A 134,904-nucleotide genomic window follows, 5' to 3' on the forward strand; every position below is an offset into this window, starting at 1 on the left:
GGGATCGAATTTTATTTTGAAGGAAGGAGCGGAAGCCTCGTGCTGCGTGCTGCTGTTGTGACGCGCTGTTCCGTCAGCTCTGCGCTCCATCTGTCAGCAGGCTGCGGTGTCCTGGCTGCGTCAGGTGCGCGGACCCCCGTCTGGACCGAAGCGACCCTCAACCGACCCTCAACAGGATCCGACACGAGCTGAACAGTGAGAGAGCATCCGGGGGAGTTTGCTCAGCGGGGACTCTGCAGCTGCGTGCCCGCCTGGATGGAGGCTCTGAGCGCCCGGAGGCGCAGGATCCTCCAGCTGGTGGTCCTGGTCCTCTGGCGCTGCTTCAGCGCTCCCGTACAGGGCGAGAAGGTGAGTGACCTTTCACCAGGTGATTAGCCTCAACACCTGATAATAATAATAATCTTTTCATATCACCGGGCTGAAATTAATCATTTTTTATTGAGCCAAAATGCAGTTTAATATCAGTGTGTAAAAACCAAAAACAAGTGCAGCATGTGAGCAACACTGAATACCACTCACAGTTCACAGGTACTATACCAGAGACTGTATATAATATATAATGATAGTGTGATGGCAAAAATTATTATTAGATATGTGTCTTTATAGAAATGTGGCCCAAAAATGGGATAAATGGTGTTATTAAGTAAAAGAAATTTAGCCTCTGTGAAATTTAGCCTCTTTGTTGGAACTGTTTATGGTTTTAATTGCTCTGCTAACACAAGTTAGCTTGGTTATCAGTCTGCACAGATTCCTGCTGATTATTGCAAAACAAACATCCAATTAAAAATCCTCAAATCTCATTCAGCAAAACTGGAGCTCCGCCTTCTTGGATGGTCTGTTTGTCTAATTAACTGCACAGCGGCCATATTATTGGTCAGAATTATAATAATTAATTATCATATTAATTATAATTGATTATCATAATTGCATTAAAAATGCTCCAAAAGGTTCCAGCAGCACAAACATGGTCCAGAGGTCCAGTTCAGATAGCGGAGGTGAAGCCTAGCAAACAGCTAGCGTCTACAGCCACCTGTGTCGCCATCCACCTGTCAGTCAAAGAGGCCACGCCCCCAATAATGCAAACTTTAAGCATTAATCCAATTTAAACAGATGAGTTATAAACACCCCCCTCCCCCCACAGCTGTTATGAAGGAGGAAATTATCTACAGAGGCCAAAACAGTTTCTGTATCAGGCCTCTGCTGGACGCCAGAGGAACTGCAGCTTCAGCGGCTTCAGTGTCGGCTTCATTGGTTAAACCGTTTAATCAACATCAGTTACAGCCAAAAGTATGTCATAGATGGCTTACAAACTAATTATGAACTTAATTGGCTATCGATTTACTGATGATCAATATTAGTTATTAGAGACTGATACAAAACTGCTATTAAACTTCCTACATGTCAACCAGATAAACCTTTAGAAGAAGAGCAAAATGTACCTGCACAGGTAGTGACAATAACACCTCAGCAGCTCAATTAAAAATGATGAGTATTTTGTGATGGAGTTCTTCTCTCATCCTTCACCCTGCAGGAGGTCGAGCTGCACACGTTCACCTTTTACTTTTTACTGCGGATATAAAAGAATGTAAGAAGAATGTCAGACAGGAAATAAAAGCTGTCTGTCTGTCTGTGTGTGTGTGCAGTCAGTCAGTCAGACAGACAGACAGACAGTCAGACAGTCAGACGGGCAGTCGGGTTGCTGTCTGTTGTTTTAGGTCGTCTGTTTTCTGTTTCAGCTTTTGTCTTCATCTGCTGTTATTACTGACCCCCCCCCCCCCACACACACACACACACACACGCACACACACACACACACGCACACACACACACTGATGTGCTGAGCTTCACTGAAAAGAACGTGTGACACTGAATGAAAATGTGTAACGTTGCCATGCTAAGCTGCTTTCTCCCAAATAAAAGCGCTCCTTAAAGTAATCAGATTACTGCTGTAATATCTAAGCAAGATTACGTACTGTTACATTTTTATAAATAGCTAAAATTTGATTAGATGTTGGTCTTTGTATCTCAAAATATGAGCTCGAGTCGTCCTCTTTGCTTTTTACTGGATCTTTGCCCCAACAGACGAACCGAGTCTTTGCTTTTGCAGAGATGTCGTTCTCACGATCGCAGCAGCTTCGTTTATTTCAACACATAAAACTGACATTTTATTTAAGAAGTGTTTATTGATGAGCTGCTGCATTACAACATTATTTCACATCAATGTGACTGATGCTGCTTTGCTGCAGCTACAGTTTACAGACTGAATCAATCGTGCAGGCAGTTATGAACAGAGATTTCAGTGTTTACAGCACATGTGAGAGAAGGGGAAAAACTGTAACACATAACTCAGTGAGGTGATCTGCTGAGTCCAGATTAAAACCTGTTCATTAGATAAAATTCAGGGGAGTCTCCGTCTTATTTTTGAAACATGAATAAATCCAGTTTTTATACCGTCACTGAGTCAAATATCAAATAACTGATATTATTTATGAGCAGGGTTAAAGTGGGGCTGGGCAGGTGGAGGGAGCCTAATGTCCAGTGGAGCATTGCAGCGTGGGGAACAGAGACATGTCAAAATTTGTATTGTGAGCTGCAGCAGGTTTGTTTTCTCGGGCTGTGATCAGCTGACCTGTACTAAGCTCCACCAAACTGCCTGCTACAGTATTTCCAACCAACCTTTGAATGATACCAAATATTTATACTTCACATTGTTATTTAAGTCTTTCACAATGTGAAAAATGACATAATTTCAGCATCAAATAATATCTGATCCAATATCTGATTAAAAATGTTGTTAATGTTGTCTTCTTCCTGGGAAATCATCCTCTGTGCCTTTAGGCTCGCAGACACACTGAGGTCCGAACTGCATAGAAACAGTTTGTGTTTGATCATATTTGCTGAGCTGTTTTAAATGTTTGAAATCAGCAGCCAGATATAAATGATATGAATGCATCATCAGCTGCAAAATACACAAAAAGAAGAGAGAACCACTCATCTAAACTACGAGGCCCCCAGAGGCCTGTTTGAGGGTTAAGACTTGGGTTGGTGTTTGATGGTTACATTTAGGAGTAGATGCCTGGGAATGTTAATGATGCCGAGGCTTTAAATACACACAGGAAGGAGTGGAAACATGACAGTGACGAGACACAGCTGAACTCAGTCTAGAGTAAATCAAAGCACAAGAGACAAAACTCACTAACTAAAACAGGAAGTAACTAACTAGACACAGAAGCAAGACTAACACTAAGCTGAACATAGAGAAACACAGAGAAGGCTGCAGTCAGCTAATACACTGAGAAACAAATATAATAAGACTGCTGAATCCATAATTATTCTAAAACAGAGCTTTGAATGTTAGAATGATGTTAGAAACAAAACATTAATGAAACAATAATCAAAACTAAAGCTGAAGAATAAGAATGGAAAGCAAATTAATAACTCAGAAGACAATAATAACCACAAAAGCCCCAAAAATGACCCAACAAACCCCACAGACCACGACAGCTTCGTGAGCACTCTTCTGTCACAGGAAGCTGCAGTCCTTCCTTTCAGGTGGACTTCAACATAAACCATCTGGACAAAAGTATTAAGTATTTTCAGTCCTGTTTCCTCAGGTGTATAAATGGTAAATGGACTGGTACTTATGTAGTGCTTCTCCACTCAATTCGAGCACTCAAAGCCTCATTCATCCATTCACACACACGTTCACACAAGTGCTTTTTTCTGTGCTTAAGGACTTTTAACCTAACGTTCACACGCTCACACTCTGATGGATGCATCGGGGCAACTCGAGGTTCATTGTTTTGCCAAACACAAAGGCCGGAGGAGCCAAGGATCAACCTTCCGATTAGTTGACAACCCGCTCCACCCCCTGAGCCACAGTCAGAGTATAAAATCAAGCACCTAGCCACGTCGCCTGCCTTTACAAACATTGGTGAAAGAATGGGTTGTTCTAAAGAGTTCACAGAATTTGAGCATCGTACTGTAACAGGATGTTGCTACAAGTCGGTTTGTGAAATGTCTTCCCTCCTAGATATTCCACAGTCCACGATCAAGTGGGGTTATTGCAAAGTGTTTAGACACAGAAAGTTGTAGAGCGGAGTCGCCGAGGGCTGAGGTGCATAAAAGTCTGCAACGATCTGCTAACTCAGTATCCCCAAACCTCCGCTGGCATCGACATCAGTACAAAAACGGCGCGCTGGGATCTTCTCGGCACGGCCAAGCAGCTCCTGTAGGTGTGATGTGAAAGTGGCTCAGTGTTTTTTTGTGGAGCAAATCCCAATCAACTACCTGTTCAGATGAACACCATACCCCCCCCCCCCCCCCCCACAAACAAAAACAAAACAAAACCAAAAACAAAAAGCTGACACTGTAATGTGATAGCTACCTACCTTTGAGCTTCAGCTGGATCAGGAATGCTCAACAACCCTCAGCCCTGATGAGTCATTTGTTGAATTTCACTAATGCGAACATGAGCAACATTATTTGATTGGAAGCCAAATATAAACATGAAGAAAACATTAGTCTTCTTCTAAAGCATGCTGGGTCTGAGTCAGAGGCAGCAACGCTGTTGGTTCAGATGCTACGAATGGGCTGTCAAAGATACACTAAAACCTGAGAAGAACTTTTAGCAGTGACCTGAGAATTACATCAGACTACATTTACTCTGTTCCCCGGCCTCACAGCCACAAAGTAGATAGCATTAAAGGTTTCTGAGATTTTTCTCAAACTATTTTTTTATTTTCTGGCAGACACGTGTCAGACAAACGAAGCCTGGGCCATGTGACCCTGATATTGCTGCCACGATAAAATCTTCCTGAAGTTTACAGAAAAAAAAATGACTTAGATTACCTCGTAATGTGAATAACTGTCAGTATGTGCCATGATAAGACCTTACAGGTGGTTCGGGGTCACGTGTGTCAAACTGATGCAAATGGAAATAATCTGATGTGCTTTCAGACACTGAGACTGCAGCTCTGCGTCTGACCACGGTAACTACAGGACGTTCCCCACGATTCCCTGCTGCACAACGTGTCGGGGCACCTCCTTACATAGAGGCAATTCTGTGGATGTGAGACAGGAATGAAGATAAGACGAAATCAGATCTCCCCCCTGCTGTCTGCTAGCTCAGTTTATCACAGGAAGACCACAGTTACACCTGCAGGTTACATGAAGGTGTTTGGGTTTAACCCCATAGAAATATGTCTGACTGATAAAGACGTCAGGAGGGGACACGCTCAGCTGAAAGACCAGAACTTAAACCCGAGTTTAAGGTCAGGCCAGACTAAGCGTTTCCTCTGTCACAGCTGCAGGACGCATGATGGAGACGTTCTGGTCTGTGTGAGTCACTGAAGAACCACAGCAGCAAAATAACGCTGTGACATCACAGGGTGCTGCGTTTGGCTGCAGGTGTGACTAAGCTCGTATGAAGGAGAACAATGAAAAACAGCCACACAGAGGGCCGCAGCTACACTTCACGGGCTGTTGTCTGTCCTCTAATTCATGATGAAACTGAAGAGGGGCTCATCATTAAACATCATTAAAGCCGCTACACATTAGTCATTACTCCTCTTGTCTCTCTGCAGGTGTGCCACTGCAGCGGGAAGTCTTTGTGTCACTGTGACGGCGTCAAAGGTCAGAAGGTGAGAACATCTCAAACTGAACAAACTAAACCAGGTCCAGGACCAGAATGAGTCCGCAGACGTGGTCCTGAGGTTGCATCAATCCGACTGCTTCTTGGCTTTTAAGAAACTCAGAGATGCTTTTAGCTGCTCTTCGCTTCACAGTTTCAACAGTTTAACTCTTCATCTTTGTCACTGTGGTGCTCAAGTGTTTAAGTGGGTGTCAAACTCAGTTCACTTTGAGGGTCACATGTTTAGGACCATAATTTCTTGGACACAAACACCACATGTTTTTGTGGTTTTGCTTCTGCGCCACTAAAATCGATTAAACAATGAAGACGTGATTGAAATGCAGATATTCAGCTTTAATTCAAGGGGTTTAAAAATGAGCCCTTTTATTCAGTCCCCCATTTTCAGCGGCTCTGAAGTAATTGGACGATTGACTGATAAGCAGCTGCAGCTGATGATGAGCAGCTGAGGTGTTGATGCACGTGTAGGAGGCTGAAAAAGCGATCAGCAAAAACTTTAGGAGAGTCCAAATCAACAATCTGGGCCAGTCTTAAAAATACTGACTGCACTGAGCAGCTCAGCAACACCAAAGAGCTGAAAGACCACAGGAGACAACTGAAGGCCCTGGTGACAGAATTATTTCCATGGTTAGGAAAAACAAAAAGACTCTAAAACACTCTCGAGGAGGCAGACGCATCACTGTCAGAGTGTACAGTCGAGAGACGTCTTCATGAGTGGACCGCTGTTTTTGCCACGTAAGCATGATGGTGTTCATGGCACAATGTGAAAAGATTATAGGCCAACGACTGGTTGTTTGAAGAGTGCACCTCCCTCTGTGGTTTTTATATTCCACCTGTGTGCCACGCCTCTTTTAAGTATAAAGGGCACACCTGTGCATCCTCCGATCTCCTCCAGATGCTTCCAAATCCATCAGCATGCAGCACTGATAATGATATCTGGGTCACAGACAGGAAGACAAAGAAGGCACAAAGTATGGGCCGGTCACTGATGACTTTCCTGCAGTAGTGCCTCCCACTGATCACACTGGTTCCAGCTTTAGGCCCAGCATTGTGTGGTGGTTTTTAGAGTGGGACCACATCAGAGGAGAAAGAGTTGATCTGATCCTCAGGTGATGAAGGCCTGCTTATTTGGTTTAAAATGCTCTGGTGTGATCATTTTTAATAATTCCAACTAATAATTCCATGCCCTTTTCATCTTTTCCACCGTTTTAAATAATGACAAATATTCTGTCATATAATGTCCTCATCTTCACCTTTTCAGAAGAAAACAAGAGTCTTTAGATGTGAGCCAAGCTGCAGTGAGGTCTGCAGTCTCAGGTGTGGCACCTAAGACCACCCAGGTGGGAGCTCAGTGACTGCAGGTGTGTTCATGAGGAGGAATAAAGAAAGAAAGGCTCGTTCCTCTCTGCTGAACATGAAATGTCGCTTTGTTATCTCTGGCACTGGGGTGCTCCTGGACTACAAACAGGAAGACAGACACCTAAATCTGCCTGACATTAGCTCTTTGCTGCCCCTCTGTGGACAGCAGGTGAGCTGAGTTACCTGAGCTCACTCCGATTTTGTCCTCCACAGGGTGAACAAGGTTTCCCTGGGGAAATTGGACTTCCTGGAATTGTTGGTTATCCTGGAAATGAGGGCAGTCAGGGCATATCTGGAGAAAAGGTAATAGGCGTTTATTATTATTATTATTATTTTTTTTATTGTTGTTGTTGTTAAGATTGAGTTCTTGCTCGGTCCTCTTCCATTTGTTCTTTATAACTCATTTATAGAACAGTTCGATGACACCTCAAAGGGTCAAATTCAGACCCTGAAGCTGCTTTGATTGGATATTTTGATGATTACCTCTGATTGGGATTTTCGGTGCTGTTGAGCCAGCTGACACAAAGAGAACATGACCACGTCAATCTTTCTCCACATAACTGAATATATCGACTCTCTGCTGGAAATAATTTCATGTCTTCTTTTTGTGCTCAGGGTGAACCGGGGCCTGCAGGAAGTCCTGGACTGAAAGGCGCCCGGGTATGACTGTCTCTATCATTTATCCCAGTGAACCTTTGTTTGATGCATAGGAAGTACATAAAAGAAAGAATGTTACCATTTTGGCTGCTCCCACATTAGTTTTTCAAGCTAGAAGTGACCACATTTGGATGAGGGGTGGGGGGGGGGGGGTAATTTACAATAATCAAGCATAACATTATGACCACCTGCCTAATATTGTGTGGGCCCCCCTTTTGCTGCCAAAACGGCCCTGACCCATTGAGGCATGGGCTCCACTAGACCCCTGAAGGTTTGCTGTGGTATCTGCACCACGATGTTAGAAACAGATTTAAGGCTTCCACGGATCGGACTTGTTTGTGCAGCACATCCCATAGATGCTCGATTGGACTGAGATCTGGAGAATTTGAAGGCCAGGCGAAAAGAAAGTTCGCACACCAGAAGAGCTCCTGGATGAAATTTTAATACAAAAAGCCTAGAGAAACGTCACTTTTTTGCCCTGTTATATTTTTGTTCCTGCACCCTTTTTGACTTTAACAGGATGTGCGTGTTTTTATAGCTTTGAATTTGGAGGCCAGCCCTAAACTTGTCGTTGTGCTCCTCAAACCATTCCTGAACCATGTTTACTTTGTGGCAGGGTGCATTATCCTACTGAAGGAGTCCACAACCATCAGGGAATACTGTTTCCATGAAAGGGTGTACATGGTTTGCCACAATGCCTCGCAGACAGCTCACAGTTTTGCTTCATTTTTCAGGTTCAAGGGTTGCAGCTTGGCTGATTCTGGTTTGACCCTCTAACCAGGGGCCAACACATTAGAACAGCTGTTTAGTTTTTAAAACCCTGCATATTCTCTGATTTTAGCATTATCTGAGACACATTTATCGAAAAATTTATGTTGACAGTTTAAACTTCTCAAACCTCCAGGGTGTGCCAGGAAGACCAGGTTTCCCAGGACGGCCAGGACTGCCGGTATGAACACAGAGAACATATTAAATATAAAACATGCCAGCACAGTAGGCTGTGAAGAAGACTTAACCCATCTACACTTAGATCCATAAGGATCAGGTCAGTCATTTTTGTAGTCTTGCCTCTGTATGCGACCACAGTGGAGTTTCAACCAGACAATCAGGATGTGTGATTTGGAAAGTAAAGGTTTGATTCCTAAAACTCTTAATTTAGGGGTGATTACTTGATCGTGGTTGATTTATTAGGGATGATTCAGATTAAAAACATTACATTCTGAAGTGATTAAAGGATTTTACATGAAGTATTTAAAATCAAGCACATTCAGCTCATGCTGAAAAATAAGATGAATTCACTCAGCTTCATTTTTCCTGCACTTACAGATTCCTTCAGTGTAACGGAATATGAAAATGGGCAGATATAAAAGACATTTTTTTTGTGAGTTAAAACAGATTTTAGTAAATTTATCATGTGTTTATTTTTCAGGGACTCCCTGGACATGAAGGACCAGTTGGCCAACCAGGAATCCCAGGATGCAATGGGACAAAGGTGGAACTGATGACTTAGCAGAGGCCAAATGTTTTACATAAATTTTATTTAAAATTTTAAATATAATTTAATCATTCAAGTCTCTGCCGTTGCACCATCAGGTCTGGTTTTATATTTCTCTGTTTAATGCACATGATTGATTTATAAGTGAGAAGTAGTTAGCTGGAGTGATTCTGTCTGTGCCTCACACTCTCATCTATAGTGGATCCCTGCAGCTAGCCACAGACCAGTTGTAAAGTTAGATCTAAAAGTGGGCTCTTCCTCACCTTGACATACCTGTGTCATCAAGAAAACAATTCAGGCTGTTGTGAATGTGAATGAAAACAGAATGCAACAACTGCCAAATCTCACAAATCCATATTTTATTCGCAGTAGAACATGAAAGCATATTAAATGTTTAAGCTAAGAACATTTATCATTTGTAGAAATAAAGAAACAGGTAATTTTGAATTTGATGGCAGCAACACAGCTCAAAAAAGTTGGGATGAGACAATAAAATGCTGTTACTGATACAGAACAAACAAACAGTAACACAAGAATTCAAAAAAAGTCATGGAGAGAGTCAGATATTCAGCAGTCCCCTCCCAAACACGCCCCTCCAGGTCTCACTGTCATTGCCCAATTGAGCGTTGAAGTCTCCCAGCAGAACAATGGAGTCACCAGATAGAGCCCAACCCCTATAATGCCTCTTGCTGGTGTTGGGCCAACAGGAGGATGGTCCCATATCTCCCCTCCAGGCTACACCTGCCCAGGCACCACTGGCTAAGTCCCGGCCTAGATGCTCTCCCTTGAGCTCCCTCCCCAAGCTTGGCTCTAGGGTGGGGTAACCCTATCCCAACCACTTTGTAGCTGCAGCTTGGAGTAGCAGCCTCAACAAAGGAGGTGCAGAACATGGTCCATTCCGATTCATTGTCCTCAGGCTCCTTTGTAATCCTGTCGAAGTTCTGCTGGAGGTGGGAGTTGCAGATCTCGCAGACTGGGGCCTCTGCCAGGTGTTCCCAGTGCACCCTCACTATACTGTATGTTTAGGTGGGACAGACCTGCATCCTCTACTCTTCCCTTGATGTCTCTTCCATTAGGGTTGTTGGAAATTAAACAAACCTGGAAACGTTGCATATTTAAATAACAAAATTAGAAAGTCCAAAAACTCAAAAGACCACCACAATAAGAGTGGACAGGAAGATATACTTGTGTGTCATCTGCATAGAAATGTGTAGACTGATTAGGTTTTCTTATAGCATTTGAAGCACATACAGTAAGTGGAAAATGCCAGAGGACCCAGAACCAAGCCCTGAGGCATACCACACATGCTTTCATCTGTTTATTTAAGTGTTGGGCTATTAGCAGGTAAATATCAAGGATTTTTCAGGATTTTCCAAATGCTTTCTAGGCTGTTTATGTTTCCTTCAATTCAGCATCAAAGCAAGATTAGAACAATATTTCCCACCAAAATTAATCACCTGACTCCATCCACACACAAAAATATGACTGATATATTTCAGGGGGATCCTGGTTTCCCAGGGCAGCCTGGGCTTCCTGGACCTGCTGGCACACGGGTGAGTCACTTCCTGACTGTAAAATAATTGAATAAAGTCTGACACTAAGCTAAGTAAGTGCATGAATCTAAAACAAAGAGTGTTCATGTGTTTCAGGGCCGTGATGGGCCTCGGGGCATGAAGGTAAGTGTCAACACCTGAACGCTGTAATGATGAAGGTACATTTGAAAAAAGTTGCTTTTATCGGTGACGTTTTCCTTTAACAAAGGTTCCTCTGGTTCTGTTTCAGGGAGAGTCTTATGTTTACCCTGAGACTCAGACTATAAAAGGAGCAACAGGACCACCAGGACCAATGGGTGACAAGGTCATACATTTGATTTTTAAGAAATAAAAAAAGAAAAAACAAGAGATATTCCTCTGTTTTCCAAAGCAATGTGAGACCTTTCTTCACCAAACCTTTTAGACTTTAATCAGTACACAGAATAAACTCAGCTGGCTAAAGTTTGCCAAATTCTATTAAACCTCAAGATGTTTTCTTTTGTTTTTAATGTGGCCAGTGTAAACTTATCATCTGATTAGTACGTGGCCTCTGGGCTGTTTGTGTATTCCAGGGGCTCGGTGGGGATCCAGGTGAACCCGGCCTACCAGGACCACAAGGACTCCCTGGATTTCCTGTACAATCACAGTCTCAAACCTTAACATTTACTGTGCTCAGTGGTTCAATGAGTTGACGGCACTTTTTTTTACATTTTTTATTTTAGGGAACTCCAGGTTTACTGGGGTTACCAGGAGAAAAGGTCAGTGTGGTAACAGGTTAAACAGATCTGAGAGCACCTTTGGGGAAATTCTTATGTACTTGTCTTGTACACAATGTCAGGATTATGTTTTAGCTATTTGGAGAATCAATGCCAAGGAGCAAAGAAGCTGTTCTGGTGGTTTATGTTGGGTTTTCCTTAAATTTGGCAGCACATATACACATTAACCATGAAACCAGAAAGTAACTCTGTCTCTGTTTTTGATTCAGGGCCTGGAAGGTCCCAGTCCAGTGATCCCAGGCCCACAAGGACAGAGGGTGGGGTTAGGCATATGATCCATATTTAAAACCTAACACATGTTCTGATGTTATACTGTATGTCTAACCTGTGAAACACCTTTCTCTTTGTCATCTTCACCACCATCATCAGCTGTGTTTGGTTTTAGGGTGACCGTGGACCTCCAGGAATTCCTGGACCAAAAGGAATCAAACTGTACGCTGAGGGACCCAAAGAGCTGAAGGTCTGTCTGTCTGTCTGTCTGTCTGTCACTCTCTCTCTCTCTGTGGTTTCTCTGATTTTTTTTTTTTTTTATCTTTCAGGGAGAACCAGGTCAAACTGGAGAGAAAGGTTGTCCTGGTCGTCCTGTAAGTCAAATTATCTGTCTGACAGAATCAGAACCAGTGGAATATTATTTTGTGGCAGACTGAGTGCATTTGTTTTCTCCTTCAGGGTAAGCAAGGGAGACTGGGGATTAAAGGAGAGAAGGGCGAGGAAGGTGACACTGGCTCACTGGTAGGAGAGTGAGATGTATAATCTTGACTTCAGTATTCAGCTGAAATTATGTATAAGAGTCTAATGGAATGTGTTTGTGTTTCAGGGTAAATCTGGGAAGGATGGACTCCCTGGAGAGCTTGGAGAACAGGTAACCACCATGGTTGATTGGTTTAGCCCACTTAAATTAACCAGTTCACAATTAACCAGTTAACCTAACATTTCAGCTTCAGCTTAATTTGTAATTTGTGAAAAGTTAACACAGGGTCAACCTTACAATGAAATGTGTTTGACAAGAGGAAAAATCAAGTTACTCACTATCTAAAAATTTCACAAGATTAAAAAAAGAGTTTAAAGAGGAGCTGTGATGGAGGTGGGTTGCAAAGTGGTTGCCAGCTGAGCCATTTGCTGGAGTGAGCTGGTACTGAGATCAGCTAATTCACTGGTGTCTAACTAAACTAACACATTACCCTTTTTTAAATTACTTAATTTATTTTTACTTTTAGCACAGTATGAGGAAAATCTTTTAATCTATTATCATGTGAAAATTTCTCTTTAAAAGACAAAAGTGATGCAGTTTTAATACAAATGAAGTAATTGTAATTGGAAAGATGAAAATGCAATACTCTTTTCTTTTAGTTCACTAGGTTTTGATCTGGTTTGCCATGGCTGTGGCAGTAGGAACACATGCAAAAAATATTCCACGCCACACTAAAATCAGTTTTGAATAGAAATGCACATGTACAGTTGTGTTCAGAAGTTTCCATCCATTCATCATGAGCATGGATATCATGGTAACTTGGGGTTTTTAGTGATTTGTTTGAACTCGTTTTTTTTCAAGGTGAAATGATTTAACAGCATACATCTTTAATAACTTTAAAAAACAGGAATTGGTGAACAAGTTTGAATTTATTTTGAGTTTTTTCTAATCCACACAGGGTCAAAAGTATACAAATAGGCTCAAATATATACATAACCCAATATTTGGTTAAATGTCCCTTAGAAGTTATACCTCAGCCAGGCTCTGGTGGCGTCAGCAAGCTTCTGGCATAATTCTGCTGGATATTTGATCACTCTTTTTGGCAGAATTGGTAGAGTTCATTTAAATTGGTTGGTTTCCTGGCACCAAACTGGCTTTTAAGCATATATTCCCCAAATTTTCAATAGTCTTTAGGTCGGGGCTTTGGGACAGTCATTCCAGAAGCTTAATGTTAGCCTGCTTTATCCATTCCAAAACCACTTTGGATGTGTGTCTGAGATCATTGTCCTGTTGGAGTACCCAATTCTGTCCTTTCTGTTGATTTGAGGTGAAGTTGAAGAATTTCATTATTCCATCCACTTTGTGCAATGTACCAGTAACACTAGCAGCAAAACAGCCCCAGAGCATGATGCTACCACCACCATGCTTGATAGTTAGTACAGTGTTCTTAGGTTTGAAAGCCTCACCTTTACTCATCTTGTCACTGTGGCTAAATAGCTCAATCTTTGCCTCGTCTGACCATCAAACATTTCTCCAGAAGGCATTTGGCTCGTCCATAAATTCAGCTGCAAATTTCAGTCACGCTTAAAGGTGATTTTGAAGCAGGGGCTTTTTTCTTGATCTTCTATGGAGATTTGAAATTGGCTTCACTGTGGACAGTTATGCTGGTGTTCCAGCAGTTTCCAGATCATGGCAGGTTTGAGGCTCCGTGGTTCCCGAGTTGTTCCTGAACATCCTAACCAATTTCCTGTCATCTGACCATGACAGTTTGGGTCTTCTTCCAAACCTTGAAAAAGTTGTGCCACATCTGAATAACTTGTAGTCACATATAATTGTATGAACGGATGATCTTGGGATCTTGGATTGTTTTGAAATGGCTCCAATAGGCCTTGCCAACTTGTGTAAATCTACAATTCTCCTTCTTAGGCCGTCACTGAGTTCCTTGGACCCTCCTATTGTTCTGAGTATTGTCAATCCAATGAGTGCTGTCAAACAAATCCTTTTTATGCTGCCAAAGAGACACTACCAGTTGCAGTCAATCATGGTCACTAAGGAGAAGCTAATAGGCCTCAGACTTGTCATGATAAAAGACATTGTAGAACCTTCAGTGCCACTTATTACAAGATTTAAGTGAGTGTTTGTGTATATATTTGTGCCTGTATGTATACTTGTGTCAACAGTCTCTAAGGAAAAACTAAAAAAAAAGGTGCAGCCTGTTGTTCAGATTGAATATTTTTTCAACTGATCTGTGAGATCTGAATGTGTGTGTCTGCAGGGAGACCCTGGGGATGGTGGGTATTTCGGTCCTCCAGGTATTGTTGGAGCTGTGGTGAGTACTGGGTGAGATACAGAGTGTATTGCTGCAGTCATACAGCCAGTGCTGTGTCAGGTTATAGTAGCCCACTGCTTATTGTTTGTGTTTCCAGGGAGTGAAAGGTGATAGAGGTCTTCCAGGTCCTCCAGGAGATGTGAGTCTTTTCTCTTTGCAACGTAATATCACAGAAAGGTTCTTCTAAAATAATTGTGAGACAAAGAAAACAAACAAACACAAAAACTCAAACAGAAAGTAACGCAACATGGAAACACCTTACACACAGACGACAGCTTGACATTAAGATACAAAAGGAAATAGGGATGGCAAGACTAATAAATCAAATATAAAAACACTAGAACTTGAAAATACCACAAAAAATAACATTAGAACTCTGACAGAAAATCAGTGACCTGGTATTAATCAGACTATGGATAGCAGTACACCTAATACAAAAGCTTAAAGACACCATAATCCAAAAAACACAAAACTGTACGTTAAGGACTCAGACTGACAGAAACCACAGACCACGACTGTTTTTGTAGCAGGCTGTTTATTTCTGTTGGGCAGTTTAACATGGGAGTCTGTGGGAGCCGGCTCAATTTTTGGGTGGACGTTAGAGAAACTGAAGTTTTTGGTACTTCAGTGTGCAAAATTCAAATTCATTTTTTGGCCCTGGAGATTGATGCTTGGTTTTAAATTGTGTGTGTGTGTGTGTGTGTGTGTGTGTGTGTGTGTGTGTGTGTGTGTGTGTGTGTGTGTGTGTGTGTGTGTGTGTGTGTGTGTCTGTGTGTCCGTGTGTGTGTGTGTGTGAATCAGATGTTCTGGAATGAGATATATCTGAAAGGTCAGCCTGGTATCCCCGGGCCCCGTGGGCTCCCAGGACCTCCTGGACTACAAGGTGAATCTCAGGGCTGGTTTTACCTGTTAATGTGAAATTTAAAAAATAGTTGGTTCCATTTTTTAATTATAAAATATCTTGTGAAAGCAATGACATGAATTGTGTTTGTAATCAGATTAAATGAAGAGGGCCAAGAGCTAAACTAGTTACAGAGCTCATGTGTACTGAAAAATTTCACCCTCAGACACACCTCTTGTTCTCCTCTGAACTGTTTCAGGACACATTGGTTTTCCTGGAATGCAGGGCGATCCAGGTACACTCTACTTCATCTCTCTCTTTCTCTTATTTAAGCAAGTATAGCATTAATTCAGACAGATTACATCATCAAAAAAATGTGTGGAGTTTGCGTGTTCTCCTCTTGTTTGTGTGTTCTCTCTGGATACTCGGGCTTCCTCCCACAGTCCAAAAACCATGCAGTTAGTGTGGTTAGGTTAACTGGTGATTCTATGGCTACATTCACACTGCAGCCGGTAATGACCCAAATCCGATTTTTTTTGTCCTTATGCGACCTGTATCTGATCTTTTCATGACAGTCTGAGCAACACAGATCCAATTTTTACAAATGTGACCCAGGCCACTTGGATATGTGGTCCTAAATCTGATACGTATCCGGTCTTTTCAAATGTGACCTGTGTCTGTACGGCCTGGTCACATTTGTCCGACCTGCACGTCATTGATACTCGAAAAATGTCACTAGTCTGCGTCCTGATCCATGTTTACTCCCGCAAACACTGAGCACGCTCGCTACGTGTGACGTTATTATTTCCTCTACTGCACTTTTAGGTTGTTTGCAGTTCACACAGGAGATCGCATACAAGTCACATATATTTGGAAATGTGAACGATCACGCAGAAAAAAATCATATTTCACAAAAAATCGGAATTGAGCATTAAGGCCTGCAGTGTGAACGTAGCCTAAATTGCCCATAACTGTGAACGTGAGTGCGAATGGTTGCGTTTCTATTGTGTTAGTTCTGCAACAGTCTGGTGGCCTGTCTACGGTAAACTAGATAAAATCTGCTGTCCTTCACAGGTGTGCCTTTGCCTGGTTCTCCGGGTTTCCAGGGACCACCTGGATCATTTGGACCCAAAGGAGACCAAGGAGAAGAGGGCCCCCCCACTTTTGGGCCCACAGGCATGACTGGGGAGCCAGGGGTTCGTGGTGCTGATGGAGAGCCTGGAGAACCAGGAATACCAGGTGATGTTTAGCTTCCAGTATTGTTGAGTTTGGTCATCATTTCAACCATATAAACATGTGGTGTCCCTCAGGGAGGCATCCTGGAACCTCTGAGATTTTGCTTAAAAACCTAAAAGCTTAAAGAGAGTAAAGAGCAGAGATTAAAAGAAAAAACAAAACTGATTGAACCTGACACTACCACATGAGAAAAATAAAATCAGCAGCTTTAAGTTTGTCTGATTTAATTTGTCTCTTGTGACTGTCAGACTTCTTGGAGGGAGGCGTTGGTCTACGAGGAGCTAAAGGTTCAAAAGGCTTGATTGGACTTCTTGGAGACAAAGGGCAGGAAGGACAGAAGGGTGAGTGATGACACATGAAATGATAATGTATCCTAAGTGTCTTGTTTCTCTGGTCTGATGGGAACATGAGCTTCACATTGAAGTTTAAAACAAAGAAGTTGTAAATGGAGGTTTGGAATTGTATTTTTGATTTTTGAAGACACAAAATAAAACTTAGAAATAATCACAATTTCAATACAGCTGAGTCGAAGCAAAAGCAATGTTAAAACAATCAAGAGAAAAGAAATCAGTGGCATAACACTGGTCATGTCTGCAGAATTTTGTCAATTTTAACTCCATTATGTTGAGACAAAGCCAACCACTGAGCAACAATTATCTTTATTCCTCAAAATAAAATCAGTAATTTATAAAGGTGTAGTAAACACTACTTCAAAATAAAATCCAGAAATGTATGATATATTGCTTTTTTTTTTAAGAAGGTGTACCTGCCTGGTATATTTTTTCATTATTAATGTAACAACTGATTAATGTTTATCAGGTGAGAAGGGGGAACTGTGTTCTACCTGTAGTGTTGTTTCTGCTGAGCCTGGACCCCCAGGTAAAAAAGGAGAGCCAGGTGAAATCGGGTTGGCAGGTAAGTACAGCAGTACACCTGCATTACTCATGTAGAATTATGAAATGTTAGTTTTTGGTTATTTGATTTAATCGTAGTTGTCGCACACTGAAAACAGCCGAACATGATATTTTTAAATATATTTTTAACTCATGCTGAATCTTAAGCAAGTAAATTTTACCTGTCTATCTCTGTGATGTCATTCTGATTCCAGGTGTGGATGGTTTTCCTGGTTTCAAAGGTGTCAAAGGGGTGAAAGGTCCTAAAGGACAACCTGGTCCACAAGTGAGTCCAACCCAGCTTTCTGTATACCGTATGGTACAAAATCGACCTTGAAAGTTGATTAATTGCATGGCCCTACTTTCGATGCAACGATGGTAAGACACAAGCATGTCCTGGGACAGATTGGTTTTTTAAGTGTCCTCAGAAAGTACAGTCACATATAACTCCAATCTTTAGCAGATCATCCCTTTTGTACTTAGTGAAGCTGGTCAACAGCTGAATAAACATAACAAACAAGAGGTATGCAGTAAACCAGCGAGAGAGTAAAGCCGCTGCGTATGAACGCACCGCCAAGTCAGGTGGTGTTTCACACATCGATTTCTACTCTAGGTCCTGCATGATGTCACAGAGGGCAAATATCTGTATATGGTTATCTCAGGCAAATAGCTTTGGTTGTGAGCACTGAGGCCCTACCCACCTGCTGTTCCAACCTTCTGTTTGTAAGCGGGAGCCAATCAGGAGAATATTACCTTAAATCAGCTAAAATGGCTTTTCTCAGACCAAGGAACCAAGGAGCTGCTGAAATACAAAATACAGAACTGGAAACGAGCGCAGTGGGCCCACTTTGACTGCATAACTGCTCCCAAAGGTTTTCGTTTGGTGCAGAGCAGGGTTATAATAGTTTTGGATTTTACATTATCGTTTAGTTTTACTTAGTTTTTACTTTTTTTTCTTTAATTCAGTTAGTTTTTATTAGTTTTCAGAGTGGTTTTGCTCGTTTTTATTAGTTTTTATTTTTGGTTTATTGCTTAGTTTTAGTTTAGTTTCGATAGTTTCAGTTTTAGTTTTTCACACTTTGTCAGGTGCAAGATTCAAGGTACAAGAGTAACTCTTGTGTAATTAAAACTCAACCAAAGATACCATTTAAATAAATATATTCAACAACCAACTGTTCACAAGACAGCAGCATTACAGGCTAAATGTGTGTAATATTAAGGTCATACATGAATATCAACAGAGAAAAACACAGGTAAACATTCAATTCAACTCAGTTTTATTTATATAGCGCCAAATCACAACAGTCACCTCAAGGCGCTTTGTATTGTGGGTAAAGACCCTACAATAATACAGAGAAAACCCAGCAGTCAAAACGACCCCCTATGAGCAGCACTTGGTGACAGTGGGAAGGAAAAACTCCCTTTTAACAGGAAGAACCCTCCAGCAGAACCAGGCTCAGGGAGGGGCAGTCATCTGCCACGACCGGTTGGGCTGAGGGAGAGAAAAGACATGCTGTGGAGGAGAGCCAGAGATTAATAACAATTAATGATTAAATGCAAAGTGGACTATAAACAAAGTAAATAAGGTGAATGAAAAGAAACAGTGCATTATGGGAACCCCCTAGCAGCCTAGGCCTATAGCAGCATAACTAAGGGATTGTTCAGGATCACCTGATCCAGCCCTAACTATAGGCTTGATCATAAAGGAAAGTTTGAAGCCTAATCTTAAAAACAGAGAGGGTGTCTGTCTCCTGAATCCAAGCTGGGAGCTGGTTCCACAGAAGAGGGGCCTGAAAGCTGAAGGCTCTGCCTCCCATTCTACTCTTAAGTATCCTAGGAACCACAAGTAAGCCAGCAGTCTGAGAGCGAAGTGCTCTGTTGGGGTGATATGGTACTATGAGGTCTTTGAGATAAGATGGGGCCTGATTATTCAAGACCTTGTAGGTGAGGAGAAGGATTTTAAATTCTATTCTAGATTTAACAGGGAGCCAATGAAGAGAAGCCAATATGGGAGAAATCTGCTCTCTCTTTCTAGTCCCTGTCAGTACTCTAGCTGCAGCATTTTGGATCAGCTGAAGGCTTTTCAGGGAGCTTTTAGGACAGCCTGATAATAATGAATTACAATAGTCCAGCCTAGAAGTAATAAATGCATGAATTAGCTTTTCAGCATCACTCTGAGACAGGATGTTTCTGATTTTAGAAATATTGCACAAATGCAAAAAAGCGGTCCTACATATTTGTTTAATATGTGCATTGAAGGACATATCCTGGTCAAAAATGACTCCAAGATTTCTCACAGTGTTACTGGAGGCCAAAGTAATGCCATCCAGAGTAAGTATCTGGTTTGACACCATGTTTCTAAGATTTGTGGGGCCGAGTACAAGAACTTCAGTTTTATCTGAATTTAGAAGCAGGAAATTAGAGGTCATCCAGTCCTTAACGTCTTTAAGACATTCCTGCAGTTTAACTAATTGATGTGTGTCATCTGGCTTCATTGATAGGTAAAGCTGAGTATCATCTGCATAACAATGAAAATTGATGCAATGCTTTCTAATAATACTGCCTAAGAGAAGCATGTATAATGTAAATAGAATTGGTCCTAGCACAGAACCCTGTGGAACTCCATAATTAACCTTAGTGTGTGAAGAAGACTCCCCATTTACATGAACAAATTGGAGTCTATGAGATAAATATGATTCAAACCACTGCAGTGCAGTACCTTTAATACCTATAGTATGCTCTAATCTCTGTAATAAAATGTTCTGGTCAACAGTATCAAAAGCTGCACTGAGGTCCAACAGGACAAGCACAGAGATGAGTCCACTGTCAGAGGCTCTAAGAAGATCATTGGTAACCTTCACTAATGCTGTTTCTGTACTGTGATGAATTCTGAAACCTGACTGAAACTCTTCAGATAAACCGTTCCTCTGCAGATGATCAGTTAGCTGTTTTACAACTACTCTTTCAAGAGTCTTTGAGAGAAAAGGAAGGTTGGAGATTGGCCTATAATTAGCTAAGACAGCTGGGTCAGTGATGGCTTTTTAAGTAGCGGTTTAATTACAGCCACCTTGAAGGCCTGTGCTATATAGCCAACTAATAAAGACAGATTGATCATTTTTAAGATAGAAGCATCAATAATTGGAAAGACTTCTTTGAACAGTCTAGTAGGAATGGGATCTAATAAACATGTTGCTGGTTTGGAGAAAGTAACTATTGAAGTTACTGTAACTCTGAAAGATCAACTGGAGCAAAAGAGTCTAAACAAATACCAGCAGTGCTGAAAGCAGCCGAACATGAAGATAAATCTTTGAGATGGTTATGAATAATTTTTTCTCTAATGTCTAAAATTTTATTTGTAAAGAAATCCACGAAGTCACTACTAGTTAAAGTGAAAGGAATACTCGGCTCTACAGAGCTCTGACTCTTTGTCAGCCTGGCTACAGTGCTGAAAACAAACCTGGGGTTGTTCTTATTTTCTTCAATTAATGATGAGTAGTAAGATGTCCTAGCTTTACGGAGGGCTTTTTTATAGAGCAACAAACTCTTTTTCCAGGCTAAATGAGCATCTTCTAATTTAGTGAGACACCATTCCCGCTCCAGCTTACGGGTTATTTGCTTTAAGCTGTGCGTTTGTGAATTATACCACGGAGTCAGGCACTTCTGATTTGAAGCTTTCCATTTCAGAGGAGCCACAGTATCCAAAGTCATACGCAGTATGTAAAACTATTGACGAGATAATCGACCTCACTGGGAGCAGAGTTTAGGTAGCTGCTCTGCACTGTGTTGGCACTGAAGAGCATAACAATGAAGGAATTAGATCCTTAAACATAGTTACAGCACTTTCAGAAAGACTTCTACTGTAATAAAACTTATTCCCCACTGCTGTGTAATCCATTAAAGTAAATGTAAATGTTACTAAGAAATGATCAGACAGGAGGGGGCTTTCAGGGAATACTGTTAAATCTTCAGTTTCTATGCCATATGTCAGGACAAGATCCAGAGTATAAATAAAGTGGTGGGTGGGCTCCTTTACATTTTGAAAGAAGCCAATTGAATCTAACAATCGATTAAATGCAGTGTTGAGGCTGTCATTTTCAGCATCTACATGGATGTTAAAATCACCCATTATAATTATTTTATCTGAACTGGGCACTAAATCCTGCTGTCCTACAGAACACAGTTATTTCCAGAAAGCCCGTAGTAAGGGGCGTGGTGGTGGACTTGCAGTAATTTACCATAATAATCTAGATCTTTCTTCAGTAAACCTACCTGAATGGTCATCTTTCGAATGCTTGGCATTTAAATCAAACTTACCTACTTCCGTGTTAGTTCTCCTCATCTATCGACCACCAAAACCAAATGCATCCTTTATCTCTGAGATGTCTCATCTTTTATCCACCATTTGCGTGTCTTCAGCAAATATTATCATACTGGGATACTTCAACATTCATGTCGACACCCCTACTGATTACCTTGCTGCCGAATTTCTCCTAACTACTAGATTGCTTTAATTTAAGGCAGCATGTCCATGTCCCTACTCATAAAGGGGGTCACACCCTGGACCTTGTTATCACAAGCGCCGCACTTCCTATTCATCTGCAGGCCTATGACCTGGGTGTATCTGATCACAAGGCAATATCTTTGAAACTGCTCTCCACTGCTCTCACTACCAAGCCTAAACGCCAGATACGTTTTAGAAATATTAAAAACATTGACACATCTGGCTTTGTAGCTGAGCTTCAGTGCCTCTGTAGAGATTTTACATCAGCTGATGAGGCACTCGGTTACTACGACACTCATCTTAGTAACCTCTTGGACTCCCATGCGCCAATTAAAACAAGAACTGTTACATTCTCTCGCTCAGCTCCTTGGTATTCAAATGAACTTTGGAAAATGAAGACTGCAGGATGGGTCCTGGAGCACTGATATATATCTACAGGGCTCACTGTGCATAAACAAATGTACAGAACACATCAAAGGGCCTATGCTCATTCCTTGAAATTGGCCCGTTCGCAGTTCTTCTCTGACATCATTGGTAGAAACCCTGGTTGTTCCAAACAGCTCTTCAAAACAGTAAACTGTCTTCTTACTATGAAATCTCCTTCTACCATTACCTCTGATGCCACAGTGGAGCAATGCAACAGGTTTATGGCCTTCTTTACATCCAAGATCTCCTCAATACGTACAGCTCTATCAGGTTCAAAAACTGTCATTTCAGATTATAGCCTGAGTGCTACTTCTCACTCCTTCACCTGCTTCCCAATTGCTACATCAGAAGAGATCCAGGACATCATCAGGAAGATGAGGACCCCTACATGTCCCCTAGATCCTCTTCCTACCACCTTGGTGAAAACACATCTACCTCATCTTACCCCCATCATCTGTTCTATTGTCAACCTTTCCATGCGAAGTGGCCATGTTCCCTCTTCTTTGAAAAAAGCCATTATCAGACCCATATTAAAAAAACCTACTCTTGATCCGGATAACCTAGTAAACTACAGGCCAATCTCAAACCTCTCATTTATTTCTAAACTTCTGGAAAAAGCTGTTGCAATGCATCTCCAAAACCATCTTAGTTGCAATAATCTCTACGAAAAATTTCAATCTGGATTTCACTGCCCACAGCACAGAAACAGCACTCGTGAGAATCAAGAATGACCTGTTGATGGCAGCTGATAATGGTTTCCCCTCCGTTCTTATCCTCCTAGACCTATCTGCGGCATTCGACACGGTTGATCATTACATCCTATTACACAGGCTTCAATACACCGCTGGGTTTTCCGGCCCAGCCCTTGACTGGTTCAGTTCTTACCTCACAAATCGATCTGAATGTGTTGCACTGGGCAATGCCACATCGGAACCCCACATTGTCACCTGTGGGGTGCCCCAGGGATCTGTGCTTGGACCAGTTTTGTTTAATCTTTATCTGCTTCCTCTGGGTCAGATCATAAACAAACATAGTATTTCGTTTCACTGTTATGCTGACGACACGCAGTTATATGTTAAAGCCACTGCTGATGAGCCTCTTCCATCTGCACCTTTGTCATCTCCGTCTCCATCGTTGCCAAGGCTTGTCAAATGTCTGGAGGAGATCAAGGGATGGATGGAAGATAATTTTCTCCAGCTTAACAGCTCTAAAACAGAAGCAATCATGATTGGTACTCCCCACCAGATCAAATCATCACCCATCGTTAGTATATCTTTTCTTGGACACAGTATTCCTCTCTCCTCATCAGTTACCAATCTTGGTGTTAGGATGGATCCTCAACTCAACTTGGAACTCCATATAAACCACCTTTGTAAAATCTCATTCTACCACCTTTGCAATATTGCAAAACTCCGCCCTGTCTTAACTTTTCAAGATGCAGAGAAACTGGTCCATGCATTTGTCTCATCCAGACTGGATTACTGTAATGCACTCTTTGTCGGTATCCCCAAGTCTTCAGAAACTCCAGTACATTCAAAACGCTGTGGCCCGGATACTAAAGGGACTCTTCAGTCCCTCCACTGGCTTCCTGTTTCTTACAGGATTGACTATAAGGTTGTTCTTCTTACTTATCAATGTGTTTATGGCAATGCCCCTTCCTATCTTAAAGAGCTTCTTTCTTTAGAATGTACGACACACTCCTCCAGATCGGCTCGCACAAACTCTCTCATCGTACCAAGGACAAATTTACGGACTATGGGTGACCGGGCTTTCTGTGTGGCTGCCCCTCGTCTATGGAACTCGCTTCCATCTGAACTGAGAGCTCCTCAAACTTTGGACAGTTTTAGAAAGGGCTTAAAGACTTTTCTTTTTATAAGAGCTTTTAATCTTTGTGCATAATTCTTAGCTATTTTATCTATACCCTGGTGTATTTTAATTTTACACCATGGTCTGTTTTTAGTGTGTTTTATACTTTTACTGCTTGTTATAATGTTTTTTTGTTTTGTAGCACTTTGAGGTTTTTTAAAATGTAAAGTGCATTATAAATTAAAGGTATTATTATTATTATTATTATTATTATTACTAAATCAGATAAAAAGTCTGAGAAGTCAGATAGAAACTCTGAGTAAGGACCAGGTGGACGATAGATAATAACAAATAAAACAGGTTTTTGATTTTCCCAATTAGGGTGGACAAGACTAAGAGTCAGGCTTTCAAAAGAATGAAAACTTTGTCTGGGTCTTTGATTAATTAATAAGCTGGAATTAAAGATTGCTGCTACTCCTCCTCGACCTGTGCTTCGAGCATTCTGACAGTTACTGTGACTCGGGGATGTTGATTCATTTAAACTAACATATTCATCCTGCTGTAACCAGGTTTCTGTAAGGCAGAATAAATCAATATGTTGATCAATTATTAAATCATTTACTAATAGGGACTTGGAAGAGAGAGACCTAATGTTTAATAATCCACATTTAATTGTAAACATGAACTCCCAAACTCAACAAATTCTACAATAAACTCCCAATAAAGTTCAGCATTAGTGCAGCAGATTAACAACAGCTTCTGTTTTGGAGCTAGCTTGGTTAGATGCTCAATATGTGGCCGACCTCATGTCGCATTTCTGCTTGTGTAGCTGGATTGTGTGTGTTCATTACCTTACTGTCATGTGCTGGTGTTTTATATGCGGTGCCGGCTGGGACTTGTTTTGGTTCTTGCTCTTTGTGCTCATTTTTTTGGCTGCAAACATATTTGTCCCTGTTTTTTCTTCATTCCCTCGGGTCCTTATATTGATTATTCCTGATTGTTATTCTCTCAATGATAAAATGGCACAAGGACAGAACAGGTTCATCACAACGTTGCGGCTGCGTGGCAGCGACGAGTAGTCACATTTCTCCGGAGGTGAACGCCAGATTCCGTCGGTTCAGAGCGGTTTCCGTAGCTGCCTTGTGTGCGCTTCTCAGGTGGACGTTGATGTTGGTGTTTTTTCCTCACTGAGACGTGTTCCATACATTTTTCATCATTCACAACAAGACACGCTTCTATCTGTATTATCGGACTCAAAGAAACTCCATATGGGACTCTGCCGCTTTCTCAGCAGCCCGCTGACATTAGTTTGTGGACCGGCGCAGTGAGCGCAGTGAGCGCAGCATGCGCGCGCGACGGCGCTCCCAGCTTAAACTCAGAGAGCAGAAAAATTATAAATCCATAAAGCTTTTAAATAAAATGACAAACAAGGAAAGGAAGGTCATTATATCTATAATTTTTTAGTTTTAGTTAGTTTTCTAAACTCACAATACAGTTTTAGTTAGTTATCGTTTTTTCCTTTTAATTTTAGTTTTTATTTATTTCAGTTAACGACAATGTTTTTTCAATTTCAGTTTTCGTTATTTCGTTCGTTTTTGTTAACTATAATAACCCTGGTGCAGAGTAAAGTCATGCTCCAACTGATATTAACCAGCTTTTGTTCTCTTCTTTGTCACACAGCAAATCTTCATTGCCATCACAGACCTGAAAAACTATATTGAATGCACAATATAAACATGTGTTAGTTACTTAACATTTACAACCAAAATAAAGCTTACATCCACAGTAAAATACATAAGCATACCATGTGGACCTTCTGCCCAAACATTTGGGAGATGTTATTGTCCGTATCATCGTTTTTTTCCTTCACACTTAAATCCAAACTAACTTATCTTCTGCGTGTCATCAGTAGCCTCCGGTAGCATGCATCTCTCAATTGGTCATGTGCTCATTGCATAATCACGTCTCAGTGCAATACACAATTCCACCAACAGATGTCAGTGATACAATCCAAGGCAGATTATATTCTCAGTGTTTACAAAGAAAAGGACATTAAATATGAACAAATAAACACCTTCTCTCTGCAACAGCTGCAGACAATAATATCTTGACTTTGGATCACTGGACTCCATTACAGTCATAATTAACTGCACTTTTTATCATGTTGTTAGCTGTCTGTCATGATCACCATGCAGTAAGAGATACATTAGTAAGAATAAGAATAACATACCCTTACTTGTTGTCAGGGTTCACTGGGGTTGCCTGGCCTCACAGGATCCCCTGGACCTCCTGGTGACCCAGGAATCATGACGAGGGTAGGACAGATGGGTCAGGACGGATCCCAGGGAGAGCCAGGACCACAAGGACTCCAAGGAAGTGATGGACCTCCAGGAGAAACAGGACCTAAAGGTCTTCAGGGACAGAAAGGAGACCCTGTGAGTATCAGTTTTTTATGTCCACTGCAGACTAGATCGGCAAACTCAGTACATTTATTCAACCACTGTAAATAAGTAAGGTTTACTTACTTGTACTTTATATGGCTCAACTGTAGCTACTTGGCAGGTTTTTTGCAAAAAATAAGTACTGTGCAGAAGTCTTGAGCCCCATTCCTTCATTTCTTTATATTTTGCTTCCAAGGAGCCAAACTTTCTTGTAATTTTTTTTAGTGGTCTTGTTCTGGTCTTGTGTTTCTGTGGTCATTGGCTGCTTTTTCACTCATTTTCAGTCCAGTCCTGGTAGCTGACCAAGGTTTCTGTTTGTTGAGCTTCTAAACTCTGACCTATGAATCATGCAAGCATGAAAAGGCTCCTAACTCAAGGGATGAACCAATGCTGTGTCTGCACATAACAGACAACTTAGCAAAGAACCAATTTGTATATTTAGGCAGTTTGTTACTAGCAGCCTGTCACAGAAACACATCATCTGTTCTCATTTCTTTAATTGAATCTGTGATAACAGTTTGACAGACATCAGATACCATTTTTGTACCAACAAGGTGATTCCCAACGAGCCGTTAGATAATAATATTCGCTTTTTAAACGTGAAGAAACTGGAAGTGGAGAACAAAAAAAAGAAGTTTGAGGTCTAAAACAAATCTATCTAGATTAGGTGAACAGTATCTGAAAGTCATGTTCTTAAGAAACAGGAAAAACACAGCAAAGACCTGACAGGACCTGAGAGATACATGTGGACCTTCAGCTGAGCCATCTGCTGTTCACTGAACCCTCATCAGAAATGGTCTCAGTGGAACGGCGGCTGTCGGGAAGTCATTCTTAAGGAAGGGAAACAGACTGAGGTCTGCCACGTCACACCAGAACTGGACTGAACATCCGATGCAGCAATGGATCCAAGTTTGACATTTTTGATTTGAATCATGGTTGACATATACAGAGGCCCAACTGTAAGTGTCTGCAGCCATCTGTAAAACACACTGGAGGCTCTGTCATGGTTTGAGGCATTTTAGGTGTTGGAGATCTTGTCAAACTGATGGAAATATGAACACAGAAAAATACCATCAGATTTTGATCCACCACACACCATCTGGGAAACATCTGATTGACAGTAGCTGAATTTTTCTGCATGACAATGATCCCCAATGCAGTAAAAGCATACTGGGATAGAAAAATACATAATGCTGAAGAATAAAGGTGGTCATATCAAATATTGTTTTCAGGCTGGTTAGAATTGAAAAAACTCTGTTTTGCCTCATATACCCTTTGTGTTTGCATGTTTCAGTGAACCTATTTCCCATTTTCCTGCAAACTATGACAGCTGGCTCAAGATTTTAGTGCAGCACTGTGTGCTTTGGTATAAATTACACTTCTCACTTAATTCAAAATTTTTACAAACCATTCATAGAGAGAGAAAGAAAATATATCCGCAGCTGAATTCATAATGTACAGTGTATCACAAAAGTGAGTACACCCCTCACATGTGTGCAGATATTTCAGTATATCTTTTCATGGGACAACACTGACAAAATGACACTTTGACACAATGAAAAGTAGTCTGTGTGCAGCTTATATAACAGTCTTCATGTAGAGCAACAATTCATCTTTTAAGATCCTCACAGAGTTCTTTGCCATTTTGGAACTTTCAGTGACCAGTATGAGAGAGTGTGAGAGCTGTGCTACAAAACTGAACACACCTGCTCCCTATGCACACCTGAGACCTAGTAACACTAACGAGTCACATGACATTTTGGAGGGGAAATGACAAGCAGTGGTCAATTTGGACATTTACGGGTGTAGTCTCTTTTGTTGCCGCTGGTTTAGACATTAATGGCTGTATATTGAGTTATTTTGAGGGAAGAATAAATTTACACTGTTATATAAGCTGCACACAGACTACTTTTCATTGTGTCAAAGTGTCATTTTGTCAGTGTTGTCCCATGAAAAGATATACTTAAATATCTGCAGACATGTGAGGGGTGTACTCACTTTTGTGATACACTGTAAGTGATCATTACATGTAGTTTGATCCAGAACAGTCCGATGCACTCCACAATTAAAACACTGAAGTCCTGCCTTTACATCCATGAGGAAAAATAAGGAATATTTTCATAACAAAACCTGTACTTGAAACAGCATATAATTTGCAGATTAGAATAGCTGAAGCAATCACATTTTTTGTAGCCAGGATGCTAACTTGCAAATTGGAATGAAACTGGCTGCAGTGTATCTTTGTGGCGTCTCTGAGGAGATACATATTTTGTGAAGGCAGTGCCCATGTTTTAGCTCTGATGAGACATCTTAAATCAGCATGTTTGGAGTAGCCCTGTGCATCTTTGATCAGACTTGACTCCATCTTTGATCAGAGTCAAGGCACATTTGTTTTAAAATCCAATAAATGCCCTAGCCGGATGACAGAAACCAAACATCTGGCCTTCCTAACCCTGATATAAGTTTTTTGTTGTTGTAGCTGGTTAAATTTTACTCTAAAAAGCATTAAAAAATTAAAAAAAAAAAGTCACAAACACTGGCTGCCACTAGATGGAGCCAGTGTTTGTGACTTGTTGAAGGTGGCTTTGAGGAACAAGCCATCCAGTTTTAACAGTTTCTGTTTCCAGATGGGATTCTAAGATGATCCTTTGCTGTTTATTCATTCTTTCAGGGGCCACTGGGGCAAAAAGGAGACAGGGGCTCACTTGGACACCCTGGTCCCAGAGGTCCACCAGGGCAAATGGGGCCTTCAGGACCTCTTGGTATTGGAATGCCGGGACCTCCAGGAACTAAAGGCAACATGGGAGACCTTGGACAGCCAGGAAACCCTGGAATAGCAGGTATGTCTGTCCAGGTGGTCTGAAACTTGGAACTGGGTGGATGGGGTAGGCCCAAAGCTAACAGGCTGTTTTATGTTTCAGGTGAAAAAGGTCAACCAGGGGAAAACATTTTTCTTCCAGGAGATCCAGGCCAGAAAGGAGAGAAAGGTGTATCTGGAATCCCCGGACCTGATGGTGAACCCAATTAATTTGTCCACTGCGTTTATATTTTACAGACAAATCCACCACATCTTTTTAGGAGTCACTGACTACACCTGCTGGAGGTGTACACTCCATTTCTGTTGCTGATTCACCTGTGCTCTCTGCTCATCACAGGCGGAACGGGAGTGCTAGGCAATCCTGGAGCTATTGGTCCAAAGGGAGTAAAAGGCGATAAAGGATTTTCAGTCCAGGGACTCCCAGGCTTTCCAGGGGTCAAAGGTCAGTTCTGGAACAATTTTTACATGAATTAACTCTTGGTTATTATGAATGTTGAGAATTAACCTGAGCTCCTAACCCTATGTTTCAGAAAAAAAAAAACACTATGATATCGTAAAATTGGGAGTTTGGGTTACGGGTACTTGGAGCTCACGGGGTTAAAACAGTTCCTATAATTTCAGTTAATTATTATTTATCTCAGGAGTGAAGGGTCTTCCAGGAGCCCCGGGTATATCCAGCTTTGGCATCAAGGGACGAGCAGGACCATCAGGACCTCCAGGGATGCCAGGCCCAAAGGTAATGTGCACTCAATCAAACAGAAATGTCTTTCCTTATAGAAACATGTGAAAAGTGACGAACATCCTTGGCAAACTGTGTGGTCCAAACACAACACAACTGCTGCTAGTGTGAGAGATGGGGAGTTTAGTTCCTCACTTCCAGCATGAAAGGAATGAATGCATGCAGTGGGAGATTCTTGTTGCCCCTCGTACTCAGTGACCCTCTGTGGATAGAGATGGACCATTAATATTATTAAGTCATAACATCTTTAAAAAAAATTTTTTTTTTTAAAAAACTGTTTGTGTGTAAAACTACTCACCTGTCTGTTCTCCACTCTTCACACAATTGACCCTTTTGGAGTCTAAGTTATTTTCATTGATGACTCAAACCTTAAGACTAACTCTGTGTCTCTGTCCATCCATTTTCCATTAATCCAGTTCAGAGTCATGGGACCTTGAGCCTATCTCAGCTGTCATAGGGTGAGAGGTGGGATATATTCTGGACATCAATTTATTGCAGGGCTAACACAGACAGATCTGGAACCTGTGCAGACATGGAGAGAGCATGAAGTTCTCTGTCTGAGTTGATGGCCCTAACCCATAGGGGCAACACAAAATGGTTGGTGTTGTCCCCAAATCTTAGTCTGAATAGTGACATCATTCATTTGCTGTCTGATCATGACTGAACCTTTTTTCTTTTTTTTTTTTTTTTTTTTTTTGTAATTTTCAGAGTTTTTTGTTTCCAGTCAGGGTTGTAAGATTGTCTCCCTCCCCTCAGCCCCAACCAGTCGTGGCAGATGGCTGCCTCCTCCCTGAGCCTGGTTGTGCCAAAGGTTTCTTCCTGTTCAAAGGGAGTTTTTCCCTCCCACTATCACCAAATGCTTGCTTATAGAAGGTCATCTGATTGTTGAGGTTTCTTTTTTATATTGTAGGGACTTTACCTTACATTATAAAGCACCTTAAGCCAACTGTTGACAATGAGGTCCCATCTTAGTGTTGGCTCTCACTGTGATATATCACACAGTGCTGGTTTTGTGTAGCTTAATCTGTGTAGCTCAAATAATCTAGATAATGACTTATTTCATAGTCATAGTCTTCAAATACTTTATCCAAAGCACACTCTCTTCTTAATCTCTTGTAAATTCTATTCACATTATTCATTGTGTTTTTAGGGACTCTCTTACATAGTGTAGCTGTTAGCATAGCTCTTAGCCGACTCACCAAGGTTGAAACCAGGAAGCAGAGTTACACGTCTCTCTGCAGCTTCTCTCCACCTGCCATCCCCCAAAACCCCATCCCCATAGAGACAGTGTCTGCTCCCAGACCACCAAAAAACAAACCAAATCTAAATGATACAGTTGACCCTAAAAGCCAAACGAACCAACATGTAATGGGTACTAACTTATTATAAGCATCAACCTTCATTACTTTTTTGGAACATGACAATAGCAGAAGAAGATGATACTACATCTTGTTTACCAATTGGTTATAAACGTGATTTACTGGTTTCCTGTTCTGCTGTTCTCTGTGGTCTCAGGGGGAAAAGGGTTTTGGCTTTCCAGGCCCGCAGGGCCAATCAGGACTTCAGGGAGAAGATGGCTCTGTAGGACCTCAAGGAGACACTGGACCTCAAGGATTAAATGGATTTCCAGGCCCACCAGGGCAAGCTGGTCCACCAGGACCCAAAGGTAGCTTAGCTAACAACTGATGATGCAGCTCTGTGGACTCACTGATTACAACATGTGTCTGGGCATCTAATGTTTAAACAGATAAACACCCAGCATGGTTTAACATAGAGCCAGTTTGAGGCGTTTTTATAAAAATGGGGTGGTGTTGTTGTGGAATGCCTCAAGTCTAAGAGAGCTAGCTTATATATTTTCTCTAAACAAAGAACAAATGAAGTGTTGTGTCACGTGCTTCCTTGTTCTGACTGGTTGTAGGTCTTTTGACCTGTGGATTATTGTGACCTGTGCCCATTAATAACCACTGAAACTGAAGCTCCAGTCAATACTACTGTGGCCAAAGAACAATGCAGGATGCATAAACTATGGTTCGAGAATCAAAGTGGCACTTTGACACCACAGTTCTATTGTACAGTCAGTTTTCTCCATACAACTGGAAAAATTCACAGGAACACAGTCTGCACACTGAACCAACAGAGCATCCCTATTGAATCTGCAGATTACAGGAGGTCCACTTTGTGACACAAACCATGGAGCTGCCATTTATCAGGCGAATGCCTCTTTACTGAGTCTTTTGTCCTGTGGCTGGATACCGGCTCCACCATCTTGGAGTAGGTGACAACCACAGTCCTTGGTCTGCTCTGCATTCTCAACTAATCTATGATTCTCTCACCTGGGGAAAAAAAAAAACTTACATGGATGCAATTATTACAAACAAAAATGTTATTTTTGCCAACAAAAATGTTGGCATCCCTAAGTATTTTTTCCCAGAAAATTATTGCAATCACATATTTTGTTATGCACATGCTCGTTTCCTTTGTGTGTATTGGAAAACACAAAAAAGAGAGGAAAAAAAGCCAAAATCCATATAATTTTACGTTAAACTCCAAACATGGGCCGGACAGAATTGTTGGCACCTTTTCAAAATTTGGGGTAAAAGAAACTTTGTTTCAAGCATTTGATGCTTGTTTAAACTCACCTGTGGTGAGTAACAGGTGCAGGCAATATAAAAATCACACCTGAAACCAGAATAATGGAGAGAAGTTGACTCAGTCTCAAACGTTGTGTGTCTGTGTGTGCCACACTAAACATGGAGAACAGAAAGAGAAAGAGAACTGTCTGAGGACTTGAGGACCAATTGTGAAAAAATATCAACAATCTCAAGGTTACACGTCCATCTGCAGAGATCTTGATGTTCCTTTGTCCATGGTGTGCAACATAATCAAGAAGTTTAGAGCCCACGGCTCTGTAGATAATTTCCCTGGATGTGGACGGAAGAGAAAAACTGATGAAAGGATAGTCCGGATGGTGGATAAGCAGCTCCAATCAAGTTCTCAAGAAATTCAAGCTGTCCTGCAGGCTCAGGGTGCATCAGTGTCAGCGCCAACTATCTGTCTTGAATGAAATGAAATGCTGTCGCAGGAGACCCAGGAGGACCCCACTGCTGACACAAAAACATAAAAAAGCTAGACTGCAGTTTGCCAAAATGTACGTGAGTAAGCCAAAATCCTTCTGGGACAATGTCCTGCGGACAGATGAGACCAAGACAGAGCTGTTTTCCGAAAACAGAACGAGGCCTACAAAGACAAGAACTCAGTACCTACAGTCAAATATGGTGGAGGTTAAAAGATGTTTTGGGGTTGTTTTGCTGCCTCTGGCACTGCATTCCTTGACTATGTGCAAAGTATAATGGAATGTGAAGATTGCCAAAGGATTTTGGGTCCAGTGTCAGAAAGCTGGGTTTGCGTCCAAGGTTGTGGGTCTTCCAGCAGGACAATGACCCCAAACATGCTTCAAAAAGCACAAAGAAATGGATGAAAACAAAGTGCTGGAGAGTTCTGAAGTGGCCCGCGATGAGTCCGGATCTAAATACTATTGAACACCTGTGGAGAGGTGTAAGAAGCTTGTTGATGGTTATAGGAAGCGGTTGATTTCAGTTATTTATTCCAAAGGGTTTGCAACCAAATATTAAGTTGAGGGTGCCAGTAATTTTTGGAGTTTTGCATAGAATGATATGAATTTTGGCTTCTTTTTTTTCTGTTTTTGTGTGTTGGAGAAATACTTCATTTACTGTAAAAATTTCAGGGGTGCCAACATTTTTCAGCCATGGCTGTACGTTGATGGGTCCCCTCTGCTGTTTGTGTGGAATATATATGTACCAGGACAGAAAATTAGCCAGGTTTGGTTTTAACCAGAAACTGACGTGAAGTATTTTTCAGGTCAAAGAGGTCTTTGTGGCGTACGTGGTCCTGTTGGTTTTGTTGGAATCTGTTTTCCTGGATCTCCTGGACCTGATGGAGAGCCAGGACCAGTGGGCTTCATTGGATTCCCAGGTATCACTTTAAGTAGAGTTGATGTCTCCAAAGAGAAACAGACCTGATCTAACACTGTCTTGTTCTGCAGGGTCTGCAGGCCTAAAGGGTTTGAAGGGAGATGCTGGGCTGCCTGGCACAGGAGTAGTGGGGCCTCAGGGGCTACCTGGGTCCAAAGGGGATGCTGGAAAACCAGGATCTGTTGGACGTGTTGGATCAAAAGGCTTCAGAGGGGATGATGGGAAGCCAGGAAGCCCTGGTGAGGAGGCATCACCAATGCTGCTCAATTTTAACTTTGATATGAATGTGTTTAGTTACTCCTCGGCCTCCTTTAGCAGTAACAGTACTTGTAATAAATGTAGCCTGTTTTTACCGTGAAGAACAGGCTCAGTGAATTGGAGACCCACCTCTTCTTGAAAATCCTGTCGATATCCAGGCACCTGTAGCTGTGGGGACCAAGCTAGCTTAGCCACCATTAACACCAGCCAGGAAAGCAGGCTGGCTGGGTGACTGTGAGTAGGAAGCATAGTCCTAAACAGAAGACCAAATAGCCATTCATGCGTCTAATCATTTTCCCCACTCGCTGACCCACCCATCGAGGAGCAAACTCTGGTTATTGGTGACTCTTTTTTGGAGAAACGTGAAGCTAGTGACACCAGCAGCCATAGTTGAATGTCTTCCAGGGGCCAGAGCAGGCGACATTCAAGGAAATCTGAAACTGTAATGTAGATTTGGTAAGATCGTAATTCACGTCGGCAGTAATGACACCTGGTTATGCCAATCGGAGGTCACTAAAGTTAATATTGAATCGTGAGTAACTTTGCAAAAACAATGTCAGACTGTTGTTTTCTCTGGACCCCTCCCCAATCAGACCAGGAGCGACATGTTTAGCAAGACCAGGCCATCAAAAAACAAAACAAAAAAAAAACAGCAAAAGACAATTTAAGCATAAAAATTCACAAATAAAGAACTATATAGCTTCCTCAACTGTACCAAAGAGTAAAACAGTTAAATATGGATTATTAAACATTAGGTCTCTCTCTCTCTTCCAAGTCCCTGTTAGTAAATGATTTAATACTTGATCAACATATTGATTTATTGTGCCTTACAGAAACCTGGTTACAGCAGGATGAACATGTTAGTTTAAATGAATCAACACCCCCGAGTCACGCTGACTGTCTGAATGCTCGAAGCACACTCAGTTCAGACAAAATAATTATAGTGAGTGATTTAACATCCATGTAGATGCTGGAAACAGCAGCCTCAACAATGCAGTTATTCTGCCTCAGTTCAAACCTTCTGATCATCACAGTCATAGTGCATGTTTCAACTTTATATTAGTGTCTGTTTTGTCAGTGAAAAGTGTGATAGGAGAAAAAAGAAGTTTGAAATTTGACTACAACTAAATTTTTAATGTTAACCTCTGCCAGTGTGCCAGTGACCCACTTAGGGATAGGGTTAGTTTCAGAAACTAAACAATGTTCTCTTTAAGATCAAGTCAAGAGACATTTTGGCCTTATGGTTTTAATTTCCACAAGATTTTTATTTGAGTACGTCAAGCAGGTGAAATTCCAAATGGTTAATGTGAAATAATTAGCAAATGAAATAATTAGTGTTTAACGTTATATTGAATTGCAACATTAATGCATGTTTGTTTTATAGGGATCAGAGGGGACATGGGTCCTCCAGGACCATTTGGGATTCCAGGGGACGATGGGACACCAGGAGAGCCCGGACAACCAGGACCCAGAGGTTTCATTTAACCACCAGTGAGTCCGATATTTTCACTGAAAGTCTCTCTGTCTGTCTGACCCTTTTCTTTTAACATCTGCCTGTTTAGGTCAGATGGGTGCAGATGGGATCAGGGGCTCTCAAGGCACTCCGGGGCCTCGGGGGGACCAAGGAGAAACTGGACCACAAGGAATCCAGACAATTATTGAAATGTTTGGAGATCCTGGAGACAATGGATTACCAGGTATTCTATTCTATTCTATTGTGTACCACTTTTTAGTTTGGAAGCTTTGTTGTTTATTGTATTTACTGTGTTACTTTGATATTGTCTCTCAAAGTGGTTAGCTTAGCTCAGCATAAACTCAGCAGCAACACTAACCTGCCTGCACTGCTGAAGCTCACAGATTCAGTAAAGTCAAAGTTTATTTCTTTAGCACATTTAAACAACCTCAGATGACTTACAGGTTATACAAAATATATACTAAACATCAGTCACTAAATCAACAATAAATATCATTAAAAAAATAAAATAAAACAAAGTAAATCAAAGCTGTTTTTATAGTGAAAACCAGCAAGCAATAGTAACATTTTTAGAAGTGTTTTAAAATAACCACCACTGTCGCCTCTGCTTTTAACCCTGCATCTACGCATATTCAAGATCAGCTGGTTCGTAGACCTCAGATATACTGTGTATGAGCTCGTTAATTTGTAAAACAAGGTGGGTTATGTGTCTTCCTGACAGTGACCTGTCTTTTTACTCTCTTACCATCAGGGCCCGGTGGCGCCACTGGCAGTAAAGGAGATAAGGGCTGCCCGGGCCCACAGGGTAAAGATGGAGTCAGTGGCAGACCTGGAAACTGTGGGCTTAAAGGTGAACTGTTATGTTAAGATCCTTGTTAGATGTGTAATCTCTCTGTCCTTCTAAAAGACATGGGGTTATGTTAGGGTTAACCCTAACATCGCCAGCGTCATCAGCTTTGAACCCTGGTGACGCTGGCACCAAGAACCACTAAAACCACTAAACCTTCTCTTGCATCACTGTGTGAAACACATATTGAGACCACCCTGTTATCCTTGGTGACTGAGGTTTTTTCTTTTAATTTGATGTTTTTTCTGGTGATGCTGAATCATATCGTGTTTGAAATGTTTCTCAATTTACTGTCATACAGTCACAAAATGTGACAGCACTGTCAGACGTCCTGGATCTGTGTCCAAACCCAGAGTGATGAGTTGTTATTTTCATCAGATTATTCTGTTTGACTATCAACAGTGACTGTTTGTGTTTGTCAGGACCTCCTGGCAACCCTGGTAGAGATGGACAGAAAGGTCCTCCTGGTGGCTGTGGACACCGTGGTGACAAGGGAAAAATAGGGATGCCAGGTAATGATCCCCTCCCCAAGAAATTTAAACTGTCTAAAATGCTTTCCTTTTGCAGGATTTCCCAGGATGAAGTCTGAAAAATGAGACAAAAACTCTCTTAAAGGCCTCTCCTGATATTTTCTCTCCAGGTTTGAAGGGTGCAAAAGGTTGTGCGGGGCCTTGTGGTTGTCCTGGTACACTTGGAATTCAAGGATTAAATGGACCTAAAGGTTGTAAAGGAGAACCAAGTCCACCTGGACCAGGGTCTAAAGGATTATCAGGAGAAAAGGTATCCCACATAAATAAACTTTACCCCTTCTGGCACAATATTCACAAACTGCATGTCTTCCTTAGGGCGGTTGCGCCACTACTTTTTCGACTTTCCTTGGGGTTGAGATCTTTGGGGACAGAGGTGTAGGGTTTTCACCACTGAGTCTTCATCATTTCTGGACACATGTTCATACCAGTGAAGCCACAATTCTTGCACCTCATCTGCAATGGGCGTGACTGTTTTATTTTCAAAGGCAGGCTTTTCTTTATTCATGGAGTGGTCCCATAGGGTAAAGCCTAGGATCACTTTTCCATTGACTGGAAAGCCTGTTCCTTGCTGCTGGTCAATAATAAATGCATAAAATTAGACTTTCAGCATCACTCTGAGAAAGGATGTTTCTAATTTTAGAGATATTGAGCAAATGCAAAAAAGCAGTCCTACATATTTGTTTAATATGTGCATTGAAGGACATATCCTGGTCAAAAATGACTTCAAGATTTCTCACAGAGTTACTGGAGGCCAAAGTAATGCCATGCAGAGTAAGTATCTGGTCTGACATCATGTTTCTAAGATTTGTGGGGTCGAGTACAAGAACTTCAGTTTTATCTGAATGTAGAAGCAGGAAATTAGAGGTCATCCAGGCTTTTATGTTTTTAAGACATTCCTGCAGTTTAACTAATTGATGTGCATCATCTGGCTTCATGGATAGATAAAGCTGGTGTCATCTGTGGCATGCTCTAATGTCTGTAATAAAATATTATGGTCAGCATCAAAGCTGCACTGAGGTCCAACAGGACAAGAACCAAGATGAGTCCATTCTCAGAGGCTGTAAGAAGATCATTTGTAACATTCACTAATGCTGTTTCTGTACTGTGATGAATTCTGAAACCTGACTGAAACTCTTCAAATAAACCGTTCCTCTGCAGATGATCAGTGAGCTGTTTTACAACTACTCTTTCAAGAGTCTTTGAGAGAGAAAAGGAAGGTTGGAGATTGGCCTATAATTAGCTAAGACAGCTGGGTCAAGTTTAATTACTGCCACTTTAAAAGCCTGTGGATACATGACCAACTAATAAAGAGAGATTGATCATATGTAAGAATTAATGGAAAGATTTCTTTGAGCAGTCTTTTAGGAATGGGATCTAATAGACACGTTGATGGTTTGGAGGAAGTAACTATTGAAGTTAACTCAATCAGAGAGAGTCTAAATAAATACCAGCAGTGCTGGAAGCAGCCTAACATAAAGATATGTCTTTGAGATGGTTTTGAATAATTTCTTCTCTAATGGTTAAAACTTTATTTGTAAAGAAATCCATGAAGCCACTACTAGTTAAAGTGAAAGGAATACTTGGCTCTACAGAGTTCTGGCTCTTTGTCAGCCTGGCTACAGTGCTGAAACAAACCTGGGGTTGTTCTTATTTTCTTCAATTAATGATGAGTAGTAAGATGTCCTAGCTTTACGGAGGGCTTTTTTATAGAGCAACAAATTCTTTTTCCAGGATAAATGAGCATCTTCTAATTTAGTGAGACGCCATTCCCTCTCCAGCTTATGGGTTATCTGCTTTAAGTTGCGGGTTGTAAAACTATTAATGAGATGGTCAACCTCTGTGGGAGCAGAGTTTAGGTAGCTGCTCTGCACTGTGTTGGCACTGAAGAGCATAATAATGAAGGAATTAGATCCTTAAACTTAATTTCAGTGCTTTCAGAAAGACTTCTGCTGTAATGAAATTTATTCCCCACTGCTGTGTAATCCATTAAAGTAAATGTAAATGTTACTAAGAAATGATCAGACAGGAGGGGGTTTACAGAGAATACTAAGTCTTCAGTTTCTATGCCATTTGTCAGAAGAAGATCCAGAGTATGATTAAAGTGGTGGGTGGGTTCATTTACATTTTGAGAGAAGCAAAATTAATCTAATAATAGATCAAATGCAGTGTTAAGGCTGTCATTTTCAGCGGATGGATGGATGGATGGATGAATGGATGGATGGATGGATGGATGGATGGATGGATGGATGGATGGATGGATGGATGGATGGGCGGGCCAAAATACGCCCAGAACAGACATCATTTTAAAATGTAAAAGTAGACATGAATTCCTGGATGCCAAATAAGGGTTGCATTTATTATCGTAAGTTGCAGCTTAGTTTGAATAATTTAATAATTGTTGGAGGTGTTTGTTTGTAGGTTCTTTGTTTTTTCATTGTCTCCAAAATTGTACTTTTTTTGCAGGGCATACAATGTATCAGATGATTTTTTTTTTTTACATCCATTATTGTGGATGATTCTCCTTAGGAAAATGTATATTTGATGCAAAGTCTTAAGCTGCACAAAAAAGGAGATAAAACCAAACACTCTGCAAAGCTGACATTTTTATGTGTTTATCAGTGGGAAATGTTTCTCAGGCTCCTTAAAGGATAAGTTTACTTAAAACAGTGAATCATCTGCTCTCTCCTCCTCTCAGGGGAATCCAGGATGTCAAGGACCTCCAGGTAGTAAGGGACCACCAGGACACAATGGACCATTCGGTCCTCCAGGAGGCTGTGGCCCGTGTGGCCCTAAAGGACCCAGTGGACCACCTGGTTCCACAGGTCTGATTCACAGATGAATAGATGGAGAGACAGAGAGAGAGATACAGATGGAAAGGATAGATTATATAAACTGTTGATTGATTTTTAAAGAATTTTCCTCAAAGAGTCTACTGTACAATGTGTAGTAGTACTTTGAGTACCCATTCTTTCCACATGGAGAAAGAAAATAGGAAGAAAAATGTTTTGATGAACTGAACCCAGTGGTTTTGGGTTCCTTTTGTCATTTTTAAATGCAAACTTTAACTAACACTAACCACAGAAGTAGTAAGAAACAACTGTAAATTAAAATGACACATGAAACTCTGACTCTTGGTTTCAGGTCCCCCCGGATGTGCTGGTGAAAAGGGCTGTGATGGTCCTCAAGGACAAATTGGCTGTCCAGGTCCCCCGGGCCTCAAAGGTACACCAACCAGGGTTCCAGTATTAGTTTTATATTAGGCAGTGACAATTTTGCTTTCTGTTTGTTATGCCTTATGCTGTAAGAACAGGTCACTGTGCGTTAATTATGTCTTCAAATTTAGGTAACGCTGGGCCGCCTGGAGTTCCTGGCCCACCTGGTCCCAGAGGAAACCAGGGACAGGATGGAATACCTGGACCTCCTGGAGAGAAAGGAGCAATGGGAGGTAGGGGAAATTTTAACCCACATTCAATCATTTGGTGATGTGTAGATGTGGCAGTCCCAAATGCACACCAGGTTATTCACCAAAATCGAACCTTTATTGAGGCTGATGAAGTCCAAACATGATACACAAAGTTCAACAAAACCAAAATCTATGATGCAGCAAAACAGACACCAGGACGAAGGACCCAGGGAAGCCTGGAGTATGAACAGATATGTGGAACACCAGAAAACATAAACACAGAAAAACAAGAGAAAAAAGGAAATAAATTCAAAATCGGAAACTGAAGCTAAAGATCAAGTAAACAAAACTAACACCAGAATCCTAAACCATCAAAAAAGGCATCCAAAACTATACGCAGACTAGACGGGAACCAGAACTTAAATCTCTGCATATTAGAACACCAAAGAAAACATGAACCGAAACACAGAACTGCAAAACGACATCATTACTAGAAACCCATCCATCCATTTGCCTCTGATTATCCTTTTTCAGGGTTACGGGGGGTCTCGAGCCTATCCCAGCTGTCATAGGGCGAGAGGCAAAGTGCACCCTGGACAGATCGCCAGCCTAACACAGACAGACAAACATTCACACCTATGAGCAATTTGGAATCACCAGTTAACCTAACCACACTAAGTGTATGTCTTTGGACAGAAACAGGAATACCCAGAGAAAACCCACTCAGACTCAGGAAGAGCATGCAAACTCCACAGAGAGAGGTGGAATTGAACCTAGGACCTTCTTGCTGTGATGCCAAAGTGCTAACCACTGTGCCAAATAATTAGTGACTCAAACTGAAATAGCACAAGAATGAATACTCAAGGTTACCAGGATGATAATGAGGCCAAAATTTCAACCTAACAATAATCAAAAACTTGATGCACTGCAGCAACAGTGAGAAAACTAACAAGAACCCAAAACCCAGAGACCAAAACCAGGATCTGTGTCGTGCCTGGCTTTTATTACTCAGAAAGCTATCAGGAGCCCAAAACGACACAGGAACCTGTAAAACCTGAAAAAGCCACAGTTTGAATCTGAACCATTGTTCCAAGTCTCGTTTATCGCTCCTGGAGCCGGTAACTTTAATGCTGACAGGCTCAAAGGGATCAGTTTCGGCATTACTTCCTAACCTGCATTTCTTTTGCCAGAATCTGGAGTTGGACCCCAGGGATCAGATGGAGAGAAAGGTCCACCTGGTGAGTGTTGTGATCCAGTTCTGTGCTTAGTGTTCAGTCAGAGTTAAAGAAGAAGAAAAACATGGTCCTGTCTCCTCTCATGTCCTCAGGATGTACTGGGGAGAAGGGTCCTCCTGGTTCTTGTGGCCCTCCTGGACCGTGTGGTCCTTCAGGAAACCCAGGCCCCTGCGGTCCTCCTGGACCACCTGGTCCTTCTGGTTGTCCTGGTATGGGAGGAGTCTGCACTGCAGGAGGCAAGGGTGCAATAGGACCTCCTGGATGCCAAGGACCAAAAGGTGATGAGACACATTAGAAGAAGAGTCAGTCAGATGGTTTAGAGCAGAGGTCCCCAACCCCCGGGCCGTGGACCGGTACCGGGCCGTGGGACATTTGGTACCGGGCCGCACATAAAGAATAAATAACTTAAATTATTTCCGTTTTACTTATTATCTGCGCCTAAACTATATTTTATTTTGAAAAATGGGCGGATTCGCTCCGTTACTTCCCTCCATGACTTCCTCTTGACGTGTCAAGACGTTTCTGCTCACATGATACGTCACCGCTAAAATTAAACCCAGAAGCTTCAGGCCTGTCTAACGAAATCGGTTGGTTGACCTACATAACGCTTCTTTAAATTTTTGAGTGCTCAACAAGAGTAGAAAAGCGCTATGTAAGAACTAGTCCATTTACCATTTTTATTTATCAACACCGGGGATAGCAGTGAGGTAGACCCAGCCATCAAACTGACTCTCCAGCGCTTGACACCGCGGCTCTGCAGCCACGCTCCATGTGAAATCGGCCGAACCCAGTCAAACCAGAAGCCAGCAAAAATGAGTATCAGAGAAACAAGCTCAGGGGGCTTACACTGATTCAGTGTTATGGTGAGTTGTATTTTTCATGCGCTTTATACAGTAAAAATCACCTAAGTCGAAGTCGCACAAATCGGGTTTTCGCTCTAGTTGGATGGCATCTGCAGGTCCTGATTTTTCCTAACATTAATTCCAATAAAATCATCACATAAATCCGTCGGATATTCACCTACCTCGGATGAAAAATCTGGTCCCATTGTAATAAATTTCCAGTTAAATGTGATCGCATAAACTGGATGAGTTTAGCGCTAAAACCCTCCTCAGCTCCTGTCCGCCCACTTCCATGCATCGGCTCGTTCATGCACAACTACACACACACTAACAACGCCTGGAAATTGTTTTAGTGTTTATATCAGTTCATTTCACCGGGGACAATCGTGGCAAGTGTAAGCTACAAACTTGCACTTACGAGTAAAATTTCAGATTATAAAATTTGCAGAAGCAAATTCATAGATGAAGCAGAAGCCATTGCAGCGAAATTCGATAATAGACCCCAAACTGGGCCATTTGAATCCGACTGAGGTGATTTCTACTGTATTTGTTTTTGCGGTGTATCTTATTTTGAAGGCATGTTTTACCATGGCTCTAACAGCTGACCAGGGAGCGCTGTGGGCAGAGAGCCTGTTATTCATGTTGAGGCGGGATGTTACGAGAACGCTGCTGATAGAGTTGCATACGAATACAAAGTGGATTCCCGTTTTTTATTATTATACGTAGAAAATATCACACTTGGTTATGGTCATATCATTTATTTTGACGTATTTATTCGCCACACCTTAAAAGCCGGTACGTGGAAATATTTTCTAACACTAAACCGGTCCGCGGCTCAAAAAAGGTTGGGGACCACTGGTTTAGAGGTTACTGCATGGGGGATTTTTCGCTTTTTTCTGTGCATGTTTGAGACTTGGTTTTTTCTTTAGGTGTCACTGTGACTATTTAGATTCAGCTATGCATTCATGCAGTGTGGAGAGAAGTGCACACGTGAAATCGTTTGATTTCCAAAGGACTCTCAGGGTGTCTGGACTTTCCCTGATGACTCTTTGGTGCTAATTCAACACTTAAATCAATACATGCAACCTGGATTTCTAAACCTCATGTGAACAAAGCCTAAAACAACACCTTCTGTCCTTTTGTAGGTCTGCCTGGCTGTAAGGGCCCTCCTGGTCCTCCAGGTCCTGGTTTTAAAGGAGACAAGGGATGTAAAGGACCACCAGGTCTCCAAGGACCACCTGGTGGTCCTGGAGACAGCGGACTGAAAGGCAAGCCGGTCAGCAAAAAAGTTATTTATTGTTATTATTGTTATTTTATTTGGTAACTAGTTCAGTTGTGACTATACAGAAGACTTTCATTAAGATTCTGCTTGACTGCATCTTCTGTGTGCAGCAGTGAGTACATCAACCCTAACCTTAAATGTGATAACCCAAACCCTGTGCTATCAGAATATGTTTGTTTTTAATGTCCTCCAAAGCCTTGGCAATCCAGAGAAAGCAAAAATGATCACTTTATGTGATGCACATCAAAAACAGTTCACTTTTTTACAGTTGATATGTTTGTTTGTTTGTTTGTTTGTTTGTTTGTTTGTTTGTTTGTTTGTTTGTTTCATACGCTCAGACTTATTAGACATTTCCCTGGGATGGACAGTATGTGATGATATATGGATTTAAAAAAAAATAGCTAGCTGCTACTCATCATAGACATAATTTCAGCTAATTAATAATATCATCATTATAAGAATGGTAAACGGTTGGTTTACTCAGTCACATGTTACTACCTGGTGCTGCAGACCTGCACTGCAGCCATTATAGTTGTTAGTTAGTTATAGTTGTGCACATGCTGCACAGACGGAAGGCTGCTAATATTTGTCATACTCTGAATGTTTTCTTCACTTTTAGAATGGTTTATTTAATTAAAAGGATATTTCACAGCCAGAGACGCCTCTATGACACATTATTCAAGCCAAATGGAAATGCAGTTTGATGTGCTGTCATGTTTAGCCACAGATCTCACCAATGTCACCATTGGATAACTCATTTTTATCAGTGGGGCTAAATGCACCCCACTGAGCTCAGCTGACTGTTGGCCAGAGAGACTGCCCTGCACTGCACTACAAAGCATGCGCTCAGAACAGCTTCTCTGTATCTGTTTAACAGAAACAGGAGTGTTAATGTGACAGTATTAAAAATCCTAATACCCTGCTATTACAGTTGCTTCTGTGATTTGACAGGGTGAATGTGGACCACCAGGCCTACAAGGGCCCAGAGGCAGGCTGGGAGAAGTAGGTGTCCAAGGATACCGTGGTAAGAAGCCCAGTGAAATAATCGTGACTCCATGTTTGATGTTTACAGGTTAGCTCGCTGATGTCGTCTGTCCTCCAGGTGTGCATGAATGCATTAACCACAAGAAGAGGACGAGTGCGTTGCACAGCTTTAGGTTTTACAGCTGTCATTTCTTCATATTAAAGTAACAATTTACACTTTAGACCAGAATGTTGGTGATTTTTCATTGATGTGATAATTATTTTTTTGAGTTTTGAGCCTGGCGAGTGCTTTCAGTCAGTGCCCATGGTCATCATGTGGGCAGCTGCTCATTTACAGCTGATTCTTCTGAAATAACATGCTGAGATATCGTGTACCAACGAGGAGGTCAAGCTTACAAAGCTGCACTCTTTTCCCAGACTTCACTCATAAGCAGCAGGTTTGACTGAAATGTTGTGCGAATGGGTGCTCTCCGCACCAGGTACGCAACAGGAAGTCAACTGGAAGGATCTCATAGATCAGGGACTAGTGAATGTCAGTGGCATGACTTGTAAAGAAAAAATCACTGTTACGCATCTGTTTTGGTGCCAGCTGAGGCCAGAAGTATTCTGTTTCCATCCCAATAGCTGCAAAAAACATGCTGAGGGAATCGCTTTAACTTTGGATTCAAAGGTGAATCCATAAGAATTTGGTTGTAAAAGGTTTACGTGACCTCACAAAATGTTTTTGGCATTTGTTTATTATGAAAAACTTCCATGTTTGTCACAGTCAGCTGTGTAGCATGCAGGAGATGGACCCACAATGCAAGATTAACATTAACTTTAACTGTATTGCAGATTGTACCGGATTTACAGAGCTGGGCGGGGCCAGCAGCACAAACCAGGAATACTGCTTAATCAAAGATACAGACAGGAGAGCGCACAGGGGGCAGGGAGCCATAGACAAGAAGGGAAAAACACAGACAATATATACACAAGGGCTAACAAGGAAACATGGAACAGGTGGACAAGAGGAAACAAAACTGAACACAACACACACACAACTGGAGACTGAAAAAATACAACAGGAAATGCGTAATAAGGGAAACAGAAATGCTGACTCGACCACACGGGGAGGCAGGCGCATGAACATAAACACGGGTAAATGAGACACCTGCAGGAACACAGAGGGATTAACTAAACTAAGCACCAAAAACTGGATTAAACAGATTTAAATGGAAACAAAGGACAAGAAACCAAAACCAGGATCACAGAATGATAAAGCAACAAACCCTCAAAAGTGTACAAAAACACTGTGTAACCGACCGAGGACACTTTCCTGGCCATTCTTTGACATCTTAGGATGGGAACAGAGATGTGACTGCATTTTACACTTGGTCAGATATGGACTTGGTGACACATGCTTCAAAGTGCAACTGCAGGCGTGCGACTGTAATGCTGTAATTCCAGTCTTGAGATAAAACAACAGATTTTTGACTCAGTTTCATCCCGTTTGTCTCCCTGAGGTCATTAAACTGGTGACAATCGCTGAGACACTGAGACGCTCATTAATTTCTGCTGTTGATCTGACTCCAGCAGCGTTCACACAGGCTTTCCACCCTTTACCATCTCAGAGCATGAGGTCCACCACCAGAATATCAGTAAGGCGTCAGGGCCTGATGGTGTGACACCAGCAGTGATGGCATAGTTACCTTGATAAAGTAATCTGATTACTGATTACTCCTTTAAAAAGTAACTTAGTTACTTTACTGATTACTTGATTTTAGAAGTAACTAAGTTAGATTACTTTTATTAGTTACATTCAGCAGCAGCCAAAAAGTGATCGTCTGCCATAAAGTGATCCTGATGTTTCTGTGTGCTTTTATGTGGAATGTCTTTGCTTGTACTGGTAAATAAAGTGCAGTCAGCATGATTTATGAAGGGCTTATATATAAAATGAAGAAATAACCTGTTTTTTAAGAATCTTTAGGAGTCTGTGTTATTGCACCTACATTATAATCAATGCAGGGCTTTTTGGCCACTTACAGAACTGTGATGTTATATTTGTTGGATTTCTGCAGCCTTCTGAACCTGATTTCTGTTTAAAAAGACATTTTTAGGGCACCTGGGTGGCTTAGTGGTGAAAGCCAGCGATCACATACTCATGCCGCGTTGTGGTGCAGGTGGTGCGGGTTCGCGTCCCAGCCCGTCGCCAATTAGCCTGCGTGTCTTCCCCCATTTCCTGTCTCTCTCCACTGTCACAAAAAGCTGCTGTGGCCAAAAATGCAAAAAAAAAAAGACATATTTAATGTCAATGACAGTTTTTAACAGCTATTTTTGTCATTTGCCTTAGTAAAAAGGTTTTTCTTCTTACAGTAATGCATAAGAAACTTTAATCTGATTGCTGGACTGCAAATAGTAACGTGTTAGATCACTCGTTAGTAGTCAGATTAAAAAGTAGCCTGGACACCAGCCACACTGAAATGCTGCACAGACCAACTTAGCCCTGTATTCTCTTTCATCTTTAATTGGTTGCTTACAACATTAGCTATCCCTGCTTGTTTTAAATTGGCTACAATCATCCAGTGCTTAAGAAAAATAACATCACTGTCTGATTACCAGCCTGCTGCTCTCAGTTCAGTTATTATGAGGGTTTTTGAGCAGCTCGTGTGTAAGCATCTCTCCCACATCACTCTAGATCCTCATCAGTTTGGCTGTAGGGCTAACGGGTGTGAACCAATGCAGTGTCACTCTACATGCATTTCATGTTCTCCATTCCTTGGTGTCAGTTCAGTTCAGCACCAAAGTTCCTGTCATGCTGTACAACTCTCTCTGGCTGTGGGTGTTAATGCACTACTTTGTCAGGCTTGAACTTTCTGTGCTGTAGGACACAATTTGTTAAAATTCATAAACATTTCTCGTTGCCCATTGGTGCAACTGACACTGGCCATTCACAAGGGTGTGTCTTGTCTCCACTGTTGTACTCTCTATACAAAAAACTAATAAAACTTAAAGAGCTGATTGTTCATCTTTTCCCTTCTGCATCAGTGACCAGGTTGTTCAGAGGGTTTACACTACTATACCCCAGTCTCTATCATGGAACTTAAACACCAGGCTCACTGTTAGTAAATTCCACCAGAGACTCTACTTCCTCTGACAGCTAAGAAAATACACACACAGTCATGATCCATTGTTATAGAACCAGTCACCAGTAAGGCTAGAAGCATCATCACTGACCTCTGCCCCCCCTGCACCTCTCCTGTTCAGTCTTCTCCCAAAGAAGGAACATCACGCCTCAGGGACAGTACCAACCTCCAGACTATTTGGCACTTAAATATGCACTGAACTGCTTGTTAATTCAATTTACCTACAACAGGTTATTCAGTTCAAGTCAAATTGGATTTCAGTTCAAATTTCTGGAGTTTATGGGGGTACAATTAAATTAAATTTTAGTGGTGGATTCAGGATTTGTAGAAGGATTCTTTCCCATTGTGAGATAGAGACAATATTCACATATTTGTGTCCTACCTTATGAGGATAAGTCAGAATCCTCTAAAAAGAATTAGGGTGCAACATGACCACAAGACCTGTCATACAGCAAAGTTTGGTCACGATCAAAGGATTTCAGATCTAATGATCCAGAATGCTGAAAATTATAGGTTCAAAAAAAATCACTCCTATAGTGTAAGAAATAAAACCAGTGACATGAAACTACCACCAAAATATAGCTGAACCTGCACATAGAAAATTTGGGGTGGTTGAAGTATGCTCTCTACCGAGTGCCCTTCTAGTTTGTTATTAGATGTTATTAGATATTAGTGAGGCTTTTTCTGAAGGAAAAGGGAGGATTTGTGTTTTTTTGGATGGTTTATAGAGCTGATCTTTTTGTTTGTGTTTCAGGGATGGATGGGAACAAAGGACCACCAGGTCACTGTGGCTCACGAGGACCTCCGGGTTTTCCTGGAGAAAAAGGTAACATAGCGCAAACACACACCTGCGTGCTGACACACGTACTGTATGTAGTACTGAATGCTGCCTCCTGCAGGAATGAAGGGGCCAAATGTACCCACACCAGTGCGTGTGATTTGTGGAGACAAAGGTTCAACTGGAGAGCCGGGTCTCTGTGGAGAAAACGGACCTCCAGGGTGCCCTGGGAAACCTGGATGTAAAGGTGAGTCTGGACTCTAGATACAATATTGTAGGAGATTTCTCTGGCACACCTGCAGGAGAGTCCTGACAGATCCAAAGCATACAAAGCTTCAGGTACAAATAGTAAAAGTGTCATTTGTGTCTGTGTCTGTAGGTATGAAGGGTGAATGTGGGACGGCAGGTAATCAAGGACTAATTGGTGGCACTGGACTGAAAGGAGAGAAGGGAGATCAAGGAGCCCCTGGAAAAAGAGGTAAGAAATCTGATCTCCAACATTAAAACAGAAACACAAAACTAACACTAGAAACACTCACTGTATGGTGAACGTGAGCAACTAAGATATTTGAGTTTGCAGCATGAAAACAAACACATTATTTGTCTTGTAACTCATCTGGAAAGAGACTGAATCCAAATACAGTTTCTTACACTGAATGGACATTTTTAATCGACATTCATAGTTTAAATTCAGTTCAGTTTTAGTGTCAAATCACAACAAATTGTTGCTTCAATCTGCTTTATATTATAAGGTGAAGACCATAAAATATTACATTTACAAGTTTTATCTTTATCACTCCTCCATGAATCACCACCTTATCATGGTGGAGGGGTTTGTGTGTTCCCAGGAGCTATGTTGTCTGGGAGGCTTTACCCCGGTAGGGTCTCCCATGGGATATTGGTCCTGGGTGAGGGGCCAGAAAAGGAACGATTCCAACGGCCTCTATGGAAGAGTCCCCAAGGGAACTGTTTACCCTGCCAGGATAGGGTTGTTTTTGTTGTCTATAATTTTGGAACAAATATGGAGTTGTTCATGTTAACGTGAACAGTATGCACATATTACTGCACATATTTAATTAATTAAATTTATATAGCTCCAAATCACAACAAACTGTCACCTCAAGGTGCTTTATATTGTGGGTAAAGACCCTACAATAATTACAGAGAAAACCCAACAATCAAACCACCCTGTATGAGCAGCACTTTTTATTTATTTTTTTTTATTTAAACCTTTATTTAACCAGACAGACAGGTTAAGAACATGCTCTTATTTGCAACTGTGGCCTGGGAAAGACAAAGCCTTTCGGAGGAGAAAAGAAAAGAAGAGTGCCCCTTGGTGACAGTGGGAAGGAAAAACTCCCTTTAACAGGAAGACACCTCCAGCAGAACCAGGCTCAGGGAGGGGGGGTCATCTGCTGAGACCGGCTGGGGGTGAGGGGAGAGAGACAGGACAAAAGACACACTGTGGAAGAGAAAGAGAGATTAATAATAATTAATGATTAAATGTAGAGTGGGGTATAAACAAAGTAAATAAGGTGAAGCTTGATCATAAAGGAAAGTTTTAAGCCTAATCTTGAAAATAGAGAGGGTGTCTGTGTCCTGGATCCAAGCTGGGAGCTGGTTCCACAGAAGAGGTCAGCTGATGATCTTTTAGGCGATGCTGATTACCCTCTGCACTGCCTTCCTGTTCTCAGCTGTGGCAGGAACAGGCGACCACTCACATCCTGCCCATCACTTGTTTGACCTGTTACCCTCTGGATGGCATTTCAGGTCAATTCAATCCCACACCGCTAGACTCACCAACAGTTTCTTCCCGTGGGTCACAGACTGTGAACCAGCAACAAACAGGACAACTTCACCACATTGAGGGGCCAATGGACGGGGCCATGTGCTGTAAAATCTTGGATGAGAACCTCCTTCCCTGAGCCAGAACACTGAAGATGGGTTGTGAATGGGTCTTCCAGCATGACAGTGACCCAAAACATATTGCTATGGCAACAAAGGCGTGGCTAAAGAAGAAGCACGTTAAGGTCGTGGAACGGCCTAAAGAATCTCCCGACCTCAGTCCTATAGAAACTCCATGGAGGGAGGTGAAGCTTCGAGTTGCAAAGCAGCAGCCAAGAAACCTGAAGGATTTAGGTTGTTATGAGATGTGTGCAAACCTGATGACCAACTACAAGAAACATATTGCTGCTGTGCTTGCTAACAAGGGCTTCTCCCCCAAGTACTAAGTCATGTTTTGCTTAGGGATCAAATACTTATGTCACTCAATGATGTGCAAATCAATTTATAACTTTTATGTAATTTGTTTTTCTGGATTTTTGACTGGTTGTTCAGTCTCTACCCATTAAAATTAAACAACCATAATAAATGATCCTAATTAAGAGACTGTTCATAGTCAGTGAGCTGACAGCAAACTTACAAATTCAGCAGGGGATCAAATCATTATTTTCCCCACTGTATTTGCACCTGGATTTGTAAAATTGATTTTTTTTTTTTTAAAAAAAAGAAGAAAAAGAAAAAGAAACAACTCTGAGATTCATTAAAGATGAAACAGTAAAAATAAATTAATTCATGAAGTAAATAAATGCATGGCACATAGTATTTGATTTGATTTTGTTGTATTCATTTATGGAGGCAGATGAAATGACGAAAAACACACACACAAAAAAAAAAAAAAAACCCACATAGTGACAAATTTCTGTCAACCGTCAGTTTACCAGGAGTAAAGTACCAGAATATGAATCCAGACTCAGTCCTGGATTTGCGTGAGGCTTCAAACCCATCCTAAGAAAATGGTTAACTTTTCCATTAGTCCAGTCTTTGCATTGTACTGAAGTCAGTGTCTTTAAGCTCAGGCTTTAGGGAATGCTAAACATCAGAGATCACTGATGGGGTGGATCCGAGGAGCGGCACCTCAACATCACTGCAGGACATTCACTCAGATCTGTGTTTTCAGGCGGCCCGGGTCCACGTGGACCAAAGGGGCTTAAAGGTTCTCGGGGTTTACCGGGTTCTATGTCAGCGATGCCTGAAAAGAGCAGCTTCCTGTTCACCAGACACAGCCAGGCGACCTTCATCCCAGAATGTCCTCCAGGATCAAACCCCATATACAAGGGATACTCCCTGCTGTTCATCAACGGCGACAGCCGAGCTCATGGACAAGACCTGGGTAATTCGAGACACTGCTTACTGACTGAGTTTTACTCGTAAAGATTACTCACTCACGTAGTAAACACTGAATGCTAGAGCTACTTTCAATATAATGTTTGAGTGCCTGACATAAAAAAATAAAAACAAAAAAACTTCTGTGGTCACGCCAGTGCCGCAGTGCTGTCCATCTCTGCACCATGTGTAGCTGTGTTTGAGTTCTTTAAATTTGTAGCACAGGAATCGACTGGAGGGTTAAAATAAGGTGTTTGTCCCTTCTCTGTCGGTCCATTGTAGGTACATTAGGTAGTTGTCTGCGGCACTTTACCACCATGCCCTTCCTGATCTGTGACCCTGGGGCAAATTGTCTCTATGCGGCACACAACGACTTGTCCTACTGGTTGTCCACAAATGCATCAGTGTCAGATGTGGTACCCTTCGTCACCGAGAACTTACTGCAGAATTACATCAGCCGGTAACACACACACACACACACACACACACACACACACACACTGACTGACTGACACCGAAACAAATCTACAACAGTTTGTTTTTGTGCTGCCAGGTTCTTCATACTGTATCTCTGAGGTGTGCTGCGTGTGTGTTTCCCATGTTGCAGGTGTTCTGTGTGTGAGGCCAGAACCAACGTGATCGCCGTCCACAGTCAGACCAGTTTAATTCCAAACTGTCCCACCAACTGGAAATCCCTCTGGACGGGTTTCTCCTTTGTGATGGTGAGCTCATGTTTATAACAGCTGTTTAAAGAAAAATAAAGAGTTTAGACATTGAACAATCTTCAGAATCAGTTTTATTTACCCTATAAATTGAATATGAGCTAAACACATATATATATATATATATATATATATATATATATATATATATATATATATATATATATATATATATATATATATATATATATATATATATATATATATAACAGTGCAAATTACAGGTAGTGCGGTGGTTGTGCAAATGAGCACAAGGTGGGCAGATGGGGTACGGGGCGATCAGGGAAAGAAATGTCTGGTACCTTTGGAGTGGAGAACTTGGTAGCATTGACCAAGGAGAAGCTTTTCTGGACTGAGTGTGTGGGTGTGAGAGCGATGCTGCCTGCCTGTTTTCTGGCTCTGCACTGGCATAAGTCCTAAACGGAGGGCAGGTTGGTCCCAATGATCTGCTGTCTTGTCCCTGTTCCCATCCTGCTTGGTGGCCGATCTAAACCGGACAATGATGGATGCACACAGAACAGATGGATGGAGGTGTAGAAGATGATCAACAGCTCCTGAGGCAGGTTGAACTTCCTCAACTGCTGCAGAAAGTACAACCTCTGCCAGGTCTTCTTCCTGATGGAGTCTATGTTGGACATCCATTTGAGGAGGAACTTAAATGAGCCAACAGTAGACACTTTGGTGTTGAGGATGGTAGGGGGGAGTAAGGTGAGTGGGTTCTTCCTAAAGACCACTGTCATCTTCACAGTCTTAAACGGGTTGAGCTCCAGGTGTTTCTGACTGCATCAGAGGACCAGCTGGTCCATGTCTCGTGGCCTCATCACCATCCCTGATGAGGGTGATGACTGCTGTGCTGTCTGCAAACTTTACGACTTTAACAGATGGGTCCTCTGAGATGGAGTTATTGGTGTAGAGGGAGAAGAACAGCAGGGCACTGGTGCTGATGGACTGAGTACTGGAGGTGATGCTCTCCAGTCTCACCTGCATTCTATCAATGAGGAAGCTGTAGATGCACTGACAGGTGGAGGCCAGCACTGTGAGCTGTGAGATTTTCTGGTGGAGGGTTTCTGGGATGAAGTGATGCATAAGTCCCTGTCTTTATTTAGGGAGTTCATGGCTGAGGTTTGCTCTGTTAAAATCCCCAAGAATGATGAGCAGGGAGTCTGGGTGTTTTTTTTTCCATGTCTGTTACCTGGTCAGCCAGGTGTTGTAATGCCTCTGTTGCACGGGCCTGAGGGTACTTGGATGAATGAGGAGAACTTCTGCGGCGCATAAACCAACTTGCAGTTTATGAAGAGAGTCTCTAGATGAGAGCTGCAGGATCTCTCTAACACTGTGGCATCTGTACACCAGCTTTGTTGATGTAGACACACATCCCGCCTCCTCTCGTCTTTCCAGAGAGCTCTGTGACACGTAAACAGTGGGAGCCCGGCAGCTGGAGAGAAGTGTCCGTGTTCACTGGGGCAGGTTTCAGTGAAGCACAGAGTTTTTAGAGTTGAGGAGCAGTTCGTCCATCTTGTTAGCCAGGGAGTGAGTAGATGTATAGACGGGAGCGCTGTGCACAGTCTCCATTCAGCTTGACCAGCGCTGCTGCTCAGCTCCCCCGTTGGCGTCTCAGTCTCCGAGGAACAAAGTACAAAAAGATCGCCCACAGAGAGGAACAGCGAGGCGGCCGTCGTTGGTGCTATCATCTTTCTCCAAACTGACTGAAATAGGAAATAATTTTGCCAAACCAATGTTGCAGTGGATGAACTGGTCTGACCTTTGACCCTCGTTGTAATTGCTGTTGGTTCTGCAGGAAACAGGAGCAGGGGCAGAGGGGTCGGGTCAGCCTCTTGCCTCACCTGGGTCCTGTCTGGAACACTTCAGGAAGCTCCCCTTCATCGAGTGTCACGAAAGAGGAAGCTGCAACTTCTACACCAACTCCTACAGCTATTGGCTGGCTGCTCTCAACCCCAGAAACATGTTCGGGTACGGCACACTTTTACTTCTCTAAGCTCACTGCTCGTGCCTGTCCTCCTCGGCATTGTGGTAGCACGCACCTGACTGCTCCAGACCAGCAAACTGCCAAAACTTCTGCTTTTGTAGAGGTGCTCACAATTACTGATAATCAATGAATAAAGTGAAGTTGACTAACAGCATCTGCCATCATGATGCCTGTGGAAGCAGTGCTGTGGACACACACTGCATCTGTATTATTGAATATCTGATGTAGCATTTAGCTCATTTTAAGAGCTGCTGAGGACCAGATGATTTCTTTTTCACATGTCAGTGAGGGTGCACAACACCTTCATGCATACAAAACATGTTTGTATATATTATTGTTGAGGGTATGCTCAGATACACAACAGTGTCATCCAGATATAATGGGACACGAAGTTCTGTAATTTGATCAGAATCTAAAAAATGATATTTGACTTCAACCAAATGTGATCAAAGTTCAGACTCATGTCATGTCATGCCTTTATCAGCTGCGATCCTCCGGGAAAGCTCTCCTGCGCTCTCTCACAGATGTCTGTGTGTCTGTCTCTGTGTGCAGCCGACCGCAGCCTTGGAGAAACTCAGGACACCTTCCAGGTAACCGGATCAGCCGCTGTCGAGTCTGCATGAAGCAGAAGTAAACGTCAGCTCTGCTGCTGCACCTGCTGCTGTTCACATTACCACTGAGTCATACTGCTGATAACTCTGCTCCTGGTCTCACTCCAGCTCTGCCTGTGCTCAGAGACACAAGCTCCACTAAAGGGCTGAAAACTGCTCATTTTATACAGACTGTAGTCTGCTCTTGGTTGTATATATTATCAATTTTATAAAGTGAAAAAATTATAATGGAGATTTGTTTGGGTGCGTTTTGTGAACATGATTCTAGTTTAATAAAAAAATTATTTTATAGAAGTCTCCTCTGAGGTGTCCTGTTTAGAAACCTTATCACAGTGCTGCTCTGTGAGGCATTATTACTGCCATACAACTGCACAAAAGCTTATGAATGAATTCTTAATAAACTGTCTATGCAATAATTATTTGCTCCTTTTGCAACATGTTTGGAGGAATAGCTGTGATGCAAAGTCCGTGTGTTCTATCAAATGTGCCTTTATCTTCCAAAACAATCAAAAAAAGAAGAGATTATTAAATTATTATGATTAAAGTCTTTAAACACTGAGGCTCACCTTACTGCCACTGGGTTGGACCCACTTTTGCCTTCAGAGCTGCTTTAATTCTTCGTCGTGTCCAGGATGAGAACCTCCTGTTCCACCACATCCCAGAAGATCTCTGTTGGACTGAAATCTGGTGACTGAGGAGGTAATTTGAGAACTCATACAAGGTGTTCTCAAAGGACCGCAGTACAGTGCATTCATTGTCATGTTTTAAAAAACTACTATGAGATGATCTGAACTTTGTGGCATGAGAAGATGGGTACACTGTGGTCATAGAGGGATGGACACGGTCAGTAACAATACTCAGGTAGGCTGTGGTGTTTAAATGATGCTCAGTAGGTATTAAGGGGCACAAAATGTGCCAGTAAAATATCCCCACACATCACATCACCAGCCTGACCCATCGATACAAGGCAGGATGGATTCAAGCTTTCATGTTGTTAATACCAAAATCTGGCCCTACATGTGAATGTTGAGACTCATCAGACCAGGAAACAGTTTTGCACTCTTCTGTTGTCCAGTTTTATAGCCTCAGTTTCCTGTTCATAGCTGACAGGAGTGGCACCCGGTGGTCTTCTGCTGCTGGAGCCCATCAAGCTTCAACATGTGTGCGTTCACAGATGCTCCTCTGGCTGTAACACATGGTTATCTTCCTATCTGTTATGACCGGCTCGGCCAGAGAAAACATGGATTCGAGAGCAGAGCCGACACAGACAAATATCTCTTTTTCACAGGTTTATTTACTCTATGCGACTGATAGCAGTGGAGCTCTGGGAGGACTTGGGAGGCATCACACAACACGGAGGTGAGAGGTCTGTGAGAGAGGAAACCGAGATTAGAGATCCTAAAGATGAGGGAAATTAATCAACCTGGCAGAGTTGGCAGCTGTCCGAGGAGGAGATGGTGGGGTGATTTTACGGTACGACTCCAATGCAGGAGTGGGGAGAGAAAACTCCCCTTTAACACGGGGAAACCTCCAGCAGAGCCAGGCTCAGGGAGGGGCAGCCATCTGAAGAGACCGGCTGAGAGAGGAGGGAAAAGAAAAAAAGAAGCACTGGGAGACAGAAACACACTATGGGAGAGAGAAAGCAGAAGTCAGTGACATGCAGCTGTGGCCTATAAACCGCTGGGGAGTGAAAAGAAGTGAGTGGAGTGATGGAAATTCTGCTACTTCTCTGTGTCAATGTGACCTTATTGAATGGAGGGCTCACATCATTTTAGTCCATTTCCATGTAATCTTTCAGATATACCACACAGTGATGTACAAATGATCTTTTATTACAGTGTTCTGAATGCATTCTGTGACCATGGCAGACGGATGACTTCTCTACAAAGATTTTAGGCTTAGAGTCTCTCTTTGTCAAAAACACATAGACTACCATCATGCTCGCTGTACTGTTATTTGACCCATTTGCAAAGGTAAATAAAACTCCTAAGGACAACCTGCACTTCACAACAAGCCTGGTGTCAGAAGTGTTATCCAGAAGTGGCTGCGGTCTGAGGTGGACAGTGACTGATTTCCGGCTGGCTCAGACCATCTGCACTGGGATCTTCAGGAATGGACCACGCTGTCAAAGGTGAGAGATCAGAAATCACAAAACACAAAAACCTGCAGCACAGGGCAGCCGTACGAGGTCCATCCAGCAAGCAGTCAGAGGCCTTCAGGGCCAAGAGCAGCTCATGGATGGAGGCCATCAAATGAAGCAGAAACATGTGAAAGATCATAGTGACTGCACTTGTTCCAGACATCATATGCATGTGGGCTCAAATCTCTCCACATCTTTTTATTCTATGAAATAACTAAATGCAACATTTTCAACTCTTTCAGATGGAAAAACGTAAGTTACTCTGTGAGCCCTTCTTCTGCCATAGAAGCAGGAAAAAAAGAGGAAAAAGTCTAGAAAATACATCCCTCTGTCATCATCAAGCCCCTTCAGTGGTTCAGCATGAGTCTCAGGAGTCTGGACGATCCTGAGGTTTTCCTGTCTGACACCTTCAGCTGTATCTGCAGTTTAGCTTCCAGCTAAATCTGCCCTGCAGACCTGAATCACACAGCACAGCAGGTCAGTCAGGAACCTTTAATCACTTTTCTCATGATCAAACTGCCACATGAAAGAAACTAGAGAAAGTCAGGCTGTTATTGCCTGAAGAACGACTAAAACTGGAGGACAAAAATAAAAATAAAATCCTCTCCTCCCCCCATTTTCAGGAGGCCTGAGTATACCATAATGGACTTCTAACAGGGAACCAAAAAAGGTCATAAATGGCTCCAACTTCTTCAAACTTCAGTGAGACACAGAATATAAACCAAACAGAATGCCCGTCTTTGCTTCAGCTGTCTCGTTTTTTCCATGAGTGACGTCATTACCCAAAGTACCCATTACCCATCTTGGTTTGCTCCCTGAGGCATTGCTACAGCAACTGGAGTGCAGGGATCTGGATCCATGGTCTGGCTTAAATGTCCGTTTTTGTTCCTTTCCTCAGCCAGAGAAAGACACGGACATGTAAGTACACAACTGAGGTTCTGTTTAGAACGATTAGCTCAGTTTAGAAAACGGGATCGTTTTTCCGTTTTCGAAAAGTAGCAGTAAGCGGTAAAAGTGCAGCAGAAACGTTTTTAAAATGATCACCGTTCACACAGAACTGCAGAGACACTGAGATGGGTCTCAAAACGCCGCTGTCCTGTAAACCAAAACATGACCGAGGTTTAACGTTTTCACCTGAAAATGTTCTCATGTAAATAACTATCTAAATACATAAATACATAACTGAGCCATCATCATCTGATCATGCTGTCAGTTGGCCATCCATACTTCAAATTCATCCAGAGTTTCCAACAGGGACTCAAATAACAAGAGATTATATTAAGCTAATTTATATTAAGTCATATTAAATTTATATATAATTTATATCTTTTTTAAATCATTATTTAACTACATTTTTCATATATTGTTTCCTTATTATATGTAATTATTCCTCTCTTACAGTGGAACACAAGTAATTGCAAAATCATGAAAATGCTATATACTCAGAACAGATATTAGAATTGTAATGATAATCCATATCATAAAAGCATGCTAATTTTGTGGCATGTGTGCAAACATGCATACGCTGAGACTGATCATCTGCACATTAAGCAGTTTATAAATTTATACTCAAGTTTCACTCAAGCCTTGGGTTTCTCTTATGAAAAATATTAACTGGTAAAATAAAGGTTAAATAAAAAAAGGCTTTTATAAGAGAAAGTGTTCAAAATCTGTGAATGAATGGGTGGTTCTGAGGGTGAATAAATCACTATCAGACAGGAAAAACTGCTTCATTCACTCCTGCTGCTGCTGGGAGTGCTGGGAGCCATCCAATATGGCGGCCGCCTTGTTGGAGCCATTTAAGATTTCTTCAGTATCAGAATAATCCACTGATTGTTATCAGTGCAGCCAGTGGTGTAAAGAAAATACAGCAATTTGCATATTGGTCGTAAAACGTGCCTATGAGGACCGGCTCCAGCAGACAGTACCATGTACCGGAATGATACTAAGGTGTACAGGGAGGCCATAACAGCTGTATTTTAGATGTTTAGCAGTAGCCCCCCCCCCCCAAACACACACACACACACACACACACACACACACACACACACACACACGCACGCACACCTTACTTAAATGCTCTGTCTATAAACACGTGATGAATAGTATCAGGATGTCTGCAGGCACTGAGAAGTTTTTGTGGTTTTGTGTCTGCTTGGGTTCAGACTGATGAAAAATTGTCTCTTTGAAAGACAAATGTAAACTTTGTGATGTGAGATGTACCAGCAGTGATTAATGAACTTGTGCCAGCAGCTAATAACTCTAAAAACACTTCTGTGGCTGCAGGACGCTGTGAGCTTCTCTCTAATGTATTTTCATATCTAAAGATTAGCACAGCAGATAAGTGATTTATCTTATTAATGTCCTTCAGTGTTCAAAAACAACAAGAGGCCCAGACCTGGATTCATTAAATTTCATTTTGAAGCTTCATTTTCACCACGTTTGAGGCGGTGACGGCGGTGGTGTCAGTTAACGTTTCCCGCTCACACTGTGGTCGTGATGTGAACACTTGGGACCAAATTAAAGTGTGTTTTGCAGTAATCGGCGTGTTTGTGACTTCATTCAGTGACTCAGTGTGGAAACAAAAACTCTGCGCATCACAGGAGGGAGCGTGATGTCATCGCTTTCCCATCATGCCCCTGTACGTGTGTGTGTGTGTGTGTGTGTGTGTGTGTGTGTGTGTGTGTGTGTGTGTGTGTGTGTGTGTGTGTGTGTGTGTGTGTTCATGCCAGCAGCTCCTTAGCGATGGCTGCTTGCTCTTAATGTGTTACCACAGCAACCAACTGCTGGTAATGTGTTGTTCATTAGCATCCGGAAAAGAAGATGAAGATGAAGATGGTGAAGATGAAGATGTTTGTAAAGCCCAGAATCACAGATTCATAATTCACAGAAAGATCGAGTGAAGAAGACGTTATGAGACACAGAGCACATGAGGAAGGTTAGAGGTGATGATGGTGAAGAAACCGTTAAATGGATCCATCACGGAGGAACTGCAACCGATTACTACTGTCATGTCCTGGGCCGGTGGCCCAGTGTTTTATGTTTTCTTGGTATGGTTTCCGTTTTCTCAGGTTGTTTTGTTATCTGTTAGAGTTGCCCTCAGTTATTTCTAGTCCCTCGTGTCTCTCTGTATTCTGTGTCAGGTTTGCGTCTCTGTTCCCTTGTCATACTTCCTGTTTTATTTTGATATTCGTCCAGCCCCTGTCTGTTGTATTCAGTTTTGCTTCCCTCTGGTCTCGTCTTAGTTATCTGTGTCACCTGTGTTCCCACCTGTTTCCTCTTCCCTCATCAGCCCTTCTGTGTATTTAAGTCCTGCGTTTTCTATGCCTGTTGTCGCGTCGTTGACGTTGTGTGTCCGTGTGTTTCTGTGTTCCTGTGTTCCCGTGTTCCCTGCGCCTGCCCTTCGTCTCCCTGTGCCTCCCTTCCAAGGTTTTTGTATTTTTGTGTTTCCCCGGTGGAATAAACGCCCTTTTAAGTTACCCCTGGAGTCCTGCGTTTTTGCCCTTCCTTGCCCGTTTCCTCCCCGGCCATGACAGAACGACGCGACCAAACTATGGACCCCGCAGATATAAGGACCCTCTCTGAGCAAGAAGAGAAGATCCTGGAGCTCAAGGATTTCTCCGAGAAAATTGTTCAGGCCCCCACCAGTCACCACCGGTTAATACAATTAGCTTTCTGTTGTGGACTTATTTCGTCCTCCACCTGGCTCCTCACCCATCCTGACACCGCTTCACTTGCCCATTCAATAATCATGCTCCGAAAGAACCTACAATATGAACTGCACAATATTGGCCGCCCAGTCCAGGGCAGGGACTCAAATTTTTTTCTTCAAGCCATCACTAATGCACCTCTCCTGCAGCCAGACGGCTTATCCTCGTCTCCTCCTCTCCATGGCCCCTCATCGCCACCGGCACTGCCTTGCTCTCCGGCCCTGCCATCTTCCATTCCACTCACCTCTCCCCAAGACCCGAGCGGTATAACGCCGCGGACATTGTCACCGCTTCACGCACAGGCCACCACCTCCGTGAGTACCACCGGGCTCGATATTATTGCGGCAAGTGATGAGACTTTTTCCCACTCCACCGTCGCGCAGCCCGACCTCTGTTGGCTGCCGCAAGATGTAGAAATCATTGATTCTCCTCTGCTAGTGGACATTCTGGATGTAGAGAATCGTGCCTCCCACTCCAACAGAAAGCGGAGGAAGCAGCGCACCCGGCATCGTCACGCTCCCCCCCGGTCGCGCTCGCCCCTGTCTGCTGTGATGCCAGCTCGTCTCCAGGAGCCCCAGGTTCCGCCAGCCTCTGTGAAGCTCTCTGCACCCGTTCCTGTTCCGCGGGTGGGGGCAGCCACGGACGGGCTGTCCTCTGCACCCGTTCCTGTTCCGCGGGTGGGGGCAGCCACGGACGGGCTGACCTCTGCACCCGTTCCTGTTCCGCGGGTGGGGGCAGCCACGGACGGGCTGTCCTCTGCACCCGTACCTGTTTCGCGGGGGGAGGCAGCCACGGACGGGCTGTCCTCTGCACCCGTACCTGTTTCGCGGGGGGAGGCAGCCACGGACGGGCTGTCCTCTGCACCCGTACCTGTTTCGCGGGGGGAGGCAGCCACGGACGGGCTGTCCTCTGCACCCGTACCTGTTTCGCGGGGGGAGGCAGCCACGGACGGGCTGTCCTCTGCACCCGTACCTGTTTCGCGGGGGGAGGCAGCCACGGACGGGCTGACCTCTGCGCCCGTTCCTGTTCCGCGGGGGGAGGCAGCCACGGACGGGCTGACGTCTGCGCCCGCTCCTGTTCCGCGGGTGGGGGCAGCCAGGTCCAAGCCTTCACAGCAGTTTTCAGTGTCGTCCACAGTGCCTCTTCAGTCTGTCTCCACGCAGTCAGCTCTAGCTCCAGTAACTCTTCCTCGGTCCCCAGTGTCAGCTGTTTCAGTGCCCTCTCAGTCAGTTTCCTCAGCCCCTGTCTTAGTTCCTTCGGTTTTGGTCCCAGTTCCCTCAGCTCCTGCTCCTTCTGTAGCTCCAGTTGTGTCAGCTCCCTCTCAGGCCCTAGTGTTAGCTAGCTCTCGGTCTGTTTCCACGCAGCCAGATCTCCCTAGCTCTCGGTCTGTTTCCACGCAGCCAGATCTCCCTAGCTCTCGGTCAGTTTCCACGCAGCCTGATTTCCCTAGCTCTCGGTCAGTTTCCACGCAGCCTGATTTCCCTAGCTCTCGGTCAGTTTCCACGCAGCCTGATTTCCCTAGCTCTCGGTCAGTTTCCACGCAGCCTGATTTCCCTAGCTCTCGGTCAGTTTCCACGCAGCCTGATTTCCCTAGCTCTCGGTCAGTTTCCACGCAGCCTGATTTCCCTAGCTCTCGGTCAGTTTCCACGCAGCCTGATTTCCCTAGCTCTCGGTCAGTTTCCACGCAGCCTGATTTCCCTAGCTCTCAGCCAGCCGCTCTCCCTCGTCCTCAGTCTGCTGTAGCTCCAGCCACCTCCCAGTCTCAGTCTGCTTCCACGCAGTTCGCTAGTGTAGCACTAGCTCGCCCTCAGTCAGCTCTCCTGTCACCCTCATCCTCACCATCTGACTCACCCGATCTATCTGCAAAGCAGCCCCAGTCGTCGGAGGAGACGGCTGCGTGCCCTGCAATGCAGCCAGGGAGTTCCGCTCAGTCCGAGCCGATGGGGGTCTCCGCTCAGTCCGAGCCAGGGGGTCCCGCTCAGTCCGAGCCGATGGGGGTCTCCGCTCAGTCCGAGCGCTCCGCGCCAGAGGGTCCCGCTCAGTCCGAGCCGATGGGGGTCTCCGCTCAGTCCGAGCCGATGGGGGTCTCCGCTCAGTCCGAGCGCTCCGCGCCAGAGGGTCCCGCTCAGTCCGAGCCGATGGGGGTCTCCGCTCAGTCCGAGCCAGGGGGTCCCGCTCAGTCCGAGCACTCCGCGCCAGAGGGTCCCGCTCAGTCCGAGCCGATGGGGGTCTCCGCTCAGTCCGAGCGCTCCGCGCCGGAGAGTCCTGCTCAGTCCGAGCCGCCAGAGTCCTCAGAGTGTTCCGCTCAGTCCGAGCCGCCAGGGGGTCCCGCTCAGTCCGAGCCGCCAGGGGGTCCCGCTCAGTCCGAGTCTTCGGAGTGTTCCGCTCAGTCCGAGCCGCCAGGGGGTCCCGCTCAGTCCGAGCCTCCGGAGTCTTCGGAGTGTCCTGCTCAGTCCGAGCCGCCAGGGGGTCCCGCTCAGTCCGAGCCGCCAGGGGGTCCCGCTCAGTCCGAGCCGCCGGAGTCTTCGGAGTGTTCCGCTCAGTCCGAGCCGCCGGAGTCTTCGGAGTGTTCCGCTCAGTCCGAGCCGCCAGGGGGTCCCGCTCGGTTCGGACCTTCCGAGTTTCCTGTGTCCTTGACCGCCCTGGGCTCAGGGGAGTCCGGGCATGTTGCGGCTCTGGTGTGTCTTCGTCGTCGCCGCCGCCGCCGCTGGGGGCGCGGTCGGCCTCCAGTGTCTTCTCCTCGTCTCCGCCGCCGCCGCTGGGAGCGCGTTCGGCCTCCAGTGTCTTCTCCTCGTCTCCGCCGCCGCCGCTGGGAGCGCGGTCGGCCTCCAGTGTCTTCTCCTCGTCTCCGCCGCCGCCGCTGGGAGCGCGGTGGGCCTCCAGTGACTCCCCCTCGTCGTCGCCGCCGCCGCTGGGAGCGCGGTCGGCCTCCAGTGACTCCCCCTCGTCCTCGTCGCCGCCGCCGCTGGGAGCGCGGTCGGCCTCCAGTGATTCCCTCTCGTCCTCGTCGCCGCCGCCGCTGGGAGCGCGGTCGGCCTCCAGTGATTCCCTCTCGTCCTCGTCGCCGCCGCCGCTGGGAGCGCGGTCGGCCTCCAGTGATTCCTTCTCGTCCTCGTCGCCGCCGCCGCTGGGAGCGCGGTCGGCCTCCCTCGTTGGGATTTTGCTTTGTGGCCCCTTGGCCTCTGCGGCCTCCTGGACTGTGTGTTTTTTGTTTTTGGATTTCCCACTGACTCCCCTGAACTGTGGACTGTTTTTCCCCTGCAGTTTGCTGTTTTTTGTTTTGTTTTGGCTCCTGCTCTGTTCGTGAACTTTGACCCTTGTATTGGACTTTGGAGCTCTCCAGCCTTGCGCCATTGCTTTTGTTTATTCTGTTTATTCTGCTTATTGTCTTTTTGCCCTCGTGTTCTAGGTCTTGCCCCTGTGCTTCCCCAGTGTTTTGGTTTTGTCCCTGGGCCTTCTTCCTTGTTGCTCCCTGCCTGGTTTTTGTTTTTTGTTTCAGGCCCTCCTTCCTGGTCCCCCCGCCTCCCGCCCTGGTCTGGTTTTGTTTTCTTGTTTTGGCCGTCGGGGGCCGGCCTTTGAGGGGGGGGTACTGTCATGTCCTGGGCCGGTGGCCCAGTGTTTTATGTTTTCTTGGTATGGTTTCCGTTTTCTCAGGTTGTTTTGTTATCTGTTAGAGTTGCCCTCAGTTATTTCTAGTCCCTCGTGTCTCTCTGTATTCTGTGTCAGGTTTGCGTCTCTGTTCCCTTGTCATACTTCCTGTTTTATTTTGATATTCGTCCAGCCCCTGTCTGTTGTATTCAGTTTTGCTTCCCTCTGGTCTCGTCTTAGTTATCTGTGTCACCTGTGTTCCCACCTGTTTCCTCTTCCCTCATCAGCCCTTCTGTGTATTTAAGTCCTGCGTTTTCTATGCCTGTTGTCGCGTCGTTGACGTTGTGTGTCCGTGTGTTTCTGTGTTCCTGTGTTCCCGTGTTCCCTGCGCCTGCCCTTCGTCTCCCTGTGCCTCCCTTCCAAGGTTTTTGTATTTTTGTGTTTCCCCGGTGGAATAAACGCCCTTTTAAGTTACCCCTGGAGTCCTGCGTTTTTGCCCTTCCTTGCCCGTTTCCTCCCCGGCCATGACAACTACAACATTAAAAATTATTGTCACATTAAATTACTGAAGTTGCTCTTAATAAAAATGGATCCAAGTCAAATTTCAGTAGAAGTCCACATAAGGGCAAACTCCTCTTTATTCTCCCAGCAAAAATCCCAGTCATACGGTGCCCCGACACCAAAAAGTGTCCTGGTCCTGGATCAGTGTTTGTTGGACTTTTGAAGTTTTGTTTATTTCATTATCCTTTGTGATCCCTGCTTTGGTTAATGTTAATACTGCATATATTTTTTAGTGCGTTAGTTTGCTCCTCGTTCTCATTTACTTTTGAGTTTAGTCTCGTTCCTCTCTCTGTGTTCCTGTCCTCCTGTGCTATGTCCTTTCTATTTAGTTTATTCTTGTGTCTTCCCCATTTAGTTATCTCACTTCCTGTTTTAGTTTTGCTTCCTGTCTCTCGTCTGCTGTGATTCAGTTCACCCGTGTCTCATCCTCCCCAGCTGTCTCCACTTCCTCAAATCACCCTCCTGTATTGTCTCAGCCACCTTTTGTCTGCTGTCAGAGTCCCCCAGCCCCTTAGTTCGTTTCCCAGTTTTTATATTCTTTTTATAATTTATATTCTGTTTATAGTTGGAGTTGGATAAACTAGTAGCGTGTGCACGTGCACACACAAATCCATACTCGAGCTGTACTTCAACAACTGGGGTATGTTCTTTAGCAGTTAAGTACAACTGATAAAAAGAAATTAACAAAATTTACATCATGTCATTTACCTTTTTATTTATCTATCTAAATATATTGTCTGTCAGAAAAAATGATATTCAGGCAAAACATTTGCAGCCTGAAGTAACTGCATACAAGTCATTTAAATCTGTCTTAAACACCATAATATCTAAAACTAAAATAAAACAAAAAAAAATCTCAGCAGAAGGCCTTTTTAAAAAGAAAAGTTTTTAACTGCTTTGTAAAAGAATCCACAGAGTCAATGAGTGTAGATGTAGGGGTAGACTGCTCCACAGCCTTGGTGCCCCTGACTGAAAGGCTCTGCCCCCCCCCTCCCCAGTCTTTAGTGCGGGGAACAACTAACAAATTCTGAGCCTGCGAACGAAGACAGCGAGAAGCAGTTTATTTTATGAGAAGCTGGGAAATATAATCTGGAGTCTGGCCGTTTAATGCTCTGTATGTAAAAACGAGAATTTTAAAATGAATCCTAAAATCGATTGGGAGCCAATGTAAGGAATGTAAAATCAGAGTAATGTGAACTTGTTTGCTAGAATTTGTTAATGCAGCGTTTTGTATTGTTTGGAGACGTGAAAGAGATGATTTGTCCAAGCCAGTAAACAGGGCATTGTCATGGTCCTGGGCCGGTGGTCCAGTGTTTTGTTTTCTTGGTTTTGTTTCAGTTATTTCTCTAATTATGGTTATTGGTTTTCTTTTGGATTCCTCAGTTTATTCTGGTCCCTTGTGTTTCCCTGTGTCAGGTCTGCGTCTCCGTCCAGTGTCCATGTGCCAGTTCCCCCTGTCAAGTCTGCGTGTTCTTTGTTTCGCCACTTCCTGTTTTATTTTGCCAGTCTTGTGTTCCCTGTGCTTTGTGTTTAGTTTTGCTTCCCCTATGTTGTTAGTCTCATTTGCTTCACCTGCTGTGCCCTGCTGTTTCCTCTTGCCCTGATTACCTATTGTGTATTTAAGCCCTCAGTTTTCATCTGTTCTTTGTTGTGTTGTCTTCAGGTGTGTGTGTGTGTGTGTGTGTGTGTGTGTGTGTGTGTGTGTGTGTGTGTGTGTGTGTCCGTCCGTCCGTCCGTCCGTGCACCATTGTTTTGTAGTTAGTGTGGCACCTGTCCAGCTCCAGTGTAGCTGAGTTTTTGTTTCTTCGGTTTACATAATAAATCCTCCTTTAAGTTTTATTTGTTGTATGAGTCTGCATCCTGGGGTCCAATCCTGCCTGCCACACACACTAGCCATGACAGGCATTGCAATAATCTAAACGTGAAGACACAAATACATGGATAATTTGTACCAGATCAGCCTTGGAGACCATATGTCACAACTTAGAGATGTTCCTTAAATGAAAGAAGCAGGAACGAGACAGAGCTCTTATGTGTGAGTCAAAGCTCAAAGAAGAATCAAATATTACTCCAAGATTACAGATGCTGGACTTAGCGGTGGGACAAAAAGAGGCAAGAGCCTGACATAGATCAGGAGGAGCTATGATCATAGTCTCAGTCTTATTGGCATTTAGAACAAGGTAATTACTGGAGAGCCAATCACTGATCCGGGTTAAACATTGGACTACATATACAGCTGAATATCATCAGCGTATAATTGGTAAGAAATCACCTTAAAAGACTGGATGATGCCAGTTAAAGGGAGCATATCAAAAGAAAATAATAATGGACCCAGGACTGAACCCTGTGGGACCCCACAATTTAGGGAGGCAATGGTGGAACTGAATTTGCAGGTCCTAACAGAGAACGTCTTATCTGATAAATAAGAGGAAAACCAGTCTAGTGCTGAGCCACAGATACCAGCCTAAACCTTAAGCCTGTTAAGCAAAATGTTGTGATCAATGGTATCAAAGGCTGCACTGAGATCAAGTAAAATGAAGACAATTCCCTGCATCAGAAGCCATTAAATCATCATTGTAGACTTTCAAAACTGCAGACTCAGTGGAGTACTGCTTTGAAAGCCGCTGATCTACAATTTTCTCTAATAATTTACTAACACATGGCAGTTTAGAAATAGGTCGATAGTTGCCAATACAGCTAGTATCAAGGTTAGTCTTCTTTAATAGGGGAGTTACTTCAACATGTTTAAAATAAAGTGGAACATGATCTTGACTCAGTGAACTGTTTATGCTTGACAACAACAAGGACCAATAGTGGTGAGAGTCCCAAGCAGGACAGAAGGAGGTAATATCTCAAAGGAGCATGATGAGGCTTTCATCTTGCCAATTACCATAACTAAGTCATTCAGTGTACTCCTTTTGTTATATTAAGCAAGCTCATTCCTGCTACATGTACACACTGAGACCTCCATCCATCCATTTGCTTCCGCTCATCCTGTTCAGGGTCGCGGGCGGGCTGGAGCCTATCCCAGCTATCATAGGGCGAGAGGCAGGGTACATCCTGAACAGGTCGCCAGCCTGTTGCAGGGCCAACACAGAGAGACAAACAACCTTTCACACTCACATTCACACCTATGGGCAATTTAGTGTAGCCAATTAACCTAACCCCAGTGAGCCTGACAAATAATTTTGAAGCCATCCAACAGCTTTTTCTGACAACCGTGCACTGACAAGTCTTTGCTTTAACATTTTATGATTGACTATATCAAATACCTTAGCTAGATCAATAAAAAAGGGCTGCACAAAGTTGCTGTTATCTACTGAAACAATTAAATAATTTATCACTTTTAATGCTGCTGTAGTTAAAAGCAGCATTAAAGTGATAAAAATCAATCAGGCTTTGATTTTTCCCAAAGTCTGACTGGAAGTAATTTAAAATCTTATTTACAGACAGGAACTCCTTCAGCTGTACCAACAGTTTCCACGACTTTGACAAGAGCAGACAATTTGGAGAAGGATCCCCCCTTTTAAACAAAGTGAGAACAAAAGCAAATAATACAGATAAAACCCAACAGTCAAAACGACCCCCTATGAGCAGCACTTGGCGACAGTGGGAAGGAAAAACTCCCTTTTAACAGGAAGAAACCTCCAACACAACCAGACTCAGGGAGGGGCAGTCATCTGCTGTGACTGGTTGGGCTGAGGGGAGCGAGACTGTCATGGTCATGTGTCATGTGACCCTGTATGTTTTTATTTTGGCTTCATTGTCTGTTCTGGGGTTTTTCTTTTGTTGTGGGGTTTGGTTATGTTTGATTTTTTAGTTCCTTGTGTTTCCCAGTGTTTCGTGTTTAGTTTTGCTCCCCCCATGTCATTAGGTTCATTTGGTTCACCTGTTGTTCCCTGTTGTTTTCACTTGCCCTAATTAGCTTGTGTGTATTTAAGCCCTCAGTTTTCCTCTGTTCATTGTTGCGGTGTCATCATTGTTACCCTCAGTGTTCCTCCTATTTGCTGTGTATTTTTTTTTTAGTTTAGAGTTTTGTTTTTTATTTTCTCCCAGGCTTCGTGTTTGTTTTGCCTAGGTTGAGATTTTGAGGTTTTTTTGTGTTTTTGTATTATTTGATTAATTGGCAAATAAAGTAGTTTTAGTTTAAGTCTGCGTTGTGTTTTGCATTTGGGTCCTTTCCCTCACCACACAGCCCCGACAGAGACAGGACAAAGACATGCTGTGGAGGAGAGCCAGAGATTAATAACAATTAATGATTAAATGCAGAGTGGGGTATAAAGAAAGTAAATAAGGTGAATGAAAAGAAACAGTGCATTATGGGAACTCCCCAGCAGCCTCGGCCTATAGCAGCATAACTAAGCGAGGGTTCAGGGTCGCCTGATCCAGCCCTAACTATAAGCTTGATCATAAAGGAAAGTTTTAAGCCTAATCTTAAAAACAGAGAGGGTGTCTGTCTCCTGAATCCAAGCTGGGAGCTGGTTCCACAGAAGAGGGGCCTGAAAGCTGAAGGCTCTGCCTCCCATTCTACTCTTAAGTATCCTAGGAACCACAAGTAAGCCAGCAGTCTGAGAGCAAAGTGCTCTGTTGGGGTGATATGTTACTATGAGGTCTTTGAGATAAGATGGGGCCTGATTATTGAAGACCTTGTAGGTGAGGAGAAGAATTTTAAATTCTATTCTAGATTTAACAGGGAGCCAATGAAGAGAAGCCAATATGGGAGAAATCTGCTCTCTCTTTCTAGTCCCTGTCAGTACTCTAGCTTTTTTTTTTTTTTTTGTAAACCTTTATTTTACCAGGTAAAAATGTTTGAGAATTACTTCTCATTTACAAACATGACCTGGCCAAGAGAATCAGGTCCACTACACATAAATACACATAAATATAAACATACAAACATACCAAAAGCAATCAATCAATCAATAAATCAGAGATTTAACATGGAGTATGCATGTAAATGATGACAACTGGATAAAAACAGGAATGAGAAGAATCCACAGGGGTTGATCATATCCCAATTTAGATCACCCAAAAGAACAAATTCAGAGGTGATAAATGGAGCTAGGAGTTCACTAAGGACAGTGAGTGAAGGAGCTGGGGCAGAGGGTGTTCTGTAGCAGACAGCAACAGTGAGAAAGAAACTTGTTGAGAGTTTGAGCTTTACCACCAGTAATTCAAATTGTTTGGGGACTGACTTAGAAAGAGCAACAGTGCAATGCAGATGGTCTTAAACATACATAGCTACACCACCTCCCCTGGAGGCTCTAATCCTGACGAAATACATTGTAGCCTGGTATCAAGATATCATGGTCAGTGTTTGTTTTCTTAAGCCAGGATTCAGAGATGGCTAAGACATCGGGGTTAGAAGTATGTACCAATGCTTTTAAATGATCAAAGTGCCTAGAATTTAACAGACTACGGATGTTCACATGTAAAAAAGCCAAGGATTTACGATCACAGAAATCACTAAACAGCAAATGAGTTGAAGTGGGCTTATCTAAAACAGGCCCAGGATTTGGGTGAACATTACCAGAGATAAGTAACATGAGTATGATTAATATGCGCCTGAGAGCAATATCAAAACAATCCGTTTGATTATCTTTCATAGAGGGTGTGCCTACAAGCAAACACTGAGAACCAAAAAGCTGATCCAGTAACATGAGTGGGTAGAGTTGAGTAAGATGAGATACCTGAACTGTAGAAAGTCCAACAATTTTGGTGATCCAGTAGGAAGAGACATCTCTGGGGAGTAGAGTGAAATCCAATGCTGCAGCATTTTGGATCAGCTGAAGGCTTTTCAGGGAGCTTTTAGCACAGCCTGATAATAATGAATTACAACAGTCCAGTCTAGATGTAATAAGTGCACGAACTAGCATCACTCAGAGAACGGATGTTTCTATTTTTAGAAATATTGCACAAATACAAAAAAAGCAGTCCTACATATTTGTTTAATATGTGCATTGAAGGACATATCCTGATCAAAAATGACTCCAAAATTTCTCACAGTGTTACTGGAGGCCAAAGTAATGCCATCCAGAGTAAGTATCTGGTTTGACACCATGTTTCTAAGATTTGTGGGGCTGAGCACAAGAACTTCAGTTTTATCTGAATTTAGAAGCAGGAAATTAGAGGTCATCCAGGCCTTAATGTCTTTAAGACATTCCTGCAGCTTAACTAATCGATGTGTGTCATCTGACTTCATTGATAGGTAAAGCTGGTTATCATCTGCATAACAATGAAAATGTATGCAATGCTTTCTAATAATACTGCCTAAGGGAAACATGTATTATGTAAATAGAATTGGTCCTAGCACAGAACCCTGTGGAACTCCATAATTAACCTTAGTGTGTGAAGAAGACTCCCCATTTACATGAACAAATTGGAGTCTATGAGATAAATATGATTCAAACCACTGCAGTGCAGTACCTTTAATACCTATGGCATGCTCTAATCTCTGTAATATAGAATCAATAACAATAGAATCACTGCTGTAATAGCTAGGAGGTTTTTCTGTTCTGTTCAGTTCAGTTCAGTTCAATTCAATTTTATTTAGATAGCCCTAAATCACAATAACAGTCACCTCAAGGTGCTTTTTATTGTAAGATAAATACTGTACAATAATACAGAGAAACCTCAACAACTAGATGATCCCCTATGAACAAGCACTTGGTGGCAGTGGGAAGGAAAAACTCCCTTTTAAGGTGGAATCTTCCAGCAGAACCAGGCTCGAGGAGGGGCAGTCATCTGCTGTGACTGGTTGGGGTGAAGAGAGGGAGACAAATTTTTTTCTGAAACTACTAGTTTGATCAGATCATGGTTTTCTTTAAAGATGGGATATAACACTTACTCAATATAAAATGTGGCCCGGAGGTTGGAGCGAACTGGGTCTTTATGATAGACTAGAAGGTAAAAAGTTGGATGCACCCTGGTGTCACCAACTGGTTTTTAAAGCCTCCTTTTGAAGCCTCCCTGAAAACAGGGTGGGATGAGAGGTGTATATGCTCATGGCATGCTAAGACATAAGTGGTGTATCACAAAAAGGTCGTTCAGTTTTCAGTGGGAAAAATGTTTCCTCACTCATTCAAATGACTTATTCACTCTCAACTGTCTGCAGTTTCCCTCAAAATCATAAACAGTACAGTTACATAATGGTTAAAAATAGCAACTGTCATGACTAATGATCAATGACTGCAAGTATTATTAAACATAGTGTCGGGGAATGATTGCAATCCCAGCATTGTAAGATGGTGAAAAACACACTCAAGCCTCCTCTTTAATTCAGAGATGGTCAATCCATTTTCACATAAACGATCTCCTTGACTTCTCATTTAAACCACCATTCCTCCCGAGAGGAAGTTCTAAGAGCAATATATGGTTCAAATACTAGTTGGGGGCTAGTTTCCATCATTATGCAACTGAACACTTTGTGGATTTATGGAATTAATTTTTTGCCTGGATTATTGAGCACGCATCAAGATAACTAATGCTTGCTAGCTTGGTCAGCAAGCTGCATCCATAAACTCTAAAGGTGCACCACACAGACACAGATACTTAGTGGTGAGACTACTGACTATTTATGGACTGTAAGGGTCTACTGTATACTCCCACAAACTGTAGCTGCACGTTGATTAAAAACCAGCTGGTTTCTTAATCTTTCCACAGGATGTACTGCAGCAACAACAAAGCCATTTTCCCCTTAAACACGTCTGACCTCTGCAACTGGAAACATCATCACTTATATGTTTCTTATAATTGGGACTGGATCAGGTGACCTTTAACCATCCGTTACGCTGCAATAGCCCTAGCCTGCTTGGGGGTTCCCATGATGCACTGAGTATTTCTTTTTCACTCACCTCTTTTCAGTCTGTTTGTACACCACTCTGCATTTAATCATTAGTTATTATTAATCTCTGTTTCTCTTCCACAGCATGTCTTTTGTCTTGTCTCTCTCCCCTCAGCCCTAACCGACTGCCCCTCCCTGAGCCTGGTTCTGTTGGAGGTTTCTTACCTTTAAAAGGGAGTTTTTCCTTTCCACTGTCACCAAGTGCTGCTCATAGGGGGTTGTTTGATTGTTGGAGTTTTTCTGTAATTATTGTAGGGTCTTTACCTTATGAAGTGCCTTGAGGTGACTGCTTGTTGTGATTTGGTGCTGTATAAATACATCCATCCATCCATCCATTCGCTTCCGCACATCCTGTTAAGGGTCGCGGGGGGGCTGGAGCCTATCCCAGCTGTCATAGGGCGAGAGGCAGGGTACACCCTGAACAGGTCGCCAGCCTGTTGCAGGGCCAACACAGAGGGACAGACGACCTTTCACACTCACATTCATGCTCTCATTCACACCTATGGGCAATTTAGACTAGCCAATTAACCTAACCCCAGTAAGTGCATGTCTTTGGCATGTGGGAGGAAACCGGAGTACCCGGAGGAAACCCACGCAAGCACGGGGAGAACATGCAAACTCCACACAGAGAGAGGGAGAGGCATGGGCCAAGGTGGAATCGAACCCAGGCCTTCCAGATGGTATTCTAACTGTGAGGCGGCAGTGCTAACCACTACGCCACCGTGCTGCCCCTGTACAGTTGAACTGAATTATCACTGTTTCTGTTATGATGTCTTATCCCATCTATTCGTGAATGTTGTCTCAGTGTATATTATATGGACAGAGTAGGTGCTGGGAATTTTTTTTACCTGTTGTTGTTGTTGTTTTTGTTGTTGTTTTGTTGCTGTAATATTGCTGGCAGACTGCTTTGCCTTGCTGCTTGTTTGTCCAGCACATTTCATAGATGCGCAATTGGATTATGATCTGGGGAATTTAGAGGCCAAGTCAACCCCTCAAATTTGTTGTTGTACTCCTCAAACCATTCCTGAACCATATTTGCTTTGGGGCAGGGCACATTATCCTGCTGAAAGAGGCCACTGTCATGGATCGGCTGTGTGGCAGGCAGGAAGTGGACCCCAACGCAGACAAGGTAAGGTAATAATTTAGCCTTTATTTGGCATGTGCAGAAACGAATCAGAGGCAAATGCAGCAAAACTGAATGATAATCCAACTTGAATTCCAAGAACGAAAGTGAAACACAGAGGGGACAAAGCAGGGGAGCAGACGACGATGATGCGACAACAGGCTGAGAAAACACCAGACCTAAATACACAAGGATAACGAGGGGAGTGGGAACAGCTGGGAAACACAGGAAATACTAATCATACTGACAGGACCAAGGGAAGCAAAACTGAACATGACAGACAGAGACCAAATGACTATCAAAATAAAACTGGAAGTCAAACGGGGGAACAAGGACGCAGACCTGACACATGGAAACACAAGGAGCTGGAAACAACAAACTGAGGACCAATACAAAAATCACAAAAAACACTGGGCCACCGGGCCAGGACCATGACAGCCACAGCCATCAGAGAATAGTTTCCATGATCTGCAACAGTGCTTAGACAGGTGGTATGTGTCAAAGTAATATCCACATTGATGGCAGGACCCAAGGTTTCCCAGCAGAACATTCCCAGCATCACCCTACCTCCGCTGGCTTGTTTCTACCCATAATGCATCCTGGTGCCAGATGTTACCCAGGTTAGCAATGCACATGTACCCAGCCATCCATGAGAGGTAAAAGAAAATGTGACTCATCAGACCAGGCTGCCTTATTCCTCGTCCTCGGGTGTTATATCATTGTGCTGTAAGGAGCTTTCTTGTCTTGATGTCAGTGGCTTCTATCTCCTCTGGTCAGCTTATTATCTCAGTAGGGTATCTGACAACTGGCAGGGTGTTGGAGTTTATTGCCCAGATTGTGTTCTTCCCATTCAGCTGAGTCCTTAGGACTTGCCTAACTCTTTGCAGGTACTTGGCAGTTGCAGTTTTTCTAGTGGCCTTTTCATGGTTACATTTGCCTGTGGGATTCCAAGGTACTTGTAGCTGTCCTCAGTGTCTGCAATGTTGCCTGCTGGTAGTGTAATCCCCTCAGTTCTGGCTACCTTCCCTCTCTTGGTTACCATCTGACTACACTTCTCTGATCCAAATGACATTCCTATTTCATTGCTGTAGATCCTAGAGTTCTGAATCAGTGGATCATTCCTGGCATACAGTTTGATGTCATCCATATACAGGAGGTGGCTGATGGTTGCTCCATTCTGTAGTCTGTATCCATAGCCAGTCTTGTTAATGATTTCACTGAGGGGGTTCAGGCCTATGCAGAACAGCAGTGAGGGCAGAGCCTGTCCTTGGTAAATCCTGCACTTGATGGTGACTTGTGCAACTGGCTTGAAGTTGGTCTCTAGTGTTGTTCTCCACATTCCCATTGAGTTCCTGATGAAGGCTCTGAGGGTCCTGTTGATTTTATAGAGTTCGAGGCATTCCAGGATCCATGTGTGCAGCATCGAGACATAGGCTTTCTTATAATCAATCCAGGTGATGCACAGGTTGGTCAGTCTGGTCTTACAGTCTTGAATGACTGCTCTATCTACCAGTAGCTGGTGTTTTGCTCCTCTGGTATCCCTGCCAATTCCTTTCTGGGCCATGCTCGTGTATTGAGCCATGTGTCTGATCATCATCTTAGCAGCTATGATGCCTGACAGGAGATTCCATGCTGTACTAAGGAAGATTTTTGGCCAGTAGTTGGATGGGACCTGTCCCTTCTGGGGGTCCTTGGGGATCGGGACCATGCGGCCTTTGGTCATCCATTCTGGGAGTGTCTTCGCCTTTAGCAGCTGGTTCTTTTGTGCTGCCAAACGCTCATGGAGTGCAGTCAGTTTCTTTAGCCAGTAGGTATGGATCATGTCAGAACCTGGTGCCATCCAACTCTTCATATGTGAGACTCGTTCCTCAAAGTCTGCCACTGTGGTGGTTACTGGAGCTTTTTCAGGGAGGTTGCTGTGGTCTGCTCTTAGATCCACTAGCTGCTGACCATTGTTGTTGTGTGTTGCATTCTTCTCCCCTATGCTCTTTCCATATTGCTCTGCCTCCAGCCTTCGTGGAGGTGCTCCCTCTCAGGTAGTTCCCCTGCCACTGAGTGTACACCTTGGATGGTTCAGTGGAGAGCATCTGGTTTATTCTGATGGCTTCTATGCCAAAAGGTCACAAGGAATGGCTTCTTCAAGTGGTTAGCCAAGGCTGTGAGTCTTTGCTTGGCAGTTTCTAAGGCCTCAGGTATGAACAACTTGTTGTACTTCTTAGGCAACCTTTTATTCATCACACTGGCTAATGTCCCTCCGCACTGCCTTGATGTCCTCTAGTCTTCTTTTCCATGGAGGTTACTGCTCCTTGTGGCTGTTCATCTCAAGCTTCACTGTTGCCATGATATACATCAGGGATCCTCAAATCCAGGCCTCGAGGTCTGGTGTCCTGCAGGTTTTAGATGTGTCCCTGATCCAACACACCTTAATCAAATGGCTGAATGACCTCCTCAGTATGCAGTCAAGTTCTCCAGAGTTCTGCTAATGACTTCTATATTTGACTCAGGTGTGTTGAGGCAGAGACACATCTAAAACCTGCAGGACACCGGCCCTCAAGGCCTGGATTTGAGGATCCCTGGTATACATCAACTGGTTGGTTTCAGTGATGTAGAGATTGTCTATAGAGTTACATTCACATCTTCTAGTAGACTTTTAGAGGATACGTCATGTAGTCCTGGTAATCAGCCACGGAGGTTTCCAGCTTAGCCATGATCTTCTCTTTCAGGTCAGCTGCTCTGGCATTCAACATATCAGTCGTTCTTGGGGTTTGGTACCAGAGTGTGGGGATGATGATATCTTCAGATTTTCCATGAATATATTAAACCATTGTTGACTTGGTCATATTTTACATTCTGCTTGCCTAAAAACCCATAAAAAAAATACTACAAAAAAGTGCAGCAGTGTAGTTATTTCTACATACAGTATTACACCTTGGCAAATGCTGCAGGCTATAAAACGCCCACAACATTGTAGCTCTAAGAAAGCATAGGTAGCTGAAGGGATAACAAGTCATTTAAAGGATCACGTCAGAGATGCTGTGAGGAATAAAGTGTTTCTGACCATCCCAGTCAAGTAATTAAGGCCTGAGAATGTGTTTTTCTCTTTAGTGAAACAACATGCTTCTGGGGGGGAAAAAAATGCAATAAAAATGTCAGATGTCATGGTGACAAATATGTCACCATGGAGTGATAATCAGCTGCAAAAGGACATGCAGCAGACTGGCTGTGAAGGAGGTCAGAGGTCATAGAGGAACAATGCAGGGAGCTGCAGTGTTTGTGGAGATAATCCATCCTGCAGCACCAGACTGGCTCAAACTGGATTGGATCACCTTTAAGGTCCTCAAGGGGCAATTTAGTTGCAAACTGTAGTGACCACAACCAAGAGATATTAAATAATTGAAAGACACAGACATGAGAACTTTGTTGATGTCTGGCACTCACACTTTAAATCTGGCTTTTCTGGCTCATCCCTCAGGTACTTGGTCAGATTGTGATCTGTGGAGTCTACAGGTAGAGTTGACCTCTTTACTGTATTTCTTGAGTCAAGAGCCTTTCAGTCCCTGACTCCCTCACTTTGCAAACTTAAATCAAAGGATGTGTGATTCAGTATAGTTTTTGTGCTTGACTTTGTGTGGAAGTCTGCTGGAGACAGTCATTTTTAAGTATATGTATTCTGATCCACAGTATCTACAGGCTGTGGACATTAAAGTAACACCACTCAGAATGAGTCTAAACATCAAAATGTGGATTTTTACAGGAAATCTGGCTGTGGGCTGTTACAGGTAGCCAAGAAAGTTTCCATCTTTTAATTCATATCACCAAAGTTCAAAAACTGGAAATTAAAAAAAAAAAAAACAGAAGACCCTAACGTATGAAATCACTCAGTGTTTTAGACTACAAGTTTAACCTGCACCACTGTGCTGCTTAATATTTGAAGCCGGGCAGCACGGTGATGCAGATCTTTCTGATCTTTGGTTTGATTTGAGGCTGGGAGTTTGTCTGTTCTCCCTGTTCCTGTGTGGGTTCTTTGCAGGGACTCTGTCTTCTTCCCATAGTTCATAGATGTGCATGTTAGGTTAACTGGTGATTCTAAACTGACTGGAGGTGTGAGCTTTTGTCAGCCCCGCAACAGACTGGTGGCCTGTTCAGGGTGTACCCTGCCTTTTGCCCCAAAACAGCCCTCCCATCACCCTGAGCTGGATAACTGGAAAATGGATGGATGAACATGTTCACATATGGTAGCAATGGTAGCAGAGAAAAGTAAAACAAAGAAGTAGTAAAGTAAATAAAGAAACTTTATTAGAATAATAGTCATCAAATTCAGATCAGCCTTATTTTATTTTGTTTAATTTTAAACAAAATGACTGACTGATGTCGTCAGTCCATCTACTTGTAATGATAGTCAGCATCTTAACACCCACCAGGTCGCTGACAACCCATATAAGTTTATGGTTAAGGGTGACTTTGTTGTAGCCACATGCTAATTAGTTTTTCAGATGATGTTACCTTTTAAATGAAATCTCAGACCTTTCGGCTTCACAGATTTTCTTTCTGTATGTTTCAAATAACTTAAAATTTTTTTTAAAAAAAAAAGAAAGAAGAAGAAGAAGAAGTGACTGTTAACCAAATCCTAACCCTTGATGGGTCACCAACAACCGGGTGGTGGTTAAGAAGTTGAATCCAGTTTATTATAATAGCTGGGCTGTATCATCCCGACAACAACAGCAAAAAGAAAAACTTCCTTTTTGTTGATCTGGTCATTAAACTGGACTCATTGGATTTGATTTCACAAAGACAAATAAAGATTTTAAAATGTAAAATGCACACATTTATTCCACTGTGGAAAAATCCAAAATATTTCTCCTGAAATATAATATCAGGATCGTGTTAAATGATCTGTTCTTGCAGCGTGTACATTGTGAAGACTTACGCTGCTTATTACAAGCTGTTATCTAAAGTGCTTCCACTGAAGTTCGACCGTTGGAGTCATCCATGTTGGTGGGATTCCCTGATGTCATTTCCACTCTGTCTCCCTGCAGCAGAACATTGTAAAGCAGCACAAAGTGTTTTTTGACGGTATAAAAGTCGTGTTTGTTCTGACTAAATGTTGAGTGGGCGACTCTCTGCTGCTGCCTCTTTGTTTAATGGAGATATCAGCGAGTGCTAATGAAGTCTGCTAATCCTCTGAACGCTCCGTTAATTCCTCTCCTCTTCAGGCCGGCATTCTGCCGTTGTATTTGTTGGAGATGAGCGGCGGCAGCTGCAGTGCACTGCTGCTGATAGGTTTATTATTTTATTGCTCGGCTTCCATTTAAAGTCAATAAGGACTAATGGACTTTTGTTTAACTTGTAAGCCAGAGTTCCTTCATCACCTCGTAGCTCACTGACTGTCAATCGACTGCACTGTACCATGTGACCCACTGGAGGAGGAGCATCGGGCTTCAAAAGGGCAGTACCCACAGCACCAGGACCAGAGAGAGCCAAGTATCAGAACCAGCACCAGGACCAGCAGAAGAAACCGGACCAGCACCCAGTACGAGCTTCTCCTTCTCTTCTTCTGTCTGTTTTTTACTTGTTTTATTCCTCTTACGTTTTCTTCTTGTTCTCCCCCCAGGCATGCAGTGTGTACGTTGTCCCGCCATTTTGGTTCTCATGGCACTGGTTCTGTGCAGTACTGGAGTTTCCTCTCAGCCAGACAGAGACCAGTTCCAGGACCCGGACCTGGAGCTGGAGCTGCACAATCATCGGCTGCTGCAACGACCTCGCACTGCAGGGTTCCTGTCACAGGTGAGACCGACATCACCGAGCGTTCAGGAAATTCAACTTCAGGCACCTTTACGACAGACGGCAGTGTTCCAGATTAGCAAGAAGATCTTTTAGCTTCATGTTTCCCTACTTTGAAAGGATAGTGGGGGAAAAGTAATGACAACAAACAGTCCAGCACATACCCCATTCAGATTAAATATAAGAATATAATAAGGATCTGTTAATAAGTGACATACAGAGATACTCTAATTTTGAGCTGTCTCCCTCTTTCTCTAGTCATTTTTATGCTAAGCAAAGCTCACAAATAGCAGATTATCCAACACTCAGCACAAAAGAAAACTGGAGGGTTTCACAAAGTGTATTTCTTCAAAGTGGACTCACTCTGCTCCATATTTTTATTCTTTTACTCTACAACAGCTACACGATTTGCTCGATTCACAGTTCAAAGTAATCCTTTGTTATCTTATACCAGGCCTGGGTACAGCCCCTCAGTTCTAGCCCCTCCCCCTTTAAGGTCACCCTTTATTCAACCCAACTCTGACTGGCTGCTAGAAGATAGGTGGGTGGGACTTCTGTTTGCCTGAGAAGACTATATTAGGATATCTGCTCTCTATGACATCATAGAGATCCAAAAGTAGAAAAAGCTGTGTGAAACTGAGTGTTCAGTGCAGTGTGCAGCCTGAGCTTTTGGCTCACAGGGATCAATTGTTTGAACACTGACATCAAATATGAGCAGCCACCATTAAAAGAGGAGATGTGTGACAGGAAATAAGCAAAGGCAGAATAGGTCTATTTTAATTCCTCTTGAGTAATTTTAAATAAAGATGTAAGTGCTGCACAGCTTCATCCACACGAATGGGTAAAATATTCTGTGTGTGTTTTCCGTAGAAAAGTGGTGGGAATGTGAATTTATAAACTATTTATTAACCAGGTGAATCTGGGAAAACTGACTCTAACATCTCACCTTTGTTGTTGCTTGTGTGGCATTTTTGGATGCATATTCTATTTTTACTGAGTAAGTATCAGTTTGTCCACACAAATTAAAGTTTCTCTGCTCAGGATTTCAGGTTTCTCAGCATCCAGGATTTCCCAGCAAGGAAAATGGCTCCATCTCCAAAATTGGATGAGTTTCTTCATGAGCATTTAAGCATATTAATCAAAAAGAAAACCAAAGGGAACATAAATATTGTCAAATTGTAAGTAACTTTACAGGAGCCAGAACTGAATCCTGAAGTACTCCCATCACCAAACTCTGCTCTGGATCATTTGTGTGATAGCGCATTTAATCTTCAGACATATGAGTGCTAATTTCTCTGCTGGTGAAGCCTAGTTTATATTCAGGGTGGTTAAAGTCCATTTTAAGCCTCAGTGCCTTCAAACCAAGAATTATTCTCAGGTCTTTCTTCACAGATGCTCGTTTAACAGGATTTACAAAACCTACACGTGTCAGATTGGTGGTGTTCTGCAATAAAATATAATGATATTGAAGTTTTTGACAGTACCTCATGATATTCATCTGCAGATAAAGTTAGCCAGATTGTTTGTTTTTTTTCTCATTACTTCTTAAACTTCTCATCCACAGATTAATGTTTTGGAAACTCAGCAGATGAAACTAATTCCTCATCATTCCTGAATCCTTCAAACCCGCCCTAAACACCCTAATCGTCACTAATGACAAACTCCAAACTGTTCCACGTGGCTCTTAGAACTTCTCTAAACTGTTCTAACTGGTCCCTAACTGTGCTAACTAGTTCTCCAGTGGTGCTAAACTTGTTATTCTTGATTTCCAGGAATGGAGTAAACGTGCAGTGGAAGACCTGCTCGCTCAGATGTCTCTGCCTGAGGGCGAGCTTCAGCGGGAAGCTGAGGCAACAGGAGGGAGGATGAACCTGGAGCGGTCTGTTGACCCCCCAAACAACCTGCCCCCCCGCGAACGCAAAGCTGGCTGCAAGAACTTCTATTGGAAGGGCCTCACTTCCTGTTAAAGCCCCGCCCAGGTATGTGACAACCTGCTTAAGCTCCACCCATAAACTATACCATATAACTTGCATACCAGCATCTTACGTGTCTTTTTTTTTTTAATCCTAGATGATGCCAGGACTTTCTTCAACCAATGGACCAACTCACTATCACCTGGCCTTCACCTGAGAAATTGGACGAACCAGTCAGCAGCTGGTTGGCTGCAGAATACCTGAATAATTAATGTAATTATCAAATAAAGAGAGAAATCAGTGATGTTTGTGTCTCTGCCTCCTCTGTCCTGAATCCGACCAGGTAAAAACAGATGTTCACGTTTGTTCACCGTTAACACACTGTGTCATCCAGCTGTGCAGCAGGTGTTAGCATCCTGAAAACAGACTCCAGCATGCGTGATTGGGAGGAGCACTGGGAGCACTGGGAGTGATCAGTGTGTTTGTGTGGAAACAGCAGCAGGCCTTCGTGTTTGAACAGAGAGAAAGAAGGTCGAGTCTAATTAACCTTTAATGGAGAGCAGAGAGCGAGAGAGCAAACATTGACTGAACGCATTAAACAGCTGAGAGACTTGGAGTCATTACGGGGAAACATTTCAGTCCATTTAAAAGCACAGCATCGCTTACACACATCTTTAAAAGCTTCACACTAATGTACACACTCAAGCACCACCCGCTGCCTGAACATAAGTGACTGATTGGCTGCTGGCTGCTGTCACTCAGGGGCTGTTTGGACTGAACAGGATTAAATCTGTACAAAGCAGCGAGCAGCATCGCAGCAGCTGCATCTGTGGTTACGTAGCATCTCTTTTTCCTTTAATTGAGTCCCATTCTTAAACTTTTCTCTTTATTGTGATGATCTTCATATCTGAGAGCACTTTAGTGTTTGGATGAAGCTTTTTATGAGAAATGTTTGTTGCTGTTATTTCAGTGTCTCAGACACAGGTTTAAGTTTAGCTGAAGCTGAGGTCAGAGTAGCAGAGTGAAGGTAAAATTTACAGCTCATAATGTTTGTAATGTTTTTGCTTTTCGCTGTTTAGCTTCCGGCCTGCAGGCTTGATTCATGCTGCTGCCCTGCTGATCAGTGCCAGCCTTTAATTAACAAACAGAGCATGACAACCAAATAAAAATCTAAGTATGACATAAAAACCCTTTAAAGTGAACTGCACTTGTGTCCAGTCCCATTTCAGTTACAGTTGTGGACAAACCTGATTGGTTTAGTTAATCTCATGCAAATCATTTGCTGTTCTTGTCACTGTAGTAAAATGTAATTGTAATAAAACAGCACTAATTTATTAGGTGCAGGACAGGAGGAAGGTGACTTGAATCTGACAGACCAAATGGCTACAGTGTAGCTAAAAACAGTAAGCTCTAGGAGCCATGCACTGAGCCCAACAGGAAGTTTGATACAAGATGCAGTTTTAGCTCCTTTTTAGGTGATTTTACTCAAACTCACGATGCTTCGCCTGAACAGATCATCTCCATGTCTGCTGTTTCTGATCCACAGACCTTATAAAACATTTGAGTTTCTGTGTAAGGCATGTCTGTGGTGCTGAGGTGAATTTCATGTTGTTTCGCCACATCACAAAGAGGTGCAACTCACATGTACACTCACTGGATGCTTTATTGGGTACATCTTACTACTACTGGGTTGGACCCACTTTTGCCTTCAATGCTGTTTTAATTCTTTGTGGCACTGAATCAACAAGGTCCTGGAAACGTTTCTCGGAGATTTTGGTCCATCCTGATATGACAGCAACACAGATGCTGCAGATGTGTCGGTTGCATCCATGATGAGAACCTCCTGTTAAACCACATCCCAAAGGTGCTCTGTTGGACTGAGATCTGCTGACTCTGGAGGTCATCTGGATACAGTGAACTCACTGTCATGTTCAAGAGACATTATTTGATTTTGTGACATAGTGTGTTATTCTACTGTGGCCACAGAGGGTTGGCATGGTCAGCAACAATACTCAGGTAGGCTGTGGTCTTTAAACAGTGCTCATTTGGTACTAAAGAGCCCAAAATGTGCCAAGAAAATTTCCCCACACACACAATCACATCATCAGCAGCCTGAACTGCTGATACAAGGTGGGATGGATCCATGCTTTCATGGATGCATCATCTGAACGTTGCAGCAGCAATCGAGACTCACCAGACCAGGAAACACTTCCAGTCTTCTGTTGTCCAGGTTTGGTGCGCCTGTGTGAACTGTAGCCTCAGTTTCCTGTTCATGTCTGACAGGAGTGGCACCCGGTGTGGTCTTCTGCTGCCGTAGCCCATCTGCTTCAAGGGTCAACCTGCTGTGCATTCAAAGATGCTCCTCTAAGTGTAATGAGTGGTTATTTGAGTTCTTGTTGCCTTCCTAGCAGCTCAAAGCAGTCTGGTCATTTCCCTCTGAACTCATTCAGACCATCCTCTGTAATCTGTGTGGGAAAATCCCAGCACGTCAGCAGTTTCTGAAACACTCAGTCCAGCCTGTCTGCACCAGCAACCGTGCTCAAAGTCATGTAGATCACCTTCCTCGTGACCGGGTCTACACGTTTAAATGCTTTGAGTTGCTGCCATGTAATTGGCTGATCAGCTATTTGCATTAAAGATCAGTGGAACAGGTGTACCTAATGAAGCGGCTGGTGATGGTGGTACAGTGTCACATGGTTTATAGGAGTCTAGGCCTGGAGGTTCACAGGAACTCACCATTATGTGGCTGCATGCTGAAAGTGTGAGGGCCCGATCGCTGCTGCTCGTAGCTTCAATCACTGGTTGAATCTCCAGCTGAATCAGTGCCTCTCTGCTCTGTCTGGGAATGGCACCCTTCACTCTGTCTGCTCCTGACTGACAGCTAAACCCAACTGATTCTTTTCAGAGTGATGTTATAATGTGAGTTTTGTTTTTAGCCTGTATTTGTTCTCTGAGTTAGCAGTTAAAGTTTAATGTTACAGACTGCTGTTTATGATTATACTGATGATTTCCAAAAGCAACGCATCTGCGACCCACGCGACGCGTTCATGGTCGTACTTTCTTCCCTCTGTTGTTGCGTCTGTGTGGTGATAACTGTTTCAGCTTCCCACTCAGCAGGAGTCGGGTGGAGGTGGTGAGTTCGGGGAAACTCAGAGGAGGAAGGATGGCGTGTTTGTTTGCTGCAAAATTAAAAAGTCAAATCACGCAGCAGGTGCTTCTCTTTGATTCTTTAGTCTTTTGTTGGATTAAACAGCCTCTGCATGCACTGCACTCAGGCTGTTTTATTCAAATGTGAGATAAATGTGTTTGAATAATGAGGATTTTTCAAGAATAATAATCAAAACAACAGCTTCAGCACTAACCTTCATGCACCACAAAGCACTACCAATTATATCCTGAATGTGATGCTTAGTAAGAAACCCGGCAAATCATTTAAGACGGAGCTGAGCAGGTGCAGGTTCAACTGATTTGTAATCATCTTATCTTTCATACACATATGTCACATATGGCTCCTTATGTGGAATTTAAAGTCTTGACTTTAAGTGTGAGGATGAGGAAGAACTCAGTTTTAATAAGTAAAAGTTAAAAATGAGCAGAATAAACTGTAAACAGCTGCGTCGCTCCTGCAGCTGAAAGTGGAAGAAATTGAAAATAATTGAAAACAGATTAAACTGTTATCAGCTGGAGCAGAGTGTGTGTGTGTGTGTGTGTGTGTGTGTGTGTGTGTGTGTGTGTGTGTGTGTGTGTGTGTGTGTGTGTGTGTGTGTTATCTCAGCCTGTCAGCTGGGTGGCCTGTTTTAGCCTCTGTGTGCTTCCACGGTGATGAATGAATCTCCTGCTGACCTGCCTTTCAGCAAGGCACCATTTTATTAGCATCGATCCATTTCCTCGTCCAGTTCAGTGACGTGTGGTGTGAATTTAAATATTCCAAAATGCCTAAAAGGAATCAGAAAAAATAAATGCAAACAAAAGACAAAAAAGGCAAGAGCAAAAATTTAAGAAGACTTTATAAAACATAATAATCAGTTTTTAATGGGGGCTGATTTAACATCAGGAGGAAGTTTGTGCCCCAGCGTTGGAACAATGAAACCTGTAACAGTGACTGATTCTCCAGTCTGAAGGATCCGGGACAGTAGGAGGTGTTAGGAGGAGTTAGGAGGAGTTAGGAGGTGTTAGGAGGTGTTAAAAGGTGTTAGGAGGAGTTAGGAGGAGTTAGGAGGTGTTAGGAGGTGTTAGGAGGAGTTAGGAGAATTAAAGTGAGTTCATTCATCAGAGAAAATGAGAAGCCGGTGCAACTCTTTGAGGACCGGAGCGGGACGCTCACTGCGTCAGGTGTTTATGTCATAAAGGCATGTGTACACTGAGCTGCAGTAATGTAATCAGGATGAATTGAGGACATGATTATGATATTCAGCAATATTATTCAGAAGGTCTTGCCTTGGCAAGACAGGCCTGCGTCATTCCTACTATTCAGCGATGTTTTAGTTTATTATTATTTATCTCGGTGGCACCACCTTACTCACCACCTGGACAAAATCTGGCACCCTCCTGCCTGCCTGCTTGCCCTCCGACCCTTGGTAACCTCTGGACCCTCGCAGCATCTTACTTCCTCCTCTCCCAGCAAACCTGAGAAAATTCAGCTCACACTAATTATCTTGCATTAAGGATACCATGAAATAGACCTTACCCTCCCTCTCTCTCTTCCATAGTGGCTTCCCGCCCCCTTACACCCCAGCACCTGACACTGAATAAAAGATTTCAACTGCAGAGCTGTTTTCAGGACCTGCATTTTGGGTCTTTTTAGTTGTTGGCTCATGAGCCGTGACAGTAACAGGGTGGACACGTTACACTCTAACGAGTCGGTGAACCGCTCTGAAACATGGTAAAAAAACACACAGGCTGAAACAGTGATACTCACTCTGGTTCTTGTAGATGATTTTTCTCCACAAAATACACAACTTACTGTAATTTGTGTAACTAGATTATCAATGACCTATTCAGAGGAGTAACAGGGCAATTCAGGGACACAACTTAAAAAATGTATAAATGGAAGAAATAACCTTTGGTGTAGTAAGACTGTGAATCCTCCTGGACCTTTCTGCAGCCTTTGACACAGTTTCTCACACCATCCTTCTTTCACGTCTATCCAGCTATCTCTGTCTCACTGGCGCTGTACTCTCCTGGTTTAAGTCCTACCTCTCCAACTGAACACAGGTTGTTGCTGTGGGAGCCTTCTGCTCCACCTCTGCTCCAGTCACCCACGGTGTGCCTCAAGGTTCTATGCTAGAACCACTTTACCATCTACATGTTCCCCCTTAGTCAGATCATCCACCGCCAGGTCTCTGCTTCCATTTCTATGCTGTAACACACAACTTTATTTCAGTACCAAACCCTCTACCCAGCTCTCCCCACAATCACTAGTTTGCATGAAATCACAACATGGATATCAAGCTCAGCAGTAATAAACAGAGCTCTTGGTTGTGGCCCCCAAAGCCCTATTCTGGAAGTCTGGCAATCTACTCACTGACATAGATGGTTCCCCCATCTCACCATCACCAGTTTACAACCTGGGCATCAACCTGGACTCCACACTTTCATTCCAGGCTCATATCAAATCTGTAACCCAAGCAGCCTTTTTCCACCTAATGAACATCTCCAGATTTCAGTCATCACTCACACATCACGAGGCAGCAATGCAGGGAATCAAGACTTTTGGTTTTTTTGGAATAAAGGAGAAATATAACTGGCAACCATCAGCATAAGCACACGTATGTATTATTATGCACAGCATGGCTAACAGATATAAACTATACAAAATGGGTGCAAGAAGTGAGTGAGTCATGAGGTCAGCTGATGAAGTCAATTGTCCGCAGTGATTGTGAATACTGTATTATATTTATAGGACCGTCTGTAATACAGCCCGTACTTCATCTACTGTAATACTGTGTAATTACAATGTAAGATGAGGAGTTTAAGATTGCCTATAATACAGCCCACACCCATTACAATATCATGTGATTAAGTCTTTAATAGAAACAAAACAAAACAAAAACACACTGCAACATTAACATCATCATTTTTCTACAGACAGTAAATTAAAAACTCAACAGATAATTAATGGACATTTGAATCTTTCCTCTGTAACGTTCTAAGGATACACTGAAAGCTAAAAACACCAGAAAAAAAGCTCGAATAACGAATGCTGAAACCAAACTGAACAACAAGAAGATGAATTGCATGATACGTGCCCGGAAACTGCAGCAAGAAGCTGCGGCTGTTTTATGAAGTGTCATTAATTTGATGTGTTTTTTTGTCTTTGGCTTCCTGTGACAAATGACTTCAATCACTCACTCGTGCTGTTTTATGATTGTGTGCGTGTGACGCATTCAGAGGATGTCTGCAAACTACAGCTACAAAAAATATCACCTGTGATCATGCCCATCACTCTGTGTGTGTGTGTGTGTGTGTGTGTGTGTGTGTGTGTGTGTGTGTGTGTGTGTGTGTGTGTGTGTGTGTGTGTGTGTGTGTGTGCTCCTCCTGCAGCAGTTTTTTGCAGCCACAGTTTGTAAAATCTGCTGCTTCACGCTATCTGACAGAAAATGCAAACACACACGCCTGCAGCTGTCTGTAGGGTACCAGTGAATGAATGATCAGATATTGATCAGGTAGTGATCAGGTAGTAATTTGGGGCCTTTGTGCCCCCTGAAAACCTTTAAATAAAAGCATCTTGTTTCACCATGAAAGCTGAACTAATCAAAGCTGGAAGTCTGCTTTAATGTTTGAAGAAATCTTTGTTATTAAAGTTGAAAATAACCAAAGAAAATTAAACATCTGTGTGCCACCCTCCAGTTCCACAGGGTCGGGAATTGAACCCCCGCACCAGATGTGTGTTAAAACATGGTGTGCGGCGTACACTGAGGCATTAAAGGTGAGTCTCTGTGTGTGAGTGTGAGTCTGACGCCCTCAGAAATCATGGAAACGTGTGTGTGTGTGTGTGTGTGTGTGTGTGTGTTACTTCTCCCCCATTAACAGCGCGACCTGACATCAGCAGTGTTCATCCAACACTAAGTTACCAATCAGGGCGGTGGAGTCACCTCTGATGATGGTCCTAATGTATTCCTTCCTTGTTCCCCGTTTCATTTCTCTGTCATGTTTCCTTGATTTTTTTTCCCTCTCTTTCTTGTTTGCCCCTTGTTTCCTTATTTCCTTTCCTTTTTATTTTATTTCCTCTTGTTTTCTTTCTTCATGTCCTGTACTCTTTTCTAATTTATTTTCCTTTTTTCCTCGTTTCCTCACCCTTCCTTTTTTCTTGTCTAATATTTCCTTCTTTATTATTTTTCTGCTTTGCCTACCTGTTTCCTCTCCTTTATTCTCATATTTCCTTTTTTCTTTCTTTGTATCCTGCCCTACCTTTTCTAGTTTTGCTTCCTTGTTTCCTCTCCTATACTTTTCCTTCCTTGTCTACTCTAGTGTTGTTGTTTCCTCCCCTTGGTCTTCTATTTTGATGTCCTCTTTGGTTTCCTTCTTCTCATTTTGTCTTTTTTTTTTTTTTTGGTTTCCTCTCCGTTTCTCCTCATTTCCTCTATTTTTACTGTCCTAATTGCCTCTCTCCTTGTCTCCTTGTGTCTTCATCCTTTCTCTTCTTGCTTCCTTGCTCTGAGTCTTCAACTTCCTGTCAGGACATTCTCGGTCAGTTTAAAGCACTCTCCCAGAATCCCGCTGGGTGAGTTGCGTGGTGTGTGCTGACCTGCTAATTATATGGACAAGATGAATCTGTGTGTGTGTCTGAGTGTGTGTGTGTGTGTGTGAGTGTGTCTGTGTGTGTGTGTATGTCTGTGTGTGTGTGTGTGTGTGTGTGTGTGTGTGTGTGTGTGTGTGTGTGTGTGTGTGTGTGTGTGTGTAAAAGGCACATGCCCGCTGTGTTTCTGCTCATTGATTAGTCCAGACTGACAGACAAATTCACCTCCAGCCGTGTGTCTGATTGGTCGGCCTGCAGTGAGGCGTTTTATTGGTCCGCTCCTCCGCGGGGTGTCGGTGTGACGCAGAACCTCCAGCCACCGCTGCACCGTCTGGACCTTTGAACCTGTTAAAGGAGTGTTTCACACATATTTGCATGTTTATTATCTGAAGAAGACGAGGTCGGAGAACAAAGATGTGGATCAGAGGCAAACGGTCAGTGTAATGATAAGTGTTAACTAAGGTGTCACCAGCAGGTGTCAGTGTTGTACGAGAGCCCACGTAGGAGGTGTGGAGAAGAAGACAAAGAGTTAAGATGGCAGTTCATGTTACATGTCAAGTCTGAGTCTTTTAATAAATGGCTAGCTGAAGCTAGCCCAATGTTCTTCAAGCTCTTTTATTATAAATAAGACAAGAACATTACATGGTACCAGGATCGGGGTCGAGTAAAGGAAGCAACACAACAAGATGGATGCAGTAAAACCGCCGGGTCCGCTGAAGCTGACTGGAAATGTGGATGCAAGTTGGAGAGCTTTCAAACAGCATTTGCAGCTGTACATGGCGGCAGTCGGAATAGATCGACGAGCAGAGGAAAGAAAAATCGCCGTGCTCCTCACCGTTGCCGGCCCAGAAGCGATAGAAGTCTTCAACACTTTTGTGTTTGCTGAACCTGCCGACAAAGACAAGTTTGACGAGGTCGTAAAGAAGTTTGATGAACACTGCCTGACAAAAAAAAATGAAACGTGTGAAAGATACGTGTTTCGCTCACGCCTACAGCAACAGGGTGAGTCATTTGATAATTTTCTCACAGACCTCAAGATTAAAGCTCAGTCATGTAACTTTGGCGATCTGAAAGACTCCATGATAAGAGATCAAATAGTTTTTGGGACTAATGAAAAGAAGCTCCGAGAGAGATTATTGAGGGAGTCAGACCTCACATTGGCCGAGGCTGTTAAAATATGTCAAGCCGCTGAGTTAGCACAATGCCAGATGCAGACATTTCAAGGCCCTGTGCTAGGAGAAAAGCACCAACAAAATGGCGTAGTGAACGCTGTGGCGCCAAAAAGGACGCAGTGGAGCAAGTTTAATGACAGTGCTGACAGGAATAAAATGAATAATAAAGGGATGTTCGCTTGCAAGCGATGTGGTGAAAAACATGAAGCTAGAAGGTGTCCTGCCTTTGGTAAACGGTGCATGAAGTGCAAGGGACTGAATCACTTCACCAAAATGTGTTTCTCAAAGGGGAAGGAACAAAGCGTGCATACAGTCCAGGAAGACATTGATGACAGTGATAACTTGAGTGAAACCTTTTTCATAAAGACGGTGTCACATGGTGAAAATGTGACTGTGCAGTCCTTAGCTGATGTAAGCCAAATGGTTAATGTAGCAGCTAATGATAAATGGACTGTTCCTTTGCTAGTTAATGGGACGGTGGTGACATTCAAAATTGATACTGGAGCCAAAGCTAACTTGATTAGTGAAACGGATTTCCAGACATTGAAAGAGAAGCCTAAAAGGTTTGCAGAAAAAATCGCTCCTTTGAAAGCTTATAATAATCAGCCGATTCAAACAAAAGGGGGATGTAATCTAAAGGTGACAGCTAAAGGCAAACAGCACAACCTGCTGTTCACCATTGTGCCTGCTGGACATGAATCGCTGCTAGGAGACAAAGCATCAGAAGACTTAGGTCTGGTTAAAAGGATTTACCAGATAAACACAGACAGCCTGGAGATAGCTGAACAAAATAAAAGTGGTACACCGCAGCACTGTGAAGGGACTTCTGCTATAGTGGAAAAGTTTACCTCTGTGTTTCAAGGACATGGAACATTGCCCCAAACTTACAAAATTCAGCTGAAAGAAAATGCCAAGCCTGTAGTGCATGCTCCAAGGAGAGTACCAGCGCCACTTAGACCAGCTTTAAAAAAAGAACTGGAAAGAATGATGCAAATGGGTGTCATTGAGCGTGTGGAAGAGCCTACAGACTGGGTCAACTCTATCACATGTGTCAAGAAAAATACAGGTGACATTAGAGTGTGCCTTGACCCTAAAGATCTCAATGAAAACATCAAAAGAGAACATTATCAGATTCCAAAACGAGAAGAAATCATGAGTGAGATGGCTGGAGCTAAGTTCTTCAGTAAACTTGATGCCTCACATGGATTCTGGCAACTGAGACTGGACCCAGAAAGCAGCAAATATACCACCTTTAACACACCATTTGGGCGTTACTGTTTTCTGAGGCTTCCATTTGGCATCAAATCTGCTCCAGAGATCTTTCACAGAGCTATGGAATCTGTAATTGAGGGTCTTGAAGGTACCAGAGTCTACATTGATGACTTGGTCGTTTGGGGAACAACAAGGCAGCAGCATGATGAAAGGTTGAAAAAACTCTTGGGGAGGGTCAAAAAGAATGGACTCAAACTGAACAGGGACAAATGCCTTTTTGGGGTCACGCAAATGACCTTTTTGGGTGACAAGATCACAAGTGCAGGGGTGGAACCTGATCAGTCAAAAGTGCAAGCTGTACTTGACATGCCAGCCCCTACTGATAAGAAAGGTGTACTGCGAGCCATGGGAATGATTAATTTCCTAGGTAAGTTCATTCCTAACCTAGCTGTCAAGACTACATGCCTTAGAGAGTTGCTACGTCACAACACGGTGTTTGAATGGACAAGGCGACATGAGGACGAATGGCAGAGATTAAAGCAGACTGTTGCTGTTGAGCCAGTGCTCACGTTCTTTGATCCAACAAGGCCAACGAAAATTTCCACTGATGCCTCAAAAGATGGCTTAGGAGCTGTCTTGCTACAGATGCAAGAGGACAGTTGGCAGCCGGTAGCGTATGCATCAAGGTCAATGACAGAGACTGAACAACGTTATGCTCAGATTGAAAAAGAGACTTTGGGCTTAGTGTTTGGTTGTGGAAAATTTCACAGTTATGTCTATGGCTTACCGACGTTTGCAGTAGAAACTGACCACAAACCGCTCATAGCAATCAGAAAAAAGAACCTCGATGACATGTCACCCAGGATTCAACGCCTGATGATGTTTCTACAAAGGTATGACTTTGAACTGATTTATACACCAGGCAAATACATTGTTCTGGCGGATGCACTGTCACGAGCACCAGCTCCAAGTGATGACACACAGTGTAGCCCTGTGTCTGTTGATGTTGAAATGCACATAAACATGGTGACTGCTTCTCTCCCGGCATCAGATGTAATGCTACAGCAAATTGCGCAGGAGACGGCGAAAGACCCGCAACTGCAAAAGGTAATTCACCTGAGCCAGAATGGATGGTCACGAGGTGTTTGTCCGGGTTGGTATCCTGTGCGTGCAGATTTGTGTGTGGCTAATGGTCTGCTTCTGAGACAAAACAGGATTCTCATTCCACAGTCTATGCGTCGAGACATGCTACAACGCATTCATGAGGGACACTTAGGAGTGGAGAAATGCAAAAGGAGAGCGCGAGAAGCTGTGTACTGGCCAGGAATCAACAGAGATATAGAGGAGATGGTTCAAAAGTGTGAAACATGTCTTAAACATCGGTACAAGCAACAGAAAGAGCCGATGCTGATTGCAGATCTTCCCACTGCACCATGGCAAAAAGTAGGTACTGATTTGTTTCATCTACATGGAAAGGACCATCTTCTAGTGGTTGACTACTACTCTAATTATCCTGAAGTAGCGCAGCTTTCCAGTACATCAGCACAGTCTGTCATCACACACATGAAAAGTTTTTTCTCAAGACATGGGATTCCCCATTGTGTGGTGAGTGACAATGGTCCACAATTTGACTGCAGTGAGTTTCGTGATTTTGCAGTTCAGTACGGATTTGAACATGTCACCTCTAGCCCTTTGTATCAGCAGGCTAATGGATAGGCAGAGAAAGGGGTCCAGGTTGTGAAACGATTGTTTAAAAAAGCGAGAGAATGTAATGCTGACCCTTACCTGGCTTTATTGAGTTACAGAGCCACTGCCCTGGAATGTGGAGCATCTCCTGCTGAGTTGCTCATGGGTCGCAAACTGCGCACCACACTTCCTCACATGCCAAGGAAGGATGGCTACAGGAGTGACAACAAGTGGGCTGACAAAAGAATGAAGCTCAAGCAAAGACAGAAGAGGAACTATGATAAAACAGCAAGGAATCTGGTGCCTCTGCAGGAAAAGGATGTTGTGAGGATTGATGGTCCTGAGCTGTGGGACAGAAAAGCAACTGTACTGCAAGAGGTAGGACCCAGATCGTTTGTTGTCGAGACAGAGAATGGTCAAGTTTTAAGGAGAAACAGGAGGAGTCTGTTAAAGATTCAGAATGGTGAGAGTCAAGAGAAAGAGACAGGATGGGAACAAGAGAATGTTGCGACAGAAGTGCAACACAGTGAATCTTCTTCATCATTGCCAGTGACTGTAACACTCAGAAGGTCCACTCGACCTAAGAAACCACCTGAGAGGCTCATAGAACAAATATGAATGAAGTAACGGGTTAACTGTGTAAAGAAAGTGGTAAAGCGTTGCTGACTTTAATGTGTTAAAATGTGTTCCTAATGGTTACAGTTACAGGAAGTGAAAGAGTCATAGTGTAATTTTAAAGACCAATGCTAGTTTGTTTGTTGAAATGTGTTGAAAATACCAAGCTTGAATATATTTCTTTTGAGCCATATGCATACATTGAGTTACAAGACATAAGGAAAGTTCATTACTGAAACATGTATGTTGTTGCATTCTGTTTAATATGTAAGTGCTAGTGAAGACTATGTGAATGAGGAATAACTGCTGTGACACTGAGGTAATCTTTTAAGCAGCTGAAAAAAAAAGGGGGATGTAATGATAAGTGTTAACTAAGGTGTCACCAGCAGGTGTCAGTGTTGTACGAGAGCCCACGTAGGAGGTGTGGAGAAGAAGACAAAGAGTTAAGATGGCAGTTCATGTTACATGTCAAGTCTGAGTCTTTTAATAAATGGCTAGCTGAAGCTAGCCCAATGTTCTTCAAGCTCTTTTATTATAAATAAGACAAGAACATTACAGTCAGCACATCAGTCTGAAAGCAAAGAGTCAACGTGAAAGGGCAGCAGGTTTACATCAGTACAGAATTTTTTTTTTTTTTTAAAGACATTATAAGAGAGAAACCTGAAAGTCAGGTGTGACTAAAATCGGTCCATAAAAATCAAAATACTCACCTGAATTAAATTTATTCAACCTTCCCTTCGAGGTCATCTTCCTCTGCACAGCATCAGTGCAGCGCACAAAGCTCTGAATATCCCAAAAAGAAAAAGAAGAACAACAGTGAGGTTTTGACGTTATAGATGATCTCACTGCTGACACAGAAGCATTCTGTGGTTCAGATAAACGCTTTGAAACTGACCGGACCACAGTCCACTCTGCACATGCTCCTCATTTTTACCTCCGCCAATGAGGTTATGTTTTTGTTTGTCTGTCTGTTTGTCTGTCAGCAGGATTACTCCAAAAGTTATGAACGGATTTCGCTGAAATTTTGTGGAGTGGTTGGAAATCACAAGAGGAAGGAGTGATTAAATTTTGGCGGTGATCCGGATCACGATCTGTTTCCAGGAATTTTTTTAAGGATTCTTCACTATTGCGGGATACAGGCAGAGCCTTCCCCTTTAAGAATGTAGCCTTATGGGAAATTTATTTCAAGCCACAGGTTGTATGTTGTAGGCTGAGAGAGACCGCCCACTTTTCTCTGCCCCGTGTGTGTGTGTGTGTGTGTGTGTGTGTGTGTGTATGTATGCGGGCTAGCGCGGGAGACGAGCACGAGGGGAAAGGTGTGTTCAGTGGAAAAAAGGAATCAAAGTTCTGTTGCTAAAATCCTTCGACTTGCTGCGTTTCTCCGCCTTGCTGAAGCTGACCCACATGGATGAGCAAGTTAGTTACCAGCCACGAGCCAAGCGAAGTAGAAACCAGAGGTCTCCCTACTAGGTTAGGAGCCGCGATCTGGTCGAGGTAACACACTGTTGCGGGATAGGAGGTTATTGTTTCTGGGAAAGATGAAAGATTATTTCACAGTATTTAGATACACGTATTACAGCGTCAGTGACCCTATGGCCTTGGCGGAGGTTTGCGCTCTCTGAGTGCTGCTAGTTCTTTATGTTTTTTTTGTTTTTAATTTAGCTCTTTCCTCTGCTTATTCACGGGTTTCTGGAAGAGCACACGTAGGCTGCCATGACAGACGGTTACTTCCGCTGTACGGTTTTAGACTTCCGGTTACCCAAAGTTAGAGCCAGAGTTAATGACAAAATTCGATTACTTTGTGCTGTAACAGGCGGCTTTATTAGTTGGAACATGAGCTCGGATTCAACTTGTGCTGTTGTTGGTTGTCACTACATCAGTCTGTACATTTTTTCAAATTATTTTATCCTGTAAATTTGTTTTTTCCCCCAAATTATACTACCCAGTTGCACATCCTATTTTTTCCTTGTGTTTTAAGTTTTCCTTTAATGTACAGCCTCTTATTTTTTTACGTTATTTTATTTATAGTGTGACACTACAGCATACAGCCTACACAAAGCTTAAACAATGCCTGCCTTCATGTAAACACGTAGCAGTTAGCAAGATGACAGCTGCGTGTCTCCCCGATCACAGCTTTCGGCCAGTCCAGTGTTTCTGTTTCAGTGATCTGAACACTCTGATATCCAGATCAGTGATTTACCTTCCACAGAATAGCTGCAGCATCACTACATGATTTCCCTAATCAACAATACAGGAACAGCTGACTGTCCCCACCACTCCACTTTTCTTTAGCATGACCCATGCTAAGTGCTTAGCTTGGCCGATGCTCTGGCTCGGCTCTACAGCTGCTTTAAGGAAAATGATGTCGCCTTGTTTGTTCAGCATTACTTTATTGATTTTATTGCTTTGACGGTAATTATACGCCTTGGTGCTCTTGTAATTACGTGATTCCTCGCCATCAACACCTTCGGAAAAAACAAGGTAATTGATAATGTCGATGTAGCTGACTTCGGGCCATGATTTCATGTCATTTACACAGTCGGTGAGAAGTGACGGGTGAGTCACTGTTAACTCGCTGCTTTTTAAAACATCCTTGCAATGTATCCACCTCCGATGTGGTACCATTTAGGCCAGGTAAAAGAAACTGCAGTGTCAAAATGTTTAAATGAACGGCAAGTGTGTAAACGTAAACAACAGCGCTTCCGCTATGAATTATGAGTAATGGCGCGAAGTCAGGAATATTGTGGATACCCCCCAGAATGTGTCTTGCTTTCCTAACAATATGATGCTATTTGCTATTTGTGCTTTTACATGACTAACACAAGGTTTCCAGCAGATGTTATGATCCAACATCACACCCAGAAATTTGTACTCCTACCTACACCCTTTCTATACATACCTTATCTACCATCACTTGTACTCGATCAGTTAGGTTTTGTTTCCCAAATCACATAATTATAGTTTTGGACCTAGCACTGACCCCTGAGGAACTCCACAGTATATATATCCATGCAGGCTGATTTGTATTCATCTACACTGCTCAAAAAAATAAAGGGAACACTCAAATAACACATCCTAGATCTGAATGAATGAAATATTCTCATTGAATACTTTGTTCTGTACAAAGTTGAATGTGATGACAACAAAATCACACAAAAATCATCAATGGATATCAAATTTATTAACCAATGGAGGCCTGGATTTGGAGTCACACACAAAATTAAAGTGGAAAAACACACTACAGGCTGATCCAACTTTGATGTAATGTCCTTAAAACAAGTCAAAATGAGGCTCAGTATTGTGTGTGGCCTCCACGTGCCTGTATGACCCCCTTACAACGCCTGGGCATGCTCCTGATGAGGTGGTGGATGGTCTCCTGAGGGATCTCCTCCCAGACCTGGACCAAAACATCCGCCAACTCCTGGACAGTCTGTGGTGTTGGTGGATGGAGCGGGACATGATGTCCCAGATGTGCTCAATTGGATTCAGGACTGGGGAACGGGCAGGCCAGTCCACAGCTTCAATGCCTTCATCTTGCAGGAACTGCTGACACACTCCAGCCACATGAGGTCTAGCATTGTCCTGCATTAGGAGGAACCCAGGGCCAACCGCACCAGCATATGGTCTCACAAGGGGTCTGAGGATCTCATCTCGGTACCTAATGGCAGTCATGCTACCTCTGGCGAGCACATGGAGGGCTGTGCGGCCCTCCAAAGAAATGCCACCCCACACCATTACTGACCCACTGCCAAACCGGTCATGCTGAAGGATGTTGCAGGCAGCAGATTGCTCTCCACGGCATCTCCAGACTCTGTCACGTCTGTCACATGTGCTCAGTGTTAACCTGCTTTCATCTGTGAAGAGCACAGGGCGCCAGTGGCGAATTTGCCAATCCTGGTGTTCTCTGGCAAATGCCAAGCATCCTGCACGGTGTTGGGCTGTGAGCACAACCCCCATCTCCGGACGTCGGGCCCTCATACCATCCTCATGGAGTCAGTTTCTAACCGTTTGTGCAGACACATGCACATTTGTGGCCTGCTGGAGGTCATTTTGCAGGGCTCTGGCAGTGCTCCTCCTGTTCCTCCTTGCACAAAGGCGGAGGTAACGGTCCTGCTGCTGGGTTGTTGCCCTCCTATGGCCTCCTCTACGTCTCCTGGTGTACTGGCCTGCCTCCTGGTAGCGCCTCCAGCCTCTGGACACTACGCTGACAGACACAGCAAACCTTCTTGCCACAGCTTTTACTTGTTGCTAACTCATCAGTTTTTCCATCCTGTACTGCCCTCTTACCAAACCTGTAACGTTTAGAGAGCAGGTTGACTTCTCCAAATTGTTATTGGAATTCAAAGCAAAATCCATAAATTGGCTTAGCAATAACACAGACTGCATGAAAGCTAGTCCACTTACATGAAATCATTTCATGCTCTTTAAAGTCTTTGAAAAATTCTAAAAACATGTTTTTATTTAGATATAATTATCTGGGGAAATGGATCTGTTGATGCATGTGTCAGAGCCATTTTATTTCTTTTTTGTATTTTATGCATTTGGACACTAGGGGGCAGTCACCTCATGAGTTACTGTATTTATACAGGAAGGGTTTCATTCATTCAGGTGCATTAATGGGGAAGCACAACAGTTTTTGACTGTGGTCTGTATCAGGTATGTCACCATTGACTGTTAAGTTAGGCTGCATAACTAAGACAAGAACTGCATGTTGTTTGTAACATTAAAGAAGAAGTGGAGGCAAAGTTTGGACTTGTCACTGTTTGAGTGCACAGCTGTGGAGCACGTGTCAGAAACCACATAGGTAATGCAGAGTAGCGGCTTACTGGAAAGCTGATACAGCATGACAGAAATAAGTATATACATACAGTGACAGTGGAGGTGGGTTGCAAAGCAGCTTGCAGATGAAGCAGCAGCTGTAGACATGGTTGAGCGTTCTTTATGGATGATTTACAGCAGAGGCTACCAGATGGACATATATGTGCAGTCCTCCAAAAAAATAACCAGCTCATGCAGTAGGTGGATAGCAATGATACCATATATATGCTAAATGCTGACTGGTTTAAAAGTTAGCTTAACCAGGAAAGTGGAAAATATGGGAAAATAATATCAAAAATCAATAAAGCAGTATGAGAAACATGAACCATAGCTGCAATGAAGCGTTTTCACTGTTTTTAACACTCATTTTCACTTTAATATAAAGAAGTTCTGTTTTATCTGCAGCAGGTGCAAAGCTAAAAGACCTAAAACAGCACAAACATGAACAAGTCCTTCCACATAATGTCCTTTTGAGACAGTAGTTACAACATGTAACATGGGTCTGCAGATCTCTTTGCAGCACCTACAGATTACCAGTGTACATCTACACTTGTTGCTCCAAGCAACATTCAGCAATTCTTATGCTTAAAGTTGGAAATCATTTGTCAAAAAGATGCTTCAGTGAAAGTGCATATTTATGTGAAAGCAGAGATCTTTTTGACTCTGTAAGTTGTTGTGAAGCTCCTTTCGAAGGGCATCAGTTCAAACTGTGTGCAGGAAGTGAAGACCTGAATATATTATGAGTATTTATCCAATGTTTCATCACTGGGAAGTTCTGTGCAGGCTGCATGAGGTCAGTTCACTGCTGCCACACACATGAGGATATTTGATTTATTGTTGATTATTGTGTCTGAATAATTCTGATCCTCTGACCGGCCAGACATGAGAATAAAAGCAGAAACAAGATGCTCCAAATTCAGAGTGTGCAGAAGATAAACAGACAAATCACAGCAGGCTCTTAATCTAAAAGTGTACATTTGTTAGTCTGTGCATCTCCTCAGTCTGTCTTTCTGTTTGCCTCCTCTAACTCGCACCAACAGGCTGAACCAATCCACTGTCAGAAACAGGAAGCTGCTGCGATCTGAACACTCTGAGGCTTTTTCTCAGTAACTGTGCTGGACAGGTGTGGAAAGTGTCCTGTCATCTCCTGTTAGCCTCCTGACAACTGAAGCTGTCATGGTGCAGTCCTGTGAGACATGTTGGATGTATTGATGGCAGAGGGAACACTAGAGGTCAGAATATATGCCATTTATGTGTTTGTGCGTCTTGAACCCTGTCATATAACTGCCTCTGTTGTCTCTGATAACTTTTTTGCTTATCTGTCTCCTGAAGATGTTTTAATGACTAATGCATGTTGTGGGACAGCAAAGATGCCCCTGATGGAAGATTGCTGTAATCCTGAATCCATATGGCATACACAGCTGATTTAGAAGTTAGTTTACACAACATTATTCTTACAACCTCCAAGAAGTTAGGACGCTGGGCTGGTGAGCTGCGTGAACCACTTCAACGCATCTTCGACCTCAGTCTGCACCTGGAGAGAGTGCCCACCATCTGGAAGACATCCTGCATCGCTCCAGTTCTTAGAAAGACCAGCCTAGCAAGCTGAATGACTTCCAATTGGTGGAATTCACCTTACATCTTTCTCAGGCTCCTCGGACCCCAGGTACAACACACCCAGGACTGTCTGCAGTTTGCATACCAGGCAGAGGTGGGGGGACATCATCCTTTACTTGCTACACCAAGCATACTCTCATCTGCATAAGGGAAGTGGCACTTCTATCCTCTTCTTGGATTTCTCATGTGCCTTTAACACCATCTGGCCCTTTATACTTCGGGATAAACTGAAGAGGATGAGAGTGGACCCCTGCCTGGTTACCTGGATCTCCAACTACCTCACCGAGAGGCTGCAGTATGTCAGGCTGAAGGAAATCATGTCTGCCCCTGTGAGCAGCACTTGGTGAAAGTGGGAAGAAAAAACTCCCTTTTAACAGGAAGAAATCTCCGGCAGAACCAGGCTCAGGGAGGAGGGGCAGTCATGAGGGGGGAGAGAGACAGGACAAAAGACACACTGTGGAAGAGAGACAGAGATTAATAATAACTAATGATTAAATGCAGAGTGGGGTATAAACAGAGAGAAACAAGGTGAATGAAAAGAAGTACTCAGTGCATTATGGAAACTCCCCAGCAGCCTAGGCCTATTGCAGCATAACTTCACCTGATCCAGCCCCAACAATAAGCTTGATTTAAAAAGGGACTGATTGTTCAAGACCTTGTATGTGAGGAGAAGAATTTTAAATTCTATTCTAGATTTAACAGGGAGCCAATGAAGAGAAGCCAATATGGGAGAAATCTGCTCTCTCTTTCTAGTCCCTGTCAGTACTCTAGCTGCAGCATTTTGGATCAGCTGAAGGCTTTTCAGGGAGCTTTTAGGACAACCTGATAATAATGAATTACAATAGTCCAGCCTAGAAGTAATAAATGCATGAATTAGCTTTTCAGCATCACTCTGAGAAAGGATGTTTCTAATTTTAGAAATATTGCGCAAATGCAAAAAAGCGGTCCTGCATATTTGTTTAATATGTGCATTGAAGGACATATCCTGGTCAAAAATGACTCCAAGATTTCTCACAGTGTTACTGGAGGCCAAAGTAATGCCATCCAGAGTAAGTATCTGGTTTGACACCATGTTTCTAAGATTTGTGGGGCCGAGTACAAGAACTTCAGTTTGATCTGAATTTAGAAGCAGGAAATTAGAGGTCATCCAGGCCTTAATGTCTTTAAGACATTCCTGCAGTTTAATTAATTGATGTATGTCACCTGGCTTCATCTATAGATAAAGCTGGTTGTCATCTGCATAACAATGAAAATGTATGCAATGCTTTCTAATAATACTGCCTAAGGGAAGAATGTAAAGTGTAAATAAAATTGGTCCTAGCACAGAACCCTGTGGAACTCCAAAATTAACCTTAGTGTGTGAAGAAGACTCCCCATTTACATGAACAAATTGGAGTCTATTAGATAAATATGATTCAAACCACTGCAGTGCAGTGCCTTTAATACCTATAGTATGCTCTAATCTCTGTAATAAAATGTTCTGGTCAACAGTATCAAAAGCTGCACTGAGGTCCAACAGGACAAGCACAGAGATGAGTCCACTGTCAGAGGCTCAAAGATTTGTAACCTTCACTAATGCTGTTTCTGTGCTGTGAGGTTGGAGATTGGCCTATAATTAGCTAAGACAGCTGGGTCAGTGATGGCTTTTAAGTACTTGTTTAATTACTGCCACCTTGAAGGCCTGTGGTACATAGCCCATTGATAGAGATTGACTGATCATATTTAAGATCAAATCATTAATTAATGGAAGGACTTCTTTGAGCAGTCTTGTAGGGCTGAGTTCTAATAGACACGCTGATGGTTTGGAGGAAGTAACTATTGAAGTTAACTCAGAAAGATCAGATATGGCTGGGCCTGGGTCTGTGGCTTGTTGTGCCTTGGCCCCTGTGGGACAGGACAGGATGGTGGGGGTTAACCTTCCCTAGCGCTCTATACTGGTTGCTGGCACCCCACCAGGGTGTGGGCGCTTTGAGGTTCTGGGGTGCATGGCTGGCTATTCTGGCAGTTCTCGGGTGCCTGTGGCTCTGGGGCCCCACCATTGGCCCGTGCTGGGTTGGCCAGTCTCAAGGGAGGTCCATCTGGGGCCTCTGTCTTCGTTCTGCTGGGATGGGCATGCGGTTGTTATTGGAATATATGCCCTTGGGTTTTCAATGCACTTTGAGGGCTGCAGACATTCTGGGTCTCCTGGGTCTTTCTCTGTCTGCCTCTGGCTTCTGGGGGGGGGGACTATGGGAAACTGAGATGAAGTCTTCATAATTTTGTGTTGAGGAACCTTATTCTGAAATTGTTCCACAATTTGTAGATGCAGTTTGTTGCAGATTGGTGAACCTCTGCCTCTTTATTTCTGAGAAATTGCGCTTCACAGCCAATATAGGGTTATTACAGTAATTGTTTCCGGAAGTCGGCGAACGGCGGCAATTTTGAAGTATGTTCTGTTACCGGCGACAGGTTCAGTATTAAAGGGTTGACCTGAATAATTGTTCCTTCAGCTTTTGAGTACCACAGCGCTTTGTTGCTTCCTATCACATTTTTTTTTTAGATCTGTTGCTGCCATCATATTCAAAATAAGATCATATTTCTATGAAATAGTAAAATGTCTCAGTTTAAGCATTTGATATGTTTTCTGTGGTCTGTTGTGAATGTAAAAGAATAATTTATGCATTCTGGTTTTATTTACATTCAACACAGAAACTGTTTTGGAATGGGACATAATGTACTATGTGATTTTCAAAAGTCACTAAAACAAACAGAAAGTACAATGGTTTTCTCACACGCTCAGATCAGACAGATGGAGCCTCAAATAACGCTGTAACCTTTTCAGAGCATTTTATTAACAATAACAAACACACTGAATATGTTTTTGTCATTTCTGAAATGTTACATTTTTTTTTACTACCACTCAAAAGTTTGAGGTTACTGAGAAACGTCCATGTTTTTGAAAGAAAAGCACATTTGCTTTCACTTCAAAGGACATTAAATTAATCAGACCCTGGATTGGAGCAGTGGAAGAGAATGGATGGATGATGTGACAGTTAATGATTAATTAAATGATTAAAAATGAATGATTTTAATATCTACGTAGGCGTACAGTGGCTCATTTTCCACAAATATCACTCTCGAGCTCCAACAGCAAATTGTGTTACCTGATACAAGTTTCCCTGTTAGAAGGTGGACTGATCTTTAGAAAGGTTTTTCCATTTTTGTCAGCACAGCTGGAAATGGATTCAAAGATGTTTAAATAAGAAAAAATTGAGTGTCTGCATCATCAGCATCTGTGGGTTTGATTAAAATTTCAAAATGCACCCCAAAACAAAGTTTCTTCTAACGTGGGTCCTGTTTTGAAGCCACGAAGGCTAAAAATTGAGTATAGCTTTCGTTCAGGCAGGTCACAGAGTCAAGCTGGGCCAGATTCCCAGCAGATCAGCTGATCTCACTGCCACGCTGCAGGGAAAAGAGAAGATGTGATCTCCAACAAGAAGTAGGCAAAGAGGAGCTCCAGACTGTCAAACTGTTTAGGGAAGAAGTCTGTCACCAGATCCCAGTCGTGAGGACCGTGCTGTGGGATGTGATGTCACAACATCAAATGGTTACGAAAAAGCAGTTGATTCATTTGTGTTCAAGTCTTCAATCAGCACTTTGAGATGTATCATGTATGTTTTCAAAGGTTTTCTGAGGAATCACTGATTCATCTTCCTCTAATCCAAACCGAGCAGATTATTTGACTTAAATTCAAGTGTAAAAATCATCAGTTCTGTGTGCGAGTCCTAGTGATGATGTATCTCACAGCTCTGCCACCATTTCAGCTTCCTGCAAGACGTCCCTCATGGACACAAATGAAGACGTAAAAGTTTCTGTTCATGCAAACAAAAGAAAACAGACATGAAGACGAATCAGTAGATTCGATTTTGCGACTCAGAAGCTGCTGTGAGACCTCGTTGGAACATGTCGATCGTTGGCAGTGTCAGTCAGAACGGTCAGACCTGTGGGAGGAGCTTCAGAAAGCACAGGCTGAAACGGCGTCTGCGCCTCACCGAGGTGGACGAGCTGTCTTTGGTGCTGCGGCACTGATGCAGCTGCACGCAGTTCTTTTTTTACACGTAATGATCGTTTTCCTTTTCACTGACTGCTGAAAACACGTTTAGGCACCAAAGCTCAGGGATAAGAGCAGTTTGTGGGTTTGTTTGACGACCGTGACCCTGCTCACTAAAAAGTGCCCGACCTGTTTCACTGTTGCAGTAAACCGAAGCAGCACACCTCTCCTGCACAGGACACCTTGTGTATAACTTAGAAACCCCAACAACTTTCATCAAACTGCAGGAGCTGAGGCCTGCTGAGGGTGCGCTCGCTCAAGTGGACATTTAAAGGACAAAATTACTCTACAAATGTCACTGATTCTAACTGTGTAAATGTTCTTACTCTAAATCTTTCCCTGAACTTTGCCCTCTGAGGACTAGCTCATGCTCAGAGGGACCCCAACCTTAGGCTAGTGGAATATGTCATTTTTGCTTATTAAAAATTCTCCCAATTCTTAGCAATCAGGAAACAAAGAAAATAATCATTCCATCTGCCACACGTCAAAACTTCATCCTGCCTGTCTCCAAAATGCCGAGTGAGATTCAGGGTTACCTGTGACGAGTTAAGCAAACCTTTGCTACCCATTATTAGAGAGTTAAATGATGGACGGGGATTTTTAATCATTCATACCTGCTGCCAGGTCGTATCAGAGTGGAGCAGCACAGTGTGCGCCACCGGTGTGACCTCCTTCATCATCAGCAGCGGCTGTGCGTGACTAACTCCTCTGTGCACACTCATGTTGGGTGTGATGTGTTTCAGGTTTTTCTGCAGGAATATTGAAAAATGAGCCTCTGAGGGGAGAAAGGGACGCTCGTGCTCGCAGAGCGGAGGTGTGATTAGTGTTTGCAGTTTAACAGCAGGACGCTGTTGGTGGAAAGAGTCTCACTGCTGCGACTGAAGCTTCATTACAGAGACTCCCGCAGATCTGCATGCATTAGGACCTCGACAGGGGTCAAACATGAGCTCGCAGTCACAAAGAGCAGCGGGCCAAAGAGGCACTCAAGCTCTGCAAAATGATCTCAAGCACAAAGCTTTGATATAAAATGATCCTTTTACAGGACAGTCGCAGAATGTGGGTCCGCTGACTAAATCACTGAATCACGAGCAGCTTCTGATCAGTTTTGACACCAAACTTAAATTGAAACAGTCACAAAGAGGCGCCACACGCCTAACTCATCACATGTCAGCTGACTTACAGGGACAAACTGTACCAGCTTCTTTACTCGACGCAGCTGTACAGCAGCACAGATAAAGAGTTCAATAATCACGCAGCTGTGAGTGTCATCAGGTAAATGGTTTTTCACTGACAGACCTGCAGGCAGCAGCACGATGACACGCTCGGTGTCGGGAGGATGGAATAATTATTTAAAACCAGAACTGATGCTTCACGGCGCACACGACACTGATCAGTGACTTGAGTCAGAGATGGAAGAAGAAGAAGAAGAAAGAGACCCGTCAGGAACAGTTACCTCACAAACAAGGTCCTGCTCACCTGGACCCAAGTCTCTGTTACAGGGGTCAGCATGGACCTGAACAGAAGTCTGACTGCAGGCAAGAGACGCCGCTCACTTAATGTGTGACATTGCCAACTGACAATTGTGTATCAATTCGGATTAAGATCTTTATAGTGAAATAAAGTAAAACTAGACTTTAGGAAAAATGAAAACAAAACTACTTAAAATGAACTAAAATATGCAGAAAATGTCTTCAGCTGCAGTTCCTGTAGTGTCCAGCAGAGGCTCCACAGTGAGTCAGTCCCCATAGACTCCCATAAACTGTTCTGGTCTCTGTGGATAGTTTCCTGCTTCATAACAGCTGTACTGGGAGTATCCTCAACTTTAAGATGGCTACTTAAACCTGCTTTAAAGACATACAGTGATCTCTCACTGTCTCTGGGGGTCTCTGGTTATGGTCCAGAGACCCCTGCGAAAATCCGTTGAAAATCCGCGAAGCAGCGACGTTATATTTATTTTATTATTTATATATATTTAAAGGCTTTATAAACCCTTCACACACACTCCTATACACTTTTCCCACTCTCTTACTACAATTTGAATGATGAAGATGATGAATTATGCAGCTGTGCAGTACTGATGACGATGAAGGTGGTGCAGTGTCGTCGCCCTCGACCATAACTTCTATTTCCGCTAAATGCGTAGGTGTAACTGATCCCTTCGTCTGAGTGATGAACATAGTTATGGAGCATTACAGAAATACCTGTATACCACAAAATCCCGCAAAATAGTGAAAACTCCATGAAACACAATTAGCAATTTAAAAAAAAAAATCTGTGATACAGTGAAGCCACAATAAGTGAACCGCTATATAGTGAGGGACCACTGTACTGTGACATGAGTCCGAGTCTGGAGCTACACACTGGAAATGGTGCCATCAGTCAGACGAGCTATGATTGTTTCACTCAGAGTAAGTGTTTTTAAAATGGTTTCAGCCGTTGAATCTGATTATTTGGTGAATGTGATTGGCTCAGTGAGGGACTGTCCGTCCCCCTGCGGCCCGCGAGCCTCACGTTGAGAAACTCTGGAGCAGCAGGAGGAGAAGAATTTGGAAACGGCTCATTTCACTAAAGCGGGAGGCGGTGGAAACATCATCATCATCATCACCATCATCATCAGTCACCCTCCTCATCATCTCCACCGCCACCCGACCGCGGTGACCAGTGACGTCAGCGGGGCTTTAAAAGAGCCGCTCTGACGGGACAGAGCCAGAAGATCCGCCGAGCCGCAGACAGACAGACACACACACACGTGATGAAGATGATCTCCTCCTTGCGCCTCCGCTGCTTCCTCCTGCTCCTCGTCTCCCTCACCGCCTCCATCAGCTGCTCCTCCGCCGCTCAGAGAGACTCCAAACTCCGCCTGCTGCTGCACCGGACCCCGCTGCTGGGCTCCAAACAGGTCCGACACACACACACACACACACACACACACACACAGAGATTTTCTCCGATTTGAAGCGCAAGAAAAAAGTTTCACTAAATCCGTTTTAACTTTAAATGAGGGTCCAAAAAAAGTCAGGAAGATGTTTTTCTACGATCGTTTCAGTAGAAAAATAAAAAGTGCAAATAAAGAAGTTTTTATGTATTTATTTATTTATTAAATTATAACTCATTTGCTCTCCGGAAGACTTCGGAAAATGAAAGTTAAACCAAACAGGTTTCACAACCCACAAAGAACAAAAATCTGTGAATGTGTGAACACGTTAAACTGTGAGCATCACTGAACGTCTAAAAGGAAAAATGAAGTGTAAAAGTTAGAATATTGTCTTTAGGAATAAAATATAACATGAAAATATCAGGTTTACTTTGAAAAAGCCCAAAACAAAAGAATGATTATTGCCAATAAATCCATGAGCCTGATGCTGACTGTGAGGCTGAGATGTTAAAATTCAGATAGCACCAATTTAATGTGCTCATTAGCAAAAAGCAAAAAAAAAAAAAAAAAAAAAATTAAACTGGGATTAAAATTAGAACAAAAATAATTCAAACATTCAAGTTAAGCTGAGCTTTGTTCTGCGTCTGGATGATCAGATTTCACAGGCTGTGTTTTGGTGTCTGTTTGTTGGAGTTCAGGTCTGATTTCAGCTCTTTTTTTAAAGCCGTTCACTCTTAAAATCAGTTCAGACACAACTAATAATTCAAAATGAAGCTGCTTGAAAAGAGGATCATTGTTTGAAGGACCTTCAAGAATTAAATCAGAAGCATAATAAAAACACAGAAAAACAAAAAGAAGCTTAAATGTTTATTTGACTGTAATAAATAAATGATTTAAATAAACTGAGGTGAGTTTAAAACTTCTCTCACTTGAATTTCTTCAGTTCAAACCTGAAGTCTCATCATCCCCATGAATATGTTTGATCACCACTCTGAAGAAAAATCATCTGAGCTTCAAACAAGCAAATTTGACTCAGTCAGAAAATTTCACAGCTGTTTTAAACACACCCAGAAAGAATCTAATACCTGATGATTTATTTCTTCATCGTGACCTCTGAGACTGTCCTGATGGACGGAGGTAAGAAAAAGGTTTGTTTGGTTGAGGCTGTAAATCAACTGATTCATCTGCTGATTGCTCCTTCGTGGATTCTTCATAGTTCAGTGTATAAAGCCTCGGTGAACAATAAAGACAGCATTAGTGCTGTTTCATGTTTCAAATCTGGCTGAAAGATTATTGCCCGAAGCTTCCAGCTTGTGTCGTGATTTCCATCTGGAGCATTTGTCATCTGACGGGCTGCAGCCAGAGCAGCTTCTTCCATCAGTGAAGGTTTGCAGCAGACTCAGATCCTGATTCGAGATCTTCACACTCTTGTGGCGAGCTGCTGCTGCAGCCTCTGAAATCATCATTGATGCTTTAACCTCGGATCCACAGCAGGTTCACCCTAAAACCTATGAACATAAATTCCTTCACTTTACACAGAAACTTTATTTCATCTCTATTTTATTTGTATATCGCTAGTTCACAACAACTGTCACCTCATGGTGCTTTTTACTGTAGGGTAAAGACTCGACAGCATTGGGAGGAAAAGCCCCGACAATCAAAACGACCCCCTGTGAGCAGCACAGAGAAAAACAGGAAGAAACCGCCACCAGAATCAGGCTCGGCGAGGAGCAGGGAGAGCATAGAGAGAAAATATGATGGCGTATATAAACACCTGGAGAGCGAAGAGAAGCAAGTGTGTCTGTATATTAAAAAAAGAAAAAATGCTTAACAACCAAAATATTTTTGGAGGATTTAAATGTCTTTAAAGCACATGTAGTACACCTTTCACAATAAAGCTTCAGTGTGAGTTTTTCGACCAGAGCTGCATGCTGAGGGTTTGTGTTCAGGGTCGTGTGTTATTTTCACCACGTGCTAAAGACACATTCAGAAACTACAAGCTTTTATTATCTACCAAAAGAAGCCTCACGGTCTGACTCACAAATATGAACTTAACCCTAAGAATGTAAAAAGAAAATTATGATCCTTTTAAACTTTTAAAACTACTCTGCGTTGCACCAAAATGTAGTAGGTTATAGTTATGATTTGTTTGAAACCTTAGATTACATCACAAATATTTATTTCATATATAATATATTCAGTTACAGGTCATCATTATTAGAGATTAGAGATTATTAGAGATTAACAAATGTATTCGACCACCAAGAAACAAGAAAACTATTAACAACAATAATTACATTTCAGGATTTAAAATATCAATTTGATTACAGAGCTTGCACATAGTGATGGATGAACCATTAAAGAAACATAAAAATGATTTTGAAATTACCAATACTGATAATTTAGGGCAGCTGTGGCACAAACCTTACACTGGGAGGTGGTTTAATAAACACTTACTTATGTTAAACGCTGCACTTTTAGTGCTAACTATAAGCTTGATCATAAAGGAAAGTTTTAAGCCTAATCTTAAAAATAGAGAGGGTGTCTGTCTCCTGAATCCAAGCTGGGAGCTGGTTCCACAGAAGAGGGGCCTGAAAGCTGAAGGCTCTGCCTCCCATTCTACTCTTAAGTATCCGAGGAACCACAAGTAAGCCAGCAGTCTGAGAGGGAAGTGCTCTGTTGGGGTGATATGGTACTATGAGGTCTTTGAGATAAGATGGGGCCTGATTATTCAAGACCTTGTAGGTGAGGAGAATCTTAAATGCTTTCTGTCTAACAGTCACGCTCTGATGAACACATCAGAGAACAACTTGAGGTTCAGTGTCTTGCCCAAAAAGACTTTAGCATGCAGACTTGAGCAGCCAGGAATTTAACCATCAACCTTCCAATTAGTAGGTGGTTCAGTTTAATTTTGGATTTAACAGGGAGCCTGTGAAGAGAAGCCAACATGGGAGAAATATGCTGTCAATAATGAATTATTATTGAACCAAAACCATTTTTGTTTTAGTTTAATTAACTGAGTGACTAAATCAAATACTGTCCTCAGGATATCATTTTTATTGGTTTACATTTTTAAAGGCTGCTTTTTGTAAAATACTTTTTTCCTACTAAAACAAAGAAGCAAAGTAAATGAATGAAACGTGGTAACAGATGGTAACAGTGACATGTTTGTTGAACAAACCAAAGAAATTAAATGGAGCTGAAAGAAAAAAAAAAACTTCAGAACAACATAAAAATGATTAAACTGTCACAGTTAAATTTATTTAGGTTTAAACAAAATCCTGATATTTATGATTTTGCTTATGCCTTTAATTTATTTATTCTTTTCTCTCTTTTTTTTTTTTTTAGCTTTTTTTCCATTTAAAAAAAAAAAGTTGAATTCAGTTCAGTTTGTAATTATACATTAAGAGTAAATTGTAAATAACTTATGTAACCACTTCACACGAACTTAATTTGACCAAAAACATTCGTTTAATTTGTTTTTTTCAAAAAGTAAAATGTTCACTTTAGATAAAACACTCAGTTTACCACTGTTCTTTTCTACTCTTGGATCTTGGTGATGTCACAGAGAGAGGATATCCTTCTATGGTCATCTCAGGCTCAGAAGGCCCACCCCCTGCTGCGGGTGAGGAGAAGCTTTAGGCTCACAGAGTACAGACATAGAAAGGGAAATGAGCAGATTAGTTTCTTGATTTTTGAAGAGGTGCATGATGGGCTCTGATCTGGTGAAGAATGAGCTCTTCATGTGGCCCACAGCGGAAATGTTAATATCTCTGTTGTTGTGTCTCGTATATAATCTTTATATGTTTTTGGTTGCTGTATTTTCAGGACATGTCGCGGTCCTCGCTGGCCGAGCTGCTGCTCTCTGACCTCCTGCAGGTGGAGAATGAGGCTCTGGAAGAGGAGAACTTCCCTCTGGCTGAGAGTGAACCTGAAGACATCCGTGTCGATCTGGAACGCGCCGCCAGCAGCGGGCCGCTGCTCGCCCCCCGAGAGAGGAAAGCCGGCTGCAAGAACTTCTTCTGGAAGACCTTCACATCCTGCTGAGAGCCTCCATCGCCGTCGCTCCTCCTCCTCCTCCTGCTGTACATAAACACGAGACTGTCTGTGATTAGTTTGGATGACATGTTTTGATTTTTCTGAGCTGATTCTTTCTGAATGTAAACTTGATGAAACTATTTTTAATTGTTGGTTTGAATAAAATCTGTTTGAGACAAACACTCGTCCCCGTCTGCTGCTCAGGAGGAGGAGGAGGAGAGGGAATAAACACCTTCATCAGGATGAAGAGACGCAGTTTTTATTGAAGCTGATTAACACCACTGCTGGGGGGGGGGGTCTGGACAATAAAATAAAGTTAATGATGGAAGAGGAAGAGGCTCCATAGCAACCACAAGGAGAAATATTTTAGGCCTTAATGAAACTTTGGTTCGTGACAACAGATCAGATCACAAGATTCAATTTTAATGATCCCAGAGGCTGAATTCAAACATTACAGCAGCTCACAGAGAAGCACAAATAACTAAAAATCCTCTGTGCAGATGTTTCCAAGCCACACTGACACAGGAGAGGACAGATGTGGCAATCGTTACATCAAGCTCATTTAACACGTGCATTTAAAAATGAATTAAAACAGAGTAAATAAATAAATAAAACACAAATAAAGAGTGAGTAAGAAGTACATGTGAGTTTTAGGCCCACGGGTCAAAGGGCTGAAAACTCACTAAAGCTGACACCAACGCTTCTGTTCTGCAAAACCGATATCTGTGAAGGGAAATATCGAACCTGCATCCATGCAAGACTGGATATTTGTCAGCCTTCCAACCGTGATGGCAGCTTTTCACCGAGCACGCTCCATTTTAATCATGGCAGCCTCTTCACTGAGCAACTTGTTTTCCAAATTGCAGCAGCAGGTAGCGTTTTAATTTTCCATTCCAGTTATCTTTACAATCACCTTGTGTGACACCTGAGTGCAGGCTATCTAATATCAGCAGGCTTCAAACTGTTGCTGAGTTATTTCCACACATTTGGCGGCTGAGATGCTCTGTAATTACTGTCTCCTCTAAATGATGCTGGAGGGAGCGAGGACGGAAATTAAACTTCTGCATGCTCGCTGAAAAAAACGAAACCAAACTAAAACTTCTTCTCACAACTTCAACCAGAAGGTTTTGTTTAAACGATTAAAATGAACGTGATTCATGACTCGGTCGACTAACTGATCCGTGAAATGTCACTTACATTTAAAAGCTACATTTTCATGATCCAATTCGATATTTATTAACAGGCTCATTTATTATGAGTTTCTGAATTTTGCATCACAGCTGTTGTCTTGAATCAAAACTGAACTGTAACCAGTTGTATCTCCACTAACACGAACACCCAAGAAGATGCACTCAGTCCAAAAGCTTCTCCACGTTTAGCAGACAGGATGGTTGGAGCCACTGTGACATCACCCACAGGTTTGTGTGGTCCTGTTGTGAAGCCCCCCCCCAGCTTCACAGTGTCCCTCGTATTCAGAATGACTCGTGGATCATTCCTGTACCCCAAATGAATGCTTAACGACCACAGATCAGCAGCACTCTCCTCACCTGCTCTGAAAACATTAGAAAGGATTGTAAAGGAAGCACCGGCTGCAGTTCAGGCTCGTCCCGATCCTCTACAGTTTGCCTGTCAGTCTGGTGGGGGGTGGATCATGCCATTAGCACCTTGCTGAATATGACCCTGTCACACCTGGGGGGTTTTAATTGCATCCGGCCTCATATCTTCACACAAAGGCTGAAGAGCCAGTACGTGTGAGGGTCAGTGATGCTGTATCATCCCCCAGGATGTGTGTGTTACAGATATTTTTATTGAAAAAGCCGACAGAATATCAAAAATATATTCATCTTGAATTATACAATGCTTCATTATTTTATAATGTAAATAAGACATCTCACAGAAGATGAAAAAATAAATAAATAAATAATTATAATAATTATAACCGGGGAGAAAAAACAGAACAAAATAAATCAAATCTCTCTCTCTATATATATATATATAAATATATACATACAAAAGTAATAACTATATTCATTGATAAAAAAAAATGTGTCAGGATTTTGTCAAATATACAAACAGTTTTGGAGTCTGTATGCAGGTTGCAGCTCATCAGTTAGGGTGGTCTGAGTATGAGCACCTTGGCAACCTGATTGATGATAAACTCACATTTTTCATAAGTTGTGCAAATTTAATATTGACCATACTTTTATGAAAGTGTTTTGTCTTTGTTTATAGAATCTGTGCTCCTTCTCCTTTATTTGTTCTCCTTTAAATCTTAGTAACAAAAATGGCCTGCAGGGATTTGTTAAGCTGTGTATGAGGTCAGGACCCTGAGAAAAGCCCGCTCGGTCCTGGCTGATTCCAGCCTTCAGGTTGATCCCCTCAGGCTGCAGATATGTGGCGCCGCGGTCACGGACCAACAGGCTCAAAAACCCTTTTTTTTCCATAGCAAGACACGTGGTTTCATGGCCAGGTGAGACCCTCATTGCTTCATTATAAAATAAACAGGGAAAAGATCTGGACTTTATTCCATGTGCTCAGCTTGCATTTGGTGGCTGTTCAATGGAGCGCTCAATACGAGGTCTAAAGAGATGATGCATGTAAAGGAGGCAATCATTAGGCTAAATAAACAAAATGAACCTAAAGTTTCAGACAAAAATTAATAACTTTAGGAATGGTCAAATCAACAGTTTGGTTCATTCTTCAAAAGAAAGAATGCACTGAGCACCGAGGGTTTGTTACAAGGCGCAAACGGGAAGGTCAGATTAGACTTTGCAAGGAAACATCTAGAAGAGCCTGCACAGGTGTGGAAGAACAGTCTGTGGACACATGAAAGCAAGATGAACCTGATGGGAGCAGGAGATGAATGGAAGAATGTACAGGTACAGGTGAACAGGTAGATGAAGAGGTCAGGAGAGGTGGTCCTGATCAGTACTGCTGTTCAACTGGTCCCCACGCTACCTGTGTCACGTTATATGAACGGCTCACACTGAGGTAGGTGTGTGTGTGTTGTGTTAGCGTGTGTGTTATTTCAGTGTGTGTGCAGCAGCTGCTGCAGTCAGATTAGCAGCTCCTTTCACTCATTAGTTCTTTGTTCAGAAGAGCTTTCAGGAGCTTAATGTGAGTTGATGATTGACAGCTGAGACACGTCAAATGGAGAGGTCGTTCATTACTAATGAACATGTGACTACATCTGAGATCACATGACCCATTATGGAAGTTAGGCATATACTCAGACTGCATTAAAAATGATAATTACCAATTTATAACTAATTTATAATTAATTTAACTCATGTGCTAAAACAGGCATGTCAAACATGCTCACTGGATGGATTTGTCAGCACTGCTTGGTAAAATAATGGCACTATTAAAGCAGGCTCTCACATCACTCACCTGAGAGGTTAAGACCCTACAATAATACAGGAAAAACCCAACAGTCAAAATGACCCCCTGTGAGCAGCACTTGGTGACAGTGGGCAGGAAAAACTCCCTTTAACAGGAAGAAACCTCCAGCAGAACCAGGCTCAGGGAGGGGGGGTCATCTGCTGTGACTGGTTGTGGAAGAGAGCCAGAGATTAATAATGACTAATGATTAAATGCAGAGTGGGGTATAAACAGAGTAAAAAGTGGTGGATGAAAAGAAACAGATTAGTTTTAATTATTTTATTTGTTGCAGCATAACTAAGGCAGGGTTCAGGGTCACCTGATCCAGCCCTAACTATAAGCTTTATCATAAAGGAAAGTTTTAAGCCTAATCTTAAAAATAGAGAGGGTGTCTGTCTCCTGAATCCAAGCTGGGAGCTGGTTCCACAGAAGAGGGGCCTGATTATTGAAGGCTCTGCCTCCCATTCTACTCTTAAGTATCCTAGGAACCACAAGTAAGCCAGCAGTCTGAGAGCAAAGTGCTCTGTTGGGGTGATATGGTACTATGAGGTCTTTGAGATAAGATGGGGTCTGATTATTGAAGACCTTGTAGGTGAGGAGAAGGATTTTAAACTCAACTTTGCTTTTCAACGGGAATGAAGAAGAGGTAGCCGGGGTAGGCGAGAGACGACAGTACAATCACTAACTCTACAAGCAGCGACCTGAGCCATAAAAAGTTAAAGTGAGGGGAAAATTCAGAAATAAAAAGGCTCCTCTGAGTAATATAAAACACTAAAAGAGAGACTGACTCACTGACAGTGACTTCACTTGTGTGCAAATGGTCAACAGGAACACTGGAAGTGAAGACATGTATGAGTATGAGTAGAGCCAGATACATGTAGAATGGAGTTAGTGTTGTTTGATGACTGATCAACATGGATCTTGAGTCCCAGACAATCATAATCTCTCATAATAGTTGAAGATAAATAAATAGATTAAGATGAGTTACTGGCCCAGATTAGATCAGACTGGACTTCATGTTTAATATTGTGTTTTTACAGAGAAACCTCCAGATATCATAGTTAATAATAATACACTACATTGTCAAAAGTATTTACTCATTCATCCAAATCATTGAATTCAGGTGTTCCAATCACACAAAGTCACCAACTTTCTGCAGAGTCAGTTGCTACAGACCTCCAGACTTCATCTGACCTTCAGATGAGCTCAGGAACAGCGCACAGAGAGCTTCATGGCTGAATGGGTTTCCACGGCCGAGCAGCTGCATCCAAGCCTTACATCACCGATGCAAAGAAGCTGAAGTGGGGAAAGCACAGATGAGAAGAGTGTCCTTTCTACATTCATCAGTATTTAAAAATAAAAATGACCCTCTCTGTCATCAATTCCCCCCAAAAGTGTTTTGATGTCTGACGGGCATTTATTTGAGTTCTTGTGAGAATTGTGATCCGCCTTGCCCCTCCTTCCTCCTCCTCCTCCTCCTCCTTCCTCCTCCTTCCTCCTCCTCCTCCTCCTCCTCCGGTTAGCACTCATGCAGTGCTGAGCACCAAACCGCTTCTACTCACCTCACCTCTGACCCGCAGCATCAGACACACAGACCGATAATGACGGTGTTTGTGCAATCCCTCACATTGTTTGGTACAAAATTAACCACAACACTTTACATTACAGTGCAGCTAAAATCATTATGTGGCTACTGGCCAGATGTTCCCTTTAAAAATAAATTGTGTGAGTGTGTGCGCGCGCGCGCGCGTGTGTGTGTGTGTGTAGGGGGGTGCTTGCCTTTTCATACAAAGAGCATCCATGTATAACACATAGCCTGCACGTTTTGTACCCATGAGTCATGAATCACGTCATTACAAAGCCTCGTCCAGCTGTTTACTGACCGGATTTAATGTTTTACAAATTAGACAAATTCACTGGTTTTGTTTAATTTAAAATCTTACTTATTTTGATGTTTAGTTATTAAAAAGTGCACCCAACATAGTCTTGTTTTTGCCTGTTTTTCATTTATTTATGCAATTTGATCATTTCAGTAATTTGATTGTGTTAACAAAAATAAATTAAGTTAAAAATATCCTCCTGTGGTTTTTTTTGTTTTGTTTTGTTTGTTTTTTAATTTTATGAAAATTTTTGGCGATGGGTGCGGTTTCTTTGGCTTGAGCACCTGCCCCTAAAAATGTCTGTGCGTGTACCCGACTCGGCCCCTTAGCTCCAGTGAAAGGAGCTCTTAATGCTTCAGTATACCAGGACATTTGGGACAATTTGATGCTCCAACTCTGTGGGAACAGTTTGGGGATGGCCCCTTCCTGTTCCATCATGACTGCACACCAGTGCACAAAGCAGCTCCATAAAGACATGGATGAGCCAGTTTGGTGTGGAAGAACTTGACTGGCCTGCACAGAGTCCTGACCTCAGCCTGATAGAACACCTTTGGGATGGATTAGAGCGGAGACTGTGAGCCAGGCCTTCTGTCCAACATCAGTGTCTGACCTCACAGATGTTCTTCTGGAAGAATGGTCAGAAATTCCCATAAACACTCCTAAACCTGTGGAAAGACTTCCCAGAAGAGTTGAAGCTGTTATAGCTGCAGAGGGTGGATCAACATCACATTAAACCCTCTGTATTAAGAATGAGATGTTACTCAGGTTCATGTGTGTGAAGGCAGATGAGTGAATACTTTTGGTGATGTAGTGCATGTGATTTTTTTTTTATTGACTCTATAGAAAACATTTATGCAGATTCTGGGTTTGAAACATGATGCCAGTTGTGCCTCTGATGACCAGCAGGAGTGGACGCAGTGCTGACCGAAGACTGAGCCTAATTAACTCACGTTGAGTGAACATGAGTTTGAAAGTCCTCCAGCTCTGATCCAGATTTACTGTCCACAGTCTGTGAAGGTGCAGCACCTGTTTGTACCTCACCTGGAGGAAACCCCATTCACTCACATAAATACATTATCAAGTATTTGTTATAAATAAGTAATAAAATGAGTAACAAATGAAGTGAAATATCATGGATAGAAATGTTGTACATGATTATGAATACATTATTGTCTGTTTTATTACTGTTATAAATGCTGAGATTCAAGAACAAGAGAAAAAAAAAGAGTGGGAGAATTTTAGAAATGTTCAAAATAACTGAATAAAAATTAATCAGAAGAAGTCCATTTTCCATTTGGCAGCATGAATCATTATGATGCTGGTGTGAACTGCAGCAAGTGCTGATTACATGAGCCTTGCTCCAAGGTTTTGTGCATCCTAAAGCTTCCTGTTATATTTACACTCTGCCCCTTACTTCAGAGAGCCTTTCAGCAGGGCCCAGTGGGTCTCCACATGGAGCTCAATAAACACTTGCCTGATGACTTTAGTCTCAGTCAGTAGTTTCAAGTCTTACTGAATATAATATGGTTTTTATTTTGTAAATTGTGGTTTCATTAGATTCAAAAAGGACCATAAAGCAGGGGAGGATTTAGGACGAGGCTCACAACAGGACCCCACGATGCATCTTTTATATACAGTCTTTGATTTTATCAGCTTTTCCTGCTGCGGATCTCATTTTAATGCCGGCATGACCATCAGCAACCTGCTGCTTGCTTTTGTGATTGTTTCGCAGCAACGTGCAGCAGAGCGTCTTCCTATTCTCGTTTCCAATATTCAATTTCAGCATTTAATTACCTTCAATAAAAGACTTTGGCCAATTTGAGGCAGTCGTGTTTGCCTTCCAGCTTCACATCTTAATTAAACCTAAACAGGTTCAAAGCCTCATCTAGAAAAAAAACAAAGAATCTGTTAGCGGCCAGAAAAGACGATGCAAAACGGCGGACTCAAACACAGACACGACAGAGCCAGCGTTACTAATTTCAGAGTCTTTATTATTGGCAATAAGCAGTTCCAGTAGATGGGAATCACTGGAGAGACTGACAGGGAACGGGTGACTCAGGGTGGGAGGTTTCTATGGCAGAAAAAAGGTATGTTAATCCAGCTAGTCCAAGGAAAGAGAATCCACAGAAGAGAAGTCAGAAGGTTTGAATTAGGAGGTGAGCTTGCTTGCATGGGCGAGAGTGTGAGTCTATCCTTGTAGGGGTTGTTGAAGAAAGCTTTTCCAGCAGGGACGTCCGAGTGCAGAGGATGGAGTGGAGGAGAAGAGGACCAGGCTAAAGTCAGCAGGTAAGTTGCACAGGTGAGCGATAATCCTCCGAGCCAAACAGGGAAAGACACTGGTTAACACAAAGGAGTGTAAACCCCAAAAGAACATAATTGGCAGCCCAGTTGCCACGAGGAGCGGGAGACTATCTGGTGAAGACTGGCAGACTGAGCCGGTCCTTAAATACTCCAAAACAACAGCAAACTCAGCAGAGACCATGACAGAACACCTCCACCCATCCTACGAGGCTGAAAACTAAAGCAGACAGAGCTTTTGCTACAGTAGCTCCCTGACTCTGGATCTCTCTCCCTTTGTGCTTCAGAGCTGTGGATTCAGATTTCAATATCAGCTAAAAACGCGTCTTTTTAGACTTGTGTTTAGTTATGGTTTTATTTTGTTTTCTCTTTTGTTCTACTGTTGTGAAGCACTTTGTGATTTGTGTCTTGAAAGGTGCTATTGTAGCGCCTCTCTAGTGCGTACAGCTATAACGAGAGGTGGCTAACCTGAGTTCTTTTAAGTATTCACAGAACCTGGGGTTTCTCTACGAAATTTAAATAAATGTCCCTTTAAACCCTGCATTGACTAATACACTTATAATATCAGAACAGTCAATAAACACACCAATTAATTGAAAAATATATAGAACATTTACTTAGCAAAATAGAAGGAATTATTTACATATTCTGTTCAGTTTCTTTTGAACCAATAAATGCATTCAACATTCAATAAAAACGTCAAACTTAAATATCCCCTATGGGCCCCAATAATTAACCTACAGCCGGCAAGAAAACAAAATAATATGATACTCCAGTCCAATCGTTGCAGGCCTGAACGCTGCTCGGGAACGCTGTAGCCTTAAACAAATGGCCGTTTCACCTCAAGGGCAAAATAAAAAGCGGTACCTTTTGCTGATGGAGTCAACCACTCACACAGTCAAGGACGCAGGAGAAGAAGATGAGAAGAGGTGATTCGCCTGGAAGACGAGGGGAAACACGCAGCAGACGATGCAGGCACAGCCCTCACACACAGCGCTGACCAGCTCCGTCGGCTCTCTGTCCTCGTCGTCCGCTCACAGCTTCACGCAGGCTCTGCTAATTGAGTTCGCGGGTTGCTAGCTTCTTAGCATGGCACAGGCGAAAGCATTAGCCACTGTATTAGCAGCTCACTCGGCTAACGTCAGTCCTCGGTTGAGTTTTCCACTCAAACTCACCAACTTCACCACCATTCAGGTTTTGGAAAAGAGTCCTTGTCGAGCACTTTCACTGAACGATGATAAAAGCTGGCTTAACAGTCCGCAGTGTACACCTGCATCTCTTTCGCTCGTCTCTCTCTCTCACTTTTTCCTTGCTCTCTCCACCACGTATCCCTCACGTTTTCCTCTCACCTCATTTCCTGTCCATTCACCGGAGATGTGATCACTTCCCTCACAAAAGGTTACAGAAATAAAATATACAACTTTTGTCTTTTTCTTTCTTAAACAATTTTAAACGTCAAACCTCATTTGCGGTTTAACGAATTTTTAACAAATACCATTTACGAACTATGAACTTATTTATTTCCGCATACATTACATGAACAGATTTTAACAGGGTTACACCCTCCCCCTTTTGAAATGTCTGTGTGTCCTCACCAGACACCAAACTAAGGAGTCCTAAGGGCACAACACCTAGTACCTCTAGGGTGGTCCTATTTTAATAACAATTCCCCTGTGGACTATGGTCAAGGGCTTGTCACTGGATCTACCAGGCTCATCATAGGTGAGTCTAATGGTAGGCTTAATAGTTCTTTTTGGTCTGGGTTCAGCTCTGGTTCTCAGTCTCTCTTCCCGGACCTCAACTACAGATTCTTCTCCAGACTCCAATTCATTCTCACTGACATGTTCTGGAACTTTTCCTCTTTCACACCCCTTACCCCTTTCATCCTCTAGTTCAGGATCAGAGTTGTGACCATCATTGTTTATATCCGAGTCTTGTCCATCAACAGGTTCAACTCTCGTGTCATTATCATACTCTGAGTCAGCGTCGTGCTCTGGATCAGATTCATCATCTATGTCAACTGACCTGGCAGTATTCAACACTCTACGGGCAAGGTCTTTTGGCATAGCCCGGTGAGTGACAAAATACTCCACATCAGAAGACGAGTCAGAGAACTCCTGTAACTCTGGAGTCTCTGGACTTTGGTCTCTTTGGTTTTTCTTTTGAGTGAATGCTCTGGTCCTGGGCCTGGCAGGTGGATCCTCAATCTGTTTGGTGAGTGGCATTCTCACAAACTGTCCAATAGGTAGAAGGTGGTCCCTATGGATAGTCTTTGTCCCTGGCTTTCCATCCTCCCGTTTGATCTTGAACACAGGTAGGTTGGGCAGCTTTCCCGTGACAACATAAGGTTCAGTACTCCACTTGCTTCCCAGCTTATGCTTTCCTCTCAGACCCAAGTTTCGGAGTAGAACTCTGTCACCAATCTCGAGGGACTGAAAGGTAACTCGCTGGTCATACAACCGTTTGTTTCTCTGGTGCCTTTTGTCTGAAGCCTCCGAGGCTAACTTGTAGGCTTGTTTCAGATCTTCTTTCAGCTTAGTGACATATCGGGTGTGGCATGCATCCTCTAGGCCATCTGGGGATGTTTTAAAACACAGATCAACAGGAAGTCTTGCCTCCCTACCAAACATTAGATGGTAGGGTGAGTACCCTGTAGCGTCACACTTTGTGCAATTGTACGCATGGACCAAGTAAGGAACATGCTGGCTCCAGCTATGTTTCTTCTCACGACCCAGCGTGCTAAGCATAGAGATCAGCGTTCTATTAAACCTTTCTGGCTGCGGGTCTCCTTGCGGGTGATAGGGAGTAGTCCGTGACTTGCGTATCCCCATCAGATGCAGTAGTTCCTGGATCAGTCTGCTCTCAAAATCCCTCCCTTGATCAGAATGGATCCTTGATGGCAGCCCATAATGAACAAAATATTTCTCCATCAGGGTCTTAGCCACTACGTGGGCCTTCTGGCTTTTAGTTGGGAAAGCCTGAGCATACCTTGTAAAATGATCTGTGACTACCAAGACATTAGCTATGCCCTTGGAGTCAGGCTCCATGGAAAGGAAGTCCATGCACACTAGATCCATTGGCCCATGGCTGACAATCTGGTGCAATGGAGCAGCTTTCTGTGGAGGGGTCTTATGAGCAACACACTCTCCACAGTTCCTGATATACTCTTCCACCTCCATTGACATCTTTGGCCAAAAGAATCGGCTACGGAGAAGGTCAATAGTTCTCTCCTGCCCAAGGTGTCCCAGATCATCATGCATGGCTCGCATGACCATCGGTCGAAACTCCCTTGGAAGGACAAGCTGAGTGACCATTTCTCCAGATGGTTTCTTACTGTAACGGTACAACAATCCATCTTTCATGGAAAGCTTTCCTATTTCTCTTTTCAATCTCAATAACTCTAGATTCTTTGACACTTCATCAGGCCACTGTCCATGCTTGACAGCTTGGATGGTTGGTCCAATGGCTTCATCTCCTTCTTGAGCTTTCTTGAGACTCTGCTTTGACATGAGCTCAAGCGATTTCAAGTTCATATGCATTGGATATGCATACAGGTCAGGAACACACTGTGCAGATGCCCCTAGCTGCGCGACATATACAGGTGTCAAATGAGCAGCTTCTGGTACACAGACTTGCTGACAAATAGTCTTGACACCAGACTGCGGTATAGTCACCCAACCGTTGTCATCCACATCTGGGGTGTTCCGTGACAACAGGTCGGCGTCGATGTTGTGTCGACCTGGACGATACTGGATGTCAAACTCATACGTCGACAGGGCAGCTAGCCAGCGATGCCCTACCGCGTTAAGCCTAGCTGTTGACAGCACGTACGTAAGCGGGTTGTTATCGGTACGTACTGTGAATCTTGCCCCATACAAGTAGTCGTGGAACTTGTCGACTACTGCCCACTTGAGAGACAAGAATTCCAGTTGGTGTATGGGATAATTTCTCTCAGCTGTGCTCAGCTTTCTGCTTGCAAAAGCAACTGGCCGCAGGCCTTCAGGGTACTCTTGGTAAAGTACTGCACCAAGACCCTTCAAGCTTGCGTCAACATGCAGAGTGTATGGCTTTTGTGGGTTGGCAAATGCCAAGACAGGTGCATGGGTCAGGCAATGGATAATCTGGTGGAACGCATCTGTGCATGCTTTGTCCCATCTGTCTCCAAAGGGCTCTGACTCTTTCAAGTAGACTTTGTTGACATCAGGGGCTTGCTTCTTTCCCTTTTGGGTAGGAGCATAACCCTTGGTGAGCTCGGTCAACGGTCGAACGATTGCAGAATAGTTCTGGATGAATCTTCTGTAATAGCCGCAAAACCCTAAGAACGATTGCAGTGTCTTTAGGTTTGTTGGCATAGGCCAGGTGGTAACAGCCTCTATCTTGTCTGGATCTGGGGCAACACCGTCAGCAGACACTACGTGCCCCAGGTACTTGACTCTGGGCAGACAGATCTGACACTTGTCGACTGAAAGTTTGAGTCCTACCTCCCCAAGACGATCTATGACCTTGAGCAGTCTCTCTTCGTGCTCTTCTAGAGTCTTTCCGAAAACAATCAGATCGTCAAGGTACACTAGCACTTGCAAGAGGTTCATGTCTCCGACTGCCTTCTCCATTAACCTCTGAAAGGTTGCCGGAGCTCCTGTGATGCCTTGCGGCATCCTCTCAAACTGGAAAAAGCCTAACGGACAAATGAATGCCGTCTTCTCTTTGTCTTCTTCAGACATGGCAATCTGGTAGTAGCCTGAACGCAGATCAAGCACAGAGAACCACTGACTCCCTGTCAAGGCATTCAGTGCGTCCTCAATGCATGGGGTGGTGTACTGATCTGGTACTGTTCGGCTATTCAATAGTCGGTAATCTATGCACATCCTGACAGTGCCATTTTTCTTCCGAACAACAACTATCGGGGATGCATAGGGACTTCTTGACTCTTTTATGATCCCTGCCTGTAGCAGCTCTTGTAAGTGTCGTCTCACATCTTCAATGTCGGCTGGCGCCAATCGACGTGATCGTTGACGGAAAGGCCTGGAATCCGACAGTCGAATTCTGTGCTCCACCCCTTTTGCTAACCCCACATCCCACTCATTCATTGAGAAGACATGAGACTTCTGGGTTAGCTTCTGACGCAGCCGGTTCTTCCATTTTTCGGAGATGGGAGAGTCTCCAAAGTTTATTTTGCTCACATCAAAGTTGGAGGGAGCTGTCTCTTTCGGTGGAATGGTAGAAACTGAATCAATGTGAAACACACTGCCAATCACTGTTCCCACAGGTATAGAAATCTCTCTTGTAGACTCATTCCTGACTAGGACTTTGAACCTATTAGCATCTAATGCCCCACTGGGCATTACCATGGGAAGGATGAACACGTCAGCAGGTAGAGTGACTGCTGGTGAGGAATCCATCAGGAGGATTTCCTGCTGAACAGGCTTCTTCAGTTCCACTTTGCACACAACTGGTGCATCACCGTGTGGTGGTACAGTCAAAGGGCCTGGACCCATCCATCGGACACGACCAGCCTCGTCGTCATCCTGGACAGGAACAGTAACGCCTTTGAGTACAGGTTGGCCTTCACTGACACAAACACGAAGGCCCAGGGCCCGTGTGACATCAACACCATTGTCCTTGCATTGGTTCACCAAGCGTCTGACATGGCTAGCATTAGTACCTACAATGACAGAGGTATTGTCATCAGCTCTTGGACTAGGGCATATGAGGGCAAGGACAGTTACTGTCTGAACAGTTCCTAGCACCTCAGCTGGATACTCAAGGTCGACTACCACGTATCCAGTGTATGGGTAGCTAACACCTGACTCACTTAGGCCCCACAAGGATAGACCAGATACTGGCTGAATGGGGATATCAGACAAGTATTTCTGGTACCAGTGTTCAAAAATGATTGTCACCTGGGAGCCACTATCCAATAAAGCAGTACAGGGCTGCCCATTAACTTTCAGTGGGACCAGGCTAGGCGGCCCCACCAGCCCATCTGGAATGCTCACATTTTCTGGCATGTCTGCAGTACTATTCTCGACTGAACAGTTCATTGTGCTAGCAGGGGCATCACCAGATGATTTGTTGGTCTTAGACAACTTCAGGGCTTGAATTAATCTCTTGATAACTTTAGCCTGATTTTCCGGATTTTGACATTTCCCTGCGAAATGTCCATTCTCTCCACACCGATAACAAAAATGTTCCTCTGAGACTTTGAGTGATCTCTGTGGAGAGCTAGCAGCTAGCTTTGATGTCTTTACGGATGAAACAGCTGCTTGTGGTTCAGCCACATTCTTTGTGAACTTCTGCTGCAAGTGCTTTAACTGCTTTTTCAATGCAGTTATCTCATTGTCAGGACTGCACTCACTGGCTACAGCATTACGAGGAGTCTGATCAGTGCTAGCTAGTGTGTCTCGAACTGGCTTAGACACAGCAGCAGCAACTAAGGACCTGAGCTCCTTCATCTCAGACTTCAAATTCTGAAATTCAGTCTGCTTGTCAACAACTTCCTGCTTTACATATGCACTTTGCACAACAGGATGAAGCTTTTTTCTTGAGGCCTCATATTCTTCCTCTGTACGAATCTCTTTTAACAATTGGAGAAAAGAGGGTGGCTTATCTTTTCTCTCCCTAAGCCGAAGATTAATCAGCATCAGATCAGAAGCGGTAGCACCACGCAACAACTGATCTAGCCTTACTCTGTCAGCACAACCAGGAGGAAGGCCACCTCTCTGCACGACCCGGTTTAACGACTGTTCTAGACGTCTAAGGAAGTCAGAGAGCCTCTCAGTTGGTTGTTGCTGCAACAAACGAAAAGCAAAATACAACTCCTCACCTGTTTCTGCTATTCCAAAAGCATGTTCAAGTGCCTCCAAGCAGGTTTCAGGGCTAACGTCAGGATTGCCAGCGCGTGCTGCTTGGACAATCTCAAGCGCCGGGCCCCTAAGACTCTCCATCAGTCGCCGTCTTTTCTCTTTGAGGGAGCAATCACACTCTTCCACCATGAGCCGTGCTTGGCTCAACCAGTGGTCAAACTGCTCCTCTCCAGCCGGGGTGGGCAACAACCCCGAAAAGGTTCGTAAGCGGCGATAGCTTCCATGCTCACTCGAAGACTTGCTCTTGTCAAGTATCTCACTCACAGCTCGCAAAATAGCTTCTGTTGACTTAGCAACAGTATCTCCCTCTGGGAATAATGTGCACTGTTCATCTACAGGCTTATCTTTAGCCTGCTGTGGTCCAGATGACCCCTGAGCTTGTGCACTAGCTCGAAGACCTTCATCAACTGTGACCACAGACCACGGCCCTCCCCCATCAATGGGGAACACCTCAAAGGGAACCATGTCTCTCTTTACGGCCTCCTTGCATTCACACAAGACAAGAAATCTGTTTTGCCGTAAACTTAGTGTTCGGCCTCTGACACGAACACGTCCCAGACTCTTCACTGTTTGCATAGTCTCCTCAATAACTGCTGCAGTTACATCTTCTTGCATGAGCACCAAGACTGCATGAGCCTCATCTACTGACTCCCCTTGGCACCAACCCTTTAACTCTAATACCAACTCGTCTCGAGTTCCCATGTTAAAGAGAAAAACTTTTCACCATTTACGGTTTCAACAGAATACTTTTCACAAGATAATGCACAAAAAACAAGAAACCCACACAATAATCCTGATCCCAGCGGTGCCTCCAATTTATGTAGCGCCTCTCTAGTGCGTACAGCTATAACGAGAGGTGGCTAACCTGAGTTCTTTTAAGTATTCACAGAACCTGGGGTTTCTCTACGAAATTTAAATAAATGTCCCTTTAAACCCTGCATTGACTAATACACTTATAATATCAGAACAGTCAATAAACACACCAATTAATTGAAAAATATATAGAACATTTACTTAGCAAAATAGAAGGAATTATTTACATATTCTGTTCAGTTTCTTTTGAACCAATAAATGCATTCAACATTCAATAAAACGTCAAACTTAAATATCCCCTATGGGCCCCAATAATTAACCTACAGCCGGCAAGAAACAAAATAATATGATACTCCAGTCCAATCGTTGCAGGCCTGAACGCTGCTCGGGAACGCTGTAGCCTTAAACAAATGGCCGTTTCACCTCAAGGGCAAAATAAAAGCGGTACCTTTTGCTGATGGAGTCAACCACTCACACAGTCAAGGACGCAGGAGAAGAAGATGAGAAGAGGTGATTCGCCTGGAAGACGAGGGGAAACACGCAGCAGACGATGCAGGCACAGCCCTCACACACAGCGCTGACCAGCTCCGTCGGCTCTCTGTCCTCGTCGTCCGCTCACAGCTTCACGCAGGCTCTGCTAATTGAGTTCGCGGGTTGCTAGCTTCTTAGCATGGCACAGGCGAAAGCATTAGCCACTGTATTAGCAGCTCACTCGGCTAACGTCAGTCCTCGGTTGAGTTTTCCACTCAAACTCACCAACTTCACCACCATTCAGGTTTTGGAAAAGAGTCCTTGTCGAGCACTTTCACTGAACGATGATAAAAGCTGGCTTAACAGTCCGCAGTGTACACCTGCATCTCTTTCGCTCGTCTCTCTCTCTCACTTTTTCCTTGCTCTCTCCACCACGTATCCCTCACGTTTTCCTCTCACCTCATTTCCTGTCCATTCACCGGAGATGTGATCACTTCCCTCACAAAAGGTTACAGAAATAAAATATACAACTTTTGTCTTTTTCTTTCTTAAACAATTTTAAACGTCAAACCTCATTTGCGGTTTAACGAATTTTTAACAAATACCATTTACGAACTATGAACTTATTTATTTCCGCATACATTACATGAACAGATTTTAACAGGGTTACACTATATAACTAAAATTTTGCTTACTCACTTACCTCAGTGTGCTGTTTGAATGCTGACAGCTTCCTCTGGCCTTTCCTTTAGCTGCTAATCAGAGGCTGACTGCAGCATCGAGTTTATCACGGCGAGACCCCGGAGCAGACCCAGGGCACGCCAGGGTGGGATCTCTCGGCTGGCCTGGGAATGCCTTGGTGTCTCCTTGGATAAGTTAGAGAGTTGACTGGGGAGAGGGGGGTCTGGGTTACTCTGTTTAGGCTGCTGCCCCTGCAACCCGGCCCTGGATGGGCAAAAGAAAAATTGATGGACGGATGAACTACATGGTGGATCTAAATCTGTTGGTACTTTTCTGCATCCATAATCCACCGTGTTTCACAGAGCTAAGAGCTCTTTAGGAATCACCTTGTTTATGCAAACATACTTTTTGATGCCTGTCAAACTGTGATCTTTGGCATTTTTCATAGATTCTACAAAATAAATGGTGCTTTTTTGTTTTGTTTTTCAGGTTTGTTTGACAGGCTGCCTGAAGATACAATTTAAAACTGGTTCTTTGCTAAGTTGTCTATTATGTGCAGACACAACAGTGGTTCATCCCTTGAGTTACGAGCCTGTTTTTGTTCTTGAATCAGTGTTGAGTGTATTAACAAACAGAAAAACATTCCTCTGAAAATGGTCAGATACAAGAACCGGAGTGAAAAAGCAGCCAATGTCCAAAGAAAAAGTTCTAAAGGAAGGAAGTCTGGAGAACTATCGCTCAAGACCACTTTAAAATTACATGAATTAATTAAAAGAAAGTTTGGGAGCTGTGATTCAAGACGTTTACACAGTGAACCTGTGAGTGAAAAGATTTATCTGTGAAAAAATGTTCAGGAAATTTAGAAGATGTTCAAGCTTTTGACACTATAAATCATAAAATACTATTGACCAAACTAAGTTAATTTAATTTCTCAGTAGATACAATAAAATGGATAGAATCATATCTATCACATCGGTCACAGTCAGTTAGAATCGGACACTACGTTTCATCTTCTCTGCCTTTGTCAACAGGTGTTCCCCAAGGTTCCATTCTGGGGCCATTGTTATTTGCACTATACATAAATGACCTTCCCTCAGCTTGTCCTAATGTCTTTATTCAAATGTATGCAGATTATACTGTTATTTACACACATGGCACAAACATAATTCAAGTAGCCAGTCTCAACTTACACAGTCCATGGCTAATGTATCAGAGTGGTTAAACCAGTCCTGCTTAAAACCAAATGTGAGTAAAACGGTTGGAGTGTTGTTTTCTAAATCAAAACTTCCAAATTGTGAGGCAAATATGTGGATGGGGAAAAACTACAAATTGTGAATGAATGTAAATATCTCTGTATCATATTAGACTCAAAACTCACTTTTAAACCTCAGATTTAAAAAGTTTGTAATCGTGTTAAATTTAGTCTGTCAATTTTTAGGGTTATAAGACCACAGTTATCACTACAGGCTTCTAAATTGTTCATGCATGCATGTGTTTTATCACACATAACTTATTGTCTCACAACTTGGTCACAAGCAAATACAACAGCACTGAAATCCACAGAGTCATTATACAAACAAACAATCAAAATACTGGACAAAAAAACCATTAAGATATCACCATTGAAATATTTTAGAAAAACATGGTTTCTTGGGTTGGGAGAATGTCATCAAATTCTCAAATCTCTGTCTTCTATACAAAATTGTTAAAGGTCTGTCATCTCCACTCACTCAGTTTGTAAATATAAGGAACAATACATCTCGTTTAACAAGAGGGGCAATCCGGGAAGACTGTGTTGTTCCTTTCTGGAAAAGTGATTTTTGTCAGAGCACATTTTTGGTTACAGCTGCGCGGGAGTGGAACTCTATTCCTCCGACAATCTGCCACTTATAATCAATTTAAAAAACAACTAAAGAATTGATTCATAACACATCACATCTGTCAACATTCTCTATAACAAGCACCAATCAATCCAATCATGGGACCACCTGTGTTTCTTTTTTTGTTTGTTTTGTTTTGTTTTGTTTTGTTTTGTTTTGTTTGCCATCAATATGAATAATGAATTTAGTTTTAATCACTTATACTTTTTATGAAAATTGTGTGTAGTTTCCATATGTATTTATTGTATTGTATTGTTTGTATTGTTTGTATTTTCTCTGTTTCAATTTTGTGTAGTTTAGTCATTTTAACCTTGATTGTATAACCTCTGTTTGTTTTTTAGCATGACAAATTGTGATTTGTCCATTTACAACAGATGAAAAATAGCCTTTTGGCTAATTCTGGAGCATTTACAGATTGTTCATTAATGTGCATCGTCCCTACCAAATAAATAAATTCAAATTCAAATTCATTGGACTAAGAGGGCGGAGCTCCAGCTTTGCTGAGTGAAAATGGAGGATTTGATTAGCAGGTATCTGTGTCTGTGTGAAGCACCCATACAGTCTGTGGATGCAGCTGATAACCAGGCTCGCTAGCATTAGCTGATACTTCACACCACCCGCTCATCCAAAGGAATCCAGAGTCCAAAAACAGCTGGGTGACGTCACAGTGGTTACGCCCGTCTTTTATTTACACTGTATGTTGATGCTTCAACTTGATATAATGTGAGACCTTTAACCCCGATATCATCACCATCATCTCCATCATTAGCAATGAATCATCTTTAGGTGAATCTGCAGGTGCCTTCAATCTCTGACAGGAAGCTGTGATGATGTCATACACCTCTCCGCCTTGTTAAGAAGTGAGTGTTTCTTTATTAAACAGGAAACGGCAGCTGCAGTGACACAAAGAGCCTCAGCCGCCAATCAGCCTGTCAGCCAATCACACACCGGCATTTAAATGGCTTCAATAAACCTTAATGAGTGTTAATTATATCTGAAAGCTTCACTGGAACGCAGCGCACACTGCCTTTTAACTCTGTGTGTGTGTGTGTGTGTGTGTGTGTGTGTGTGTGTGTGTGTGTGTGTGTGTGTGTGTGTGTGTGTGTGCGTGTGTGTGTGATGTATACAGCGGCTGATTAGTCTTCTTTCTATTTTCAATGAATCGTCTTTTTAAGGTGAAACACACCATCAGAAGCCATTTATACTCTCTCTCCCACACACACACACACACACACACACACACACACACACACACACACACACACACACACGCACACACACACTCAGCAGGATGATGTCAGCAGCATTCAAAGAGATCAGAGGTCAAACTACCATCAGCAGGTCTGGACCAATCACAGAGCAGTTGATAAAATGAAGAAACAAAGCATGTTGCTGCGGTGACGTTATCATCAGCCTCCAGGTTTGGAGGTGAGTCAGACTGTGTGAGTTTTGTTGAGCCCAGTGCATGATGGGTAGTAACTATCTCTGGGTTCAGTCTGAAGGTAGGTGATGACACAAATCTGGAGGAGAGTTTAACATTTAAGAGACTTGACCTCAAAGTCGCCTTCAACCCATGCAGCAGCTGCTTCCTCCTGATTTTACATTTATCTGCTTCAACGGCCTTTAAATGTATCACACATGCACACAAACATCTGAATACAATAAATACAAAATGAAATTTCAAACTGAAAGGTGAGATCCTGCAAACAAAATGATCTTCCTCCAAATTACACACGTGTATTTACTGTTTCAATAGGACATTCATGGAAATGAGCGCATTTTGATGATTTACATCCACATTTGCACATTTAAACATTCAGTTTCAGGTTTTGGAGTTAGTACATGCACATGCAACTGTACTGTTTGGTCTGTGATTTAAGCCTAACCCTAACCTCTAACCCTCAGCTGGTTGCAAGGCAGTAAAATGACATCACAGTATTTCATGCCTAAATCCAGTTTTATGGCTAAAAATGTGATGTTGTTGTAAAAGTAAGTAGACACGATGCTTCTTTAAGATGTTACAGGTGCAAAAAAAGCTCCAAACTGGTCATTTAAGCACATTTGTTTGGTTGCTAGGCAACGTGATGTCATCATAATTAGAGCTCCACCAATCGGCCAGGGACAAGAGCACACCTGTCAAGTCTCCCGTTTTGGCTGGGAAACGTCCGTATTTTACCCCTCTGTCCTGCCGTCCTCCCGTATTATTATTTTCCCGTAAATTTCCCGTATTTTAATAGAATACTTTTTAAAAAGCATTCCTGTTCTGCTCCAAACTGAATTCTGTCATTAGGAACAAACCTGTAACAACAACTGGACCTCAGTTGGGCTCAGTGTTGCCAACTTAGCGGCTTTTCAGACCCCTGTAGCAACTTTTTTTCCTAAAAGCGACTAGTGACAAATTTAGCGACTTTTTCTGGTGATGTCAGTTTTGGAGATAGACCAGAAACCTGAAATCCTCCGCTGTCGCCGTGTTTTGTGTACATAAAGACTTTGTACTGCATCCCTTCGTACGCCCAGACTTCGCTTCGACTCCACCCTCCAACCCCCGGACTTCACTTAAACACTGAGCCCTCCAACCCGCTCCCTCCGCCCCCATCCCCGGTCCTCGCTTTGGCCTTTATCAACCTTTGAGACAGCCGACTGCGAGTTTTCTTACTGAAGTTGGCAACAGTGGCCCAGATACAGAAGGAGGGTTAATGTAGCTAGCAGTCGCACCCCACAGTGTTTTCGTTAAATTTGATATTCTAACATTAAACAAAACGGGACAAAATTGATCTATGTAATGTGGGTCTAGGCAAAGCATTAAAGTTATTAAGTTATCTCATAAAGTTCATTTGTAATTCTGAACATCCAAAGATGTTATTCCTCTCTCCTACAGCCTCAATTGCAACTACTGCAAATGACCAGTTATGCAAATTAGGTGATGACATCATAAAGCAACTTCTATTTTCGGCGGTAGAAATTTTCCCTTATTTTTAAATAGAAAACTTGACAGGTATGGTCCGGAATCATTTCTCGGCCTGGACCAGTCAGCCTGACGTATGTCCGATTACTGCAGGAGAACCACCACGAAAACTTTTGTAACAACAAACCTAATCAGACTCTGAAATCTGCCTCACCCGGCTGAGCACGGGCATTTTAAAGAAGTGGCTAAAGCTAAAGCTAACCAGAGCTCAGAGCCCGCCACTTCAATATGAGCGAAGACGTAAAGCAGTTACACGGAGAAGGAGCAGAGATGAGCGAAAAGAGAAAAACATCGATGTCCTGCTTTTTGGTAAAGTAATGAACATACTGGAGACTGATGGATGTAAAGGATGTTTGCGTTGTTCTATAAATCTGTGGCACCTGTTTTTGTTTGCAAAGATCTGTGAGCTAACGATGTGAGCACAGCAGCTCATTATTCACACCTCCTTCCAGCAGCAGAGCACTTTACTGTTCATAATATATCCTAAATATTCATGTTCTGTGGATTTAAATTAGATCTCACTGTTGTGAAATAAATAAAATATTAATGCATTAATGCCAAAAATTAATAATTTTTTGGTAGTTGTTAGGTGGCTGCTAGGCAGCATGATGATGTCATTGTATCTGATATAGATAAGAACCTTCAGGGGCCTAATTTGCACTGATGTGCCAATTTTGGTTGCTGAACTGGTCATGTGGGCGGAGTTTGCTGACAAACACATCTTTTCTGAGGTACTTGAAGCTGTTCTTTGTGTCCAGTCTCAGGACTGCAGTTAAGCCCTTTCTCAGGCTACATTCACACTGCAGCCTGAAGTGACCCAAATCCGATTTTTTCGCCCTCGTGCGACCTGTATCCGATCTTTTCATGCCAGTCTGAACAACTCAGATCCGATTTTTTTCAAATGCGACCCAGGCCACTTGAATATGTGGTCCTAAATCTGATACATATCTGATCTTTTCAAATGCGACCCATGTGTGTATGGCCAGGTCGCATTTATCCGACCTGCACATCATTGATACTCGACAAACGTCACTATTCTGCGTTCGGACGCGGGAAGGAAAACACGTGTGGCTTCCTCAAACATTGAGCACGCTCGCTACATATCGCGTCCTCTACTGCGCATGTGAGACACTTTCAGGTTCGTCTGCTGTTCACACACAGATCACATCCAATTCGCATATATTTGGAAATGTGAACGACCACGCAAAAAAAATCGGATTTCACAAAAAATTGGAATTGGGTCACTTCAGGCTGCAGTGTGAACGTAGCCTTAGTCCCACGACCTCCACCTGACACCACAGTTGGGTTTTTCCTTCTGAGAGAAGTTCAGACAAGAAATGATGAAACTTCAAACTGTTGATGTGACAGGAGGAGTTTCTAAACATTTAACATCAAATCAACTGAAAATTTCATAAAAACACTAATCATAACGGTATTGTATTAGTCCAGGGGTTAGAGCCAAAGCTTTTGCCCACTGATCCCGGGTTCAGTCCCAGTTAACTATCCTTGCCCCCCCGCCCTTTGATTTCAGGATGAGATGCTATCCCAAAGCTCAGACACATCAACATAAATGAGAAGCAAATAAATGCGGCCCAGTTTCCCTTGAAGGCTGACTCGGTTCTGTACCTTTGGACAGCTGCTGTTTTCGTACTCAGCTTGAGCTGAACCTGGACCGGTGCACTAACCCACTCCACTAACATGATATGCAATCATTATCAGTGGTTTTAAGA

General features: G+C 43.0%; 3 protein-coding genes across 3 annotated transcripts; all 3 read left to right on the forward strand.

Annotated features, from left to right (window-relative positions):
• Positions 1 to 239: 239 nt before the first annotated feature.
• Positions 240 to 55,659, forward strand: col4a3 (collagen, type IV, alpha 3). Its single transcript, XM_030744375.1, has 52 exons — positions 240 to 348; positions 5,586 to 5,642; positions 7,223 to 7,312; positions 7,625 to 7,669; positions 8,571 to 8,615; positions 9,096 to 9,158; positions 10,661 to 10,714; positions 10,811 to 10,837; positions 10,944 to 11,018; positions 11,266 to 11,328; positions 11,416 to 11,451; positions 11,679 to 11,726; positions 11,855 to 11,929; positions 12,009 to 12,053; positions 12,139 to 12,201; positions 12,287 to 12,331; positions 14,436 to 14,489; positions 14,587 to 14,628; positions 15,291 to 15,372; positions 15,590 to 15,625; positions 16,405 to 16,569; positions 16,815 to 16,907; positions 17,386 to 17,481; positions 17,675 to 17,745; positions 26,439 to 26,627; positions 29,305 to 29,473; positions 29,555 to 29,647; positions 29,789 to 29,893; positions 30,093 to 30,187; positions 31,706 to 31,856; positions 34,070 to 34,183; positions 34,254 to 34,421; positions 35,825 to 35,914; positions 36,003 to 36,137; positions 36,666 to 36,764; positions 37,184 to 37,273; positions 37,402 to 37,541; positions 39,987 to 40,113; positions 40,433 to 40,513; positions 40,635 to 40,736; positions 41,885 to 41,932; positions 42,022 to 42,207; positions 43,917 to 44,047; positions 45,005 to 45,077; positions 48,914 to 48,985; positions 49,059 to 49,184; positions 49,317 to 49,415; positions 51,897 to 52,109; positions 52,385 to 52,562; positions 52,710 to 52,824; positions 54,623 to 54,795; positions 55,364 to 55,659. The coding sequence occupies exons 1-52, from the start codon at positions 256 to 258 to the stop codon at positions 55,443 to 55,445; spliced, it is 5,007 nt and encodes a 1,668-aa protein (XP_030600235.1). The 5' UTR covers positions 240 to 255; the 3' UTR covers positions 55,446 to 55,659.
• A 24,191-nt stretch (positions 55,660 to 79,850) lies between these two features.
• Positions 79,851 to 82,385, forward strand: sst1.2 (somatostatin 1, tandem duplicate 2). The gene is made up of 4 exons (XM_030745169.1): positions 79,851 to 79,917; positions 79,999 to 80,171; positions 81,941 to 82,147; positions 82,239 to 82,385. Exons 2-3 carry the CDS (start codon positions 80,001 to 80,003, stop codon positions 82,133 to 82,135), a joined length of 366 nt encoding a protein of 121 aa, XP_030601029.1. The 5' UTR covers positions 79,851 to 79,917; positions 79,999 to 80,000; the 3' UTR covers positions 82,136 to 82,147; positions 82,239 to 82,385.
• A 25,364-nt stretch (positions 82,386 to 107,749) lies between these two features.
• sst1.1 (somatostatin 1, tandem duplicate 1) lies at positions 107,750 to 112,124 on the forward strand. Its single transcript, XM_030745039.1, has 2 exons — positions 107,750 to 107,928; positions 111,733 to 112,124. Exons 1-2 carry the CDS (start codon positions 107,782 to 107,784, stop codon positions 111,949 to 111,951), a joined length of 366 nt encoding a protein of 121 aa, XP_030600899.1. The 5' UTR covers positions 107,750 to 107,781; the 3' UTR covers positions 111,952 to 112,124.
• The last annotated feature ends 22,780 nt before the right edge of the window (positions 112,125 to 134,904 follow it).

Source organism: Archocentrus centrarchus, chromosome 13 (assembly GCF_007364275.1).
Source record: "Archocentrus centrarchus isolate MPI-CPG fArcCen1 chromosome 13, fArcCen1, whole genome shotgun sequence".
Lineage (NCBI taxonomy): Eukaryota > Metazoa > Chordata > Actinopteri > Cichliformes > Cichlidae > Archocentrus > Archocentrus centrarchus.

Excerpts from the sequence above, each read along its gene's own strand:
- col4a3 (XM_030744375.1), top strand. The coding sequence starts at position 256 with ATGGAGGCTCTGAGCGCCCGGAGGCGCAGGATCCTCCAGCTGGTGGTC. Across the intron at positions 11,019-11,265 it reads CAGGACCAATGGGTGACAAG|GGGCTCGGTGGGGATCCAGG; the intron begins GTCATACATTTG and ends TGTGTATTCCAG. Across the intron at positions 12,332-14,435 it reads CTGGAGAGCTTGGAGAACAG|GGAGACCCTGGGGATGGTGG; the intron begins GTAACCACCATG and ends GTGTGTCTGCAG.
- sst1.2 (XM_030745169.1), top strand. The coding sequence starts at position 80,001 with ATGCAGTGTGTACGTTGTCCCGCCATTTTGGTTCTCATGGCACTGGTT. Across the intron at positions 80,172-81,940 it reads CTGCAGGGTTCCTGTCACAG|GAATGGAGTAAACGTGCAGT; the intron begins GTGAGACCGACA and ends CTTGATTTCCAG.
- sst1.1 (XM_030745039.1), top strand. The coding sequence starts at position 107,782 with ATGAAGATGATCTCCTCCTTGCGCCTCCGCTGCTTCCTCCTGCTCCTC. Across the intron at positions 107,929-111,732 it reads CGCTGCTGGGCTCCAAACAG|GACATGTCGCGGTCCTCGCT; the intron begins GTCCGACACACA and ends CTGTATTTTCAG.